The sequence below is a fragment of the Phocoena phocoena genome, chromosome 4 (genome assembly GCF_963924675.1).
Source record: "Phocoena phocoena chromosome 4, mPhoPho1.1, whole genome shotgun sequence".
Lineage (NCBI taxonomy): Eukaryota > Metazoa > Chordata > Mammalia > Artiodactyla > Phocoenidae > Phocoena > Phocoena phocoena.
Genome location: NC_089222.1, coordinates 62615624 through 62759430, shown reverse-complemented (window position 1 = coordinate 62759430; position 143807 = coordinate 62615624). Strand labels below are relative to the sequence as shown.

Here is a 143807-nt window from a genome sequence, read left to right as displayed (position 1 = left end):
CTGATATATACCCAGGAGTAGAATTTCTGGATCATACGGTAGTTCTATTCTTAATTTTTTGAGGAATCTCCATACTGTTTTCCATAGTGGCTGCACCAATTTACATTCCTACCAATGGTGTACTAGGATTCCCTTTTCTCTATATCCTTACCAACATCTGTTATTTGTAGACTTTTTGATGATAGCCCTTCTGACAGTGGGAGGTGATATTTCATTGTGGTTTTGATCTGCATTTCTCAGATGATTAGCGATAAGGGTTTAATATCCAAAATATATAAACAACACATACAACTCAATATCAAAAAACCCAGACAACCCAATTAAAAATGGACGGAAGATCTGAATAGACATTGTTCCAGAGAAGATATACAGATGCCCAGCAGGCATGAAAAGATGCTCAATAAATTTTAGTTAAATATCTGGCCTGTCAGTTTACCATGGATGGGGAGAGAGATGAAGGCACCTTTGCAGATGTAAGAAAGGTGATTTGGATCCTCATGGGAGTCCTGAGGCCACATCAGAGAAGTTACCTGCTGTTCCTCTGGTGTGGCTGAGGTGTGGGCCTCCGCCTTGGGTGCAGTTTGGTGGAGCTGGGGTTTGGCAGAGGCACAGCAGCCTCCAGAGAGCTGGAGCCAGGGCCCAGCCTTTTATTTCTGACTGTCCCCTCTAAGTATCCAGTGAAGACCATGCTCAGAATGGCCTAACTGGAGCTACCATTTATTTATTTATTTTTGCTTATTGCTTTTATTCATTATTTTTTTCACATCTTTATTGGAGTATAATTGCTTTACAATGTTGTGTTAGTTTCTGCTGTATAACAAAGTGAATCAGCTATATGTATACATATATCCGCATATCCCCTCCCTCTTGAGCCTCCCTCCCACCCTCCCTATCCCACCCCTCTAGGTGGTCACAGAGCACCGAGCTGATCTCCCTGTGCTGTGCAGCTGCTTCCCACTAGCTATCCATTTTACATTTGGTAGTGTATATATGTCAATGCTACTCTCTCACTTCATCCCAGCTTCCCCTTCCCCCCCACTCCCCGTGACCTCAAATCTGTTCTCTACGTCTGCATCTTTATTCCTGCCCTGCCACTGGGTTCATCAGTACTGCTTTTTAGATTCCGTATATACGTGTTAGCATACGGTATTTGTTTTACTCTTTCTGACTTACTTCTTCACTCTGTATGACAGACTCTGGGTCCATCCACCTCACTACAAAAAACTTAATTTTGTTCCTTTTTATGGCTAATATTCCACTGTATATATGTGGCACACCTTCTTTATCCATTCATCGGTTGATGGACATTTAGGTTGCTTCCATGTTCTGGCTATTGTAAATAGTGCTGCAATGAACATTGGGGTACATGTCTCTTTTTGAATTATGGTTTTCTCAGGGCATATGGGCAGCAGTAGGATTGCTGGGTCATATGGTAGTTCTATTTTTAGTTTTTTAAGGAACCTCCATACTGTTCTCCATAGTGGCTGTATCAATTTACATTCCCACCAACAGTGCAAGAGGGTTGCCTTTTCTCCACACCCTCTCCAGCATTTGTTGTTTGTAGATTTTCTGATGATACCCATTCCACCTGGTGTGAGGTGATGCCTCATTGTAGTTTTGATTTGCATTTCTTTAATAATTAGTGATGTTGAGCAGCTTTTCATGTGCTCTTGGCCATCTGTATGTCTTCTTTGGAGAAATGTCTATTTAGGTCTTTTGCCCATTTTTGGATTGGGTTTTTTTTTTTAATATTGAGCTGCATGAGCTGTTTATATATTTTGGATATTAATCCTTTTTCCGTTGATTCATTTGCAAATATTTTCTCCCATTCTGTGGGTTGTCTTTTCGTCTTGTTTGTAGTTTCCTTTGCTTTGCAAAAGCTTTTAAGTTTCATTAGGTCCCATTTGTTTATTTTTGTTTTTATTTCCATTACTCTAGGAGGTGGGTCAAAAAAGATCTTGCTGTGATTTATGTCAGAGTGTTCTTCCTATGTTTTCTTCTAAGAGTTTTATAGTGTCTGGCCTTACATTTAGGTCTTTAATCCATTTTGAGTTTATTTTTGTGTATGGTGTTAGGGAGTATTCTAACTTCATTCTTTTACATGTAGCTGTCCAGTTTTCCCAGCACCACTTATTGAAGAGGCTGTCTTTTCTCCATTGTATATTCTTGCCTCCTTTGTCAAAGATAAGGTGACCTTATGTGCATGGGTTTATCTCTGGGCTTTCTATCCTGTTCCATTGATCTAAATTTTTTTGTGCCATTACCATACTGTTTTGATTACTGTAGCTTTGTAGTATAGTCTGAAGTCAGGGAGCCTGATTCCTCCAGCTCTGTTTTTCTCCCTCAAGATTGCTTTGGCTATTCGGGGTCTTTTGTGTTTCCATACAAATTGTAAAATTCTTGTTCTAGTTCTGTGAAAAATGTCATTGGTAATTTGATAGGGATTGCATTGAACCTGTAGATTGCTTTGCTACCATTTATTGAGTTTGTGCCATGTGCTCTATACTGTGTTATGTACTTTACGTACAGTGTTCATATCCTCACAACTGCTTTGAGAGGTCAGCACTATTACTCCCAATTTTACAGATTAGAAAACTGAGGTATAGAGAGGTGAAAAAAATCTAAATCTTGCTCAGTGCCCATCCAGGTGGATATTGGTAGAATCTAGATTCAAACCCAGGCCAGTCTAGTTCCATTGTTCTTTCCTTGCTCTTTTCATTACTCTATAGCTGGGGAGTCTTGTGGACTAGATTATTAGGCCCCTAGGTTTCCACAAATGAAATCCTTTGGCCTAGACAACGTTTGGCTCCAAAGGTAAACAGTAGGGACAGGAGCTGTAGTTTTGCAAGTCAGATACCAGCACCTTTCACCTTAGCTTATATTCCAAAGGGGATCACACTACATGGCCCTCTGGTGGCCCCATTCGTCTGGGATCATGAGGGATCAGATTTGGGAATATAGCTGTAACCTGGCAAGGGCAGAATTAGCTGGTAGAGGAGGGAGGGTAAGTGAAGGCCGTTCTCTTGCAGCCCTGATGAATGGCAATCACATACAGAGGGCATTGGCCAGGGCTAAGGATCCAGGAGTATGGAGGCAGCCAAAACATCCAAACTGCAGGGTGAGTCACTAGCTGAAGTCAGGTTGGCTATGGTGCCTGGAACAGAAAGAGGGAGGGTCCTGGGACTCCTCAGCGGCACCTGGGACGAGAGACCAAGACAATCACTCAGCTGTGGCTGCCACTTTAATGGGCTTGAATTCTCTTGAAGTGTGACAACCCCATACCTATCACTTCACTTTTCTCCACTTCATTCTTCTCATCTAAAAAATGAGGGGGTTGTGCTAGAAAGCCTGTAATTCTTTATGTCTAGTGCCTCCCACCTAGATGTCGATTTTGCACTCTAGGTGTCAGTCTGCATGATGAAAAGATGCTCTCTATAGTATCACATTGGGCTTTCTAGTTTCTATAAGCCTATAAAGGGTTTTTTAAATTCATGTTTTAAAAATAATTTAATCTGGGACTTCCCTGGTGGTGCAGTGGTTAAGAACCCACCTGCTAATGCAGGGGACACAGGTTCGAGCCCTGGTCCGGGAAGATTTCACATGCCGTGGAGCAACTAAGCCTGTGCGCCACAAGTATTGAGCCTGCACTCTAGAGCCTGCGAGCCACAACTACTGAGCTCATGTGCCACAACTACTGAAGCTCGCATGCCCAGAGTCCGTGCTCCAAAACAAGAGAAGCCATTGCAATGAGAAGCCTGCACACCGCAACAAAGAGTAGCCCCCACTTGCCGCAACTAGAGAAAGCCTGCGTGCAGCAACGAAGACCCAACGCAGCCAAAAATAAATAAATAAATAATAATAAAAAAACAATTTAATCTGTGTTATTGGCTCCATTTCATAAATGAAGACATTTAAACTTGTAAGGTTAAGTCACTTGTACAAGTAATGGAATCAAATTAGGGCTGCCAGATCCCAAAGTCTCTATACTATGCTAGTTTTTTCCCTGCTATATAGAAGGACCAGTGCCAGCCGATGATTAAATAAGAGAGTTTATCAAAGGGAGAATCATAAACTGGAGAGGAGGAAAAGGATAGGCTTGAAATGAATTCCGTGACTTCATATCCTAGAATGGGTCTTCAGGAAGAGGAGAGAGAGGCAAAGACAATAATGAGATAATACACTTTAATGCTGTGTTAATATGGAACCAAAAAAATATGTAGAGAATGTGGAGAAGTACTGCTTATAATGGTTTAAAGAAAAAGAAAGTGAACAAAAATGTGTGCAAGAACCAAAGGGTAGCAGTGCAGATGAGTGGGCGGTGAGGAGCTGTTGGCAGAAACAGGCCATCAAATGCAAGATGGCCCAGGCTGGACCAGTTGCCTGTCAGCAGATTTTCCTAAAGAGGTCATAAATTACCTTGCAAAGCCCTTTCAAAGCTTTGCCACCTAACAAGAGGAAAGTCATTAGCACAAAGTGTGCTTATCGTATGATTCTGTTATAGATGGAATAGAAAGACAGCTACCACATTTGTTACTTTTCTGTGAGCTCTCTGATTTCAAAGATTCTGTATGATTATCCAGTGTGTGTTAAGGTCACATGTTCAGATTTTGATTGTGGAAAAAATAAAATCACTATAATTATATCATGCCTTCTTTTACTGAAAGGAGATTTAGTATCTTAATCCATATGTCAAAAAAGATAAAGTGCATATTTACTATTCAAATAAAACATGAAGCTATGTAATGGAAAAAATGTGAAGAAAATAAGTAGAGAAATACGTACCGTGACAATCGGTGGAAAGAACGAACAAAATGATGCAAATGGACCTCACATAATTTTAGAACCTCTTGAAATCTGGGTAAGTGAGCTACTCAGCAAAGTCAAGGATGAGTCTCCAGGTAAGGTGACTGTCTCAGGACAGGGCATAGGAGTGGAACATCCTAAAGTATCTGGCAATAGATATCAGCAACAAAAAGCTAAATCCATAGAGAATACAAAGGAAGGAGGGATTGTCCAGATCAGATTTGGGGAAATATATACTCCAGAAAGCAGTGGAGAAAGTACAGGTAGTGGACTTGGGTGTTATGACTTATGATGAGGGTGGGCAGGAGGGGTGAGGAGTAGAAAAAACTGAGGGAGGGAGTAAAAGGAAATTGAAAAGAAAGTTTGTCTTAGGGACCCTGGTCAGAGACTTGCGCTTCCTGTTTTAATTCTCCTATAGTGTTAGCCGATGAAGACTTGAAGTGGGGGCTTCCCTGGTGGTTCAGTGGCCGACTCCGTGCTCCCAATGCAGGGGGCCCGGGTTCAATCCCTGGTCAGGGAACTAGATCCCACATGCCGCAACTGAAGAGTCCACATGCCGCAACTAAAGATCCTGCATGCCTCAACTAAGATCCTGCATGCCGCAATGAAGATCCCGCATGCCACAACCCGGTGCAGCCAAATAAATAAATAAATATTAAAAAAAAAAAAAAAGACTTGAAGTGGATTGATGTCTCAACACGGGACTCCTGGAGAACTTGTCTGGTTTCATCCTCAGTCTGGAGGGTCGTGTGGCAGAGGCTGAGTCCCGTGTCTTGAGCCAGCTTCCTTGGTTCAAACTGCAGCTCTGTCACCTGACTAGCTGTGGAAACTTGGGAGACAGCTCAGTGGCCATCACTGCACTTCTCTGTGCTTCATTTTCTCATTTATTTCATTTATTTGAATATATACAATGGGGATAATAATACAAAACCACAGTTTTATAACCTAAAGGGCTTTGAAAACCAAATTATTTTTCATAAATTATTTGGTGGCAAAGCCTGACATGAACAGTTGTGAGTCTGTCTGTAGTTTCATTTTTGCTACTGAGTGTGAATATTCATAGATTTCACTGCAGAAATATTAATTGTGTTTGATTGGAGAGTGCTACTCCATAGCTGACTTGGGGTGTTAGTAACATATAGTAGTACATGCATGATTGTTACCTTTTCAAAATCTGAAAAATTCCACATTTGGCTCCAAGGTAGGTGTGGATCTGTAGTTCCTGCTTCATAGGGTTACCATAAGGATTAAGTGTGCTTATTCATATAAAGCACTTAGAAAAGTGCCTGTCACATATTAATAACTAAATAAATGTTGGTTATTATTATACCTATACTGTGTCCTTTCTAAAGGCCCACTTTGTATAAAGCTGTGAGTTGAGGAACTGCCAAAATAATAACAGATATCCAAAATAATAACAGACATGCTCACTTATTTAGGTGAATGTCAGGGCTCCTGATTTAAGCTTAGCTAGGTCTTTGACATGCCTGGAGGGCTGGTGATGGTGAAGGGAGTGTTTGACAAGGTTCTAGAAACCGAAGAGCCAAAGACCTTCCTGAAATTAAAAAAAAAAAAAAAAGCAGAGAAAAAGGAGAATTAAGGGGCACAAGTTTAATTGGAAGACCAGGAGCCTGAGTGAAAGGAGCCATTCAGAGTATAGCAGTGTATTTCTGCCTCAGTATGCCCAGATTCCCATGGACTTCTGCCTGAGTCCCAGCAGAAGGGGACTGCAAGGAAAGAGCAAGTTCCAGCTGGTCCTGGTGACTCAGCATCCAGTGGGAACATCTGCACTGTGGGTTCAGCCTTCCAGTGGCCTGGGCTCTGAGAGGGCAGAAGCTCCTGCAGCGAACATTGGGAAGGGACCTCAGGCCCACACCACCACAAGCAGCACTTCTAGTGGACATTGGCAGCCTTGCCACCCTTTGGTGACCTTGCCACCAGTGACCAGAGGAAGCCAAAGGCGTTTGAGGAAGAGGAGTGGAGAGGAGGAACCAAGGAAATATACCTTAGTGAACAATATTGTGACTCTCTTTTTACTCCTAGCCTGTTATAACCTGGGAAATTTAGGCTTCAGATAGACAGTAGTAGAATAAACTAAAGAAAGGAAAATAAATGGTTGCTAAAACTGAAAGATTGTGTTCAAGTTGTAATTAAGTTGCTCTCGAATCTGTGCTTTTCTGAACCTGGTGTCCAGCAAATCATGCCACAGCTCTGGTGTACAGGGGTCTCCACTTCCCCCAAGAAGCTATTGGAAATAATGAGCCAAGAGACAAAGACTTTCAAAATGATAAGGCAAGTGCCAGGAAGGGGAATTTTCCAGTTCATATGGAGGCATTTGTGTTACTCCCAAGTAAAGCAGATGCCATTTTCAAACATGCTCTCCTTGACCCAGTGTTCTTTTCTTAGCATGATTAGGGACGGATCAACTCTAATTGCAACACAGACAGTTAGCAGAATTCGGGATTATGTTAACACTCTAAGTGTTTAATGATGAATGAGTCATATGTCAGGCTGTGACAAAAGGCTTCACTCTTTAAACAAGAGATGCCTGGTTCTGGCACATTATTAATTTCTGAAGCTTAAATCCGGGATAACGATTTAGGAGGTTAATCCCTATTTCATTATAATTCCTTGTAATAGAGTTTGGCCTCTTCTCTCCCCTCTCCCCACTTTCACATGTTGCCTAATAGACTTAAAAAACAAACAAACAAACAAACAAGAAAATCCTTCTTACTTTGGTAATGAGAAGTTTCTGCAAGAAGACTCTCAACCTCAAGGTTTTTTTTTGTTTTGTTTTTTGCGGTATGTGGGCCTCTCACTGTTGTGGCCTCTCCCGTTGCGGGGCGCAGGCTCCGGATGCACAGACTCAGCGGCCATGGCTCATGGGCCCAGGCGCTCCGCAGCATGTGGGATCTTCCCGGACCGGGGCACAAACCCATGTCCCCTGCATCGGCAGGCGGACTCTCAACCACTGTGCCACCAGGGAAGCCCGACCTCAAGGGTTTTGAAACTATAATATACTGCAGAGAAGAGCCAGTGCTTTCTGCAAAGGGGTTTATTGGAGGAGATTCGATCAAGGAAGTATTCCAAGAACCTGAATCCTGAGGAACCAGGCAGGCAGGATTCGTGGGAGGGCTGAGGGGAGCTGATGGCATGCAGGAGCAAGGACCTGACTCAGGAGAGCTTAGGAGACCATTCAGGTCTGGTCTGAAACTGAACAGAAGGGCTGGGTTGAAAACGAGGTGGTTGCCAGGGCTGTAAGGTGGGATTTGGACAGGAATGAGAGCCTGGCTGGTTCCTGGAGGCAAGAGAAGCTCTTGCCTGGAGCTTGCAGGTGGGCATCTGCCTAGGTGTTCCAGAGGCTGATGACCGTGACGATGGAGGGGGCCAGGAAGAGCAGGTAGAGGCTGAAGAGCAGGGTGTCCATCATGTGGCTGAACCGCATCCACAGGCTGACCAAGTGCTGCTTCTGAGCCTCGTCCTCCTGCTGGGCCCTCGCTGACCCAGGGCACCCATTTAGCTCTGCCTCCCTGGGACCTGGCGCCTTCCCCACCAACTCCACGGGCTCCTTCACACCTACGGAGAGACAGAGACTCAGCTGTGGGCTGCCAAGGTCAGCTGGGGGGTTGTGGGGGCAGGAAGGAGGTGGGAGCAGAGAAGGGGAGGTGATGGGAGAGGACGCGTGGGCCGTGCTGATTTCCCTCACCAGGCAGGTGGGCAGGGCTGAGGCCCAGGCCCGTGTTCCCTTCTGGGGCGCAGCGGGGCAGCGTTTCCTTGGGCTGGAACAGTGTAGAAGCAGGGAACAGAGCCAGCGAGGCCTGGGTGGGGGCTGGGTGGTGGCCAGATGCAGCAGGTAGGTGATGAAGATGGTCTCCAGCAGGCGGACCACCATCAGTGACAGACACAGAGCAAAGTAGACACCTGAAGGCAAAGCAAACTATAAATAAATCTGGGCAGATTCCTCACTACAATTTTTTTCCCCCAAATCCAATCTTTCCTCAGAATCCATTCCCTCCTTAAGTGGAGAGGCAGCGGTTCTCCTGCTACCTGCCTCCCACCATGTCCCCTGCTGCCTTTGCTTCCCCGGAAAGTGGGAGGGACCATACTGATGAGAGGGGGCGCCACTGGCAGGGAGTAAGTCATTCAACGTCATGAGCAGGAAGACATTGTAGCCCAGCAGGAGTGTCATCTTGAATGGGGTGCTGTTCTCACTTTCTGCCGGCAGGAAGAAGCTGAGGGTGTCGATGGCTATCAGAAAGCTCCTGGGCACCAGGGGGCTTATGACAGAGGCTGGGCCTGCGCCTGATGGCCACCTGGTGGGGAGGGGAGAGGGAGGCAACTGAGGAGAAGCCTGGGAGGCTGCCAAGCCAGTTAAAAGCAAGAGTTGAGATTTGCTCCTTACTTTCTATTAAGGAAACATCACCTCAAGTCCCTTTCTCATTCCTGCCTCTCCAGCAAAGCCATCGGAATCACTACACTGCCTTTCCATGGTTTGATTCTACCATGCTGCTTACCATTGAAATGTATCTCATTCCTTCTTGGCCCAAGGTTCAACTTTCTCCACCTAAATTTTTATTACTGCCAATGTGCTCTTAGCAGAATTGAGGGACCAGATTCTTAGGTCCCTCAATTGTGTGCATTGTATTTCTGCTTGCTTTCCTCATCAAGGTCTAATCTCTAGTGACTTTGCTGGTGGACATTGAAAACCAGGGGGAGGGAAAACAAGACAGAGCAGACATTTGGGGGTCACCAGGATTTGGAATCATAATATCCCTAAGACAGTGTTTCATAACTTTTCCACCACCTCTTTTAAAAAATAAATATAAAAATTCCTGCCCTCCAAAAAGTTCTGATAGCCCTGGCAGGGGGCGGAGGGTCATGCTCACTATAAATCACTGCCATGGGAGCTTTGTTTCTTCCTCAGGAAGGATCCATTCAATCAATATTTACTGAGTGCCAGGTACTGTTTTAGGTACTGGAGATTTATCAGTGAAAAAAGTGATAACGATTTCTGTCCCTGGGGAGCTTATTTTCTCGTGGGAGAGCTTACATTCTGGTGGAGGACATAAGCTATGTATCTAAGGAGAAGATCTCATCCAGGGCCCCTGAGCTCACATAGAAAATGATTTGGTCATACTCATGGTGCCCACAGGCATCTTCATCATTCTTTGGTGGATAGCCTGAAGTACCCGTTCCCCCTTGCTCCAAACGACGTTCTGTGATGTTTTCAAAATCTCCTGCACGTCCTCCTCCATGCCCAACACCATGTTCTGCACTGCAAAGGAGATCCAGGCAACTCAGCTTCCCCCAGCACTCCCAACCCCTTTGCCCAGACTGTTGGATTCCTTACCACTTAGCTTTCACACCCCTTTCGGTGAGATTCCCTCACTGTTTCCAGCTTCCTATCCTCTTCTTCCCAAACCCTTTCTCTAGCTCTCAACATGTGAGCCTCACTCACCTGTGTAGATGAAAGAGCTGGAGGTAAGGGTGCAGTTCTGTTCATCAAAGGGGAAGTAGATGTCCAGGTTGCAGATGCTGCTCACCTGCGTTGGTTTACTGTATTCGATGTGATCATCACTGTTGACATAAGCCATGAGACCTGGAGAGGTCTGATCCATATCCATGCTGTGTGTGAGAAGGACAGGGAGGTGAGTGCTGTGGGTTCCCCATCAGACTTGGCCTTCTTCCTCTCTCAGGTCATCCATTCCTGTGCTCCAGCCCCACTCATCTGACCTCCTCCTTCCACCTATTGCCATGTTTTGGGGGTTTCAGATGCTGCTCCTTTCTAAGGTGAGTCTTTGTGTGGCCCCTATTGGTTACTCATGCTCTTCCCTGGAGATATGGTCTCCTTCTGGCTTTTTTCAGCCCAGATACTCACAACTCCTCGATGAAGATATCTGGAAGCCACAGGTTCTCAGTTGCCATGCTCAGCTTCCTGATGCCCCCACATTCCACTGGGTTCCACCCAAGGAATGGATTGTACCAGATCTAGAGGAAACCGTGGTGTGGGACAAACAGGGGGTGGGAACTGGTCTTAGTCTTTCTCTGTCTCTTGCACTTTACATTCCTTTGTAAACTCATCTCTTTACTCTCCCACCCTCTCTCTGGTGACAGCTGTCACAATGTCACTGACAAAGTTTTACTTGCTTCCACTTCCCCCTCAGTGGTCTCAAGGGAGACCTTGAGCTTGGCTTTGGATTCCCTGTGTTGGAGCCACTTAAATATTGGTTTCCATGACCTTGGTTTATGCCACTTGCTCCCTGAGCCCCATCTCTGCCCTCCTTAAAGTGGCAGAATAATCAGGAAGTTTTATGTTTTCATTATTGGCTGGTTCTGTATGAATTTGTCTAATTTGTGGGTATTCTCAGCTTTATCCATTTTAATCTGTGAAGTTGGACCTTGGAGTGGAAAAAGAGAGGTGTCATAACAAAGGGGAAACTGAGTCTATCTTACCACATTTAGCCACAGGAATGATGTCATCAGTTAAAGATGTATATCCTGGAAAAACAATTTTCATCCAGGATCATTAATTTTATGAAGTCAGGTCCAGTGCCACCACCCACCTCTTACTCATTTCCAAGGCTGTTTTGTGTGGCAATTATGATATTTTTCATAAGCCACTAAAAATGGTAGGTCACATAATCCAGGGTACGTGAGAAATGCAAGTGAAAGCACCAGTATGAGAGTCCATTGGGATCATGTTTCTTGTGGCGTATTCCCAAAAAGGGAGAGCTTTTACCTGCAGTGATGTCATTGTAGCATTCCCTGTCATTCCTCCCTACCCCATAGAATGAGCTTTTAATTTTACAAAATCCAGTCAGGGAACCCACTGCTCACCACTAAACCATTACAGAGTTGGGTCAGGACTTACTACTTCCAGGATGGCAGACAGGGTGAAGGAGGTGTGGACATGAGTGGGGATGCTGAAGTTGGTGACTGGACGGAAGGCCTTTCTGTCAAACACTGCTTGGAAGGCAGCGGGATCCACCCCATGCTGGTCGAATCCTGAGCGAGTGATGGTGAAATTGTCTCCTCTTCCTGTAGAGAGCAGAGACTGTGAAAGGAGTGCCAGCACTGGGGTCTGGGAAGTGTTTCTATACAGAGAGACAACAGGGGTCATGGGAGAAATGTCTGGACTCCTCCTTCCTGGACCAGGGAGCTTGGGCTGGGCTGGTAGGCAAATGGTGGAAGTTGATGAGGTGAGCCGAGTCAGCGCTCCATCCTCGATTCCATTGTCTCTCTGTCTACACAAAACTTGTCTAAATGTGTATGCAAATTCAGTCCTGACCACCACTTTTTAGTGTCCTGCTGTGTTCTTAACAATCTCACCACAAACCTTTGTCCTTGAGCCATTTGGGTGAATGTCAGTGACAGATTTTGCAATCACAGTTCTCCTCCTCACTATGTGAACAGGGCATAGATGGTCATGAATTAATGATGAGAGAAATAATCAGGTAGGTAGTGAGCAATCTGTGGGAACTTAAGAAAGGAACTCCTTAAAGAAGGAACTCAGTTTTCAGTTTAATGATATATATTGTGTCCTTGCTTTGTGCTGTAATTGTTTTCTTCTAAAACTCAGGACTCATCACCACTGAGATTATCTTAAAAAGAGTTCCTTGATACCCATCTTATACCCAAACCTTTTCTTGTCATACTTTGTGGGGCAGAAACAGAGAATGTATGTGGTAACATCTTCTGGTCGAGTCTGTTCTTATCTGTCTCTGATGTTGTCCTATCCCTCATTGCTTATTCTCAATAATGAACAAGAAATTACTCTAGACTGGGAAAATTGTGCTGAAAAAGTTTCCCTCTTTCACAACAGATCTTCTCTTCTACCTCCTTCCCCTTGGCATCTTTCTTTTCATTTGCTTAAGGGAACTGAGAAAGAATTTTCTTCTTCTCAATATCAGTCGATACCCAGAAACCGTGGGGTAGATTATATGTCTGGAAAGAGAATGACATGGGGAAAGGGGAGACGCCCATAGATGTATGGGGAGTGGAGAAATAGATTAAGAGAGGCATCAACTAACTGTTTAGGACCCTAGAAAGAGCTACAAAGCTGTCAGTGTCATGAGTTTCCATTTTTACCAAAATGAACACCCAGTCATTGACTGTCGAGAAATAAAAATTAGCCTGGTTTCTCTGTTTCCCAGAAGTTATATGGATGCTGTGCTCTTACTCTTGTCCCATCTTACCTTGAAGCAGCAGGTGGAGAATGAGGCAGAGGAGGAATCCTTCCCCATGGAGCCAACCTCTTTCCACCTTCCTCTCCTTGGCTCTTCTCTGGGGACTTAGTGATAATGTTGACCTTAAAAGACCATAGGCCACACCTCAAGCCTTAGCTTTGAATAATTCAGGTGTCAGGTAGTGTTAGCCATCTCTCTAATGAGCACCCCCAGTGACAACAGAATATCATGGAGGACTACCCCACCCCATGCCCTAACTAGACCTGAACCTGGTCTCCAAAAGTAATCTGACAAATCAGTTTGGAGAGGAGGAAGAAAAAATATTTGGTCACTGGAGCAGTGCTAATGGCTTCCTCATACTTTAGAGTCACTGTGGCATATAATGGACCATAGGAAAGGCACAAAATGACTCTATTGCCTTCAAGTGGCACACGTACTTATTTTAACCCTGCTGCCATCTTTCAAAATAATTGCAGGGGGGTGTCTCCTTTTATATAATCAACTTCAGACTCTGAGGCTTTAAATATGACTTCTGTACTGGCGAGTCTTAACTTTTGATTTTTTTGCGTGTGTCAAAAGCAATTTGGACCCAGGTATACTGGAGGAGGGGGTGGGGTGGAGGGGAGATCACAGAGTTTTTCAGTAGAAGTTGCTTTATGAGGTCATGACCAATCAGCCTGCAAATTCATGTTGTTTTTGGCCCTGCTAGTGTTTTTAGGAAATTAGTTAGTTGTCAACATTTTAAAAATAGGGAGATTTCGTGTAAAAACTGTTTCTGGCTTTGTTTGAAAGATAAGATCAAGCAGTACTGGGCTCACATTTCTGCTCGACAGCAATGCTTTCTGCCAAAGCTAAGAAGTGGTTAAGCCCTTTGGATGGAGAATATTTCTCTCTAGATCATCACAGTTTCTGTCACCCATATTGTCTTATTCCTGACCAGCTCCTCTCATTTATGTTACCTGCTTGGCCTTGGTTGGTGTTTAAGTTTGCCTTTGAGTGTTAAGATTAATTTTCTTGTTCGATTCTTTTTTTTTTTTTTTTTTTTTTATGCGTTACGCGGGCCTCTCACTGTTGTGGCCTCTCCCGTTGCGGAGGACAGGCTCCGGACGCGCAGGCTCAGCGGCCATGGCTCACGGGCCCAGCCGCTCCGCGGCATGTGGGATCTTCCCAGACCGGGGCACGAACCCGTGTCCCCTGCATCGGCAGGCGGACTCTCAACCACTGCGCCACCAGGGAAGCCCTTCTTGTTCGATTCTTAAAGGGCCTTAGGAAGTAATTTCAAAATACCATGCCATGCCTAGGTGATCACGGGTCTTGTCAGATTTAGAATGTGCAAATATTTGGTTCCTGGTGGAAACCAGACATATGGGAAAGTGGGCCAAAGTCATCAGTTGTTTAACCTGTTTTATTCTAGAATGATTTCTGTGAGGGAAGGCCCCAGGGAGTGTCATCAGTGGCTAGGAAAACCAAGGGAGAGGTTGCTTCAGTGAAGAAGCTTTTCAGACTAGTTGGTACAAGACAGGAAGAAAGGTCTAAGGCCAAATCCTGTTTCTGTTAAGAGTCGTGTCACCCTCTCTCTGCCTTAGTTTCCTCCTCTTTAAGATTGAGAGGATAAAGCCTGTCATGCAGGAGTTTTATGTGGTTTGAGGTAATATTTGTACGTTGCCTATCCCATCCTAAGCAGCTAATGAATTGGAGCAGCAATAACATTAAAAATGGCAGTAAGAGTAGTTGTTATTGTTATCCTCACTCTGTCAAGGTTGTTCAGGTTGCTTCAGCCTGAATGGAATCTTCTGGACTTAGAATGTCTGAGTAGACTGAATTAACCCCAGTTCTCATGAGCAGAAAAGTGTTTTCTCTCAGCTTCACTCAGCTGCATACCGATAAGGACCCTCCCTCCACTCTCCTTAGCACCACTCTTGATCTTTTGAGAATCCTTTCCCCTTCAGGAAGTTTATTTATTTTTTCTTTTTTAAAAGAGTCCTCTGGATCAGCATTTCTCAAAACATTTTCTGCAGAACACTAGTTCTACAGGATGTTCAATGCTTTTCTTTTTAAAATTTATTTATTTTAAACTTTAGCTGTGTTTTGTCTTCGTTGATGCGTGCGGGCTTTCTCTAGTTGTGGTGAGTGGGGGCTACTCTTTGTTGCGGTGCACAGGCTTCTCATTGCAGTGGCTTCTCTTGTTGCAGAGCACGGGCTCTAGGTGCATGCGCTTCAGTAGTTGTGGCTCGTGGGCTCTAGAGCGCAGGCTCAGGAGTTGTGATACATGGGCTTAGCTGCTCTGCAGCATGTGGGATCTTCCCAGACCAGGGCTCGAACCCGTGTCCCCTGCATTGGCAGGAGGATTCTTAACCACTGCGCCACCAGGGAAGCCCGTTCAATGCTTTTCTGAAAAGCTTTTTTTTCATTGTTCAAGTTCAAATAAGTCTGAGAAATGCTGAATTAAACAAGGAGAAACAGGTTTTATTACTGTAGGATTTCTCAGAGTATTTTTTTAAAAATGCTAATGTGATTTGAATATCATGTATATAATTTCCCAAATGTAGTTGACTTTTGGAAATTCCTTTTTCTCAGAATATCTTGCAGGACTAGTACTCCACCGATATTTTTGTGAAACACTGCTTTAGGTAAATAGCGTAAATCTAGAAGAAAGAAAACTTGAAAAATTTGTCTTAGACTTGCTACAGATAGAATATAGAATGCTGCAGCATATACATAAATAAATCAAGAAATTTTAAAAATATGGCTTCCCTGGAGGCTCTGTGGTTAAGAATCTGCCTGCCAATGTAGGGGACAGGGGTTCGAGCCCTGGTCCGGGAAGATCCCACATGCCGCGGAGCAACCAAGCCTGTGCGCCACACTACTGAGCCTGCACTCTAGAGCCCACGAACCACAACTACTGAAGCCCGTGCGTCTAGAGCTGGTGCTCCACAACGAGAAGCCACTGCAATGAGAAGCCTGCGCACTGCAACAAAGAGTAGCCCCCGTTCGCTGCAACTAGAGAAAACCCGTGCACAGCAACGAAGACCCAACGCAGCCAAAAATAATAAATAAATAAATAATAAATAAATTAAAAAAAAAGAAATTTAAAAAATAAACGAGATAAGGGCTTTTTCTTTAGATAAGCATTTTAAATCTGAATTTTGATTAGAACTGTAAGAACCCACAAACAAATAAAAGGTAAATAGATACCAATTTCAAGCTGTTTCTGAATCCCTGAGCAATATAAACTTAGACTGCCTCAAGGAGGAAGCTTTGTTTTCTTTCTTTTCCTTTAGATCAATGGCTTACCAGCTGCTGGCCATATGTTATCCACCTAGATCTAATTTTAAGATGAGAATTTAAAAACATTCTCTGGTATTGTTACCTCTCAAATATGCTCAGACAGTAACGTTTTAGTAGACGGGCAATGTTGATTTTTCTCATTGGTGGTCTTGCAATCGATAACATATATAATTTGTGTTTTAACAGTATATAATTTTTCCTCATGGAATTCAATAAGTGAATTATTTTGAGTGAAAAATACACACAGCCTGCATCAGTTTTAAATTTTCCTGGACTGATATTCATGCCAGAAAGGTTATCACCAGTGTAGACCAAAGTTGTTTATCTCTTCTTCTGATCAAAATCCCATGTTTATAAAGCAACACACCTGAGAAGCTTTGGGGGATGACTGGGAGCGACCACTCTTCCAATTTGTCTAGGCCTGTTTAGTGAGAAGCCTCCATCTCGGTTGGACTATTGGTTCTGTCTTCTCCGGCTTAGTGGGACCCTGTTGCCTCTTGTCTGTGACCTGACAGGTACCCAGTCGATACTTCACAATGTGGGAAAATCCCTCATGCACATTTTACCATTAGAGATGTTAGACATACTGCATTCTTTTGTTTGCTTAAGTAATCCTTAATTGTCATTTTGGGAGGAGTAAAATTCCAAGGCCTGTCTATTAATTGTGATGCTTGTTATTTGAGCTGAGTAGATTTAGATGATTGTTCTGGGTGGAGGGAACAGCTAGAGTAAAAACATGGAAATTACAATGTTATCAGGACCTCATATTTGAGTAGGAGAGTGACAGGAAATGAAGCTGTGGTATAACGTGGGTCCAGATCACAGGTCTTGTATACCAAGCTAAAGTTTGGTTTAATTTCATAGCCCGGTGTTTCCCAAACTTGAATAAGTCTCAGACCTCTTTTAAGGGAAACAATTATCCTAAACCCCTGATGTTGACCTAAATTATTTATATTATAATATTACTTAAATATGTATATTCATAAAACCATGTATAAAGTCCTTATATCCTTTATAGTTCTCATACCAGTATAAAATTAAAATAAATTTACAAATGATTACATACAAGACTACAGAATCAACACAACACTAATTTAATGTAGTGCATAATATTGTTTTATTAAAATTAGATAATTGATGTCATTTTCCCCCTCTTTATAATACAGAGCTAGTTTTTTGGAACGCCTGTCTGTTATTTTGTTGAGCCAACTTGATGGTGCATCTCAATATAATAGCTCGTAAACATTTTTTAAAAAGCAATTCTTCATTTCATTCTAACTACTACCGCTACTGCTAATGAACTTAGGAGGTTATTACTGCAAAGGTGGGGAGTGTGTAATTCTTTCCTTCATAAGGCGAATATGTGATATGACTTATCATAACATGCCTATACCACTGTGTATGCTGTGAACACTCAGCTTCTCCCACGCAGTTCTCTATTGAAAATTCTGTGAAACCTTTGTCTCTATAACATGCTATGATGTTATTTGGCTTTCATTCAGCATTGTTTACATCTTAAATCCTCTTCTCTTCTTTCTTAATTTGCCTGAGACCATTAAAGAGGTGCATTATTCTCTTGCACTATATTGTTACCATGATGTTAAATAAAAGATTCCATTTATTAGCTAATTTTTTTTAAGTCTTATTCCATGAAAATGACTTTCATTGCAAAATTGATCTGCAAAAGTGAAGTTCTGTTTTTATAACTGGCAGAAGAATTCAGGAGTGCCACAGCAGATGTGGGGTGATCACACTTGACATTAGCTCCTGACAAGCTGGGTACAGGAGGGTGTCGGGGGGCTGCTGGAGTAAAGCATTTCTTATATCAATGAATGGGACCACCGTCCATGCAGTTCTGCAACCAGAAACCAAGCTGTTACCCATGACACCTCTCTTTCTCATCCCACAGTATCTAATCCATCAATGTTTGTCCATTTGACCTCTTAAATTTCTCATGAGTCCGCCTACTTCTCTCCATCTTTTCCACCACAGTTCTAGTGCAAGCCACCATCCTGGATGATGATAGTCACTCCTAGCTTGACTCTTCTCTTCCATTCTAGCTGTCTCTAATTCTTTCTCCAGTCTGCCAGCATCAGGGAAGTTTTCAAAATGTAAATTTGATTTCTGAATGCTTAACCCATTCACCTTTTAAAACCTTGCAATGATTGGTTTTTGCTCTTACTCTAAAGACCTATAACATGATCTACCTTTGGAGACCTTCCCTTCCTTCTCCCACCACCCGGCCTTTGTTGTTCCCTCTGCTTGGAGAGCTCTCTCTTCTGTTCACTTCCACCATCTTCACCTCGCTAACTCCTACTATTCTTCAGATGTAACACTAACCTTTCTTTTCTGGTACATATCAGTTATAGTTTAAATTTGGATTAATTTTTATCCAGGACTCTAAACCCCATGAGGGCAGGAAACTTGTCTGTTTTAGCTCCATTGTATCTCTACCAAATATTGAATAAATGAATATATTGAGTACCTTACACAACATAAATATATTTAACAATTCTGCATTGCAACATAGATTCTCTAGCCCCTTGCCTGAAGGTTGGAGAATATCAGCCTCTGCCCCAAAACACTTCACAACATAAATACACTTCAAGGAGGGGATGCTTTGCAATTAATACCATGTAAATAAGTTAAGTCTTTGGCCCAGGCTATTCTTGGACAGGCCGAGGTAGTACCATAGTGTATTGAGATGTTGAACCAGGGTTGTATAGTGCTCATCATTTTTTAAAAACCTATTTTTGAAGTATTCAGGGAGATTTTTGAAGATTTTTATTTTATATGAAGGTATCAGATATGCAGCTTTTGGGTACTACAATGTTTGAAGCATGGTTGGAAGTACCAGTATGCCTTGGAAAAGTGGCTTGAGTTGTACTGTAAAAGGTTTTTCTTATCCCACCAGATGGCCAGAGGTGCTTAAGGAATTCTCAGTGGATATATATCTATATATCTATACCTATATTTATATCTATATAAATCCTCAAGATTTTTCTGTTAAATTGAACACTGAGAGCAGAAATGGTTTGTTTCTATGATACTAAAACTTTTTTATTATGAAATCCTTAAAGGCTACCCAAAAGTACAGCAAATGATTTTAGAAGCACCTGTGTACCCACTGCCAAGCTTTTTAAAATTTTAACATTTATAAGTCATTTTTACAAATTGATGTATAGTTGATTTACAATGTTGTGTTAGTTTCTGGTGTACAGCAAAGTGATTCAGCTATATATATATATTATATATATACATATGCATATAATATAGATAATATATATATGTGTTCCTTTTCAGATTCTTTTCCATTATAGGTTATTACAAGATATTGAATATAGTTGCCTGTGCTATATAGTAGGTCCTTGTTGTTTATCTATTTTATATATTGTAGTGTGTATCTGTTTTTTTAAAAAATTTATTTATTTTATTTATTTTTGGCTGCGTTGGGTCTTCGTTGCTGCGTGCGGGCTTTCTCTAGTTGCAGCGAGTGGGGGCTACTCTTTGTTATGGCGCACGGGCTTCTCATTGCGGTGGCTTCTCTTGTTGCGGAGCACGGGCTCTAGGAGCACGGGCTTCAGTAGTTGTGGCATGTGGGCTCAGTAGTTGTGGCTCGTGGGCTCTAGAGCGCAGGCTCAGTAGTCGTGGCACATAGGCTTATTTGCTCCCCGGCATGTGGGATCTTCTTGGACCAGGGGTCGAACCCGTGTCCCCTGCGTTGGCGGGCGGATTCTTAACCAGTGCACACCAGGGAAGCCCAAAGTCGTTTCTTAAAGAAAGAAATTATTACAGAAACAGTTGAAGCCCTTTGTGTATCCTTCTCTGATCTTATTCTCCTCCTTCCAACACCAGAAGTAATTACACCTCAGATTTGTTGTTGATTATGACCAAGCCTGGCTTTACTTTTTTTTTTCTTTTCTTTTTTTTTTTTTTGCTGTATGTGGGCCTCTCACTGTTGTGACCTCTCCCGTTGCGGAGCACAGGCTCCGGACGCACAAGCTCAGCGGCCATGGCTCACGGGCCCAGCCGCTCCACGGCATGTGGGATCTTCGCAGACCGAGGCACGAACCCGCGTTCCCTGCATCGGCAGGCGGACTCTCAACCGCTGCGCCACCAGGGAAGACCCTGGCTCTACATTTTTAAACACACATGTGGGGCTTCCCTGGTAGTGCAGTGGTTAAGAATCCGCCTGCCAATTCAGGGGACACGGGTTCGAGCCCTGGTCCGGGAAGATCCCACGTGCCGGGGAGCAACTAAGCCTGTGCGCCACGACTACTAAGCCTGCGCTCTAGAGCCCGCGTGCCTAGAGCCCACGTTCCGCAACAAGAGAAGCCACCGCAGTGAGAAGCCTGTGCACCACAACGAAGAGTAGCCCCTGCTCGCTGCAACTAGAGGAAACCTGAGCACAGCAAGGAAGACCTGATGTAGCCAAAAATAAATAAAATAAAAATATAAATTTATTTAAAAAAAAACCCCGCTGGTCTTCAAAGCTAAATTCTTGGGGGGGGGCTCCTCCTCCCGTCGCCAGACCCCCAGGCTGAGAAGCCTGACGTGGGGCTCAGAACTTTCACTCCAGTGGGAGAACTTCTGTGGTATAATTGTTTTTCAGTTTGTGGGTCACCCACCTCACGGGTATGGGATTTGATTTTATTGCGATTTCGCCCCTCCTACCACCTTGCTGTGGCTTCTTCTTTGCCTTTGGATGTAGAGTATCTTTTTTGGTAGGTTCCAGCTTTTTTTTGTCTATGGCTGTTCAGCAGTTGGTTGTGATTCTGGTGTTTACGTAAGAAAGGGTGAGCTCACGTCCTTCTACTTCACCATCTTGAGCTAATCTCCCTGGGTGTCTTTTCATCTTTGAGTGGCTGCTTGAGTTTTCTTCTTTGTGAACTGTCTGTTCACGTCATTTGCCAATTTTCCTATTAAGTTATTTACCATTACTTATTGAGTTGTAGAAATTATCTGTATATTCTGTACTAAAAACTTTGTCAGTTATAATTTGTGGTTTATCTTTGTACTCTATGGCATCTTATATAGAAGTTTAAATTTTAATATAGTACAAATTTATCAAACTTTCCTTTATTAATTTGTTTCTGTATCTTGTTTAAGAAGTTCTTTTCTACTCCTAAGTTCACATAGATATTTCACATTTTCTTCTAAATGTTTGAAAGTTTTCCCTTTCACAGTTAGGCCTTTAATCTACGTGAAATTGATATTTCTGTGTGGTATGAAGTAGTAATTCCTGAGTTTTAAAAAATATGTATAACCAGTGGTTCCAGCGCTATTCATAGAATCTTCTTTCTTCCTCTACTGATTTCTAATGTTTTCTCTGTTACAGATCAAGTTTACATGTATGAATGAGTCTGTTTCTAGGCTCTTTATTGCATTGGTATAGTAATCCATCCTTGTGTAAGAACACTGTATTAATTACTTCAGCTTTATGGTACATTGGTGTGCTTTTCTTTTTGGCTGTGCCATGGGGCTTGTGGAATCTCAGTTCTCAGTTCCCTGACCAGGTATTGAACCTGCGCTCTCGGCTGTGAAAGCGCAGAGACTTAACTACTGGACCGCCAGGGAATTCGCTCCATTTGTGTTTCATACTAGCTAGTTGTATAAAGGTAGAAGTCACTTTCCTTTTTTTTTTTTTTTTTAAATCTTTGGAATGGATAATCATAATACCTATATATAGGGTTGATATGGAGACTTTAAAAAATAAGAGTGTAAAGCACCAGATACAGAACAGGTAGGCACTCAACACAGTAGTTATTTATGTTATGATCATGTTGAAGATATAGATGAAACACCAAGAGAAATAAAGCGATCAGTCTCTTTGGAAACCTCAGTTTCTTTTATAAAAAGAAAGGGATGAATTGGCATGCCATTTCTAAGGCTCTTGCCACTCTAAAAACTGTGATCCTGGCCTTTATTTGCTAGAAACCAGGCATTATAACATTATGTGATGGGCAGTGGGATTAAAAGGAGAAAGGTGATAGCGCAGAGTCGTGAGCAAGCAGTAGTAAAACGTGAAGGGCCACACATAAGATTTGGGGCTGGCTGGTCCCGAGGACATAGAGGCTATGATGACCTTCACAGTGCTTTCCGGTGCATAAACGGCCAAGCACCGCCGTGACCACCCTGCCTACAAACACTGACTGTGCTGCCCGCCCACAGAGGGCTACTGTCAACCCTCCCGGCCACCCACTGGAACACAGGGCCTCAGAGAAGATTCCAGACAGGATAGCAGAACCTCTGGGAAGGATGGTGCAGAGCCTGGAGCGCGGTGGAAGGGAGGAGAGACTTGCACCTCCTCCAGGGCTTCTACGGTGCTTCTGGGAAATATAGTTCTTTGCCGCGAATCGAGCCTCGGGCTCCTGGAAGGGGGACTACAATTCCCTTCAGTCTTGGGAAGTCTTTGTGCAGCACGCCTGCGCAGTCTGGCGGCCAATGCCGCTATAAAGGCTTGTTTTGCTCCGGGGCTGATGCTCGGGAGCGTGGTCGAGTGGCCGACGCGGTCGTTTTGGAGCTGGGGCACTGGTAGGTAGCGGCGATCGCCGTACCCCTTCCTTCTCCCTCGGGTTGTCGCGGGGACTATCTCCCGTGTGTTTCGTCCGGAGGTGGGGGACTGTGATCGAGGATGCAAGCAGGTCGGGGGAAGCCGGAGACCTGAGAAACGGGGCCAGGTTTCCCTCTAGTCTCCTGCCGCCGCCTTCTCCTCGGGACTTGACCCCTGAGGGCCGGTGGTGAGGTGGTGAGGTCCTGGCGTCGGAAGGCAGGTAGGGTGGGATGAGTGGTCGGGGTTGCCGGCCACATTCCCGGATAACGCCGCCAGGGGGTGCTGCGTCCGCGGCCCGTGGGTGTGGGTAGCTATCGCCTCTGCGGGCCCGAACTGGCCGCGGGAACGCCCTAGGGCCCCGGCATCCCAGGCGAAGCTGGCCTGAGAGAAGCCCCCATCCTCAAGGTTGTAGGGAGGCGGCTTGGGGCACCCCCGCTCAATCCCCACAGAGGAGACTGAGCTGCCAGCAACCTCAGAAGCCAACCTCTCGTTTTGGCGAATGGGTAGAGGGAGGTTCGTGACAGAAGCACGCACAGCAAACACTTGGCAGAGTCCGGAATGGAATCTAGATCTCTTGACTGTCATTAGTGCCCTTTGCCCTTCCGCCACACAGAGCTGCATGGTGCTTTGTATTTAAAACATAGGGGTCGTTTGGTTTCTGCACGGACGTGGGGAGGTAGGAGGCAGATGGGCACAGGAAAGACTGGCAAAGTTTCAGGAGGTTTTGAAGGAGAAGATGAGTAGGTCATTCTGGGGTCTCCAGCGTGAGTAAGTGAAATGTGCAGAAGGCTGGGGCACAGCAAGTGGATATCAAGGGGGTGGTAAATACATATCCTTGCAGCTTCAGGTCTTTTTGTGTAGCTGCAGGGATTGGAACCAGATTCCTGAGGTGTTGGAAACCTAAGGAATGTTGTAATGAAGGCAATTTGGAAACACCAGTCTGGCTACTTACAGTCCTTGTAATCCTGTGCAGCCCCCTCCCCCCCATGCAGTTTCGACTGCATCGTCGTGCAGGAGAACGTCTACACTTTTATCACTGGAAAGAGAGTTTTGGTTAAAAAAAAAAAGAAAAAAAGGCAGCTGACCAAGTGCCCTCCTCTGAGCACCTCTCTGGGTTCTCCCACTTCGAATATTCTGCTAGTGCCATCGTTCAGCTCTGACTCAAAAATAAAAATACCTTCCCTTTTCCCTCTCTTAATAGTTGGAGCAAGTTAGCATTTTAAATAAGACTTTTAAACAACTTTAAGGGAGAACAGAAAGAAGAAAAGAGAGAAATACAAAAGGTATCCCTAAAAAGCCTAGCTAGTGATCTTTCCTTAACTGTTTTCTTCAGATTTGGGCCTTGTTTCCCAGACCCATTGGACTTCCTAGCTCTTGGCTGGCCTCCATGTGGTCTGCCCTGTCTTATATCCCTGATCCACAGAAGCTGGAATCCTCCTTCTGTTCAAGGCCAGGAGATACTAGCTTTGTCCCTGCACAAGGCTTGCCTACTTTCATAGCTGTGTCTCTTTCCCCAGGAAATTAAAGAAGCAGGAGTGTTAGAGGGAATGGGAAATTGCTCCCCACACCCTTCCAATATAGAATAACTTGGAATAAAGTGATTGAAAGAAACTGAGGTTACATGAATTCTTAGACAATTGAGATGATCTTTGTGTTCTTCCTGACATGGCATTTGGTATTGTGAGTTACAATACTTTGGCCTCTTCCCTTTCAAACTGCCTCCCCTTCACTTGCCTTTTTTCAAAATAGGACTAATCTTTTCTGCTTTCCAGATAATCAGCTAGTCTGGGGAACCTTTGGAGGGGAAGGTTGGACTTCAGTGATCCCTGTAAGAAGGATTATTCTGATCTGCAGCGGCATCCCGACATTGGGGACACTGGCAGATGCCAGGTCTGTTTATAGTTTAGGCTTGCTGAGGTCTCAGTGACATGATTGCTGTGTTCTTGGTTGTAAGCCGGTGCTCTTTATGGTGCAGTTTGTCATTGGACAAGGTGACTTTTTTCTTTGAAGATAAGTAACTTAGCAGTATCAACTCAGGGTACTTGAGCCAGACCCCTGAAAGGCAAGAAGTAAAGCTTTCTTTGTGCTGGAAATACGTCTCTGGAGGAGATTTAGTCCTTTTTATTTAGAGGATTTGTAAGTGTTCTCCTTTTTTTCTGATACCTTAAAAAATGAATTGTAGCTATCAGAATTATGTCCGTACTGTTGTACTTTTAAGTCTCAGTGATAGCTAGGAATTTATGGAATTCAAAAGGCAACACAGCTACACTTCTTTAATTTCTAGTGAGGCTGGTATGAAAATTGTTTTCCCAACTTGTACCTGGGAAGCTTTGAACCATGTTAGAGTGGGGGAAATGTTTTAGAGACGTATGCATGTGTTTTGTTTTTTCAGAAGTAACCAGAATTGATATCAGATATTGATGAGAGATAACCAGGCTAGCAAGGGTTTAGGACAGAGTTTCAGGTAGATAGGAGGTAAGACTTAGTAGGACAGGGTAGGGAATTTGTTTCTGTTATTGTTTTTTAATAACATCTTTGTTGAGATATTTTTGTATCATGAAATTCACCCCTTAAAGTATACAACGTGGTGTTTGGTTAGTATATTAACAGAATTGTGCAATCATCACTTCTATCTAATTTTAGAACACTTTCAGTAACACAAGGGGAATTTGTTTTTAAAGGTAAAGTGTAGTACTATTTTGTGTTTTAGCTATGTAACTTCACAGAGCTTTAAAAGCATCAGTTAACCCATTACTTAATTATAAAAATACAGAGATGGGATATATCATTGGTAGAATAAGTGTTTTATAAGTTTTCATTTAGTAAAATTTATCTGTTTTAAAATTATGGAATTTGTAATGCTTGGAACAAACTTAAATTGTTTCCAGAAGGTCTTTTTTTTTTTTTTTAAGACGTATATAAATGCTCTATACATTGTGATTGAACATAGTTGAAGGTGAAGAAGGCGGGTGTCTCTTTCACTGTGTTTATTTTTTTAATCTTTTTATTCCCCCCCCTTAGGGGTGGGAGGAGAGAATTCTTCTTGATTCTATCACACTGAATTTTTTTCTTGAAAAAATTGAAGGGTAATTGAAAGATTTTTGAAAATTTATTTTTATAGATATAATGACAGAAAACTTTAATGCTTTTGTCCTTTTTTCCCCTATTTTAGAGCACTTTCACTTATGATGAAGCACAATTTAGGAAATACCTGTCCTTGATGAATTTTTAATTTCAGAAATTCTCAAGTGGAACCAAGAGTCTGTGAGCCCTGGCACCTCCACTCAGAGAAGATGAAGGACATTGACATAAGAAAGGAGTATATCATCCCCAGCCCTGGTTATAGAAATGTGCGGGAGAGAACCAGCAATTCAGGGCAGCACCGAGACCGCGAGGACTCTAAGTACAAGAGAACTCAACCGGTCAGTACTGCCTTGCTTGAGTCCCTCTTCTTACCTGCTGCAGTGCTAGACCACACCTTCTCTCTTCACAAGATGCCTAATTTAAAATAAGTTTCTTTTTCTTTATTGACTTTAGGTCACTGTTAAGAATTTATGGTTATTTATGAAAGAGGAGAGGTTGGCTCTCAGCTTCTCACCTATTTTTCCCCTTGGGTTCTCCTCTAAAAAGGCTTTGCTTGAGAGAAGACAGTTTATGCCATGTGGGATAGGGGAAGGCCTGGGCAGGGAGCAGAGGGAATATGAACCATTAAACTTCATTCATGTATTTAAAATTGTTTTCTCCCTCTGCCTCTGTTGTCTGCCTTTAAAAGGGGACTCCTTTGGAGATTTTCATTCAGACTTCAGCGTGTACTTGGAACAATTCTAGATTGTTGGAGGATAATCAGTAAAATTTTCAAGTAAACCCATGAGTGTAAAGGAGCCTTTAGTTAATAACCTAATTTCCTCCAAGGGAAATAATGAATATACATTTTAAACTGGAAGAAATATCTTTATTCAGGGGAAAAAATTATACCTTTTCTTGAATTGCAGAAGTAACTGATAAGGAAGAACGGGGGTTGCTGGGTAGGAAGTTGAGGTTTGTGTTCATCTATTTGTTCCGTGAAAATTGGAGAAAGATATGGCTCTGCAGCTGACACTGGAGTTTCATTAGCCTGACATTACCTGTCCCTCTTTGCTACCTGAAAGCTGTTGCCTTATTAATCAACATTTTCTAACTGATGGTTGTTTTCTGTTTCTGCTGTATATTATACAGTGCTTTCCCATTCGAGCTTAACTTTGAGGAAACATAGATTCAAGGTAATCAGTATCAAATCCTTAAGGTGCCAGTTTTGTACCTTTTCTTTGTCCCTTTGTCCAAACCTTATGTTAATTAAACACATATCGGGTATCTTTTGAATGCTAGACACTGTTAGTATAGGACTTAAACTGGAAAAAGTCACAAAGGTAACACTGGAGCAGGGCTTTGAAGACTGATGAGGTGGGGATGCTTTCAAGCTGCTTAAGTCATCTGTGCCTTAGTGGTTTATGAATAAAATGGTATCAACGGTAGAACCTAACTCATGAGTTCCCTTGAGGATTAAGTGAGCTAATACATATAAAATGCTTAGAATGGTGCCTGCCACATAGCCTGTGCTCAAAAAGTGTTAGGTCTTAGAGCTAGTTGTCTAGAGCATAGGATGTATGTGAGAAAGCTCTGCACGCCATGCTAAGGAATCATTTACTGTTGGTGTTGGGGAACTATTGGAAGCTATTGAGAGGATTTTTTTCTTTTAACTTTTTTATTTTGAGATAATTGTAGATCCACATGCAGTTGTAAAAAATAATACGGAGAGATCCCATACATACTTTATCTAGCTTCCCCCAGTGGTAACTTCTCGCATGCTATAGTATAATATCACAACAGGATATTGATTGACATGGATACCATCCAGCCACCTTATTAAGACTTCACCAGGGCTTCCCTGGTGGCGCAGTGGTTGAGAGTCTGCCTGCCGATGCAGGGGACATGGGTTCGTGCCCCGGTGCGGGAGGATCCCACGTGCTGCAGGAGCGGCTGGGCCCGTGAGCCATGGCCGCTGAGCCTGCGCGTCTGGAGCCTGTGCTTCGCAACGGGAGAGGCCCCAGCAGTGAGAGGCCCGCGTACCGCAGCAAAAAAAAAAAAAAAAAAGACTTCACCAGTTTCACGTGCACTCATTTGTGTGTGTGTAGGCTATGCAATTTTTCCACATGTAAATCTGTATGACCAGCACCCCAGTAGAGATACAAATCAGCTCCACCAAAAGAATCTCTCATGCTCCCTTTTAAGAGCCACAGCCACCTCCCTTGCCCTCTCCCCCAATCTTTTTTTTAAAAATAAATTTATTTATTTATTTATTTTTGGCTGTGTTGGGTCTTTGTTGCTGCGTGCGGGCTTTCTCCAGTTGCAGCGAGCAGGGGCCACTCTTTGTTGCAGTGTGCAGGCTTCTCATTGCTGTGGCTTCTCATTGCAGAGCACAGGCTCTAGGCATGCGGGCTTCAGTAGTTGTGGCACGCGGGCTTCAGTAGTTGTGGCTCGCAGGCTCTAGAGCGCAGGCTCAGTAGTTGTGCACAGGCTTAGTTGCTCCACGGCATGTGGGATCTTCCCGGACCAGGGCTCGAACCCATGTTCCCTGCATTGGCAGGTGGATTCTTAACCACTGCGCCACAAGGGAAGTCCCAGTCTCTCCCCCAATCTTTGGCAACCACTTATCTGTTCTCCATCTCTGTAATTTTGCCATTTTAAGAATGCTGTACAAATGGAATCATATAGTATGTAACCTTTTGACATTGGATTTTTTCACTCAGCCTAATTCCCTTGAGATCCAACTAATTTGTTGTGTGTATCAATAGTTCTTTCCTTTTAATTGTAATTTTCCATGTTATAGATAGACCACAGTTTCTTTAACCATTCGTCTGTTGAAGGACATTTGGGTTATTTCTAGTTTGTAGCTATTACAAAAAAAGCTGCTCTGAACCATTTGTGTATAGGATTTTGTGTGAATAAAATTTCCATTTCTCTGGGTAAATTCCCAGGAATGTAATTGCTGGGTCATATGGTAAGTGCATGTTTAGTTTTATCAGAAACTTCAATACTCTTTTCCAGAGTGACTGTATAATTTTACATTCCCACCAGCAATGTATGAGTGATCCAGTTTCTCTGCATTCTTGCCAATATTTGGTGTTATTAATTTTATTTTAGCCATTCTGATAGGTATGTCTGATATCTCATTGTAGTTTTAAGTTGCATTACCTAATGGCTAATGCAGTTGAGCTGAGATTTTTAAGACTTGATTTTTATCTTAGGAAGATTAGTTTTGAGACAGTGTAGGAAAAACCTGTATGAGAGAAAGAGAGACAAAATGCAGGGAGCAATCTGGAGGCTTCTGTGCCAGCCCATGTGAAAGAGGCCAGGGGTCTGTGTCCAAGAATAATAGTGAGGATGGAGGAGAGGGGAGAGATTTCGGGGCATCTCTGGAAGGGGAGGGAAACATTGGGGTGCCTGGGATTCACGGTAAGGATTTAAAACTATTGGTGGACACATGGGAAAAGAAGGAAGGAGAGGAGGTAAGAATGAGTTTGCTTTTAAACATGTGGAATTTGAAGTGCATCCACATGAGATGATTAGTAGATAATTAGAGCATAGGCAAGGAGTAGAGCAGGCACAAGTTTTGGAGTCATTAGTGCATCCACGTAGATGAAGCCTTAGGAGTGAGCAAGCTTGCCCATGGGTAGTTTGTAGAGCAGGAAGAGATGGAACCTGGGAAGGTAGTGTGTGGCCCTGTGAAATTTCTGGCGACAGAGACCCTGTCCAGTTGGTTAGAGCAGAACTGACATTAGGGTGTGCAGTGGGAGCAGCAAACTTCCTCTGTGGGTGGAGAAGAACTGGAAAAGGAGTCACTGTTGTGCCTTTTGTCCCCTAAATTATTAAGTCAGGCACCAGACAGCAAGTTTCCTTTGTGTAGCTGAGCCTCATCTTGAAGAAACAGGAGGCTGATACCAACCACTTTTATAAAATCTGAGCAGTCCACATGAGTTTCATTTTCATTATCCTTTGATGTTTCCTAAACTTTTACATTTGAGTACTGTTTTCCTGTTTTTTTACCATATCCTGTACCCTCTGAACTTTTTTTTTTTACTTAAACTATTTCTTTTAGATTTTTTTTTTTTGTTGTGGGCCATTTTAAAGTCTTTATTGAATTTGTTACAATATTGCTTCTGTTCTATGTTTCGGGTTTTTGGCCGTGAGGCATGTGGGATCTTAGCTCCCCAACCAGGGATCGAACCTGCACGGCCTGCATTGGAAGGTGAAGTCCTAACCACTGGACCGCCAGGAAAGTCCTTAATTCTTTTAATGTACTGGCTTTTTTTGCTCAGCCTTGACCTAAGCAGTAGAATTACAGGTTTATGCAACCTATTTTTTACACGTTAAAAGGAATGTGTAAATATCAAGTGTTTTTAAAAGTTCACATACCACCTAGAATCTTCGTGCGTATTACCTGTCAAAATCCAGAATCTTAGATATAAATATATCTTGAACTTGTCTCATATAACAGTTTGCTAATAGAGGAAATCAGCAAGATGACAAATTTCTGGTTCAGCGATTACAAATGGGTAATTTAAGTATTTGGGAAGTAGAATGGCTGTATAAGCATACCGTTTTAAGAATGTAAGTAGAGGGTCTTCCCTGGTGGCACAGTAGTTAAGAATCCGCCTGCCAATGCAGGGGACATGGGTTCAAGCCCTGGTCTGGGAAGATCCCACATGCTGTGGAGCAACTAAGCCCGTGCGCCACAACTACTGAGCCTGTCCTCTAGAGCCCGTGAGCCACAACTACTGAGCCCGCATGCCACAACTACTGAAGCCCGGGAGCCTAGAGCCCGTGCTCCACAACAAGAGAAGCCACCGCAGTGAGAAGCCTGCGCACCACAATGAAAAGTAGCCCGCACTCACCGCAACTAGAGAAAGCCTGCACACAGCAATGAAGACCCAATGCAGCCAAAAATAAAATAAAAATTAATTAATTAATTAAAAAAAAGGAATGTAAGTAGATAATTGGGTAGAGATTACAGTTTCGTGTCTCTTGATCATAACCATTGTTTCCATATTAGTTGTTAGAGATGAAATCTGGGATGGGACCTCCCAGATGCCAGGCATGTCTATTATCCATCAGAAATAAAAAAATAGTACCTCCCAAAGTAACAAAAGATAAGGATACATCATCTGTGGCTCTTCATTGGAAAACAAGGTTTTATTCACCACCATTAGCCTTCAATAGGTCCAGTTAACATGGACACATGAAACTGTCAAACAGAAGTCAGAAGCAAAGCATCAGGGATTAAATCCTCATTTTAAACAGGCGGGTGATTTTTTTTTCTCTCAAGCTGTAAGCAAAGTTGCAGAGTACACAGTTTGCCTGTTTCTTAATATTGTGACCAAATCTTTTGGAATACTCTTTGGGAAAAATTGCTCTAATCATTCACGTTTCAGATATTTGTATCACATCTGCTTAGAGCTAATTAAGTTAAAAATAATGCATTTTCACACCTCCCCTTTGTTCAGGACTATTGAGTTAAAGCTTATGGCCACACACAACTTGATGATTTGCAGACATCCTTTAATCTTGAAGTGCTAATAGGGGTGCCTTCTGTTGCTGTTAGTTCCTTGAGCCTAAGTACTAATCTTGGCTGGCGTTAGGCTGGCATTATTTCAACTAACAAAGATTTATGTCCAGACCACTCCTTAACACTGTTCCTGTGTCTGAGGCATGACTCTCCAAGCACAGCTCCTTTTCTTATAACTGCATTCAGATATGCACATGTCGATCACGTAACTCCACCAAGTCTGGTTGGTTTGTGTTTTTTTTTTTTAATTGAGGTATAGCTGTTTTACGATGTTGTATTAGTTGCTACTGTACAGTGAAGAGGAGTTCCATGTGCTATACAGCAGGTTCTTATTAGTTACCTATTTTATATATATTAGTGTGTATATGTCAATCCCAATCTCCCAATTCATCCCCCTGCCCCCGGCTTGGTTTGTTTTAAGATGTGATGTTTATTCACTTTTTTAATTCAGCAAACATTTGAGCATTCTCCAAGATGCACGCACAGCCCTGAATGAAGTGTTCTGGTGCACGTGAAGATAAATTAGTGCTGGGCCTGCCTGCCCTCCGTAGCTTAAACTCATAGGCATGTACGTAGATTACTGTAATTTAGATGCTTTGGAGATTAACAAGGAGAGAGTGCTTCAGTCTTTGAGGTCAAGGAAGACTTCAGCAGGAGGTAGCATTTGGTTGGAGACTTAGAGGAATAGTTAGAATTCAGAGAAATAAGAACATGCCTGGTAGAAGAAAAAGCTGTGGGTAGGACCAACTAGGTGCTGTTGGCTTTGAACGTGAAGTGTGAAGTCATATATGTAGAAGGATAGGTCAGTGAGTTTCAGATGATGTGTTCTTGAATAAGAGGCCAAGGAGTTTGGATTTTAGTTGCTTTAAATTAAAACTTAAGCAAAAGCAAGACAAAGCTATTTGACGCTTTTATAAGTTTTTTTTATTGTGGTGGTTGTTTGTTTTCTCATTGTGCTCAGGCTAAAGCCAAAGGTGACTTGTTTTTCCCTAGCATGTGTGATCTAGGAAAGGAGGAAAGATGGAAAATAAGCAGGGCTTCCCTGGTGGTGCAGTGGTTAAGAATCCGTCTGCCAATGCAGGGGACATGGGTTTGAGCCCTGGTCAGGGAACACCCCACATGTTGTGGAGCAACTAAGCCCATGCACCACAACTGCTGAGCCTGCGCTCTAGGGCCCGCGAGCCACAACTACTGAGCCCACATGCCACAACTACCGAAGCCCACGCACCTAGAGCCCATGTGCCGCAACAACAGAAGCCACTGCAATGAGAAGCCTGCACATGCAACAAGGAGTAGCCCCCGCTCGCCGCAACTAGAGAAAGCCTGCGTGCAGCAACGAAGAACCAATGCAGCCAAAAATAAATAAATTAAAAAAAAAAAAAAGAAGTGTACCACTGGTGGAATTTGCTTTCTACCAAGTTAGAATATTCTGCTTCTAGGCAAAGTAGCAAAGCAAGTATTTGCAAAGTCCAGTGACCTTCACTTAGTGTCTCCTTTAGTTCCTTGTTCGGCTGACACTGTAGCCCTGGTTGGAGTGTTCATAATTAGTGAGTGGAAATATTTGGGTGAATTGAAGTTACATGCTAGAGACAAAGATGTGGGTGTAATCTCTTACCAAGAAATATGATTCTAAGATATATACTATGAAAGAATTATGGTCTCATTATAGAAAATGTGCAAATTGTAGAAGATTATAGAAAAAATAAATCACCCTTAACCCCTCTACCTAGAGACAACTATTGTTACCATAAAATAGTTTTGTCTAGTACATTATACTTTTAGAGAATTTAACTCTGAAAGCTTTTCTTTATGGACTAAGGGTATGTGAATTTTTCCATGCTCTTGTGTTTTCAGTGTCAAAAGTATTACCTGTGAGTCTCTTTGCTGCTAGGAAGGAAAGCAGGGTGAAGGAGATTAGTATTTGCAGTCTCTGCATTATTTTTTTCTTGAATGCTACTCAGTGACTCAGCACATTTTCTGGACAGTTAGGATGCGTAAGAACACCTGCCTTTTTTTTTTTTTTCTTTTCCCTGAAGGCATCTATAAAGCTTTATAAATCTTAGTACGGTATGATACGGTGTCTGGCCTGGTGCCAGATGTTGGTCTCCAATAGCAGCCCAGAGCTCTCTGATAGAGATGACAACAGTGCTGCCATTGGTGCAGAGCCCAGGTGGCTTTCCTGTGTGGTGACTGAGTCTACCACGTGGGTCTCCTAAGATTGGCCTGCTGCCTTGATCATGAGCTCTCTTATGCCATCTGCAGCAGGACTGCTGCTTCTTTCCTAGGAAATGCTGCTTAAGGGAAATAAATATAGCTTGTTGGCATGAGTTAAAGGAGCTTTCTGTCAAAAGGGAAGAAAAGTATTGGAACTAGCTTTTTGTTTTTTAAGCAGTTTTAAATACCCAAACCTTTATTTTGTTAAGATCTATAACTTGGAAGTTACAGATGGTTAATGAGAACTTTCTCAGTGAAACTTTGGTTTTGCTTTGAGGTAGCCTTTTGCTAATGCTTTTTTTTTTTTTAACATCTTTATTGGGGTACAATTGCTTTACAATGGTGTGTTAGTTTCTGCTCTATAACAAAGTGAATCAGTTATATATATACATATGTTCCCATAACTAATGCTTTTTTGAATGTCTCACCATTCTGTGCCTCCCTCTCTCTTAATCAAAAATAAAAAGGTCAGTGCCGGAAACAGGAAACAAAGCCTCCGGAAGTCTTTGCAGTGGTTGAACCTGTCTGTAGAATTAACCTTATTAAGTCTATTCCTTCCCTCCTTACCCCCCTTTTAGGGAGTTAACCTATTTAGATAATTAATTAGATGTTACATATGTTTTAATCATTTAAGATTATTTTCTGAATTAGCTGTTCAAAGAATCAACTTATCTGTTATTAGATACCAGATGAAAACTTCTGTTTACTAAAGCAGATGTGGTGTTGAGCAGTCACTTAGCTTCCTTAAATGTTGTATTCTCACAGTGGAAAAATAGCCAGACTGCCCAAATCTTCACCTTTGCCTTTGCTTCCCACCATTGTCAGCGGTTCCAGTCTGCTCTGCGGTACAGGAGTCACATGTTGGACCCACTAATGTCTTATTCTAGGCATTTAACATGGGCTCACATGGTACTTACTGCTCCCTGAAGGGAGTTTCATTTACAAATTATATTTTGGCTTTTTTAAGCTAAAGCCTGAAAATCTTGAAGGGATTTTGTCAAATGCAAATGACCAGCATCCTACCATCTACATCAGTGGTTCTCAGTTCAGGCTGCGTATTAAAATCACTTGAAGAGCGTTAAAAAAAGATACCAGTGTTCCAGACCAATTAAACCAGTCTCTGGGGTCAGGCTCAGGCATCCATGTTGTTTAAAAGCTGCCCTGGTGATCCTAATGTGTCAGCAGCACTGAGAACCTCTGCCTTAGATCTCATGGAATAAAGTCTCTTCTGTCCCCTCAACCAGTGGGGCTCCAAGTGTTTCCCATGTCTTTTTTTCCCTTCTGTGATTTATTTTCAGTTTAGTCCTTTGAAACCTTATCATTATAATAACAAAGTTAATCTCACACCCCAGTGTAATAGGACCTTTAGAAAAGTTCCTTGGAATTTAGCTTATGAAACAATTGAAAGCCCTCAAATTTCTCCGGATTCTGGGGCAATGCTAGATTATGAGCTGCGGAAAAATACCTGTTTCACCGTGATGGTGGTAAGTTATATCCATTGGTTTTACACTTGTGAATTGTAATAGCTTATCCTCAGCATGAGGGTAATACAGCCTAGTTACAGATTAGTGAGCTGGGGTACAAGTTAATTCATAGCTGCTGAGCAATAGGGCTGAAGTTAGCAGGTTCCCTGACTTTGAATGAATAGTGAGCCCTTTCTATTATATTCTGCTTCCTTCCTGGGAAGATTACGTTCTAGAATTTCGCTGTCCCTTGACTGAAATGACTGCTGTTTGGAAGTTCTTAAGGGAAATGCTAGAGCCGGTCAGAATCATGTTAATAACCCATTGGAATAAGGAAGTGCTGAGAATTGGGAGGGGAAATGTCCTTCGTAGTGTTAACTTGTTGGGGAGAGGGAGAATTGGGGATGCCTGGAGTCAGCTGTTCCTGGGAGGGTATCAGCTTTTTCATTTCTTTTTTAATTTAAAAGAAAATTTAACTTATTTAATTGTTAACATTTTGAGTCTCTTGAAAACTGTATTTGACAGTGTGACAGTTCCTCTTAAAAGTTTGTCTTTCTAAATGTTTGCCGTAAAGGCAGCTGTGGGGCTGGGACACCTGCAGAAAAGCTTTTACTTGGGCCAGAAGGGTTTATGAGAAGAGGCTACCCACTCTGTATTTGTGTTAAGACCTTGTGAATTAAGGAGAGGGTAGGAAGAATACGCTGTAGAGTCTGAGGCCTGTCCGTTCTGATTGTGCCCCAAGTGCGGCTTTCCTTGTGGGACGGGCCAGATGGGAATATTGCAGCCTTTAATACCCTTGGAAGCTGAGAGGTGCCTCTGGTTGATTCCTCAGCCTCCAGGCTTAGCAAGGCTACCCTGCTGTTGTCCTGCTGTTGGGAAAGGATTGTTTAGCCTGGGGAATGATTGCTGGCCCCTGGTATCTTGTCCCAGGGGCCTCCACGCAGGGGGAAGCCCGTGGTTGCCTTGTCAGCAGACATTCCGCTCTGGCAGCCTGTTAAAATGAGATGGGACAAACTAGATAAGCGGAAGCCATGTGGTGTGATAGTGAGAGCTAATTATCCCAGCCCTGGGGATGGTCTTAGTGTACAGAGGATGGAGGGCTCTTGTGCAAACCTCTCTGTTTGCTTATGGATCAAAGTTCCTTGTTTCCCTCACAGATGGGCAGGTAAATGACTCTGTGTTTCCCTGACCTTTGTTTGAACCGTGGCAGAATCTAAATTTCATTGTCCCCTTTTAGTTCCCCACTGTCCCTGCCCTGCTCCACCCCATCACCTTGGTAGGGAAAAAAAATGCTCATGTCTCCTAGCCACAGTCCTCAGGAAGATACAAATGGCAGAAGCATTTCCTTGTTTAATGTTTTCTCAACTCCTGGATCAAGCAGTATTTTTCCCTTTGGGATGAATCAACTGCTGCGGACACCTTCTGTGGCTGCAACATCTGGCCATGGAGAGACCTGCATGTGCCCCTGCAGACCTGCATGTGTCTGCAGTGCCCCTTAAGAGAAGTAAAGAGAAATGAGTGCCCTCATCTCGTCTCAGGAGAAGCCTTAAAAAGTTACTTCTAAAATTGATTTAAAGCATTGTAACGTAAAAAACAAATAGGACTCATAAAACACATTCCCCTAGATCATCATACATCGAGTACTAGCCGTGTTAGCTGTTTAGCTATCTGGGGCTACCTTAGCACTACTGACATTTGGGGGCCAGATAATTCTTTGTTGTGGGGGCCTGTTCCGTGCATGGTAGGATGTTCAGCAGCATCCCTGGCCTCTACCCACTGAATGCACAGTTGTGACAACCAAAAATGTCTGCAAACATTGCCAAATGTCCCCTGGGCAAGCAAAATCACCCTCAATTGAAAACTACTGGACTATGCGATCCAATACTGTAGCCACCAGCCACATGTAGCTATTGGACATTTGAAATGTGGCATGTCCGAATTGAGATGTTCTGTATATATAAAACACACACCAGGGCTTCCCTCATGGCACAGTGGTTAAGAATCCACCTGCCAATGCAGGGGACACGGATTCGAGCCCTGGTCTGGGAAGATACCACATGTTGTGGAGCAACTAAGCCCGTGCACCACAACTAATGAGCCTGCACTCTAGAGCCCGCGAGCCACAACTACTGAGCCTGCATGCCACAACTACTGAAGCCCACGTGCCTAGAGCCCATGCTCCGCATCAAGAGAAGCTACCGCAATGAGAAGCCCGCGCACCGTAATGAAGCGTAGCCCCCTCTAGCTGCAACTAGAGAAATCCCGTGCACAGCAACAAAGACCCAACACAGCCAAAAATAGATAAAGTAAATTAATTTTTAAAAAGCCTAATAAAAAAACACACACCAGACTTCAGACTTAGAACCAAAAAAAGAATATAAAATATCTCATTAATAATTTTTATTGATTACATGTTTAAAAGATAGTATTTTGTATATATTGGGTTAAATAATGTATATTATTATAATTAATTTCTCCTGTTTCTTTTTACTTTTTAAATGTGGCTACTAGAAACATTTAAATTACATTTGTGGCTTGTATTTTATTGCTGTCAAGCAGCACTGCACTGGAGTGTTGCTCTACTGTAGTTTAGCCATTAATCTTCTATTAGGCATTTAGTTCCCAGTAAACCATTGGGTTTAAATGATTTTTTTTTGTTTGGAAAATTTTCCTTCCTATAATAATACTATGGAGACAAAGCATATGTAAAGTGTTACATATGACCAGTTTGTTCCCCTGAGTACCTGCCAGTGACATTAAAAATTGGGTCAAGGTTCAGATGATATGTGGTTGTCTTACATTTCCCTCCTTCTCTGGTTGGATTTTATCTCTATTTCTATTAAGGTATATATAGTTGTATGTTAAAATTTAATTTCTTGATTGGTAACATTGAATTCAGAAGCTGAGAGAAGCTTCTGAACCAATTTAGTCGATTATTCTGGATTTTGACCTTTTATAAATACTAGAATGTAACCTGCATTAAGGCAGTGATTTCGAGGTGCAAGTCTGTTTTTTCACTCCTGTGTCCCCAGCACCCAGAGCTGTGCCTGGCATGTAGTCCCCTCAATAAATACTTGCTGAATGAATGGATAAAACATGTTTTTCAGTAAAAGCTGACTGTTCAAAATATATTATTATATTAGTTACCTGGTCACTCCTTTAGCTGTATTCCCCTTCCCCTTAATGCTAATTTCATTATGCAAAAAGTTTTCCTTTTTATATTTTAAGCCATCCATCTTGCCTTTGATAAGTTTCAGGCTTTTGGGGGAAATGGAGACTATTTCCTTTCCCTAGGTGGCTAAATATGCTGTTTAATTCTCTTCTGTTTATTTCATCATTTTAATGTAACTTTTGGGGTTAATTCCAGATGGATTAATGTATGGTGTGAAACCTGGATCTCAGATCTCAGTTCATCTCCAATCTGTTTGTATTTGTCCCAATGATATTCGCTGAATTGTATTTCCCTACCGTGTTATATTATTTATGCATTCATATAGTAAGCCCATAGAGCTTAGATATATTAAGTCATTTTTCTTGGTTCATTTCTTTTTTTTTTTTTTTTTTTTTGCGGTGCGTGGGCCTCTCACTGTTGTGGCCTCTCCTGTTGTGGAGCACAGGCTCTGGATGCGCAGGCTCAGCGGCCATGGCGCACGGGCCCAGTCGCTCTGCAGCATGTGGGATCTTCCCGGACCGGGGCACGAACCCGTGTCCCCTGGGTCAGCAGGCGGACTCTCAACCACTGCACCACCAGGGAAGCCCCATTTCTATTTTTAATCCGCTCAATCTTAGAATGTTGATAACTCACATTACAGAATGTTAATATGGTAGGTTAAATTCGTTTTTACTTTAGATAGACATTTTTCCCCCTGGCTTGCTTGGCCAGGTATGCTTTTCTGGGAAGCTTAGAAAGAAAGAGAAGTTAGGTGTCCAACCAAACAGTTACAAGTATAAGACATCTATGCAGTTACTGGCAGGGTAGTATAAAGATGCTTTTATTTTATTTTAAAATATCAGTCCATAATGTATTCATCATTTAGCATCTACTCATCTTTGGTTGAAAAACAACCAGGAAGTGGAGTTTTGCAATTAAGTAAAATCGTTTATTTACATTCTAGTGTCCTAATCATGTACTTGTGCCTTTGACTGTGGAAATTACCATTTGCTTATAATGAGGTTAGTTAGGAGAGTCATAGTTTATTTTAATCTGATACTCACCCTGGGGAAGAGAAGAGAGCTGGCTGTCTATAAAGACATATCTGAGGTCATCTTGTACAGTGATGAGTTATTTGCTTGTTTTTTCTTGGAATGGCACATAGCATAGTGATTAAGAGCCTCAACTCTGGAGACTGGATTCGATCTCTGCTTTTAAAGATCTCTTCAAATCTTTGCTGCTACTTCACAGTTTCCTCAGATGTAAAACAGGGGAAATAAGAGTATCTACCTCATAGGGTAGTTATGAGAATTACAAGAGTTAGTATCTGTAAAACATTTAAAACAATGCCTGGCACATAGTAAATGCTATGTTGGTTTGTTATTAGTTCATTTGCCCAAATTTTCCCATCACCTTCAAGTAAGCAGTTTGCCTTTACAGATACATGCTAGTCATGAGATCGGGCTATAAACAAAGAAGATTGCCCTAACTTCCTCTGTTTCTTGCTAATGTCCCAGAGTAGGTGAGATAGAGGCAGGCTCAGGTCAACAAAATAGAACTGAAAGTACTAAAACTAAGAGCAGTTCTCTTTTGCAATAATACTGGAGTACATATCTTATAATAAGGTTAATTAAACAAACTGGATGGATGTCTAGTTGCTTGGAGCTACACTCTTTAATCCTGTAATCCCACTGATGGAATTTATCCTAAATAATCCAGAAAGAGAAAAATAAACGTAATTGTTTATTATACAATTAATAATAAGCAAAAGAGCAGAGAAATTAAACAGAAGTGGATCGGTTAAGAAGATTTCTTAGTGGTATGTCATGCAGTTTTACATGATAATAATGCAGATTGTGGGGCAACATGGAGATATTCTGGTTGCCATTTGAATAATAGGCTCTGTACTGTGCCAGGGGCAGGGGGTGCAAACAAGAGTTAGTCAACCTGCCCTCCAGGAGTTCTTAGTAGAAGCATCCTATTGCAGTGGCACAGTGCAGGGAAGACATAGGAGGGGGGAAATAAATTCCCTAATCTTGAAAGAGTCAGGGAAAGCTAAAGGAAAGAGGAATAGTTAAGATAGGCTGTATGATTTATCAGATGGATAAATTGGTGTATAGTTAATATATATTAAATGTTTGTTATATACCCAATACTTTGCTAAGCACTTTTCATTATCCCATTAATTCCTCTCAACACTTTGTGGTAGGTGCATGTACCATTGTAAAAATGAGGAAATTGAAGCTTAAAGTGGCTAGGTAACATGCGGAAAGTTGGTGGCAGAATCAGCCTGTGAGCCCATGTCTGTCTTCTGAAATCCATGTGCAAAACCATTATACTTCACAATGGCCTCCAACTATGGGAAAATTCTGCCTAAGGAGTATGAATACTTTAAGACTGTAGAGAACATAGTCTTATTGGAGTAAGGGGATTTTCTCTTGATTTTCTTGATTGTGTTATTTTATCATTCAAGAGCTAAACACTTGTTGCTTACTGTTTTGAGAGTCGTGTCACTGAAGGAGCCTAGGTGCAAATATGGAGCAGGACTGTTTCACAACAGAGCATCCTGCATGAATCTTCTTATCTCCATCAGATATTTCACTGTACTTATATGGGCAGTGAGTAAGATATGACAGCAAGATTGACAGTTTGGGAAGCAGTTTAGGAAAGAATAGCAAAAATATGAGACTTGGAAAGTGGGTTGCTTAGAATGGCAACTTTTGATTGTCTTAGATCAACAATATAGACTTCTCCATACCTTTACTGTGGCCATTCCTACTCCATGTTTTATTATTCTATGAAAATTTGAGAATTAGTTCAACCACTTTTTCAACCACTTTTATGGGAGTTTTTCTTTGTCAGAATAAAATTATACTGGGTGCCTTGTTCTAAAATCAAAAATATTGCAAGAGTCCTCAGTCTCTGATATGTTACAGGCATTTGATAATGCTTGTATAGTACTCATGATATGCCTTTGGAAATGAAACCTTGCCTGCCTGCTCTCATCTGAGTCTTTTTAGAGAGCCTTTGAATTTGGCATTCTCCAATAAGGGAAGTAACTTACTACCAGGAGGTGGTGGAACATGACATCATGTATATAGTCAAAGGAACAAAACTCATGCAATAAGAGGATTTTGTTTGTTGTCAACCATTCACTTTTCTATTCGTAGGTTTTGATGAAAATTGTAACTAGGCATTTTAGAGATGAATAAAATGAAATTAGTGTACTACAAAGATAGAAATTAGAATATTTTTTATTCCCAGCATCTGGGACAGTCTTGTACATAGGTGCTCAGTAAGTTATTTGTTGAAAGAATAAATGAAGATGTGAAGATTTTAGTTTTCTCTTAATGCTACTGTGTCATTCTTATGTGAGAATACTAATGGATGGCATACCAAGTTTTCCTTCTCTGATGCCGTAACATCAAAAGATGTTTATAAAACTCTCCTCAATCTTGAACTTGGTTCTCCTGGAAAGGCAAAAGAACTGGAATGGCTAAACCAATTTTGTAAAGGACGAATAAAGTTGGAGATATCACACTATGCTATTTTAAGACTTACTAAATAGCTACAGTAATCAAGTTAATGGTATCAGTGAAGGGATAGACAAATAGGTCAATGGAATAGAGTCCTGAAATCGGCCCATACAAGTATGGCCAACTCATTTTTACATAGGTGCAAAAGCAACTTAATGGAGAGATGAATCTTCAACAAATGGTGTTGGAACATTGGACAGCTATAGTCAAAAAAATGAGCCTTTGCCTAAATTTTATACCTTATATAAAAATTAATCAAAAAATTAATCAGGATGGATCACAGATCAAAATTTAAAACTATAAAACTTTTAGAAAAAAACGTAGAAAATATTCAAGACCTGGGGTTAGAGCTAAGAGTTCTTAGACATGACACTAAATGCCCAATCCTTAAAAAAATCAACAAACTAAACTTGATCAAAATATAAAACTTTTGCTCCGTGAAATGACCCTATTAAGAGAGAAAATACTTTCAAATCATCTGACAAGGGACTTGAATCCATAATAGATAAAGAACTCTCTAAATGCAACACTAAGAATAACAATCCATTTAGAAAATGGGCAAAAGACTTAAACAGACACTTCACCCAAAAGGATATATGAGTGGCAAATAAGAATAGGAAAAGATGTTAAACGTCATTAACCATTAGGGTAGTGAAATTAAAATCATGATGAAACACTAAACCACACCTGTTCAGGTGGCTAATATAAAAAATAATGACAATACCAGGCAGTGACGAGTATGTGGAGAAACTGGATCTCTCATAGATTGCTGGTGGGAATCTGAAATGAGACTGTGACAAAGTAATTTCAGTGACAACTAATGTTTGAATCATAAGTAATGTCAAGTCACTTTATATAGTTCTCACGCTATCAAAACTTGAAATAAGAAGTGGGGTCCCCATTCCCTTACAGATTTGTAGTTTATATATTTTCTGAGCTTAAATTACAGTTCTAGCAGTGTGTTTCAGAACCTCAGTGAAGTACAAAGGAAATTTCCATATTTCAAGATCCATTCATTTTATTTTATTTAATTTTTAAATTTTTAAAAATTGAGGTCTGGGGCTTCCCTGGTGGCACAGTGGTTGAGAGTCCGCCTGCCGATGCAGGGGATGCGGGTTCGTGGCCCAGGCTAGGAGGATCCCACATGCCGTGGAGCGGCTGGGCCCGTGAGCCATGGCTGCTGAGCCTGCACGTCCGGAGCCTGTGCTCCTCAACGGGAGAGGCCACAACAGTGAGAGGCCCGCGTAAAGCAAAAAAAAAAAAAAAAAAATTGAGGTGTAGTTGATTTACAATGTTATATTAGTTTTTTTTTTTAATCTATTTATTTATATTTTTATTTGGTTGTACCAGCTCTTAGTTGTGGCAGGTGGGCTCCTTAGTTGTGGCTCACAAGCTCCTTAGTTGCAGCTCTCCAGCTCCTTAGCTGGGGCACACGGTCTCCTTAGTTGTGGCATGCAAACTCTTAGTTGCAGCATGCATGTGGGATTTAGTTCCCTGACCAGGGATCAAACCCGGGCCTCCTACATTGGAAGTGCGGAGTCTTATCCACTGCACCACCAGGGAAGTCCCTACAATGTTATAATAGTTTCAGGCATACAACATAGGGATTCAAAATTTTTATAGATTATACTCCATTTGTAGTTATTATAAAATATTGACTATATTCCCTGTGCTGTGCAATCTATCCTTGTAGCTTATTTATTTTTTACATAATAGTTTGTACCACTTAATCCCCTTCCTGTATCTTGCCTTTCCCCCTTCCCCTCTCCCCACTGATAACCACTAGTTTGTTCTGAGTCTCTTTCTTTTTTTTTTTTTTTTTTTGCCGTACATGGGCCTCTCACCGTCGCAGCCTCTCCCGTTGTGGAGCACAGGCTCCGGACGCACAGGCTCAGCGGCCATGGCCCACGGGCCCAGCCGCTCCATGGCATGTGGGATCTTCCCAGACTGGGGCATGAACCCGTGTCCTCCGCATCGGCAGGCGGACTCTCAACCACTGTGCCACCAGGGAAGCCGGAGTCTCTTTCTTTCTGTTACATTCACTAGTTTGTTTTAATTTTTAGATTCTACATGTAAATGATAACATACTATTTGTCTTTCTCTGGCAAACTTCACTAAGCATAATACCCTCCAGGTCCATCCATGTTGTTATAAGTGGCAAAATTTCATTCCTTTTTATGGCTGAGTAGTATTCCATTGTATGTATATGTATGTGTGTGTATACATATATATGTATATACACACCATGTCTTTATCCATTCATCTGTTGATGAACACTTAAGTTGCTTTCAGATTTTGGCAATTGTAAATAATGGTGCTATGAACATTGGGGTACATGTATCTTTTTGAATTAGTGTTTTTGTTTTCTTCAAATATATACCCAGGAGTGGGATTGCTGGATCATATGGTAATTCTATTTTTAGTTTTTTGAGGAACCTTCTTAACCGTTTTCCACAGTGGCTGCACCAATTTACATTATCATCAACAGTGTACAGGGTTCCCTTTTCTCCACATCCTTGCCAACTAATGTTATTTGTGGTCTTTTTGATGATAGCCATTCTTACAGGTGTGAGGTGATAACTCATTGTGGTTTTCATTTACACTTCTCTGATGATTAGCAATGTTGAGCATCTTTTCACATGCCTATTGTCCATCTGTATGTCTTCTTTGGAAAAATGTCTATTCAGGTCTTCTGCCTACTTTTTAATTCGGTTGTTTGTTTTTTTGATACTGAGTTGTATGAGCGGTTTATATATTTTGGATATTAACCTCCTATTGGTCATATCATTTGCAAATATTTTCTCCCATTCAGTAGATTGTCTCCTTTGCTGTGAGAACGCTTTTAGGTTTAATTAGGTCCCATTTGTTTATTTGTGCTTTTGTTTCCTTTGCCTTAGGAGACAGATCCAAGAAAATATTGCTACGATTTATGTCAGAGTGTTCTGCCTATGTTTTCTTTTAGGAGTTTTATGGTTTCTGGTCTTACATTTAGATCTTTAATCCATTTTTTAGTTTATTTTTGTAAATGTTCTCATTTTATTCTTTTATGTGTAGCTGCCTAGTTTTCCCAACACCATTTATTGAAGCGACTGTCTTTTCTCCATTGTATACTCTTGCCTCCTTTGTGGTAGATTAATTGAAAAATCCATTCATTTTAGAAATAGGTAGTAATGAGGGATTTCCTTGGTGGCACAGTGGTTAAGAATCTGCCTGCCAATGCAGGGGACACGGGTTCCATCCCTAGTCCGGGAAGATCCCACATGCCGCAGAGCAACTAAGCCCGTGTGCCATGACTACTGAGGCTGCTCTCTAGAGCCCGCGAGCCACAACTGCTGAACCCGCATACCACAATTACTGAAGCCCGTGCGCCTAGAGCCCGTGCTCCACAACAAGAGAAGCCACCGCAATGAGAAGCCCATGCACCGCAACGAAGAATATCCCCGAGCACCGCAACAAAGAGTAGCCCCCTCTCGCCGCAACTAGAGAAAGCCCATGCACAGCAACCAAGACCCAACGCAGCCATAAATAAATAAATAAATGTATTGAAAAAAAAAGAGATAGTGGCGATTGTTGCGTAACATTGTGAATATAAGTAATGCCCCTGAATGGTACACTTAAAAATGGTAAATACAGGGCTTCCCTGGTGGCGCAGTGGTTGAGAGTCCGCCTGCCGATGCAGGGGACACGGGTTCGTGCCCCGGTCCGGGAGGATCCCACATGCCGCGGAGCGGCTGGGCCCGTGAGCCATGGCCGCTGAGCCTGTGCCTCCAGAGCCTGTGCTCCACAACAGGAGGGGCCACAACAGTGAGAGGCCCGCATACCACAAAAAAAAAAAAAAAAGGTAAATACACTTAAAAATGTCAATTTTTATATTGCATGTATTTTGCCACACACACAAAAATAGTCCATTTAATTTTGCCATTCAGTGACTTCCACCTAACTTTGAATTGGAAGTGACAAATCTGCAATGTAATGATATGATAAAGGCAAATGTCAAGAGGAAAATCTAATAGAATCCTATGATGCCTACCAAGAGATAAGTACGCTCAACTAAAATCATATACTCATGGATTGAGTCAGTATTTGGCTGTACCTATCTGTGTGAAAAGAGGTTTTCAAAGATGAAATTATAATATCTTGTTACAAATCAGCATTAACGATGAATTTACAATCAATTTTGATGAAAAGGGAAAGCTATTTTTTAAAATTTTATTGAAGTGTAGTTGATTTACAATGTGTGTTAATTTCTGCTGTACCGCAAAGTGACTCAGTTTTACATATATGTTCTTTTTTGTATTCTTTTCATTATGGTTTATCACAGGATATTGAATGTAGTTCCCTGTGCTATACAATAGGACCTTGTTGTTTATCCATCCTGTATATAATAGTTTGCATCTGCTAACCCCAAACTCCCAATCCTTTCCTCCCCTCTCCCCGCTTGGCAACCGCAAGTCTGTTCTCTATGTCTGTGAGACTGTTTCTGTTTCGTAAATAAGTTAATTTGTCATATTTTAATTCTACATATAAGTGATATCATATGGTATTTGTCTTTTTCTTTCTGACTTACTTCACTTAGTATGATAATCTCCAGGTCCATCCATGTTGCTGCAAATGGCATTATTTCATTCTTTTTAATGACTGAATAATATTCCATTGTGTATATATACCACATCTTCTTTATCCATTCATCTGTCGATTGACATTTAGGTTGCTTTCATGTCTTGGCTATTGTAAATAGTGCTACTATGAACACTGGGATGCATGTATCTTTTTGAATTATAGTTTTGTGTGGGTGTATGCCCAGGAGTGGGATTGCTGGATCATATGGCAACTCTATTTTTAGTGTTTTAAGGAACCTCCATACTGTTTTCCATTGTGGCTGCACCAATTTACATTCCCACCAATAGTATAAGAGGGTTCCCTTTTCTCCACACTCTCTCCAGCATTTATTATTTGTAAACTTTTTAATGATGGCCATTTTTACAGGTGTGAGATGATAACTCATTGTACAATAGTTTTGATTTGCATTTCTCTAATAATTAGTGATGATGAGCATCTTTTCATGTGCCTATTGGCCACCTGTATGTCTTCTTTGGAGAATTGTCTATTTAGATCTTCTGCTCATTTTTCAGTTGGATTGTTTGTTTTTTTGTTATTGAATTGTATGAGCTGTTTGTATATTTTGGAAATTAAGCCCTTGTCAGTCGCATCATTTGCAAATATTTTCTCCCAGTCTGTAGGTTGTCTTTTCATTTTGTTTATGGTTTTCTTTGTTGTGCAAAAGCTTATAAGTTTGATTAGATCCCATTTGTTTATTTTTGCTATCATTTCTATTGCCTTGGGTGACTGGCTTAAGAAAACATTTGTATGATTTATGTCAGAAAATGTTTTGCCTATGTTCCCTTCTAGGGGTTTTATGGTGTCTTGTCTTACATTTAAGTCTTTAAGCCATTTTGAGTTTATTTTTGTGTATGGTGTGAGGGTGTGTTCTACTTTCATTGATTTACATGTGGCTGTCCAACTTTCCCAACACTACTTGCTGAAGAGACTGTCTTTTCCCCATTGTATATTCTTGCCTCCTTTGTCGAAGATTAATTGACCATAGGTGTATGGGTTTATTTCTGGGCTCTCTGTTCTGTTCCACTGATGTGCATGTCTGGCTTTGTGCCAATACCACACTGTTTTTTGTTTTTTTTTTTTTTGCGGTACACAGGCCTCTCACTGTTGTGGCCTCTCCTGTTGCAGAGCACAGGCTCCGGACACGCAGGCTCAGCGGCCATGGCTCACGGGCCCAGCCGCTCCACGGCATGTGGGATCTTCCTGGACCAGGGCACGAACCTGTGTCTCCTGTATCGGCAGGCGGACTCCCAACCACTGTGCCACCAGGGAAGCCCCACACTGTTTTGATTACTGTAGCTTTGTAGTATTGTCTGAAGTCTGGAAGGGTTATGCCTCCTCCATTGTTCTTTTTCCTCAGGATTGCTTTGGCAATTCTAGGTCTTTTATAGTTACATACAAATTTTAGGATTATTTGTTCTAGTTGTGTGAAAAATGTCATGGATAATTTGATAGGGATCACATTAAATCTGTAGATTGCTTTGGGTAGTATGGCCATTTTAACAATATTAATTCTTCCAATCCAAGAGCATGGGATATCTTTCCATTTCTTTGAATCATCTTCAATTTCCTTTATTAATGTTTTATAGTTCTCAGTATATGTCTTTTACCTCCTTGGTGAGGTTTATTCCTAAGTATTTTATTTTTTTGATGTGATTTTAAAAGGGACTCTTTGTTTGCATTCCCTTTCTGATATTTCACCGTTAGTATAAAGAAATGTAACCAAGGGAAAACTATTTTAAACCCCAGTTAAGTGAAATGTTATTCCCTCATAAAAGAATTTCATTCTTCTCATTAGTAGACCTGTACCACCAAAAAAATTGTACTCAATTAGTATTACTATATTTTGAATTTTGGCAATAAACATTTGGTAGAAATTTGTTTTCTTTTGTAACATAAGTACCTACATAATATCCTCTATTTTGTCTCTTGTCCCACAAAGCCTAAAATATTTACTAGCTGGACCTTTACAGAAAATTTTGCCAACCCCTACCTTAGAGCACTGATGTTTCACTCTTTGTTCTTTTCTAATATATGCTTTGAAAGCCTTCACAATTTCTCTCTGTGCTCCACTTTAGCTGCATCCCACAGATTTTGATGTGTTACAATTTCTTATTATTTAGCTCAGGATATATATACTAATTTCGACTTGATGTCTTCTTTAACTCGTATTATTTAGAAGTGTGTTGCAATTTTTAGATATTTGGAGATTTTCATGTTATCTTTGTTACTGACTTCTAATTGAATTCCCTCGTGGTCAGAGTACATACACTGTGATATCAGTCTTTTGAAATGTGTTACGGTTTGCCTTGTGACCCAGCATATAGTTCATTTAGGGCAGCTATCCAGTGTGTACTTGAAGTGGTATTATTTTAATTTTTGTCTTCTTTTGAAGCTTAGAACATCCAAATAAGGCTGGTCCTTGTCACCTTCTGTACCTACTCTGTACGTATTCTCAGTTTCTACTCCCTTATAGAGAGTATGTTTGTATTTTTAGTGTGTCTTTCTGCTTTCTCAATCCAGTGGTTTTCTTTTCTTCCCCTTGTGGTTATGGGCAGCTTAAAGGTTAAATAAATATTAAGCAAACAAAACAAAACAAAAAAACCTTTGTTGTGTACTTGAATCTCAGTAGACTTAAGTTCATTTTTAGGTGCCATAAATAAGTGTTCACCTTATAACTAAGGACTTTATATGAGTTCATTCTTTTCTTGGTGTTGACTCCTTTGTCACGTTTTGTTGTTATTCTCTTGAAGGTAGACTTTGTTTTGAAGTTTGCCTTGCCTTTGACAAAAGGGAAAAAATGCTTCCCAGTTGCTGTGTGCCTTCCTGGTACTAAGCAGTGACTTATCTGAAGATTCATAAGTATGCGGTGAACTAAAGCTATTGTATTTGAGGAGAGAGCCACATAGGCATGCAGGTGACCCCCAGGCACAAATCCTTAATATTTGAGTTGCCTCTGTTTTGTGTGTAAAAGAGGTGGTGTGTCAAAATAGAGACTCCACTTTGTGTGAGGTGTGGTGCTACACCACTTAACTTTTTCTTGATCTGGGGATCTATTCTTTCTTGCTAGTTCACAATAATTGCTGGAAATATTTGTGAGAATGTGAGAAAAGCATAAGGTCCTTATCATCCTTACTTGAGGAAAAGAATGCTTATGTTTCTGCAACAGTAACTGCAAAAGTAACTTTGGTTGCTAAGCAACAAGATCCTACTGTAGAGCACAGGGAACTATATTCAATATCCTGGGATAAACCATAATGGAAAAGAATATGAAAAAGAATATATATATGTATAACTGAATCACTTTGCTGTACAGCAGAAATTAACACATTGTAAATCAACTATACTTCAATAAACTTTTTAAAAAAATTAAGTGACTTTGGGTTACATTTAGAGTAAACGGGTGTAGACGTGTCCAGATTTTTGGTCCACCCTCTTCTGCCACAGTCAGACTTTGAATTTTACTCATTTTTGTTAATATGATTAATTGGTACTTGTAAACTTTATAGTAAAATATGTATAACTTTGTATTTCCACCCATGAGACTCTCTGCTTCATGCGGCAGAAGTCTGGGTAGGAGCTCTTTAGGGGGGCAGCCAGGGTGAGAGCCCCGCTTCTGCTCTCCCTGTTGCTGATAAGAGAGAGAGAGGAGGCATGTGTGCATCCCGGCTTTTTCTGCATGACAGGGCTGATAAGGTGGGAGTCGGAGGGGGGAATCGTGAAGTTTTTGCCATAGAAAATGGGCAATAGAATTTGCAGTTAGTAGTGTAGTAATTGACTCTCAGTCTATATTGAGAAATGAAAGATAAAACATTTTAGTGATAAAAATATAAATTTTAAGATATACAACCCAATGAGTGAATAATGATGTAAACTGTGGACTTTAGTTAGTGATAATATATCAGTATTGGTCTGTCAGTTGTGACAAATGTAGCACACTCATGCAAGATGTTAATTATGGAGGAAACAGGGGGAGGAGAAGGGGGGAGGTGAGGAGGTATATGGGAACTCTCTGTACTTTCTGCTCAATTTTTTCTGAAAGTACTCAAAAAAACGAAGTCTGTTAGTTTAGAAATTTTAAGTATCTGGTTTAATGTTCCTTAGCAAGTTCATATCATACAAGTTAGTGTTTAACCTACTGACCCTTGGGATTTCTTGGGTAAGATGAATCTGGTTTGCAGTTTGAGCTGTTAATGTCAGGCAGATTTGGTGCTCTCTGTTTTTCTAATGTTCCTTAATTGTGCTTTTGCCCTCCCTCCCTATCTGTTGAAACAGCTGGATTGCCAAGATGCCTTGGAAGCAGCAGCCCGAGCTGAGGGCCTTTCCCTGGATGCCTCCATGCATTCTCAGCTCAGAATCCTGGATGAGGAACATCCCAAGGGAAAGTACCATCATAGCTTAAGTGCTCTGAAGCCCATCCGGACCACTTCCAAGTAAGAGGTTCTGCTGGTTAGTGGCTTGTCTGTGAAGCACCAAAAAAATTCGGGCTAAGATTAGACTATTTGGGGAAAACCTGGGTTTAGCCAGGAGTTCTGTATACTACACATTGTATTGTAAGTGTTGGCTAGCCTCTCCACGTGTGTTGACAATTTTGTGCTTTGGGTTTTCTGTCCTCAGACACCAGCACCCAGTGGACAATGCTGGGCTCTTCTCCTGTATGACTTTTTCTTGGCTTTCTCCTCTGGCTCGCATAGCCCACAAGAAGGGGGAGCTCTTAATGGAGGACGTGTGGTCTTTGTCCAAGCACGAGTCTTCCGAGGTGAACTGTAGAAGGTAGGCGTCTCTGATCCACCCTCATCTCCCACGTACTGGTTGTGTAGGGCCTGAGCTAGGAGTGTGGGTCCGGCAGTGTCAGGTCCAGAGCTCTGTGTCCTTTTAGGATCTGAGCTATCCTATGGAGGGAGGGTAGCCTGGGGGTGACTTTCCCTTTGCTCTTCTGCTTTATCTCCTATATCATCTTTAATCCTGTTTTAACCACGGGCTTTCTCTCTCTCTCTCAGCCCCGCTTCTCTTCCTGAGTCTGCAGGGAGATTATGTTGCTGCCTTGTGACAGAATACATTTTTGTGGTAGCCGATTGTCATGATTAAAATCTAGTTACGACTCTACATTTTACCACAGGATCCTTCAGAAAGGGTTGGGGACCCTTGAGGAAGGAAGTTCTTATCCACAGGCAGATTCTATTCAGGGATAATTTTTCTGGGTGGAAGGAAAGACTTTCGTTCTCATCATTTTCTGAATCCTGAGAGGCTCCCTATACAGGGTAAATATGTAGTTACCCAGGAAAGGTCTTTCTTCCCCAGAAGGTGAAGACTGTACATAACTTGAAAGGAGAGACTGGTGTGAATGGTGGCAGGAGGGAGGCTGGGGGGGTGGGGGGTGGGGGGTGTGCGTATTCCCTGGGGAGATGTGTGACGGAGGACATGTGCCCTTGTTAAGACTAGAGAGACTGTGGCAAGAAGAGCTGCATGAAGTTGGGCCAGACGATGCTTCCCTCCGGAGGGTTGTGTGGACCTTCTGCCGTACCAGGCTCATCCTCTCCATCGTGTGCCTGATGATCACGCAGCTGGCTGGCTTCAGTGGACCAGTAAGTCCTAACCATCCTTCCTAACAGTCTCCAGGGCCCCAGCCATGGCCAGCTGTAACCTTCTTGTTCTGTTGCAGGGGTTGCCCTCACCTTTGGGCTAGTTAGCAGCCTTAGAGATGTCTCCAGGTCTGTTGCAAGGGCGCAGTTGATGTTGGGGTGAATGGTGGTTTGTGAGAACTGGAAGGAGGAGGGGGCCGCGTTGCCAGAGGAGAAGTGGACCTGACTTGCTTCCCTGGGGTGGGGGTGAAGCTGAATGACTCCAGCTCTGCCCAGGGCCGCGCTGCTTTGCGGTGTATCGACACGAAACGACAGTCCCGGTTCGGGAAAGGTGTCTCACAGTTCCGTGAGCAGGCGAGAGCAGTGTTGTGTGGCGTAGGCTGTTGCGCTGGTGCTGGTGACACACTGAAGGTCTGGGGGCAGAGTTGTCACGTGTTTGACGGTTCTGTGGCACATGAGCCCTCAAGAAGCTGGAGGACTGTTGAGGTTCTTAGAGGCTAACCTGAAGGCCATTTCAAGTTCTGGTTTATAGTGTAAACTGTGTGGCAGGTGTTGGGGTTGCAGCCCTGGTTTTCCTAGTGTTGCTGAAGCAGAGTAGGGGAGAAGAGTGACGGTCACGCTGTTTTCTGGACACCTGTTCCTTACACCTGCTGTGCTGCCTTACACTTGAGACTTTGATTAAATCTATTCTCTACATATTTGCCTTGAGTCATCGGAGCCGTAGTACTCCTTATTCTGTGCGTTTTCTGTGTGTGGGTAAGCTGGAGGTTCATGGTTTTGGTAAGTATGGGCCTAAGGTGCATGGTGATTAGGTAAAACTAATTTGCAGTTTTTCTGTTATGTTTTTTTGTTTGTTTGTTCGTTTGTTTTTGTTTTTAATGTCTGATGCCTTTTAAAAGTTTTGATCTCTTTTCTGGAGCAGAGAACACTACTTTTCTGGTATTGGGTTTCTTATTAATTGACCAACTAACATACTTTTGTATAAGTTTTAAGTAAGAGGGACCATGTAACTGCATATCATGTCACTGACCAAAATGGCAAACGTTTTCATAGGACCAGCTTCCCCCAAGAAGAGCTTCTGTCATTGTTTCACTACAGGGCTGGTGGCTGCTCTGATCTTTGGAAGAATTCTTGCAGCTGGGTAGCACGGTATACAGGCTTCCTTGATTCCATTCGGCCAACGCAAGAATTTAATTGGCTCCTCCCACCTCCCCCCCCCCCCCGAAATTCCATAGATTGTTGGGACTTTAATTTTTTACTTGGGAAAGAAAGTTTCTTATGCTTGTTCAGCTTGGGGGGCCTTACAGTCACTCACTTGAGCATCTGCCTATTCCTTTATCTCTCTTTTAAGGCACAGCGCACTGGAATACTAATCTCTAGTAAACTCTTCTAGATGCCAGGGAAAGCTGAGAGCCTTCCTTTAATAGGAAAACAGCAGCAGCTTTTCCTTTTCTCCACCCTCTTGAGGAAGAGCACCTTAAGGCCTGTGTTACTTTGGGAGATTTTCCCCTAGAACAATCAAGAAAGCAATGGTCCCATCCACAGTGTCTCTAATTAATAAAAAAAAGATTTCAAATTGTAAGCAATGAAAACTTCTTTTTTGGAGCTCTAATTCTGACACATTTCTTTCTAATTGGAAATTTGAAGGATCGGGTTTGAGATTAGTATCAGCAATGAGCATACCTTCCATCTGTGGATTTAAATCCTCTGGAAGAACATCCATTTTAGATTTTTGCACATTTTCTAATATGGCAAGGATTTCAAACTGGCTTAGTCTGTTCTTACAGAAATCTACGTACGATCTGACTCCGCAGATACCATATATTTTTTTTACTCTCCCCTCAGGTCTCACTGAACCTTGGTAGCCATATGCAGAGCAAATAAAACACAATCAAGTGACTGTGTTTTGTTTTGTTTTTTAACTGCTGGCCAGCTGGGACTGGACATCAATGATCAAGATGATCTAAGGTTTCAGTGATGCCAGTGGACCAGTGCTCTGCGCACGGTGTCCAAGGGTCACCATAGTGTTAATGGAGAGCCAGAATCCCTAAGGGTATGGTCCTGACCTACAATGAGTGACCAAATTGCTAAACTTGCAGAGGTGATTTGTGGCCTTCTTGGATTAAAACAGTTTTAAAAGACCAGGCCTGACCTATGATTTGTGTGTAAAGAATTAGCATCCGCCCTGTAGATCTGCAAGAGACGGCTCCCTCCTGCAGTGCTATCTCTTGGTGAATGCTAACTCTGCTCATGGGCCTTTTGGGGAAAGGACAGTGAAAAGCCTCTAGAGAGGTAAGTTTCCACCCTTCCAACCTCTCTCCAGCTGCAGCTTGCTTGATGCTGTCAGGATCTGGATTTGGGGGGAGTGTCTCTGTAGTGGAACCAGTGACAGAAGCTGTTCTTTAGAATTTTCAGGATGGCTGTATTCTGCGGTCAGAATGAGAGAGGCAAGCTGGGCAGAATCTCTCGCCAAGAGTTCAGGTAAGGTAATGTTTATTCACTGGGAATGCTTTCCACAGCCAGACAACTATGCTGACAGTCTCGAGTTTTCTCCCAGTTTGTTTAAATTTAAATGATTAATTTGTAACCTTTTAAAACGAAATTTTGGTTAGATTTTTCATGAAAACCTTTTTTTTCTTTGTTCCATACAAAATGGTTTGAAATGTAATTGTTTTTTAAAAACCCCCTGTGTGTTGGAAATTCTTTAATCTGCTGTTTCCTCTTTTCCCTCCCCTTTGAAAGTTTTGCATAGTGTAAGCATTCATTTTGTCTTTCACCTTCCCTCTGCTCCTCCTCTCTGGGAGGTACTAATGCTATTACCTGGTGCTGAAAAATGGCACAATAAAGGTATGGGAAGGAAGGAACCCCAAACTACAACCTGCTGTCCTTTCACGCCTTCCTTTGGAGACTGCTCCGTCAGTGCCGAGGTGTGTGAGAAAATGCTTTACTGCACCGCCATCTTACTGAGTTGCTTCACGTGAGGAAATTGGGGTTTTGACCCTGCCACTCAGTGACTCAGTTCCACATTTTGGATTGCATACTGGAAAAGAAGCCAATCTTCTTGCTAGTAAACCAACAACCCAGCTGTATGCAGTGGTGACCCAAGCAATGGATATAAAACCTAAAAATCTGAGGGAGGGGAGAGATGGGATATAATAGTTCTTGGAATCTGAAATCTCCTATTTATCTGATCAGGTTATTTACTGAGACTTGACATAAATCTGATTGGTGGGAATCTCTTAGGATCTAGTCGACATCTGATATTAATTTCCTCTCAGGAAAAACAAGAAATACCGATTTACCCAGAGAGAGTCTGGGTTCTGGAATTCAGCGTTAGCTGCTTCAGGACAATTGCTTCTGGCCTCCATTTTTGTCTGTCATTCAAGCGCTGGTTTCCAGCTACAGTACCCTTTGCTATAAGGCTCGGTGTAGATGGGTGAATGGGTTTCTCCTTAATTTTATTTTCTTCCTTCGGGGAGGGGGATTGATTTGGCTTTCTTTTGCTGTGGTTTGTTTTGTTTCATTTTTGGCAAGATCAACTTTAGCTGCAAGGACTCGAAAAGACTCTGAAGGATGCCACCCGTTTTTCCTTGAGGCCTAGATTTTTGTATTCCCTCCAGAGCAGAGGTCATTCCTCACAGCCTAGTGAACCAATAGCACCAGTGATTTTAAGCAGAGTCAACTCTCTGGGGAGTTTTCAGTTTTGTTTTTTGTTTTTTTAATTCTCTTTCCTTAGCAGCAAGGTCTTTATTCCTGGAGAATCTCCTCTATTGCAGGCTAACTGCAACTTCAGGAGCCCTAACCGATTAAGTGCTGTCAGCTTGATGCGCTACTCCGGACTCTGGAAACAGATATTGGTTCTATGCTGTAATTTCCACTGTGTGTAGTTAAAACAACAGTCGAGGCCAGACCTGTTGGCTGGCTAGCCCTGTATAACTCGACTCTGTATGTTCCCATGTATGTTACCGCAATGCTCCTCCTGTTGTACAGTGTCTGTGAGATGCTCTTTGAAGATGGTACTTTTTATTTTTTTCATTTTCAATAAAAGTACATTACCTCCCACTTCCTGGTATTTAATCCTGTTGCTGAATGTGCCTCGTGTGAGTGTGTGCTCCGGCGTTGCAGGACCTCAGAGCTGGAGGTGGCACTCGGTGGTTCTTGGGGGCTGCTGCCTTCCCTCCCTGCAGGTGGTGTTAGACATGTGCTACCTGAGGTAACATGTTTTTGTTTTTGGGAGGGCGCGGGGAGTGTGGGAGGGCCCTTGGGAGGGTCTCTGGATTTTGAATAGTCAGCTTTGTTTGCTCTCTTCTGTACTATTAAACTGCCGATGTTTATTTTCAGGAATGTTTTGCAAATGCACTTCTCACTCTTCCCCAGTCCAACTGTAGGTACACTGTTCCTTTTTATCAAATAAGCACGTTTGAAACGATCCAAAAAAAAAAAAAAAAAAGGGTCTTAATTTCATGTAAAGAAATGTATCACTGTGTGGAGATACTGGAAATAAGGTCAAATATATACTTTTTAATGACCGTGTGTTGAGAATGAATTTCAGCTCATGGACAGGTTTATGTTACATTAGAAAGAGTATGGGTTTTGGTGGTGTCCTGAAGGAAGAAAGTTTCCCATTAGACCTGCCTCCTGCAAACTGCTGTGCGTAAATAGCTGCAGGTGGGCCGTCAGCAATGGTCGGTCCTCCGAGAAGGTCTTTCTCTGCTTAGGCACTTATCACTGTACAGTGGAGCTGCCTCCTCTTTCTAACTTAACATAAAACTGTGGCGTGGCGTGTGAGTGCCGTGGAGAAGCTGACGGTGGTGTGTGTTTCTCCCTGTAGGCCTTCGTGGTGAAACACCTCCTGGAGTACACCCAGGACACAGAGTCTAACCTCCAGTACAGCTTGCTGTTAGTCCTGGGCCTCCTCCTGACAGAAATCGTGCGTTCTTGGTCGCTTGCACTGACATGGGCATTGAATTACCGAACTGGGGTCCGCTTGCGGGGGGCCATCCTGACCATGGCGTTTAAGAAGATCCTTAAGCTGAAGAACATTAAGGAGAAGTCCGTGGGTGAGGTGAGCGAGGGGTGTTTGCTTCAGGGCAGAGAGAAAGCTCCCAACCTGAGCTTTTTCCATCCCTTGGGTCCCCGTTCTGTCCTTCCTCTTCCTCCTGAGGCAGTGCCTGCGTCCTCGCAGTGTCCACTCACTGCTCTTTGTGTCTCGTAGCTCATCAACCTGTGCTCCAACGACGGACAGAGGATGTTCGAGGCAGCTGCCGTTGGCAGCTTGTTGGCTGGAGGACCTGTTATTGCCATCTTGGGCATGATTTATAATGTAATTATTCTGGGACCAACAGGCTTCCTGGGATCAGCTGTTTTTATCCTCTTTTATCCTGCAATGGTGAGTAAGCTTCCTTACCGTATTTTGGCAGCTTCTCTTCAGATGAGTTACTTCCACTGGGCTATATATAGTAGGCACCACCGAGGTATCACATCCTTGATTGGAAATTTCCTTTAAGCAGGTACCTGGTTTGGAAATGTCTGGAAAGAGCTAGACAGTGTTCAATCCATACAGGCAGCATTTTGACTTCAGAGGACGTCACATGTCACCTGAATAAAGGCAGTAGCTCCTAAGTGAGATTTAAAAAGAGGGAGTGTGAGTGAAGGAGGTCATCAGGTGACCCCTGCTTCCCCCAGGTAACACAGGAGAGGTTGAGTCACGCCACCTCAAGGTGATGCTAACTGATATGGCTCTCCCGCTTCCCTTTGGTAGCATGGATATCTGTGATTACTCTGAGGACAAATATTTACTTGTCTTAACTCTCTTCCAAAGGATAAGAGTCAAATACTATTTGATTATCATTTAATAGACCACTTTTATTAAAAAGCAGTACAACTACGGGATGCTCACTTTATTTACAATAACCTTAAGTGGATTTATCTCCCAGAGAGACTAGACGGTTCTAACTCTGAATAAGCTCTGATTTGGCATGACATCGCTTTTCCTTTCAGATGTTTGTATCACGGATCACTGCATATTTCAGGAGAAAATGTGTGACCATCACAGATGACCGTGTCCAGAAGATGAATGAAGTCCTTACCTACATTAAATTTATTAAAATGTATGCCTGGGTCAAAGCATTCTCTCAGAGTGTACAAAGTGAGTTTAAAGACTTCATATGTGTAAATGGTAGAAGGATGTTGGCTTCTGTGCTTCCTGAGCACATTAGCTACTGGGAATCCTAATGTCATAGGATCATAATACCTTATGTTCTTAATACTAGCCTATGAGCTTTATGTTGATAGGGATCTTAGAGACTGGCACCCATAACCTCATCTCACAAATGAGGACATTGAGACCTGAGAAAATTGTGATTTTTCCCAAGATAACTCAGCTGGTTATGAGTAATTCATTCAGTTTCAAAGCCCCCTATCTATACTCTCATCCAGCCCGTAATTTTCTGGTCTGGCCGTGAGGGCATCACAGAAAACAGTATCTAGTGGCGGCTGAGAGCTCCACTTCTGCCCCCACCACTCTGTGTGTGCATGCGCACTGCGGGTAGGTGGGTGTGAGACCCTGGGGGTAGTGCTGGGAGAAGGGCTAGGCTGGAGGTCAGGACAGCTGGACTCTGGGCCTCGCTCTGCCACTCACTCACAGGGGTTTTTTAAATTTGGTTTCTTTTCAAATAATTGATTTGTGTTGAGTCACGAGGTTCTCAGTGCCTGCCCCGATCCTGATCCGTAAATTCATTGCAGACATAAACATGTCGTATGTAAATGCCACACAGTTTGGAGGAATAATTAGCACATTAGCTGGGCATTCCAAAAGATCTCAACAAAAGTTGAAATCTTGGGCCCTAAAAAAGGTGAATTTAAGAAAAATATATTTAAAGGCACTTTAGGGGACTTCCCTGGTGGCACAGTGGTTAAGAATCCTCCTGCCAATGCACGGGACACGGGTTCAAGCTCTGGTCCGGGAAGATCCCACATGCCATGGAGCAACTAAGCCCGTGCACCACAACTACTGAGCCTGCACTCTAGAACCCACAAGTCACAACTACTGAGCCTGTGTGCCACAACTACTGAAGCCCACACGGCTAGAACCCGTGCTCTGCAACAAGAGAAGCCACCGCAATGAGAAGCCCGCGCACCACAACAAAGAGCAGCCCCCGCTCGCTGCAACTAGAGAAAGCCCTAGCGCAGCAACGAAGACCCAACACAGCCATAAATAAATAAATAAATAAATAAATAAATATTTAAAGGCACTTTAGAGTTCAAATGAGAAGACATAGTTACATTTAAATTTAATTTAAATATAAAAGATATGGCTGTTCATTGACCATAATCTCACAGTGAGCTAACCTGAATATGATCCAGTTAAAAAGTTGGTGCAGGGGACTTCCCTGCGGTCTAGTGGTTAAGACTTCGCGCTTCCACCGCAGGGGGCGTGGGTTCCGTTCCTGGTCAGGGAAGTAAGATCCCACATGCTGCGTGGCGTGGCCAAAAAATAAAAAAGTAAAAAGAAGTTTAAAAGTTGGTGCAATTTTGGGTTGAATAGAAATACAGTGTTCAGATCAAGGAAGCTGTTTTATTTTCACTGCTTGGTTTGTTGACTAAACCTTCAGGAACATTGTGTCCACTTCATAAACTTTAATTATGAGTGGTCAGAAGCATCCAGCGGTGGATTAGGCTCCTTCTTTAAGTAGTGAGTTTGTTGCCAATAGAATGGAACAATTGGGTGCTAACAGGACATCTGCCAAGCCTGTTGGCAGGGTCACCAATGATAGTCCCTTCCGGCTCTCAGATTCTAATTTTCTCAGTTTTATAATCTTCTTTCTGTGACTCCACTCATCCTTCAGCCCCTGACTTTGGTATCTTTACCTGTGTGTTTTAGCTTGAAAAGAGCATCCTTGCTCATTATAGACTTGGGCAAGTTATGTGATACATGTTAAAGCAATGAGTTGAATTTTTTAAAACTATGACTTGAGAGCTGGCTCTCAATATATTTCCCAGTGTTTGGGATAGTGGTAATACCTTTAAAGGTCAGTTCATAGTCTCCCAGAAAAATTGCTTTTATGTTTGAAAATTTTTTGAAAATACCTCACCGCTTTATTGTCATACTTCTTACTCCCTGGTCTTTTGTACTCCATGGTTGCTCTGATAATAAGGTTGTCAGTTTTATAAATATTTAAGAAAAATCATTCTGCTTACAAAAATTGTATTTCACTCATCTTCTTACTGCTTTTTGTGTGAAAGCCTCTATTCTAGCACCAACATACATACAGTAGGCACCCTAGTAAATCTTAGTTCCTTTTTAATTCTCCATTATCGTTGTATAGTCTTTCTTATAAGTACTTAACCTAGAAATAAACAACCAGGGAAGCAAACAAAACTGCCACTAGCAGATATGATTCATGTGTTCATTCCTTCTAAACAAAAGAAATTTGCAAAAAGAATTAGACGAAGGCAGAAGATGATCATTGTACTGAGAAGTAGTGACTGTTTTCTGTTAGATTCATTCCTGTGACTTGATGCATTTCAAACCTCAAGCTTGTGTGCCAGCTTTTGTGATTGTAATTGATGGCCATATTGACCTAGTTTTTTGCATCGTAAATGTTACAGGGTCGTTTTAAAACCCATGGTGGCTGAAGACCTACCAAGTCTTGTTTGGTGACAGAGGAGCAATATCCCATGGTTTCTTTCGACTTGCTTTTTAGAAACTGGCTTGCTTTTTATTCTTAGAAATCCGAGAGGAGGAACGTCGGATGTTGGAAAAAGCCGGGTACTTTCAGAGCATCACCGTCGGTGTGGCTCCCATTGTGATGGTGATCGCCAGTGTTGTGACCTTCTCTGTTCACATGACCCTTGGCTTTGATCTGACAGCAGCACAGGTCAGTGAGCCCTCAGGGCTTGGGGACGTTTTAGAAATACCACATATAGAGATGCTCTGGTCCTCCGGTTACTAGATTTGGATTTCTTTCATTCATGCGGTTAATCTGAGAAGTGGAAGAGTGGGGATTTAGCCCCAGTGCACAAATAAGTGTACGGGTTGTTTTACAACTTTGGGTTTAATTCTGAAAATACAGGTCATTGTTTGATTCAGATTCACTGAGAATTTTAATTAGAGGTCTCAAAAACTCTACCTTAAAAAATATATATCTGAAATATATCTGACTCTTACCAACATCTGACAGTCCAGTTACAGCCCTCCTTAAACCTGAAAGGAAATTGATGACGTCGTGTTACTTTAGTCTCATAGCCTCATCAGGCTCAGTTTCTTCTCTTTTCCTATTTTCAGGCTTTCACAGTGGTGACTGTCTTCAATTCCATGACTTTTGCTTTGAAAGTTACACCGTTCTCAGTAAAGTCCCTCTCAGAAGCGTCCGTTGCTGTCGACAGATTTAAGGTAAGTGGCTCCCTTCCCTCCTCCGTATCAGGAGCTGTGGCAAAACTAACTGCTACCTTTGTTCCAATGGGCCACACGGGCTGGCTGCACTTGGCTCTTTTCACCTTTAGCCTTTCGGCAAGTTGGTAAGAAAGGGGACAGTGGAGGAGGCTCAGGGGACCTTGTCAAAGAAATATGAATTTTTACCTTTTGTAGACAGCCTAGTTCTGGGCTTCCAAAATTTCAGTGTTCCCCTTCAGAGCTAGTCCCTTCTGCCTGGACCTAACATGGATATATGTTATAATTTACTGGGTCTTTAAGTGATTCAAACCTAGGCAATTAGAATTATCAGGAGGCTGTCAGCTTTTTCTCACCTTGATCTGCATCTACCTCTACCAAAATACTGTCGGGAATAAGCTCTTTTTGATTCTTTTCCCTGCCCTGTGGTTGCCACTCATGATACAGGTAATGCAGTGACATGGGAATAGTCATAAGACTAGATCATACTGAGAACTGCAGTTAAGTACGTATCAGGGTTTTTTTTTTCCTTGCAGGTGGTTAGTTGATTGTGCCTTGACTGTGTTTTTTGTGCCTTCAGAATAATACAAATACATGATACAAGAGGTAGATATATTTGGGAGGGTGGAGGGAGATAGATATTTGAAAGTGGCTAATACTTAAAAAAAAAAAAAAATGTCCAGCACCTGTGTGGCTGGACTCTCTTGACAAAGCCACTGCAGAGAGTAGCTCCTGCTAATTCTTCTTGCCTGCTGAGAGCAATACAAAAGCAGGTCAGTACCTTGAAGGCTTGAAGCTCAGGTGTTTGAGGGATTAATATCATCACCTTAGGTGTTCAGCAGAAAACAAATTGGGTTTTCCTCTTAAGAAGCATGGAGAATAGCTTCCCAAGATTTATTTATATTTTACTTGTTTATAGTTAACCAGGTGAATTTTGTTTGGTCGGGAAAGCTAGTCCTCAAGAATGTGCCCCCCGACCCTAGCCCCAAGCCCTCCCTCACCCCAGCCTGGCTACTAGAAGGCCAAGATCCAGAGCCACGTGAAAAGAAATGGTCTAATTGTAATCAGAGCCTTATTTTGCAGAATGCACAATATCTAGTTTTGAAGAATGCAGATTTTTTTTTGTAAATTTAAAAAATCTTATTGGCTCTATTCAGTGATTCATGAATTGGGCAACATCCAATCTAGCAACTAGAAGGAGCTCCAAGGAGCTGTACAAGATGAAAGACTTTTATAGGTAGAAGGGAGCAGGAACAAGGAAGTTATTCTAGGCAGAAAATCGCATTGGTTATTATAAGGTTACCTTCCTTTAGGAGATGGCAGGGGTCTATCAGGCAGGTTACCTAACTAGTGCTGATCAGGTGATTCCTGATTGACTTGTTTAATATTCCATTTCTGGGAGAGCTGAAACTATAGTTAACTCTCAGTTTGGTGACATGGGGCTTAGCATAAGTGACTCCATTTGGGGCCTGTTGTCTTGTTTTTAACAGCCCACAGGAAGCAGACCAGAGCTCATCCTAAATGGATCGATTTCCTCCTAAAAGAAAAACGCAACATTTTATATAGGATTTAACCAAGACCTAGAGTCTCATAATATAATATTCAAAATGCCCAGGATACAATCCAACATTACTCTGCGTACAAAGAAAGTCTAGATACTGAGATGACCCAAATGTTGGAATTATCAGAAAAAGACCTTAGAAATGAAAAGGTAGAAAGTCTCAGCAGAGAAATAGAAGATAAAGAAAATAACCAAATAAAAAAATTTTAAGCTAAGAAAATATATTAATCAAAAATTGAAAATATATTGGATGGACTTAGTAGCAGAATACAGGTGACAAAGGAAGTCTGTGAACTTGAAGATAGATCAGTTGAAATTATCTGTGATAAGCAGAATGTTCACCCCTAAGGCAGATGTTTTGAGCAGAAATTTGTCCCCCTATTTGTTTCTCTGTCCTTTTTAGTGAATGGCTTTGGTGGCATTTTGGACGAAGGAATAGGAATTTATAGTACAGATTTGTTCACACACCACCCCAACCCCCTTATTTCTCGAGAGCTCTCTTCTTTTCACTTACTAGTGAGAACCTGTTTTAGCAGGTGGCTTTTCACGCTACAGATCCTTCCTCTATCCAGGAAGCTTCAGAGTTAATAATAGAAGCAAAATCACCCCCAGCTCTGTTGTATGCCTCATGAGAATGAGTCTCATTCTAGCTAATTCCTCTTGGCAAATCTCCTCCTTCCCCCCCGCCTCCACTTCTGGGAGGATGATAACTTTAGAAAGGCAGTGAGAAGCCACGTTATAACTTTTCTGATAAGACAGTCACCAGTATAGTGTTGCCAGGTTTAGCAAATAAAAACACAGGCCACCCAGTTAATAACTGCATGAGACGTACTTATACTAAAAGACTATTCATTATTTATCTGGAATCAAAATTTAACTAGGCATCCTGTATTTTATCTGGCAACCCTACGAGTAGTCTCCTCTTCTGCTCAAAAGATACATTCTGGTTTGATTGCTTCAGTGAGTAAGAGTAGTGTTTCGATGTAAAGTTGAGGTTTATGGTTTATGTATCTCTAAGATTCTGTTGTCCTGGCAGGTGCAAACCCAAGTAGATATAAATTTAGGTGTGTGGGGCGCTTGTGTGCCTCAGCATGTGCAGGCAGAGTGACCTGAAGCTGAAATCCTTCTGGGAGGAGTGCGGGGCTGCAGGGAGCCTGTGGCAAGGGAAAGTGTGGACGAGCTGTGCAAGCCAGAGGCACTAGCATAGTTTTTATAGTGCATGAGGCCTACAAGACCCATTTAGTAACTCTTTAGGAGAGAGAAATGATAGGAGTTCTGTCAGCATATGGTTTCACTCTGTGAAGGTGGGCAGAATATTTGGCATGTTATTCTCAGCCCAGTCTCTTAGGAAGGCTCTGAGCAAATGAAACCAATGGCTCTTTTCAGAAAACTGAACTTTAAAAAAAAAACTACTTTTTTTAAAGGTTGACCAAGAGTGAAGATTATCTAGGAGATTTAGAAACATGACATTTCTGGGAAGATCAGGGATTGGGAATGGATAGGAGACGTGGCAATTTAGGGATGCAAAGAGCAAGCTTAAGCGTTTAGGATTTAGGAGAAAGGGCTTTGCTCCTAGGCAAGGGGATTATATGGTACATTTAATAGCACCTGCAAACTTTAAAATAGTTAGGGGCTCTCGGTAACTAAGCAGAGAGTCCTGCCATTAAAAGCCATCTTTTCTCTAAAGACTTTCCAACGTTTAAAAAAAATTTTAATCGTACTGGGAATCCAACTGGGATGGCACCCTATAGGGAAGATCACTGGGTTAAGGGAGGTGTCCGAAGTGGGTTCAAAGTCATGGGCACGTGTTGGTCCTGGGCAGAGGTTTTAAGGTCACTGTTTCAGATCTAATTTCAGAGACATTTAGCTTTTCAAGCATTCCATTTCTCTTCCCCTGATATACCTCAGTGGGACTTGGGGAATGAGTGGGAGGGAAGAGTCTTTCTTTCTTCCCAACGATGTTTCTGAGGGAGATACCCTTCCCTTCCACGCAAGCCCTTTGTTTGAATTCTCAACAAGTTCCGAGGCAGGACTTGGAAGACATGAGAACTTGTTGGCGAGAAGATGTACTCCGCCGTCAATAAAACCTTAGGTACTCCTTTCTAACCGGAGCGAGCTAGGCCTGGTCACAATCTCAGTGCTACCTCTCCCCCCGACATGTGCACGAGGGAAGTGCCTAGGCTTGGGGCTTCTGCAGGAGTGGTCTGGAAGGCAGACAGAGTGATGAGGGTCTGGGCAGGGGAGCAGTGTGGCCGCCCTTTGGTTTCCCTGCTTGCATTTTACTACCTGCTACTCAGCGACTCATGAGTGAGAACAGGGGCTGCAGACCAGTCAGTTAAATAGCCCTTGGCCCACATTAGACTGGTGGAAAAGGAAAGAGTAGTTTAGCATGTAACTGGTAGCGTCGAGTGTTGGGCCAGTTAAGTAGGCCCCTGTCCATCCCGAGGGTGTCCCCACACTCCCGTGACCTCTCCGTGGGCCTGAGGCTGGGCTACACTAATGAGCTACCTTTTGCCCTTCAGCTTCCTTCCACTGTATAGCCTGATGTGTTTTGCTTCGTGAGTGTACGCCCTAGGCTTGTCTCCCTGGTCTTGATCCAGTGTCTCATCTTTGCACCTCTCTCACAACTCCTATCAGAGTTTGTTTCTAATGGAAGAGGTTCACATGATACAGAAAAAACCAGCCAGCCCTCACATCACGATAGAGATGAAAAATGCCACCTTGGCATGGGACTCCTCCCACTCCAGTCTCCAGAACTCACCCAAGCTGACCCCCAAAACGAAAAAAGACAAGAGGGCTGCCAGGGGCAAGAAAGAGAAGGTGAGGCAGCTGCAGCCCACTGAGCATCAGGCGGTGCTGGCAGAGCAGAAGGGCCACCTCCTCCTGGACAGTGACGAGCGGCCCAGTCCTGAGGAGGAAGAGGGCAAGCACACCCACCTGGGGAACCTCCGCCTGCAGAGGACGCTGTACAACATCGACTTGGAAATTGAAGAGGTAACCATCTACCAGGTGTCTATCCTGGCAGGGGTAGGCAGCTGCCAGTCCTTTTAGCAAAGGGCCTTCTCTCTGGGAGTGGTTTTGAACTAAAGAGCAAATCTGGCCGGTTCCACCTCTAGAAGGGATATTTAGGCATTTAACGATAGAAATGAATAACATCTCCTGTCATGAGATACTCATTTTATAAGCAAGGAAATGAAGCATTCGAGCGGGTTTTCCACAATTTTGCCCTGAATAGATTTGATTTAGTTGGATGTGAGCTGTAATAATGATTTCTAGTTATTGTAGCCCTGTGTGATCTTCTTAGCCCTGGGCTGTGCATAGCACGGAACCTGACATAGAACAGGTACTCTCAGTGATGCTGTGCTCAGCAATTCTATTGTAACTTTATTTTTTAATGTAAGGAAAGGATCGTTATGGTATATGATGTCACGGCCCAGGTAACACAGGACTAGAGTCTCCCACAGGTCCTCCTATAGAGAGTGGCTGCCTTAGACACTTCAGGGTCAAGGTTTTTAAAATACAGAACATGACTGGGAGCCAGCGCCATGTTGAGAGCTGCAGCAGCCAGAGGGTCCCAGGTGTATGTATATCTACTCATTCCATTTTTGAGTGCCAGCTCCCTGCCAGGCACTGTTACAGAGTTGTGGATAGAGCAGTGAAAAACCAAATAGGCCCAAATCCCTGCCCTCCTGGAGTTTACCTTCTTCTGAGCAAAGATAGATGGTAAACAAGTAAAAGGGCTAAGAAGAAAGGGGATAGAGTGCTTGCTGGGGCGGGGTGGGGGGAGCAGGTGTGGTCAATTTAAATAGGCCTCTTAAGGGAAGGCCTCACTTAAACTAATATCCCACCTGCCATGCGGCCCAGCCAAAAAAAGAAAAAAAAAAGTAATAACAGGCATAATGCATTTGTCACAAATCGAAGGCTTCTGGCAACCCTGCATCAAGCAAGCCTGGAGGCATTTTTCCGTCAGCATTTGCTTACTTCATGTCGCTGTCACGTTTTGGTAATTCTCAAAATATTTCAAACCCTCCACCAGCAAAAAGATTATGCCTCATTGAAGACTCAGATGATGGTTAGCATTTTTTAGTAATAAAGTGTTTTTAAATTGGTATTTACATTGTTTTTCTTAGACATAATGTAATTGCACGTTTAGTAGACTAAAGTATAGCGTAAACATAACTTATATATACACCGGGAAACCAAAACATTCGTGTGACTCGCTTCATTGCGATATTTGCTTTACTGCGGTGGTCTGGAAGCAGACCCACAGTATGTCCAAGGTATGCCTGTATTTGAGCAAAGGCTTGAAGGAGCGAGCCATATGGATACGTGGAGGAAGAAGAGCATTCAGGCAGAGGGAACAGAAGCACAAAGGCCCCGAGTGTGCAGTGTGCCTGTCACAAGAGCAGAGTGAGCATGGGAGAGAGGGGAGGGTGCTGAGGGCAGAGAGGCTTGGGGTGCCAGAGCCTTCTGGAATGATTTCCGCTTTACTCTGAATGGATAGAGAAGCCGTTAGAGGGTTTGGAGGAGAAGAGTGACGTGATCTGACTTATGTATGAAGAGAATCATCCTAGCTTCTGGATTCAGAAGAGAATGTAGGGAAACAAGGAGGGAAGTGAGAAGAACCAAGGAAAAACATAAGAGTTTTCTGGACCAAGGGTGGTGGTAATGGAGGTGGTAAGGAATGTTCATCTACTTAATTGGAAGTGGGCTTAGGGGGTACTAATGCGGTGTGAGGCCTGTTACACAGATCCAGAGCTGGACTAAAGGGAAAACAAAAAGCTCCCAGCTCTTGGAAGCTATAGATAAGAGCTGGGGGAGATGGTCCTCTATGAGACCACCTGCAACAACTAGCATGGTTCATCCCTGGCGGGCACACAAGTCAGTTTTTATAGCTCCAATTAACTTTTTTTTAAATTAATTTTTAAATTTTTGCCTGTGTTGGGTCTTTGTTGCTGCACAAGGGCTTTCTCTAGTTGTGGCGAGCGGGGGCTACTCTTCGTTGTGGTGCACGGGCTTCTCATTATGGTGGCTTCTCTTGTTGTAGAGCATGGGCTCTAGGCTCACGGGCTTCAGTAGTTGTGGCACACGGGCTCAGTAGTTGTGGCTCGCGGGTTCTAGAGCACAGGCTCAGTAGTTGTGGTGCACAGGCTTAGTTGCTCCGCGGCATGTGGGATCTTCCCGGACCAGGGCTCAAACCCCTGTCCCCTGCATTGGCAGGCAGATTCTTAACCAGTGCGCCACCAGGGAAGTCCAGACTTCAATTAACTTTTAACAGCAGGCTCCTTATTTAATAACGATTATCTTGATTGAGGCAACTATATCACATCGCTGATCAGCTCTATTAGAGGATTATTCCTTGTAATCAGCTGAAATTTACTCTTCTCCTTTCTATCTGTTGATCCTTCTTCTGCCCTTTACCGTCCACGTTCACATGACAGACCTTTAGCTATTTGAAGAGATACCACAATTCCCCCAGCCCCCCTCTTTAGGGAAGAGGTAGGAAGTTAATATTCACCTGATGTCTTCTGTGCCCCAGGCACTTACTTCATTGTTGACATCTTTAGTGACCACTTAGTCATCGGAACAGCGTTTTCTCTGTTAACCTGACCGACCTGAGCAGAGTCTGAGCCTGTGACTTGGTCTCCTCATCATGACCGGGCTGTAATCTTTCAACCTCCTGAACCATGTCAAAAACTTTGTCCAATATACTTTTATTAAGTACCAGACACTGTGTTTGGTCCTGCAAGGATGGCTCCTTCCAAGTTGCTCAAAGCTCAGTTAGAGAGACAGTATTCATTTAAGTAATAAGACCAAGTCCACACAATTGGAAAGTGCTGGTGGAGCTGGGATTCAAATCAAGACCTGTCTGCCTCCAGAATCCACGCTCTTTCCACACCACCACTCTCCATGCCTCTCCTCGCTGCCAGTCTTGAGGCAACAGAGTGTTGCTGAACAAGTGGCCCTGTTAAAATCATCTGTCTGTTCTTGAAAACGTTTAACACTGCCCATGGAAAACTCATCATTTTGCCTGAGGATATTCAGTTAATCACAGTCTTGGTTTTCCACTTTCATGTGGGATTGATGGTAAAAATATGCCCTCAGATTCTTGGAGGTGTTTTGTAGAAAAATGGAAACAACAGTGCACAGTGCACATAATTTTTATGAAAATGATTTATAGACCCTGGAGAAAAAAACTCATATAAAATAAAATGAAAATAAAGTAATTTTCAAGAGTCCTGTCCTCTCTTCCAAAAACAACAAGAAAAATAAACAAGTTATCAAAAAACATGGGTTACCAACAAAGTAGGAAAGGGGGTAGGCCTTTCTAAAAGTGATGTGGGATACCTTAATGTCTGTCACATATTTAATTTTTCCAAAAGGCTTACACATCTGTTACCTCAGTGCATCCCCACAGAAACCCTATGACGTGGGTGGCTGATGAGGGAGAAAAGAGGTAAGTGACTTGCTGGGTCCTCAGGATGACATTCCCATAGTGATGGACTGTCAACATTTTTTTTTTGAAAGAAATCCGAAGTCCTAGAGATGAATGGTCAGTAGTGCTTTAACGACCTTCCTCTTTCGTGTGCTTTGTCCAGGGTAAACTGGTTGGAATCTGTGGCAGTGTGGGAAGTGGAAAAACCTCTCTCATTTCATCCATTTTAGGCCAGGTAAGATTTTGTGATTGTCCTTGGCATTTTCTGCTTCTTTCTCTGGATTCTGCTTAGCCAGAGTCTCAGGAAAAATGAACTTATTTCCTGAAGAGAGTCAGGAAAGGTGGAAACAAAATGACCCTAGGTCTGTATCATACCCTGCCCCCTGCCTTTCCTACCCCTTAACAACAGCACTGTATCTGGAAGGGGGCTGAATGACTGATTGGTACCCAGCTGGAGTCATTTGTTTCTCTTGCCTTCTTTTCTTCAGCATGTATTTACTGAGTGCCATAGGTATGCTGGACAGTGTGTTGGGAAATGTCAGAGGTAAGGGATGGACAGACTGCAGACTGCCAACAAATGGACCAGCCTCACCAGCCTCCCTCTCAGAGAGAGAGCCTTCAGGATTTGATCTAGAAGTAAAGACCCACTCTGTTTTCAGCCTAACCATTGAAAGAATTATGCCCTCAAGGAGTCCATGCTCTGGGACTTCCCTGGAGGTCCAGTGGTTAAGACTCCATGTTCCCACTGCAGGGGGCGTGGGTTTGATCCCTGGTTGCAGAATCAAGATCCCACATGCCACGTGGCGCTGCCCAAAAAAAGAGGAGTGTCCATAGTCTGGTTGGGGTGCTAGGCCTTCTAGACACACAAGCACAGCACAGGGCAGTGAGTGAATAGTGCTCAGAGGGCCCAGAAGAAGGCTGTCAGCATTTGGATTAAACTAGCTTGACTTGTTGGGTGAGATGAGGATAAACTTAAGGTTATTCCTCCTGATGGATGAAGTCCTCTGAGTCATTTTTCCATATTGAGGAAATTAAACAAATGGGAGAAGGGGCTGGGGAAGATTGTTTTGTAGCGTCCAGTCTGTGGAATATTTGGTCCTGTTCAGCGTCACTGTCACAGTTGATGGAGTTGTGGCTCTCCTCTAGAGCAGTGGCGCCCGGGGTGGTCTGAGGAAGCCTGTATTCAAATCATCTGGAGGTGCAGCTTCCCACCCACACCCGCTTCTGCCTTATGAGGCTGTATAGTGGTTGGGCTCAGCCAGTGGTCTTCGTAAAAAGCCAAAGACCTCCTATGTGATTTCCGATCATCAGCCAGATTTCAGGGCCAGTGATGAGAGACACAGGTGGAGTGAAGGGGAAAGAAGGGTTAGTGGGCAGCGGTTAAATTGAAAAATGGGTGGGTCTTTGCTTCTGGATCAAATCCTGACAGCCTTCTCTCTGACAGAGAGTCTGGGAATACCGGTCAGCCCTGCTTCTTTAGAGTGTAACTCTTTGTTGGCGGTCTGCAGTGTGGGGTGTTTGTACTGTAGCAGCCAAGAGAGCTGGATTTCCACAGTTAGACCCTCAGGGGGTTTCTGAAGACTTGAGTGCATTATCAGTGTACTTACCTGTTTGGGGGCAGTTGTGGTACTGTGTTACGGCCTGTGTGTGTACACTGTGCATTACCATGTTTGAGAGGACAAACTTGTATGTGCAGATAGGTTAATGAAACTGTTTCAAGCTATAGCATTCCTAACCCAAGACAAACGTCTACTGTTAGTTCCAAAAGGAACACTGAAAGAGCATAAAATGGGTAAATCGATTCATGTCGACCACTGCAATGGAAAACACAATTCAAAGCACATGGCTCATCATGGAGTCTCTTCATGTTGGAGGGGAGGGTCTGTCATCATTGTGTAGATACTCAGCAATACTAGTTGATGTCTAACTGGAATTTTTTTCCCCTCTGGTCTTCATTTTACAGAAGCAGCTGATGTAGCCAACAGCCTGTATTAATTCTGTGGATGAGTTGACCTGCACTCATCTTGAGGCAGGGACTAGCTCTAAACCTTTACAGCATACTCCCCAGGGGAATTCTGCAGGGGCCTTCTGCTTGTGCTTCCTTCAATTAGAACAGTTTGCAGTTAGGAAAAAAGGAGGATAATAAAGTAGCTTATGGGTTGCTGAATGAAGTATTTGTTCATTCAAGTCATGGGTTATGCTGGGCTCCCATCACACGTAAGCAAGGAGAACTTTGATTTTCTTGACTGCTGTAGCTACTGCCGTAGCTTTGCTCTCTGTGGAACAAAGGTGAGGTCCAGATTTGGGTTCAAAAAGTATCCAAGGAAATTGCCAAGATTTTCAACTCCGCTGTGGAATGTCGGGGGTTCTGCTGGCTTAGGGTGATGGTTTTGCGTTGTGATGCCATTAGATGGTGTCTCTTTCCCTAGATGTCACTTCTAGAGGGCAGCATTGCAGTCAATGGAACCTTCGCTTATGTGGCGCAGCAGGCCTGGATCCTCAATGCCACTCTGAGAGACAACATCCTCTTTGGGAAGGAATTTGATGAAGAAAGGCAAGGAATGTTTGGTTTCTGTCATGCTTTCATCTTGGCTGTGTGAGACACAGGCAGCCCGAGTCAGCAGGCTCTACCCCAACCGTGTCGCTGATGCTGGGTCTCTTTGTGTCCTTCAGATACAACTCTGTGCTGAACAGCTGCTGCCTGAGGCCTGACCTGGCTATCCTTCCCAACAGTGACCTGACGGAGGTACAAGTCTTCTGTCCCTGGTGGGCCAGGGTGTTTAGCAGAGAGGATTCTGGAAGATAGGTGGCAGGGCTATGCCAGAGCCACCTCCTAGGAGTACATCTTAAATGCATGGGAGAAGAACCTACACGGGAGTTTTACTTTCTCTGGGACTTTATGTTAGGAAAGCATTTGGTCCTTAGGGCAGGAATATCAACACTACCTGGTTTTTTGTTTGTTTTTGCTGTACGTGGGCCTCTCACTGTTGTGGCCTCTCCCGTTGCGGAGCACAGGCTCCGGACGCGCAGGCTCAGCGGCCATGGCTCATGGGCCCAGCTGCTCTGCGACATGTGGGATCTTCCCAGACCGGGGCACGAACCCGTGTCCCCTGCATCGGCAGGCGGACTCTCAACCACTGCGCCACCAGGGAAGCCCCAACACTACCTGTTTTAAGCATATAAATATTTCATGTCATGTGGATTTTAAACAAAATCCCATTGTTGGTTCAGAATTCCATGTTTTCTACCCTATTCATTTTTTTTTTTTTTTGCGTTATGCGGGCCTTTCACTGTCGTGGCCTCTCCCATTGTGGAGCACAGGCTCCGGACGCACAGGCTCAGTGGCCATGGCTCACTGGCCCAGCCGCTCCGCAGCATGTGGGATCTTTCCAGACCGGGGCACGAACCCGTGTCCCCTGCATCGGCAGGCAGACTCTCAGCCACTGTGCCACCAGGGAAGCCCCTACCCTATTCATTTTTAAAACCAAAGTCAAGCATGTGCTTGTTGAGCTTCTTCCCCTGAACTTCATTCTGCCAACTTCCTTACTCACACATGGTTTCTAGAGAGGCCTCTCCCTCTAGAAAGGAAGAGTCCTTAGCACAAACCCGCCTTTCTTTGCTTCTCTGCCCTGGAACAGTTCCCAGAGGCTTGTCTTTGGAACTGGCTAGTGCCTTCAGTGTTGACACTCACCTCCCATGACCTGTCCTGGAGGTCTCTGGGGCTGACTCTTTTATTCAGCTGACTTCAGTTTAAGCCCTCAAACCAGATTTGAATGGTTTGATTAGTTGACTGGTTCTCAGATCCTGGTCCCCTGATTAGCAGCAAATCAGTAGCATCACTGCAGATTCTCAGCCACACCCGAGACCTACTGAATCCAAGACTCTAAGGGTGGGGCTCCACAATATGTTTTAACAAGCCCTGCAGGTAATTCTCATACATGTTCTTATTTGAAAACCTCTGAATTAATTGAATTTTTTTTAAGGATAAGATTTTTTTAAAAATACAGAGCCAGTTGCCTTTTGACAATTGATTTTTTTTCATTCGTTTATTTAGTAATATTTATTAAGTGCTTGTTATATGCCGGCTGCATGTGCAGAAGCTGCTGGGGGCACTGGGAATATAAAAGAAAAGGACAATAGTCTGTGTCCTCAAAAAGCTTACAATCGAGAGAGACATCCCGACAAATAGGCACAAAATAGGCTGATGAAAGAGTCCCCTTTCTTTTGGGTGTTAGTGGAGACGGGGAGGGGAGACTTCACAGAGGAGAGGACGCCAGAACTGAGCAGACACGGTACAGGAGAAGGCATGACAGTGGTAGTGTGTGTTCATAATAGACACACAATTGAAAATGCTCAAATCCCAGGGTATGGAAGGGGGATTGACACTGGAGGCTGAGAGTTGCCGGGAAACCAGGTGGTAAAGGGCCTGCCTTGTCTGCCATATTTGGGGACTTAGATTATGTTCTTTAGGACTAAGCAAGGGTGGGACATGGTCAGCTTTGTGTTTTGGAAAGGTCTTTCTGCCCATGGAGAATGGATTGTAGCGGGACATCAAGAGGGCGTGGCGAGGCTCAGATACAGGATTGGTTAGGAACCAGATGGTGGTGGGAAGGGAGGAGGCATCCGGGCTGATGCCCCCCCAGTTCTGTGTGGGCCCTGGAGGACATGGCAGCACTTTATCCAGGTGGGGAAGTGAAGAGAAGAAGCTGGTTTGGGTGGGGGAGATGTGAGGTGACTGGGGTGATCACTGAGCATTGTTCTGGACTTGAGCTGGAGGCTTCCCGTGCTTTCTGGGCTCCTGTAGATTGGCGAGCGCGGAGCCAACCTAAGTGGTGGGCAGCGCCAGAGGATCAGCCTCGCCCGGGCCTTGTATAGTGACCGAGACATCTACATCCTGGATGACCCCCTCAGTGCCTTAGATGCCCACGTGGGCAACCACATCTTCAACAGTGCTATCCAGAAGCACCTCAAGTCGAAGACGGTTCTGTTCATTACCCACCAGTTACAGGTATGGTGCTTCCTTCCCCAGGCTCCCCACCTTGGCTTGAGAAATCAGAAACAGGGAGGTGGGCTTGATCCAGGTACCTTTGTGGGGCTCCTAGAGGTCCCTGGAATCATGAGTGTTCACTTCCTCAGCAAATAGCCCCCTGTTCCATTGTACTAATAAAGGTTGTTATATCAGATGGCCATCTGAATCAGAGATCCTTGGAGCATGTTAGCTTCTGCATGTAAATCAGTAAGTAAAAGGGCTGAGAGGAGTAGACTGAAAATGGAGTTTGGGTATGAGACAGTTTGGAAAGGGTTGTGTTAACATCTATGCACGAGTGGGAATTGTTTAGGGAAAACAAGTTCTCCCTCTGTCGTTCCATGACCAGCAGCCACTTCAGAGAGCAGCTCAAGGATGTTACCATCTGCTTTGCATATGTTGTCAAGTCTGGGGGGCTAAGCCCCCATTCTGCCGCAGAAAGACTGTAATTATATGTACTTCTGAGCGCAGGGAAGGGATGTGAGGTTTAATGTGGGCCTTTGTGTGGCTTCATCAGCAGATTTATGTCAAAAATTAGAGGAACTGGTTTTTGAACTACATCACGAGGCAGGACAAACTAAAGCAGGGGTTCTCAGTCTCAGCACAGTGGGGTTTGGGGGCCAGAAAGCTCCCTCTTGTGGGGGGCTTGTCCTGTGCATCCCTGGCCTCTATCCACCAGATGGCCGTAGTACCCCCTCCCCCCCAACTGTAACAACCAAAAATGTCTCCAGATACTGCAAAGTATCCTCTGGGGGGCTTGTTCACCTCCAGATGAGAACCGCTGAACTAAGGTCTAGGCGTTTGGAAGTATTCACACAAGTATCAGCCACACCATGTTGTCCCTGTCTTTGTCTCCAGTACCTGGCTGACTGTGATGAAGTGATCTTCATGAAAGAGGGCTGTATTACAGAAAGAGGCACCCATGAGGAACTGATGAATCTAAATGGTGATTATGCTACCATTTTTAATAACCTGCTGCTGGGAGAGACACCCCCAGTTGAGGTAAGATTCGTGGTGTGTGTGTGTGTGTGTGTGTGTGTGTGTGTGTGTGTGTGTGTGTGTCTTTCCAGCAAGAGAGATAGGACCGTAGTGAGTGATGGAGAAATCTCAGCTGAACTCATTGTCCGTGTCTTGTTGGCAGGGGCCCTGTTCTCTGGTGACCAGACTGCTGTGCTTTAGTCCGCATACTGGTTCTATTCTGCGAGGGCAGGGTTGTGGGGTTAGAGAACCGAGATCTTCTGTCACTGAGAGTTTATCAGCAAGGCAATGACAAGGAGAAGGACGTGGGCTCAGTGTGTGCTGCTGTTCAGTCATAACTTAGCTTCCTAAACTCCATCAAATCCTGACTGAAACATTAGGAAGCTCCTTTCTTAATAATCAAATGAATAAGGTGGCAGAGAAGAGACATTAAGTACTGCATACATTTGAAAATTATCTATGGTGTCTTGGCTGCCGACTTGGCACTCATTAACTAGTACCAGCTGTGTCCCAATTCCTGGATTAGGCACTTTATAGCTGTCATCCTGTTCAGCCATTTTAACAGAGCTCTGCGGCCAGATACGATTATCCTCCACTTGTACAGCTGAGGAAACGGGGGCTCAGAAGGGTTCAACAGCCTGCTGGAAAGGTCAGTTCGACTCCAAAGTGCTGCACTGCCGGGCCTCCTGCAGCAACACGGAAAGCTGGCCGCCCGTTCTGGGCTCTGAGTTAGGCAAAGACAAGGGCGTACGTGGAGCTGGCTCTCGTCTTGACCTTTATATCCTCTGGTCGCCTTGGGTCCTAGGAGTTCACTCAGGCTGGGCTAAAAGCCGCTTCTTAGCTACTAGGTCATTTTGATGTTGAGTAGGATGAAAGCAAAAAGTTATTGGGACCTTTTCTGGGACTCTTATTTCAGTGTTTGGGTATCATCCTGTTTGATTTCAGGTTCAGTACAACTCATTGTTCATGATGTGTTTTAGGCCTTTTGATATAACTCTGACATTGCGAGTGTCATCAGTAATTGCTCTAGAGACACCTGATCCAGATTTGGATTTTATGATTTCTCCCTGTGACTCTCACGGTGCTTTGGGCTCTTCAGATCATTTCCTCCTCACTGTACACATGGAGGGGAAAATGAAAGGGAGAGAAGCTAAAACATGAAATGTCCAAGGAGCAAAGGAATATCGGGAGGGAGCATGTTGAGTGAAGGAGCGTGCTTTCAGTATATCACTTCACCTTCCTGAGCCTCAGTTTCCTCATCTTAAAAATGGGGGTGGCACCTGCCTCTTTGAGTTGGTGCATTTGAAATAATATGTAATGTTCTTATCCCAGTCAGTGGTCAACAAATGGTAATTTTCTCTTTAGAGAGTGCATTTATTTATGCACTGTGGTAAATATAAAATTTAGAGTCCTATCTTATGTTCCAGATGTGGCTCTAAATTTTATATTATTTTCTGATGTTTTTTTCACTGTCAATTTAAAAAATCTAGTTGGAGAGCAAACTGGGGTCATGAGGCTGACAGTGACATAGAATTAAATGTAATAAACTATGTATAGAGAATTTCCTGTATAAAGATATAGGAGGAACTTGGAAAGGAGAACATTAAGTAGTTTCTATTATCTCAGGTTCAATTTGATGAATGTTTCGTAAGTCCCAGGATGCCCCATTATGGGCAGTTCTGGGTGCTGGGCCCAGTGTAGGTTATAACCATGAGTAAGATGTCACCTCTGTCCTTGTGGGACTTGCCGTCTTCTAGGGAAGACCAATACTCTTATGCTCGTACATATGTAACAACATATGTACATATGTAACAACACCAGGTCACATATGTAGCAACATGCTGTGAAAGTACTAACAGGTGCCTGGGAGAACAGGGGAGGGTGAACTCTATTCTAGAGGAGTGTTACGTTGCCTCAGGGAGAATTAAGATTTGAATCCATCTGAATGGGGACAATTGTGATTGCGTTGGGAGAGGAGAGGAGCATCCCAAGTGAAGAACCAGGTGGATAAAAGTCTAGAAGTGGGAAATGGCAATGTGATGTGAGGCATGGATAGGCTAGGTCCAGAATGTGGAGGTGCTGCAAAAGCAGGCTGAGAAGCGGAAGTTCATCCCATGGTAGATCTATGATTTGATTTAGTGATGTGGGGATCAGAGATGGAAAGAATGGAAGTGACCCCAGCTCAAATACTCTGGACAAGTTGGAATGGATGAGAACAGCATAAAGGCTACTGTGTTTGGAGTTTAGGTCTTTAGTTACTTTGGGGAGACCAGTGTCAGTGGAATGGTAGGAACCCAGCTCAAAGATTTAAGGAGTTGGGGAAGTTACAAAAGTTAACTTTTAAGAAGCTGGATGTGTCTCTTTTAAATAAGAGCAGCAGCTCGATGGATGATTCGCTAACGTGTCCTTTGGACATTTGTCTGAATGGCCATATCATGATGACGGAGACACTTTTTTTTTTTTTTAAGATTAATTCTAAAAAGGAAACCAGTGGTTCACAGAAGAAAACACAAGACAAGTGTCCTAAAACAGGGTCAGTAAAGAAGGAGAAAGCAGTGAAGCCAGAGGAAGGTAATGAACTTTTTTGAGATTTGTCATTAAAGTTTTTTTTGGTTTTTATTTTCCACTGAAGCATTTTATTTGCACATATTTATTACATCCCTAGAAAAAGGATCCCATGGTTTTCCCTCCAGTGTGTTTTCACACACTTGCTTTTTCATGGTCCATGATGCTAGATGAGGTTGTCAGTACAATGAAACCAAACTGACAGGATGGGACCTGCCATTTTTCTACATCTTGTGTTGCCCATCAAATCTAGGGTTGGGGCTTCCCTGGTGGCGCAGTGGTTGAGAGTCCGCCTGCCGATGCAGGGGACACGGGTTCGTGCCCCGGTCCGGGAAGATCCCACATGCCGCAGAGCGGCTAGGCCCGTGAGCCATGGCCGCTGAGCCTGCGCATCCGGAGCCTGTGCTCTGCAGCAGGAGAGGCCGCAACAGTGAGAGGCCCACGTACAGCAAAAACAAAACACAAAACAAAACAAATCTAGGGCTGATCTCTCCACACTTGTTTAAGTTCACAGCAATTTTCCCAGCCCTGTGATCATCAGTTAAATTTGCCAATATAACCATGTTTCACCATCACAGTTAGAAACCAGATGATGACTTTGGAGCGTGGCCTGATAAGAACCTGATGTTTGCCTCTCTTTTTCACATTGATGATGCTCTTGAGAGTATCAGCCAGCCAGGACGTTCATGAGCACCATTTTGGCAACACAGAAAGATGGTGGAAAGTGTGTCATTAAAGTTTACCAGGGGGCTTCCCTGGTGGCGCAGTGGTTGAGAGTATGCCTGCCGATGCAGGGGACGCAGGTTCGTGCACCGGTGCGGGAATATCCCACATGCCGCGGAGCAGCTAGGCCCGTGAGCCATGGCTGCTGAGCCTGCGCGTCCGGAGCCTGTGCTCCACAACGGGAGAGGACACAACAGTGAGAGGACCGCGTACCGCCAAAAAAAAAAAAAAAAAAAAAATAGTTTATCAGAAATTACGCCGTGTGGTAATTCATGCTGTTTAATAGCATTGTGTGTTGTAGAGCGCCTGGCCTTATATTTCTAGAATACCAGATTTTTGTATGATTGTTGGGAGACCATGAGGCGCTTTGCGTTTTCTTAAGCCGAGCAAGGCAACAAGAATGTCCTTTAATCCTATGCCCTCTTTTCCTATGCAGGGTGGGGTGAGGTGTAGGTAGTCATAGCTGAGTCATCTTGACTAAGCAAAAATTGAATCGTGGGTTCATCTCTGTTCTTTAAAAGTCATGCCAACCAATGCAGAGGCATGCCAGCTTTAAGAATGCCTACATTCTCAGAACCTCCCCTGTTACAATGATACACTCCTATGCTTGTCCCAAGCAGACTGCAGCAGGGCTGTGGTGAAGAGTTACCGCCAAGGTTTTTCCTACTTGATTTTCCTATCCAGAGTCCTTGGTCCTGTTTTTTAAACCCTTTATCTTATCAACTGAAACAAATCTTGGGAGTTAGAAAAGCTATATGCAATACCTTAGGCATTTTCACTTTTGTGAACTTGAAGCTGCATGTCAGTTTGCAAAGCATAAGAAGAATAATAAATAAAAATGCAGTCCTGTTTTAAAGTTCTTTCTGTTGTGTCACCTCCTCACCTGACGTGTTGAATCCAGGACCTTTCCTGGGTTTGCCACTGCTTTTTTCATTTCCTTGTTCGTAAAGCATTTGGCGTTAGGAGGTGACCATCCTGATTTACCACTCCCCCTGCCTCTTGTCTTTCTTTCAATTAGCCACATATGAGCTTTTGAATTCCGGTGTGAATTGAGATGCCTTACTCTCACACACACAAAGCAAACACAGCACAGAAGCCTGAGACATCTGTCAGTTCCTGCCATAGACAGTATAAAAAAAAAAGAATGTCTTTAGGGGACATTTGTCCTTATTTACATAGCCACTAACCTGGAGACTCACATCGCAAAGTGCTCAAGGCATGTGTTGCTTGTTCCAAGGTAATTACACATCATATATGATAAAGGGGAGAGGCTGCTTCCTGTGGGGATGTTTCTCTGTATTCTCCTGTCAGCATCAATCACCTGACCAGCCCACGGAGCCCCTAGGAAATATCCTGGAATCTTTTCTCTCCTCCCACAGTCAGTCACGCCGTCCTACTGAATTTACCTCCTGAAACTCCGTCCCCATTGCCATGGCCCTGGTTCTGGCCTTTATCATCTACCCAGACTGTTACAGCTGCCTCCTTTTAAATCAGTCCTCCACATGAACAGCAGAGAGATCTAGTTAAAAACCAGCCAACTCACTTTCCTGCCTGAGGCCTTTCAGTGGCCTCCCAATGTCAAAGCCGCATTTTCTAATCTTTTTCTTGATTTGGCACACACAGAAAAATGCCACTATTTCTTTGAGCCCCTGGGATGCATGGTAGAGGCTGCCTGAGGTGTCTGGTCTGGCCATCCCAGGCCCATCTAGTGCACAGCAGGGCCGAGGAGTCAAATCTCTACACCCCTGTAGCCCATTCTCTTGAGAAGTTCTTGTCTGAAGGATAAAGTTCAAATGCCTTTATCCCCTGACCAGAGCCTCCTTAATCAGCCTTATCTCCTGCCACTCCTTAGGCACACAGATTGTTCCAGCCACGCTGAATTGGATATCTGTGTATACCGATTTGCTGTTTCCCCACACCTGTGCCCATCATTTCCCCATCTGGCCGACTCTGGCTTACCTTTCAAGACATGGTATGGGGAATTCCCTGACGCGTCCACTGCTGAGGCCCTGGGTTCAATTCTTGGTCAGGGAACTAAGATCGCACAAGCCACGTGGCACGGCCAAAAAAATAAATAAATAACGCAATATGGACTGCATAGAAAGTCTTCCGGGAAAACGCCCTGCTAAGCCCCTCACAGCTCCCGCAAGTAGGTTATGTGCATTTCCTGGATGTTCCCATGCTGCCCTGCAAATAGCTCTAGCGTTGGAGTTCGCACATTTTATTATAATTATGTATTTATTTACCTGTTTGTCCTACTAGACTGTGGAAGGATGATCTGAACCAGATCTCCAGGGCAGGGACCTGGTCTTAATCTTCGTTACTGCTCCAGGACCTCATCCTGGGCCTGGTTCATAGTTGGTGCTTAGTAAATGTTACATGGATAAATGAATGCTCCTGATGAAGGGGAAATAATTCTCACCTAGAGCTCTGTGAAACTGTAGGCTCCCTTTGATTCTGCTGTTCTACAGGTGACTTAGTTTTGGAAAGCAGCCTTTCCTTTCTGAGTTCGCGTTTCTCTTTTCCTTACCTAGGGCAGCTTGTGCAAATGGAAGAGAAGGGGCAGGGTTCTGTGCCCTGGTCAGTATATGGTGTCTACATCCAGGCTGCTGGGGGCCCCTTGGCATTCCTGGTCATTCTGTCCCTTTTCATGCTGAACGTGGGCAGTACCGCCTTCAGCAACTGGTGGTTGAGTTACTGGATCAAGCAAGGAAGTGGGGTAAGGTTCCTCATTAATGGGAAAATTATGTGTCTCATAAAGTGGCCATCTCTCCATAGTCCCTGTCTCTCCTTAGGGAAACTGTTCTAGTTTTCAGTTAAAAGAAGCAATGAACAAGGATTACCCAGGATAAGAGATGAGTCCCTAATGTAACCTCAGCAGATAATTGCTCCCTGACCAACTCACGGAGCAATAGAGCTTATCAGTAGCAAACTGTAGGCTGCCTGCTGTCGTCCTTAGAAAAGAGAGAGGGGGCTTCCCTGGTGGTGCAGTGGTTGAGAGTCCGCCTGCCAATGCAGGGGACACAGGTTCGTGCCCCGGTCCGGGAAGATCCCACATGCCGTGGAGCGGCTGGGCCCGTGAGCCATGGCCGCTGAGCCTGCGCGTCCAGAGCCCGTGCTCTGCAATGGGAGAGGCCACGACAGTGAGTGGCCCGCGTACCGCAAAAAAAAAAAAAAAAGAAAGAAGAGAGAGGGGGAGCAGGGCAAAGTCTGCCTTGTGTCTGCCTCAACCAGCTCCCAGAGTTTTTATCCTGTACCCTCTCTTGAGCCAAGAATGGCCCTGATGCGGGGTTCTTGGCAGTCCCTGGGAGTCTTGCCTCACAGACCCTTGCCTCCAAACAGAACACCACAGTGACTCAGGAAAACAGGACGTCTGTGAGCAGCAGCATGAAGGACAATCCTCTCATGCAGTACTATGCCAGCATCTACGCCCTCTCCATGGCAGTCATGCTGATCCTGAAAGCCATTCGCGGAGTGGTCTTTGTCAAGGTATGCGCCGGTGGGGGCCTCTGCTCCTCCTCTCCCCAGAGGCTGTGTGGTTAGGATTCCGCCTGGCATCCCTCAGGTTTACTCTGAGTCAGGGAGCTCCTTTAAAGCAGGATGGCCCTCTCCGAAGTGACCTGCATCCCATCAGCCTCAGCGTTTTCCTATTAGCCACCTCCCTCCTCCACGACCATTCGCCCTTCTCCCGGCTTTGGGCGTCGATGTCCTGTGGAGTTGCGACCCCGTGGAGTGGGAGCTGAGCCTGCCTGAGTCCCGGATCTCTGATCACGCTGTGCTCTGCCCCTCAGGGCACATTGCGAGCCTCCTCCCGGCTCCACGACGAGCTTTTCCGAAGGATCCTTCGAAGCCCTATGAAGTTTTTTGACACTACCCCCACTGGGAGGATTCTCAACAGGTTTTCCAAAGACATGGATGAAGGTATTTCTCACTGCTTCTCTCTGTTGTGCTCTGGAGCACAGTGGCTGTCGATGTTTGCGTCAGGAACATTTTAGTTTTGGCATTTTCTCCACATTGCAAACTCTTTAGGCTAAGGACCTATCTGCTTTTTCACCTTTTGTCTGAGTTCTTATTTGATCTTATTTAAACTGAAAACCAGTTCAGAGCACCGAGTTAGCACAGAGTCTTTGGACAGGGGCATCTCAGAGTCCAAAACACATATTTACTTGCGGGTAGTGCCTAGGTTCCTGGACACCTGTAACCTCTGACAGGTTTGCTGGATGCTGGATGCTTCATGGACTGTGCCAGCACCAGAACTTAAATACAGTTGACCCTTGAACGACAGGTTGGCTGAATCCGCAGATATGGAAATATGGATGAGGAGCCACATAGATGGAGGGCTGACTGTAAGTTATATGTGGACCTTTGACTGTACAGAGGGTCTGCGTCCCTAACCCCTACGTTGTTCAAGGGTCAACTATACTCCCGTAGCCCACAATGATAGGGATGCTGCCTGACATTTATTGAGGGCTTACTGTGTACTGAATATTCTACATGCGTTATCCTAATCCTCACAGCAGCCCTATGAGGTGTGGATATCGTTTCATCCACTGAATACACGGAAAAGCTGATGCCTAGAAAGGTTAAATAACTTGCTGAAGATCACACAGCTATTAAATAACAAGCTGGGAATTGAGCCCAGATCTTTTTGACCCCAGAGCTAATGTTTTTAACTACTGTACTGTGTTGCCTCCATAGAAGGAGTTTGTTTCAGATGTTGATAGGCCAGTGTAAAGCCATGGCCAGAGGTAACAAGGGATCAAAACCATCACTGATACACAGAACAGTGCTACACATGTGCATGACATGATCCCATTTCTGTTAAACTCACATACACACAGACAAATGGAAAAAAGATTGAAAAAAAAAAATCAGTGGTATCAACATGTCTCAGATTTGCATGAAAATAGGCAGGGGGAGGAGATGTTCAAAAAACGGTGAAGAAAATGTTGATAACTGTTGGAGGTTCTATACTCTTTCAACTTTTGTGTATGTTTAAAATTTTCCATGATGAAAAATTTCTTAAATGTTAGCTGCAGTTCATTGATATTGGTAAGAATAAAGACTATGTTTATTTAAGTTTTTTGCATATTTATTTTCCAAATATTTTACAACAAGCATATATTACTTTGCAAAGTGGAAGAAATGTTTAAAGGGGTTGGGCAGCATAGTGAACCAAAAAGAAGGCACAGGGGAGAAAGGTCACTTAAATGCTCTTGGGATAAGAAAAATTAGAGCAACCAGGTTTCCAGGTTTTTCTTTGATTGGACTGTTTAAAAGGCAAAAATCATAACTTTCAGATAGGGATTTTAGGGAGCCTCTTTTTGTTTTTTAAAAATTGGGGGAAATTTAAAATTCCATTTTCCCGGTTTGTGGATCCCAGCATCTGACACGTGTTCCTTTACGGTTTCCCCAGTCGATGTGCGCCTGCCGTTCCAGGCTGAGATGTTCATCCAGAACGTCATCCTTGTGTTCTTCTGTGTTGGAATGATCGCGGGAGTTTTCCCGTGGTTCCTTGTGGCAGTGGGGCCCCTCATCATCCTCTTTTCAATTCTGCACATTGTCTCCAGGTAAACAGGAAGTCTTTATGTCTTCCAGGGCAAAGGATGAAGCCAGAGTTGCTAGTCTACCCCTCTGACACAGAACACATTCTCTCTCCAGGGTTCTGATCCGAGAGCTGAAGCGTCTGGACAATATCACGCAGTCACCTTTCCTCTCCCACATCACATCCAGCATACAGGGCCTTGCCACCATCCATGCCTACAACAAAGGGCAGGAATTTCTGCACAGGTTAGTTCAATGGGGGCCCGAGGGCTCAATGGGGAGCCAGCATCTCAGCATTTAATGAGAGTTTAAGAAGCCTTTCAAGGTCAGAATTCCGGATTATAAAGCTCATTACTAAGAGTATTAGTAATTTAATGATCTCTGGTTAAGATTCACTTGCTTGGTGGAACTCCCTTCTGAGCAAATGGGAAGACAAAAACACAGATTTGGAGTCTGTTAGCTTTCAGTTCTGAATGGCTATATTTGATGGAGTTTTGTTTTTTTTTTAATTAATTTATTTTATTTATTTATTTTTGGCTGCATTGTTTCTCTGCTGCGTGTGGGCTTTCTCTAGCTGTGGAGAGCGGGGGTTACTCTTTGTTGCGGTGCATGTGCTTCTCATAGCAGTGGCTTCTCTTGTTTTTTTGTTTTGTTTTGTTCTGCTGTTTTTGGAATGGTTACTTTTATTTTTTTAATTTTTATTTTATAAATTTATTTATTTTATTTATTTTATTTTTGGCTGTGCTGGGTCTTTGTTGCTGTGTGCAGGCTTTCTCTAGTTGCAGTGAATGGGGGCTGCTCTTTGTTGCAGTGCACAGACTTCTCATTGTGGTGGCTTCTCTTGTTGCAGAGCATGGGCTCTAGGCACGCGGGCTTCAGTAGTTGTGGCTCGCAGGCTTCAGTAGTTGTGGCTCACAGGCTCTAGAGCGCAGGCTCAGCAATTGTGGCGCACGGGCTTAGTTGCTCTGCGGCATGTGGGATCTTCCCAGACCAGGGCTCGAACCCATGTCCCCTGCATTAGCAGGTGGATTCTTAACCACTGCGTCACCAGGGAGGTCCACGGTGGCTTCTCTTGTTGTGGTGGATTCTCTTGTTGTGGTGGATTCTCTTGTTGCAGAGCATAGGCTCTAGGATCATGGGCTTCAGTAGTTGTGGCATGCAGGCTCAGTAGTTGTGGCTTGCGGGCTCTAGGGCGCAGGATCAGTAGTTGTGGCACATGGGCTTAGTTGCTCTACAGCATGTGGGATCTTTCCAGACCAGGGATCGAATCCGTGCCCCCTGCATTGACAGGTGGATTGTTAACCACCTCACCAGGGAAGTCTCAGAGTTTTGCTTTTTATTATTATTTTTTTTCTTTTTACTTTTTTATCTTTTGAACAGTAAAAGACATTCATTGACATTAGACTGACATTTTATTTAGCTGTTGAATATTGTTTGTATGAGAAATTTATGTACATATATAGTCATTGTGGAGATTTGTGTTAACAAGAGATTGAATTAGACTAAAGGTCATTCAGTAGAGGACTGGTTAAATAAGCTCTGTTGTCCCCATGTGGTGGAATATGATATGGCCCCTAAAAAGAACGAGACTGCTCTCTAGGTACTGATAGAATGATCTCCAAGGTATATTAGTGAAAGAGCAAGGTACAGATGGGCGGGTATTGTGTGCTCCTTTTAATTATGTGTCTGTATCTGTAACATTTAGAATATCTCTGAAAGGACACATAAGAAACTAATAGTTGCCACTGGAAAGGGGAACTGAGTAGCTGGAGGAGGGAAGGAGAAAGACCAACTTTTCAGGATAAAACCTTTTGTACCTTGTGAATATTCTGTCCTGTAGAGTATATTATTCATTCCAAAAATTAATGTTAAAAAGGAACTCTAAAATAGGAAGGTTTAGTTAAACAATTCAGAAAAATGCATCCTAACTTTAAGTGAAAAAAGTGAAATATGCTGACCGTGTACATGTGTATGTACATACCCACAGAAATGTGAGTGCACTGAAAAAAATGCCGGGAGTAAATGCAGCAGAATATTAACTCTGGTTTTAGCTGAGTGGTGAGAGTACTGAAATTTTACATTTTCCTCTTTTATTGCATTTTCTTAATTTTCTCTAAAGTGCACATATCTTATTGTAAGGAAGGTAGTGATTTTTTTTAAAGCAAAGCACATTTGCCCACCCAGATCTCCCACTCTGGAGTTCTAATTGTGTGTAGGTGCCAGACTTTCAGGTGGGGCGTGATCTACTCTCTGAGCCCCCTGGTGACAGTGGTGTGTTGCTCCTGCAGTGACAAAGGTTGTCTAGGTCTTTTTGCTCTGGTTGAAATCACTGCTCCTGGTTCTTTGCTCCATGACCTTGGGAGACAAGTGTGTCAGCAGGCAATTTCCACTTTCGGTCCAAGGTTTTCCTTTTTTCTGGTCTTGTGCCATTTCTGCAGTTTACCTTTGTAACCTCTCTTTCTTTGAGGAAATGACCCCTGACCTAAAACATTTTTCTAAAGCTTAAGCAGCCTCTCTATTTGGTCTCCTTCCCTCCTGCTTTCCCTATGCTGTTGAAGTAGATATCTTTCCCCAGCATCTTTAACACGTTTCTTTGAAAGGGTAAAACTAGAAAACCCTCGTGTCCTCCTGTCTGTGGAGCCTGGAATACTCCACACTCCTTAAGTTTCCATCTCACACTCCTGGTTACAAACAGTAGTACTTCAGTATTAGCCCTCCACCCATAACTCACCAGAGCTTTGGCATCCTCCATGACCAGGGTTGTGTGGTACTTTATTTGCCTATTAGGTGTTCTGTCTTCGTCACAGGTACCAGGAGCTACTGGATAACAACCAGAGACCCTTCTTCTTGTTCACGTGTGCGATGCGGTGGCTGGCAGTGCGGCTGGACCTGATCAGCATTGCCCTGATCACCACCACCGGGCTGATGATTGTTCTCATGCACGGGCAGATTCCCCCGGCCTACGCGGGGCTTGCCATCTCCTATGCTGTCCAGGTTAGTCTCTGGGATGGGGGCGTCCTCTTGCTCGTATGTTGGCCTAGGACAGAGCTGGTAGGGGGCTCTACCCTAAGCCATTGTTTTACTTCCGACTCCTAGAGCTTTTCCCTGTCTGCTTTGGCAGTAACACTCTGGACTGGTGTACAGTCAGCCCTCCACATCCACATGTTCCACACCCATAGATTCAACTAACTGCAGATCAAAAGTATTTGTGGGGAGAAATTTCCGGAAAGTTCCAGAAAGCAAAACTGAATTTACTGTAGGTGGGCAACTATTTATTTTTGCCCAACTATTTTCTACATTGTATTTATAACTATTTACATAGTATTTACATTGTATTAGGTATAATAAGTAATCTAGAGATGACTTAAAGGATACAGGAGGATGTGTATAGGTTATATGCAAATACTATGCCATTTTATATAAGGGACTTGAGCGTCCGTGGATTTTTTTTTATTGGCGGGAGTCCTGGAACCAATCCCTCATGGATACTGAAGGTTGACTGTATAGGAATAAAGGGATTTAACTCTGTTGCATTTGTCTATGAAATAGGTGCTATTTTTTTCTTAAATAAATATGATTTTGAAAATGGTTTCTTAATTGTAGGTTTCTGTCTTCACTACCCTTTCATCTCTGGCCTCTTCCTAGTCTTCTAAGAAATATATATCAATACATTTCTTCTGTGTGTTTTATTTTCAGGCCCCTGATTTTCCCAATACTGTTACATATGTAAACCCTTCTGGCTCCTAGGAATGGTTGAAGGTCTTCAAATAGATCAAAGAACAATTGGGAACTTGAGCACTGACTAGATATTTGAAGATGTTAAAGAATTGTTACTAACTTTTTAAGATGTGACAATGGTTGTTTTTAAGGAGTCTTTATATTTTAGAGAGATATAAGCTGAAATATTTATGGGTGAAATGATAGCCTATATGGGATTTGATTCCAGATAATACGGAAGGATGGGGTGGTATATATGAAACAATATTGGCTGTAAGTTGATAATTTTTTTAGTTGGATGTTTGATACATGGGAGTTCATTATACTCTCCTCTCTATTCTTGTATATGTTTGACATTTTTCTATATTGGAAAGATAAAAATAAGTAGCCAAAAGAAACCTAAGAAGAGATACGTATCTTCACAGATACCCAAAGATATTTGTCCATGTTATGCAGACTTCCTTGATTATTAGAGGTGGGGGGAGAATCTGTGTTATATATACTGTGTTTCAGAGTCCTCAGTCTGAGGCACACAAGGGCTGTGCGTTCAGTTTTGGCCCAGCCTCATTTCTCTTATTTGACCTTGCTGGAAGCATTCTCACTGCTGTGCACAGGTTGATATAATCTCCATTTTTGCTGTGACTACTACATCAGGTGTAGATACAAGTATGAAGCACAGCAGTTATTCAGCTACAGTTGAATTACTGGAAATGTAAAGATGGGCGGAAAGCCCTCAGATACAGGGAAGTTAGTGCCAGCAGTACCAGAACGCCACCTGCATTCACTGAGAATTGCAGTTGATTGGGTGCTATTAGGCATTGTCTTAAATATTTAGAGAATGATTCAGTCCCTAAAACCAGCTGCTGCATGTGCCCAGTTAGTTCTTATAACTTGAGTTGTGATCCCTTAGATGAAGGAGGTTTTCTGGCGTTGGCCTGGTGTGTATTAATAGTAAATTCTCTCTCGGATTCTTGTTTTCCATTGTCAGTTAACAGGACTGTTCCAGTTTACTGTCAGACTGGCATCTGAGACAGAAGCTCGCTTCACCTCAGTTGAGAGGATCAACCACTACATCAAGGTCAGGCTACTACAGGCCTTTTGCTACAATCTGACTTTTCATGGAGCAGTTTTACCCTTTTACAGCCTCGAGTAAATGTCCCAGGAGGTTACTTGTTTTCTCTGCCTTATCTTGTCCCACAGGAGAGGCAGCGGTCTCTCCAGCATGTGTGGAGTGGAGAAGAGAATATCTTAAGATTTTCTAAATATATTTGTGAATTGTGCCTGATTGAGAACCTATGTTCACCAGCTAATTTCCAAAGCATTCCTTTTATTTATTTATTTTGGCTGCACAGGGTCTTAGTTGCGGTGTGCAGGCTTCTTAGTTGTGGCATGCGGACTTCTTAGTTGCGGTGTGCATGTGGAATCTAGTTCCCTGACCAGGGATCAAACCCCGGGCCCCCTGCATTGGGAGCATGGAGTCTTACCCACTGGACCACCAGGGCAGTCCCCAAAGTATTACTAATCTCATTAATTCAGTTAAGGTGACTAATGTAACATTTTCCTTACACTATTTAAAACCATGTATTATTTCAAGTCTTAGTCTACTTTACTTGTTCTTAACCAGGGAAGGCCATCAGAATCCCATATGGAGCTTGAGGCAAAGACGAACACGGGCCTCATCTCTGAAGATTCTGATGCAATAGGTCTGGGATAGGACCCAGACTTCTGACGTTTTAAAAGCTCCGTAGCTAATTCTAAACTGCATTCACAGTTCAGAAACCAGTTGATGAGTCGGTACTGAGATGATCTAGCTCTTCCCACCTTTCCCCAGTAACCCTTGCAGCCCTGCCATGGGGCAGTGTCTTGCTGGTGTCATAGTTGGAACTCGAAAACGGTTGTCTGTAGAGAGAAGCAGAGTCCTGAGTAGTTAGGATTCTCAATTTAATCTATTTCTCAGGAGTTACCTATTTTGTGAACTGCCCGGAGACTTTATTAGCATTTATATCATTATTTACAGATAATGAATACATTCCAAATTCCAACTAGAACGTTGACTTACAAACATAGTTTTGAAAAACTAGCCTTTCACTGAGAACGAGTATATTATGTAAACTGCATCTTCTAGTAGAGACATGCCCTGCTGATTTATTTTGTCAATGAACCTCATCAGTCATAGGGTATTTCTTAAACTTATAAATGATTGTTATCAGAAAGAATGGCGGATGGCTATCTGATAAATCTGCTAAAGGCTATTCTTCATGTTTATACATGAGTCTCTTGGCCCAGTGCTCTGGTCTGTGGACAATTTGTGGGTGTGTAGTGTTTGATTTAATATCACTATTGGTGTGAGTCTCTTGCTGGAAAGGTCAGGGTGATGGTCAGCCGTGGTACAGAGTATACTCTGCACAAACCAGTCATATTCCTGAGGACTGGATCCCCACTGCCAGTCCCCAACCTGGATGCCTGTCCCAACACGGAGTTTTAGACTTCAGTCTCCACCCCCGCCTGTCAGAACACTGCAGTCTTTGGCCATTACTTCCCTATGAGGCTATAAGCTCCATGACTAGTCACCAGAGAGTTTTAAAGCATCGTGAAGTGTGACTGTTGATGACAAAAATTATCCAATGGTTGTATTAAACACAGCATTTTAAAGCTAGAATGGATTTCCAAAATCATCTAATCTATTCCCCACAATTTGCAGATGAGAAACTAAGACGTAGAGTAAAGAAGTGATATGTCTGAGCCACGCAGCTATTAGTGGTGGAGTTTGGAGTAGAGTCTGTCTCTCCTGGACTGACTGAGAAGGCAGGATGCCAGGGTCTCATTAATGTTCAATAAATGTACTTTCCCTCCTTTGGGTTCAGCCCAGTGGTTTTCAAATGATGGAACCCTGTTTCAAGGGGAATATTTTCAAAAAATTCCAATAAAAACTGCTGTGCTTGAAGAGGGATGGAAGGCTTCATGCCTCACATTGGTCTCCAAGGAAGTGTTTTTTGGTTCTTTTTGCTGCATTGGGTCTTTGTTGCTGTGCGGCTTTCTCTAGTTGAGTCGAGCGGGGGCTCCTCTTCGTTGCCGTGCGCGGGCTTCTCATTGTGGTGGCTTCTCTTATTGCGGGGCACGGACTCTAAGCAGTCGGGCTTCAGTAGTTGTGGTGCACGGGCTCAGTAGTTGTGGCGCACCGGCTTAGTTGCTCCACGGCATGTAGGATCTTCCCGGACCAGGGCTCGAACCCATGTCCCCTGCATTGGCAGGCGGATTCTTAACCACTGCACCACCAGGGGAGTCCCTCCAAGGAGGTTTTGGGGAAGAATTCCTTATGACAGAAGGCAGTTTGAAAGCCACTGCCCTTCCCGAGCTGCTGCTTAGTAGCTGTTGTAAAGTGCTAAGTGTAGAGACCACTGTACTTTGTCTCTGTCTAGTTTACTGGTGATGAGCATTCACTGCCAGGGGTCTCTTTCACAGCAAGGGAACAGAGCGGCAGCTTTCTCTGTGTGGTTGCTTTGGGTGTCCTCGTTTTACTTCTCTGTGACAGGGCCTTGCAGCTCCCCCAGAATCTATAGTCAGTCTAAACCAGCCACTTCTGTCTCCCCAGACTCTTTCCTTGGAAGCACCTGCCAGAATTAAGAACAAGTCTCCCTCCTCTGACTGGCCGCAGGAAGGAGAGGTCACCTTTGAGAATGCAGAGATGAGGTACCAAGAAAATCTCCCCCTGGTCTTGAAGAAAGTGTCCTTCACCATCAAACCTAAGGAGAAGATTGGCATCGTGGGACGGACGGGATCGGGTAAGGATGTCCTCTCTGGAGAAACATTTGAACCTACCAGAATCACGTCTGGGGCCCATGATTTCCTGTTTATTGAATACCAGTCTCATCCCTTCATATCAGATTCCTGTTAGATGAGCAGTTAGTGTCTCGGTCTCTGAAACCACTTTTCTAGGCTTATTTTCAACCCTGCTTTCATAACATTTAATGCTTTTTCTAATCATAAAAGTATACATTCTCAGTGCAGAACATTCGGAACATATAGCAAAGTACAAAAGGGGAAAGGCGCCCATAGCTCCATTACTCAGAGATAATTACTGCTGACATTTTGGTGGATATCTTGTTAGGCTTCTTCTATCAACAAATGTGTTTACAAAAATGAGGTCCTTTTATACACACTGTTTCATGGCCTGCTTTTAAAATTATCAAATATTTTCCATGTCAATTAATATTCTATGACATGATTTCTATGCAGCATTATATAAAATTCTATTTTATAGATGTACCATCATTTATATTAACCCTGTTCCAATTGAAGGGCATTGAGGTTGTTGTCAGTTTTTCACTATTATGAATAGCACTGCAGTGAACATCCTTATTTCTGTGAAGTCAAAATATACAAAAAATTTAAGGTCTTTGTGATGTGTTACCTGTATAGCCTTATATTTATCAGAAGCCAACATCATTCTAAGTAAGGAACCTATGTTCCTTTGAAGACAGAAATTATTTTCTTGATCTGATATCAGTTGCAAATAGAGACTAGGCCTTCATTTTAGGCATTTAATTTCACTCTTATTCTTAGAACTGTGTTACTATATGCCCCTTAGATTTCTAGAGTCAAGACTTGAATAATGTGTTTCTTTCCGTCTTTCCTTCCTGAATAACATTTCAAGATTGAGTCTTGTCTTCTTTCACTAACCTGTTTACCCTTGTGTAAGAGGTCTCTCTGAGTCACTTCTCATTAGCTTTCTGAGTTCCATGCTTCCTTGGCATCAAAACTCTTTTAGCTTTTTTTTTTCTTGCCATTAAAAAAAAAGTCTTTTCGAGCCAATTTACTTTAAAGAAACTGCTAAGGAGAAAAGGAAAAGCTGCTTCCTCTTTGAAGGAATTATTTCATGTCAAAACAAGATACTGCCTCTAGGCTTGTGCATTGGAAAGAGAATGCCCAGCCAAGGAGGGTGAATGTCCCCACGGCTCTTACTTTGCTTTCTCCCTCGAATTCCCTCTGCTACATTGGCCCCCAGGGGTGCACTGCTCCCCTGAAAGTTCTGACTGACCTTCCTTCCTGTGATTTCCCTTTAACACAGGTAAGACAGACCGAAATTTTCACCAGGACTTTATTAAACCATGAGTAGTGACAGAAGAGACATAAACAAAAATAAAATAATTATAAATAGCCCGACTTACAAAGTCTAAACTGTAATCCTAATAAGCTTCTTCTGAGACTATGTCATAGGCCCTGGCTCTCTACCATGGTTGTAACCACTGTGAGGACCTCATTGCCTTTTTTACCAGCACGTTCCATCAGTACAAAGGTAGTCCAGTCTCAGATCTTTTGTTAAAGTGGAACAACTTAACCTGTTTATTTGAGCGCCATTCCTTCCTCAGCTTAAATCTTGAACCACTGCTACGGCACTGGGGAGGGCCTCCACCTCCTCCCTTCTACCTGGGAGGGGCCACTAACCAGATCCTCCAGTCCTGAAAAAGCCAGTTCCAGGAAGAGAGGCCTCATCAAGAACTGTCCTGCTACATGGACTCAGGTTTCCCAGCTCGTTTCTGGTAGATGGACCTGAGAACTCCTGCCTTAGGGAGATGGATGTTCTGGGTTCCCACAGGTTGTTTGATGGGGGTCAAATCTCAACAGCAGGACTGTGGCTGCAAACACTGGGGTGAGGCAGGTATTTGTGCCCTCACTGACCTCTGAATAGACAGTCACAAGGCTGCCATGAGAGGTCTTTCAGAACATGGAGCCAGAGGAGGGGAGGAGGGTCAAGAATTGGGAAAACTGCTCTAACAGATAAAAACCTGTGGTTCTACATCTAACTGTCTACATTCTGACTTGCAGAATGGTAGATAGATAGGACTATGTCAAACCTTTTTTTTTTGGTGGGGTAGAACACTGAGCTTTTAAAATATTTATATCTTTTTGACAAAGTAGTTTCCGTTCTGAGAATCCATTTCAAGGAAATCGTCTGAGATAGGAGCAGTTTGAGTACTGACCAGGTTGCCATAGCATTAGTATAGTAAGTTTTAAATAAACTACATGTGCAACGTTAGAGGACTGATTAAATAAGTAAGAGTACAGCCACATGATGGAATTTGTTGCAGCCACTAAAACTTTGTCTTGAAAAGGTAATAATATGATTGAGTGCTTGCTAGGTAATGTTAAGAGGAAAAAGCAGTTACAATATTATTTCTCTGGTATGATCTCAACTCTGAGGAAAAAACTAAAAGTAAATGTGTCCAAAAAAAAAAAAAAGCAGCAGTGAGATTATGGGAGATTGATGTTAAATCTGCTTGAATTACTTGTATCATTTTTTAAATGAAGAGTCAATTAAGGGACTTCTCTGGTGGCGCAGTGGTTAAGAATTCACCTGCCAATGCAGGGGGACACGGGTTCGATCCCTGGTCCAGGAAGATCCCACATGCTGTGGAGCAACTAGGCCCGCATGCCACAACTACTGAGCCCATGCGCCACTACTGAAGCCCACGTGCCGCAACTACTGAAGCCCATGTGCCCTAAAACCTGCATGCCACAACTACTGAGCCTGCACGCCACAACTACTGAAGCCCACCCACTCTAGGGCCCAAGTGCCGCAACTACTGAGCCCGCATGCTGCAACTACTGAAGCCCTTGCACCTAGAGCCCGTGCTCCACAACAAGAGAAGCCACCACAATGAGAAGCCTGCGCACCGCAACAAAGAGTAGCCCCTGTTCGCCGCAACTAGAGAAAGCCTGCACGCAGGAACAAAGACCCAATGTAGCCAAAAAAAAGTCAATTAAGCAAAGCTGTTCTGCTTATCACCGTGATACTGAACTCGCTATTTTATCCCCCAAACCTGCTTTCCTACCGCATTTTCCTATTGTGGTAGAGAATCTATAGCCACTCATTTTTCAAGCCCAAACCACCTTCCCTTGTGTGTTTAGCCGGGAACTTCTTCCATTTCCCAGCTGCCACAGTGATGCAAGGCCTTGTCTTGTTTCTCTCTCAGCTAAGATAAGGGGACAGAAGAGAGAGAAAACAGCTTGTCCTCTGACTTGCCACTAGCTCCTTGCTGTCTGTTCTCACTTTGCCTGAGAAGCATTAACCCTGTGTACCTGTTCCTAAGGTGAAAAGGAGGAGTTTCTCCATTTTACTCTCATGAGAGTATAACGGTCCCTCCCACTCCTTCTTAGGCTGGAGCTGTGTGATGTAAATGTATATGCTTGGTAGCTCAGGAAAGTTAATTATTTTGGGGGGGTTTTTTTTGGCTGCACCATGCAGCATGTGGGATCTTAGTTCCCTAACCAGGGATCAAACCCGTGCCCCCTGCAGTGGAAACGTGGATTCTTAACCACTGGACCTCCAGGGAAGTCCCAGGAAAGTTCATTGGTTTTGGTTTTGGTTTTGGTTTCTGGCTATCATTTTATACATTACCTGAGTTAATCAGTTGAAATAATGATTGAACAGAAATAGAAAAATAGATGAGGTTGCCCTGAGAATAAACCAGTTTTGTCTTCACAGAATTTGCTAATTGAATGACTTTTCTGCCCGTCTTCTGACTCATCAGGGAAGTCCTCTCTGGGCATGGCCCTCTTCCGTCTGGTGGAGTTATCTGGAGGCTGTATCAAGATCGACGGAGTGAGAATCAGTGATATCGGCCTTGCTGACCTCCGGAGCAAACTCTCCATCATTCCCCAAGAGCCGGTGCTCTTCAGCGGCACTGTCAGGTGAGGAGCTCAGCACCCACATGTTTCGTGCCACATTTCAGGCCAGATGGGCCTGTTACAGCCCCCATCGGGGACTGAGATCTAGTGGCCTCTGATCTAGTGCTTTCCCATGGCACCATGTGCTCCCCATTGCAGAAGGGGCAGCTCCAGTGTGCGAGCCACCTCATTAGCTAAGTGGGGCCCAGAGGCCATGCAGTGTGGCGGTAGGAAGTCAGAGACATCTGGACTGTGTGTCTTAGACAAGTAAACCACGCCTAAGCTTGTTTTCTCCTCCATGAAATGGGGATACTACTAAGCCCCATTGTTGTGAAGGTTGAATAAATTTGTGCAAATTTTATACAAGCACAGAGGCTGGCAAAGGGCGAGCACCCTATACATGGTAGCAGCCATCATCGTCCTCCCCGTGCTGTACTCTCTTCTAGGTGCCCTCCAAGTCACAGTTCTCACGATGGTCTTCAGGCATTATTACTACTCACGGTTTTTCATCTTCCAGTATCTTTCCCCCGCCTTTTGTTCTTACTCTAGAATGATGCCTGTCTCTGAAATCTGCCAGATTACCAAAGATAAAATAACTAAGAAGGATATATGTTTAACCCCGTTATCTTTTCCTAGGCTTTATTCTACCTTTAGCCTGAAGCTTCTGCCTCCTAAAAGCAATGTGTTTCCATAATTTGAGTCCATTTCTATTTAAGTTGACTCCTTCTAAATAAAAACAGCTTTAACTATACAGTTGACCTAGATAGGACTCCTTTTATTAAATCACTCTAAAAGTGATATTGCCATTCCCTCTTTAATTTTTAGCAGTTTACAAAAAAAAAAAAAAAGGTACCAACTTAATTTCAAATAACCACAGGCAATGTTCAGACTTGTCTTTAAAACTAGGCCTCCACACACACCCGCCCCGCTTTCTTCAGAACTGGCATTTGAACCCACTGATTTAAGGAGGTTCGTTGGATAAACTGACTTCTCACCTGCATTCATGTGGGGTCAGCGTTCTTGGGTGTGTTTACTTTGGCATTTCTCTAAAACACTAGTGAATTTGGACAGCATAGACTGGATCTGTTGATGAGGATGTCATTCCCTTTGGGTACTGAGATAACAGGGTTAAACAAGCAACATTAAAGAGAATTATAATTTATTGAAGACTCGGGTCTAAAATTAAGAAATTGAAAGGTGTTGCCAAATCTGCTCTTCCTTCCCATAAATCTCTCTATTTTTAGATGCCACAGGAATGCCTTTGAGAATACAACTAACCTTATAATTTTGGCTCAGGAAAAAGAACCATATTTTTCTTAATTTTTTAAATCATGATTTAGAAGAGAACTAGGATATATGACAAACCCACAGCCAACATCATGCTCAGCGGTGAAAAACTGAAACCATATCCTCTAAGATCAGGAACAAGACAAGGTTACCCACTCTCACCACTGTTATTCAGCGTAGTTTTGGAAGTTTTAGACACAGCAATCAGAAAAGAAAAAAATAAAAGGAATCCAAACTGGAAAAGAAGAAGAAAAACTGTCACTGTTTGCAGATGACATGATACTATACATAGAGAATCCTAAAGATGCTACCAGAAAACTAGTAGAGCTAATCAATGAATTTGGTAAGGTAGCAGGATACAAAATTAATGCACAGAACTCTCTTCCATTCCTATACATGAATGATGGAAAATCTGAAAGAGAAATTAAGGAAACACTCCCATTTACCATTGCAACAAAAAGAATAAAATATCTAGGAATAAACCTACCTAAGGAGACAAAAGACCTATATGCAGAAAACTACAAGACACTGATGAAAGAAATTAAAGATGATACAAACAGATGGAGAGATATCCCATGTTCTTGGATTGGAAGAATCAACATTGTGAAAATGACTCTACTACCCAAAGCAATCTACAGATTCAACACAATCCCTATCAAACTACCAATGGCATTTTTCACAGAACTAGAACAAAAAATTTCACACTTTGTATGGAAGCACAAAAGACCCCAAATAGTCAAAGCAATCTTTTTTTTTTTTGTCAAAGCAATCTTGAGAAAGAAAAACGGAGCTGGAGGAATCAGGCTCCCTGACTTCAGACTATACTACAAAGCTACAGTAATCAAGACAATATGGTACTGGCACAAAAACAGAAATATAGATCAATGGAACAGGATAGAAAGCCCAGAGATAAACCCATGCACCTATGGTCGCCTTATCTTTGGTAAAGGAGGCAAGAATATACAATGGAGGAAAGACAGCCTCTTCAATAAGTGGTGCTGGGAAAACTGGACAGCTACATGTAAAAGAATGAAATTAGAACACTTCCTAACACCGTACACAAAAATAAGCTCAAAATGGATTAAAGACCTAAATGTAAGGCCAGACACTATAAAACTCTTAGAGGAAAACATAGGAAGAACACTCTTTGACATAAATCACAGCAAGATCCTTTTTGACCCACCTCCTAGAGAAATGGAAATAAAAACAAAAATAAACAAATGGGACCTCATGAAACTTCAAAGCTTTTGCACAGCAAAGGAAACCATAAACGAGACCAAAAGACAACCCTCAGAATGGGAGAAAATATTTGCAAACGAAGCAACTGACAAAGGATTAATCTCCAAAATATACAAGCAGCTCATGCACCTTAATATCAAAAAAACAGACAACCCAACCCAAAAATGGGCAGAAGACCTAAATAGACATTTCTCCAAAGAAGATATACAGATTGCCAACAAGCTCATGAAAGGATGCTCATCACTAATCATTAGAGAAAGGCAAATCAAAACTACAATGAGGTATCACCTCACACTGGCCAGAATGGCCATCATCAAAAAATCTAGAAAAAATAAATGCTGGAGAGGGTGTTGAGAAAAGGGAACCTTCTTGCACTGTTGGTGGGAATGTAAATTGATACGGCCACTAGGGAGAGCAGTATGGGTGTTCCTTTAAAAACTAAAAATAGAATTACCATATGACCCAGCAATCCCACTACTGGGCATATACCCTGAGAAAACCATAATTCAAAAAGAGACATGTACCACAGTGTTCATTGCAGCTCTATTTACAATAGCCAAGACATGGAAGCAACCTAAGTGTCCATCGACAGATGAATGGATAAAGAAGATGTGGCACATATATACAGTGGAATATTACTCAGCCATAAAAAGAAACAAAATTGAGTTATTTATAGTGAAGTAGATGGACCTAGTCTGTCATACAGAGTGAAGTAAGTCAGAAAGAGAAAAACAAACACCGTATGCTAACATATATATGGAATCTAAAAAAAAAAAAAAAAAAAAGGTTCTGACAGGGAAGGGTAAGCTGGGACAAAGTGAGAGAGTAGCATCGACATAGGTACAGCACCAAATGTAAAATAGATAGCTAGTGGGAAGCAGCTACATAGCACAGGGAGATACAGGGAGATCAGCTCGGTGCTTTGTGACTACCTAGAAGGGTGGGATAAGGAGGGTGGGAGGGAGATGCAAGAAGGAGGGGATATGGAGATATATGTATACGTATAGCTGTTTCACTTTGTTATACAGCAGAAACTAACACAACATTGTAAAGCAATTATACTCCAATAAAGATGTAAAAAATAATAATAAATTAAAAAAAAATAAGAGAACTAGGAAATAAGGCATGTTAAACGTTAGACTTCCCTTGAATATGCTGCCACCAAGAAGTATCAGTGTTCATTTCAAATTTTTACAGCACTTCATTTGGGTCTGTGACTCGGGCTTCTGGAGTTAATGGTTAAGCATTGACCTGCTGGCTGCTGTTTGTAGGACACTGTAGAAGCACAGCCTTCGTGGGAGATGGGGCCATTTGTTATCAGCTCCAGAGATATGTTGCCACTTGATGGACAAGCTCAGTGGCTGGTGTGCTGTTGACTGGGTTTTTAGTAATTGAGCTCGGAGCGCTGTTTGGTTAGTCGGCTGTGCAAACCTAGGAAATCATATAAGTTTCACTTTCTGCCTGCTGTAATTTTGACTTTTTAAGTCGGTAGTAGACACTGAGGAAAAATTAAATCCCAGACCTTCTATCTTCCCTTTATCCCCTCAGGTTTCTCATAGGTTTAAAAGAATATCCACCTTTTGGTGTTCTTCTGCTTTTGTTAGAAAATTAGAAGGCCTATAATGAGTTTCCCAAGGCAAAGGCAGGGTAGATCAGCTGCTTCCTCAGCTACCTCCTGGAGACTCTGAATTTGGAAACTGTATCTTCACTGCCTTTAACCAGCATTGGGGGTGCATACATCTCCTGGAGATACCAACATGCAGTTAAAACATATCAGGAGCTCTTAGAGGGAAATCAACGTAAAACCAAAATCAGACAAACAGAACTCAGAGAATTTTGCAAGTTAAACATTTGTGAATTGTTCTGCATACAAACATAAATAAATCATAGACCAGATCATTTAGGGGCACACTCCTCCCTAGATTAGCCAGAATCTCAGTCCATTCCAATAGATCATCCAGCCCTCCCTCATCCAACTGTCTGGGTTTGAATTGTAGGGCCTGTGTTTCTGTAGCCAGTGCCTTTCCTCTGCCTTTTGCCCTAATGGTTGGCTCCAGGAAGAGAGGTCCCTTCTCATCCAGCCCTAAACACTTTTGTTGACCTTCCCTCTTTCGTGGTCCTGGCAGTCCTTTCCTTTCCCCAGAGGACCTGTGCTTCCTGGTCTCAGGAAGCCTATCTCTTTGCCTCTGCCCTAACCAGCTCCTGCCCAAATGCTTTCCATCCTTGTGGACTATCTGCAGCCTGCCTTGGCTGATGGTTAATCTGCCCCTTAGTGAGACTAGTTGTCCTCAGCTGTCACTCTAGTGTGTCTGAGTCTCAGTCTCCTTGTGGGGGGTGAGCACTTCTCATCACCTGGAGCATCTCTGCCTGGCATCCCTTCGTTAGCCGGAGGCAGTGTTCTCAGTTCTTCCTATTCAGCTGCTCTCTCTCCTTTTCCAACTGCCCATTAATATTTTTTTTCTGCTTTTGAGGAATATTTCAAGCTCTCAACTCAAAATCACAACAAAAACAACTGAGCCCACAGCTGACCCACTCTGCTTTGGTTCATTCTGGGCCCAGACACCTTCAAGCACAAGCACCTAGCGCTCCAGAGGGAATGGAAGTTGCTCCAGATTTGAAGCAGGATCTTAGAATCTCAAGGTCTTTCATTTGTCTTTGAATTATTCTGTTGTTTAAGGGACCCCCTTTTACTTTTTTGATGTCTTAGACCCTGTGGAACTGGGGAATTCCCCCAAAGCTTCTAATCTCAATGTCGGAAAGTAATGCTAAGTCTAGGATCGCTATATGAAGAACACTAGATGTTATCTAACTTTTGTTGAAGTCCTTCTGGCTGGGGGTATATGGGAAATCTCCGTACCTTCTTCTCAATTTTGCTGTGAACCTAAAACTGCTCTAAAAGAATTGTCTTTTAAAAAAAAAGAAAGAAAAAGGTCCTTTGGTGCCAGACACTGCTGCTCTAAAGAGCAACAACAATAATAGTAGTAGCTAAGCATATTGAGGACTTATTACGTGGTGAATTGTCCTAAGCATTTAAGTTGTATTAATTCTTCAAACACTCAAAACTCAAATGAGGTAGGTGCTATTATTATGCCTATTTTATAGATGAAGAAGCTAAAACCCAGAGTGGTTAAATAATTTGCCCAAAGATAAGAACCTGGGCTGTCTGCTGAGAGCCTGGGCTCTCCCTCACTCCGCTCACTGTATTGTCTCTGAAGTTATCATCACAGCCCCCTTATTCACTACCTTGAGAGGTAATCCCTTTCTCCAAAAACTAGGGTTGCGCCTGCTTCCGCAGGGGTCTTGACCATTAGTTACCTTTCTTTTTCCGACATCTTCAAACTCTCATCTGCTTTCAGATTTGCACAGCCTCTGTCCCCCTTCTTGAAAAAAATTTTCACACAACCGCTGCTGTTCTCTTTAGTCTTTTTCATGTACTCTTAACTAAAAGTCAAGCCTTGTTTCTGAATAACTATTTTGAGTTTTCCTTTAACTTCCTGAGAGACGAAGGTCTGAGGGTCCTGTAGTCTCCTGTCCTGAGGCTGCGGCTGCAGGGAGGCACGCACCACCGACAGAGGACGATGTGGTTCAGCATGGTGTCTTCTGTGTGCCTGGAGGGGATTGCTGTATCCTCAAACACCCCGGGAGATACTCTTGACCTTAATCAGTAGTAGTCAATAGGTAAACTTAGAATATTGCTAAAAATAACATACAAAGAACCAAAGATGAAAATGCACTTTGAGCAACATAGGACTCCAGGAGTTCCGACTGTTAAAAAGTAAGTGCCTTCGTGCTCAGATGCTTTTCTTTCCATCTACCCAGCTGAGTACTTGATGCATTGGATGTATAACTTTGCTTTCATTCGTATCTGTGGGTGAGACCAGGACCATCTGGCCCCTCTAATGAGGGTATATATTTCTTTTTCATTCCTGATTGAGTTCCCTGTTGAGATCAGTCTGGTCTGCCTTAATGTGTATGTTTACCACCTGCTGGTGTATGTAAATATTCCTTACATATCTGGAACCCATTGCTTAGTCTTGGGAGAGTCTCCTTCAGCTGGTGTGATGGGCCTGGGCGGGGTTGAATGTCAAGCCCCTCTATGTGTCTGCCGAGTCTGATGGGGTAGCTGCTCAGTGAGCAGTACACTCTTGTGTACTTACTATTTGTCTGGTAAGAGGTGTCTGACGAATTACTAGATGTATTTGTATTCTCGGCATGCTGCCACAAAATGCCACAAACTGGGTGGCCCAAAACCACAGAAATTTATTCTCTCACAGTTTTGGAGGCTAGAAGTATGAAATCAAGTTGTCAGCAGGGCTATGCTACCTCTGAAACCGGTAGGATCCTTCCTTGCCTCTACTACATTCTAGTGGTTTGCCAACAGTCTTTGGTGTCCTTGGCTTGTAGATTCATCATCCCGGTCTCTGCCTCTGTTGTCACATGGGCCCTCTCATTCTGTGTCTCTGTCTTTATGTGGCTCTCTTATAAGGACATCAGTCCTACTAGATTAAGGGTCCACCATACCTCATTACTCCAGTATGACCTCATCTTAACTAATACCATCTACACTGATCCTACTTCCAGATAAGGTCACATTCTTAGGTACTGAGGGTTAGATTTCAACATATCTTTTTGGTAGATACTTTTCAACCCATAACACTAGGCATCACTGTACAGTATTAAAGAACACTTCCTAGACTAAGTCTAGGGAAACTGTACACATTCCTTTCCTGGAAACCAACATTACGGACCCTTCAATCTTGAACATACGTTTGTTGAGGTCTTTAACTCTGTTCAGAGGACTCAACTCAGCAGACATGGGAGGAATCTGAACAAGTGGTAGAATCTAAAACCTAGAATTACACATTCCTTCCAGGAAGAGGTAGAGAAAGGGAAGATTTAAGAGGTAGGAGATGGGCTAAACCGGAAATCCAGAAAGTGAGGTATCAAACCATAGGTGGCAATTTATCAAGTTATTGGTGCTGGGAATTCCAGCCTTAGGTAATATGGATTTTCCTCTGGCAAATAGACCACAGCAGTGGCAACTGGGCGGTGTTCAGAGACCCCAAAAGGCAGATATTTATAATCAGGGAGCTCACAGATAAAGCCAGAGCAAGGTGGGGCCCCGAAACTTGGGAGCCTGAGCAGGCTGTCAAGATAGGAACCTGGGCACATGGAGACACAACAGGAACTGACCTAGCAGAACTGTCCGACAGGGGGAGATTCTAGCTCGATAGGGTCCCGCGACGCTAAGTGGGAATCACAGTCAGAGCAGGATACAGACGCAGAGCAGCCCGGCACTAAGCCACATGTGCACCGACTTCGGGTCCTACTGCCCGAGGTCAGAGTTGATTCCCTGTAATGGGCAGAGGCCATTCTCCAGTGTGCAGTCCCGTGGGGCAGCTGTATAGAGACCAAGGTGGAGGGCAAGGAGCAAGAGACCAGGCAAAGCAGGACATGACCCCTGTATGGAACCAGTTGTGATTTCCCGCTGGGCGGGTGCCCCTTCTGTCTAGGTTTGATGAGGACTTCCGAAGACTCTTGTAAAGAGCTCCGAGGAACTTGTTTTTTTAAAAAAAAAAAAAAAAACAGCTCTGAGCATTATGGTTCAAAAGTGAAACGCCTGTTGTGACCCCTAAGGTCAGGAAATCTGCTATAACCTATGAGAAAGTCCATATTAGACACAAAAGGAGAGAGAATATTTTATTGTGAAAACTTGCATTGCCATCTAGATAAATGTCACTCAGAGGCTGTGCTAATCTTGTTGTTGTTTTGGGGGGGGTGGATTGTGCTAATCTTGCCCCATGGGAATTCCCACCAGTCTGTGTTGAACCAGACAAAAATGTGATTAACCTTTTATCCCTCAGACTTGGGATGGAGAACACAGGTTTCACCCTGATCTGTCGGTGTATCAATGTACAAGGCAGCTGGAGAGAGAGCAGATCTCATCAACCCTGAGGCAAGCTCAGGCAGACTCCAGAGTGTTAGAGGGACAAGCAAGGTCAGGTGCTTTCAGCATCTCTTTTTGATTAGAAGCAGGTGAGCTTCTCCTTAGACTTAGGCCCATGCTCTGCCATTTCAGTTTTAGACCATCATTCTTTAAGTGAGAGGGCTCTTCCTAGATGGCATGCCTGCAGAGAATGTCTTCCCCATCTAGACCATTCACGGCTAGGACTTGATCAGAACTATTTCGGATCCTGGCATGCAGGATCCTGGGATTATTGTGTCCACTTGAAAAATGCATCAAATATAAGAGTCAAAACCACCAAGCAGTGCAACCAGGCATCTAAAGTGACCATGTCCCCTGTCAGTTTAACAGCTACCAGCTATCGAGTGTCTGCCGTGTTCCAGGCACTGTATCTACACAGCTCTAATGTTCACAGCAGCCTACCAGGTCGTGTCACTATCCCCCCATTTTATAGATGAGGAGACTGAGGACTAACTTGTCCAAGGTCACGCAGATGGTAAGAGGCAGAGCAGGGATCGAACCCAGTCTGCCCGGATCCTATGTGTGCACACACCCGCCCTCCACCATGCTGCTTTCTGCCTCTGTTATTACTGAAAATACTTAAGTTGTGACATACTAATGTCTGTTATCAGGAACTCAAATAAGCATGGGAGGAATAAGTTCTTCTTTCTTACAAAAAATATTAGATAGTATACATGGGCTACAACAGTGAATAAGATCCAGACAAGGATTCTAATCCAATGGAGGAGAGAGACAAATGAACAAAGTGACGAGTGCCATTATAGGGGTGGGCAGGGGGACCCCCAGTCCAAGCTTGAAGGGTAAGGAGACACTTCCTGAAGACCCCATCTAAGTTGAGAACTGAAGGACAAGAAGGAATCACAGCCAAGGAATAAGAACAAGGATAATAATAACACGGTAATTGTAGCTCTCAGGTACACACTGCCGGTCCTGCTGCAGGTCCTGCTGTACGTGCTTTATACGTGTGAAATGTAGTCCCCGAGACAACCTTTTTGAGAGGGTGCTCTTTTATCCCTGTCTTACAGTTGAGGGAACTGAAGTGTAGAGTAGTTAGGCTAACGTGGCCAAGGTCACACAGCTGTCATTGATAGAAGCTGTGAAGGAGTCAGGCAGTCTGGCTCCAGAGCCCTTGTCTTACCAGTGTCTCTCAAGTAAAAAGTGGGGAGAGGTCGCATGTTCTAAGTCGGGGGAAGCACACGTGCAAAGGGGCACGAGAGAGCAGGGCTGGTTAGAGAGTTGCCCAGGAGTCCGGAGATGGCGTGTGCCTGCCTGCGTTCTCCTCTTGGGCAGAATTCTGCCATAATGACCTGCTTGCATTTGCACACCTGGGATTTGTCTCCGCAGACACAGAGACGAGTGTGGATCAGAGCTAAGGTTCTCCCAAAGGTTTTTCTATTTCCCATATGCCAACCATAATTTATGAGCAAAGCAAATTATACTTAATACCTTTCAGATTACTAGACCCACAAATGCGACGTTTAGATCGAGACAAGACACCCCAAATTAATGCAACAGCCCACTTTCCACCCAATATGTTTCATCACCACCTGTTCACCCTCACCCTTCATGACAAAGAACTTTTTCTCCTATCTTTAACACTTCCAGAAATACCTAGACCTGTTCTTTTGGTATCAATCTTGATGTCCTTGAGGTGGATACTGTTAGTACAGTAAGCAAGAGTCCCCAAACTAGTTTTCAGTGCCAGTAAAATCCTTCCTCCTGAACCCATTATGCTCAGCCTTCTCCTCTGCCTTCCTGCTGGATTAGCTCCTTTCCTGGTCAGCTAGCTGTTGAGACCCCTGCTCAGTGACAGGGCTCTCACCCTGGTGCAGCAAGAAGAAAGAGGGCGTTTTTCTAAGTTTATACATATAAGAGAGAGATTTTAACATGTATATGCATAGAAAAAATCTAGAAGGATCTATGCCAAAGTGCTAACAGTGTTTGTTTCTGAGGGTCTGATAAGAAGTCATTAAACATACATTAGTTTTTGTTTTGTCTTTGTATGTCTATATCTCCTAATTTTTCTATAACTAACTTGTATCATTTACATAATAAAAATAATAAAGTTTTGTAAAGAAGAAAGGGAGGCTCATTCCTGCGACAGGCAGGCAGCAGTGCTCCCATCTCAGCCTCCCCCTGTGGCTGGATGGGGTTTGAGCCCCAGTGTCTAAACCGTTACCACAGTCAGCCTGTGCAGCATGGCCACGTACATGTTGGATCCCTGAGAATTCCTGTTATGTTTCTCACTAGGTCCAATTTGGATCCCTTCAACCAGTACACTGAAGACCAGATCTGGGATGCCCTAGAAAGGACACACATGAAAGAATGTGTAAGTAAAGAACTGACAGAGAGTTTTGCTGGCATTTCAGGGCTGGAAACACAGTGATGCTGTGGTCACTCTCCAGCCTGCTGTAGCTGCCGCTGTCCAGCCCAGCCTTTCCCTCCACCTCCAGGATGTCTGTGGAGGAGCACTTCAGAGCAGGGCTTCCCAGGCATTTCAGAAAGGCCATAAAGGTTGTTATCTCCCGACCCTCACCTCCCCCCTTAGCCCCCTCCCATGGTCATATTGCCCTTTTTACTGTCCATTAATTGAGAAGATATTAACGACAACCACTCAGAATTCAGTCATGCTTTAAAATCAAGTTCTGTTCTTATTCATTATAACAGTACAACATCTTTTTGAAGCATCTATATATGTGTAAGAGATATATCACTTGTGGAGAAAGTGTGTGTATGGATTCACAGACCTCTTAGGGTAACTCAGCAGGCCCCGTCCAGGGGCCACAATCTACAGATACCCCTGGCCTGAAGTAGGGTCTCTCGTGTTCCTGCGCACAAGCCCAGGGCCTCTTCCGCTAATTCAACTAGATCCGCGCTGCCTTCACCTTTATATTGGGCTGCCTCAAACAAGTTCACTTGAAGAATAGGTTCTATAGTTTATGGAAAGAAAGGTTTGACAGCCATGGACCTACAGCTTTGGACTTCAGAAAGAGAGTAATTTCGTCTACCCCATTTCTCATCGCGTGACCATATTTTCAGAACCAAAAATGACAGGCTTTGGGGACGAACATATTGGAATTTCTGGGACGTTTTGATGATATGAGACTAATAGAATAGTTTAGCTGAAATATGGAATGGCCTAGAAAATGTGGTCCTACTACGTGATCATCACACCTGTACCTTCTTTCTAGGTGAGCTAGGTTCTGGGCTAATAATTCTTTCATCTGTTTCAGAATAATTTATTTTTGCCACTGGATTTTTGACAAAATTTAGGTTCTTTTTTTTTTTCCTATCTTTCAAAATTTACTTTTTTTTTTTTTTTTTTACCCTTCTAATCTCGACTTCCTTTCTCCCTAGATTGCTCAGCTACCTCTGAAACTTGAATCTGAAGTGATGGAGAATGGGGATAACTTCTCAGTGGGGGAACGGCAACTCTTGTGCATAGCTAGAGCCTTGCTCCGTCACTGTAAGGTAAGGCAGTTTGGTGGGTGGCAGGGAAGGGGGATCAGCAGAGAAGCACAGGAAGATGGAAGAACAGCTTTTGCCTGTGGCGTGAGGTCCAAAGGCATTCCTGGCTCCGAGCCCAATGGCACTTCTTAAGAGTATGCCCAGAGATGTTTCTAAATTAACCTTGACACGATTTGGGTTTATGGATATTTGTTTGCTTGTTTGTTTTTATTTTTAACTTCCCTGAGCCTTCAGTTTCCAAGGGCAACTTGTTTCTAGCCACTGAGCAGTTGAGTTGTACTGGAAACCGTGGATTTGAAAAATTTTAAAACTACAAGACACATCCAGGTCATCAAATCCAGTCCCCTCATTTTAAAACTGGAAAAGGGAGGTCCAGAAAGATTACTGTACATGTTTAGAGTTACAGAGCAAGTGGGGCGAGTCTTTTGTTAGATCAGTATTTCACATATATCCTTTCATTCATGGAAATCAAGGCAAACATAGGGGTTTGAAGTTATATCAGTTCTAACTAAGCAAAACAGTATTTTTACATATGGGTGTACCTATTTAGAAAAAACAATATACGGTGTAAAATTCAAATCATAAAATACATTTTAGTGAAGCCTAGATTAACCAGAATGCTTAAGGAATTGGTCGGACCCCCCTTTTTCTTCTCTCCCCCGGCAGATTTTGATTCTAGATGAAGCCACAGCTGCCATGGACACGGAGACAGACTTGCTGATCCAAGAGACCATCCGAGAAGCATTTGCCGACTGCACCATGCTGACGATTGCCCATCGCCTACATACAGTCCTGGGCTCTGATAGGATTATGGTGCTGGCCCAGGGGCAGGTACTGAGCCCCCAGGGGACCTTGGCTTGGCACGTGGCCTTGTCTGGGAGGAAAACTGGCCCCTGGCAGGATTGGGCAGATGGCCCTCTTAGAGTAGTTCTGAGCATTCAGATAAGCAGCCATAATGACTGTAGTCTGGTTCCTTTTGGGTGGGATGCAGCCCTCCCAGTCAAGAGATTGAGCTGGGAGCACTCTTATGGGGTTCTCGTTATGCTTTACTACCTGTTCTTTTGTTGCTTGTAAACAGTAACATTTTGGCTTAGGTCAGAGAACACGTGTACTTAGTAATTCACACACATGCACAAGAATTTCCCAAAGCTACTGAGACCAGCCACTATATGTCTGCTTTCTTTGTTTGTTTTTTAATTAATTAATTAATTTATTTATTTTTGGCTGCGTTGCGCCTTTGTTGCTACGTGTGGGCTTTCTCTAATTGTGTTGAGTGGGGGCTACTCTTCGCTGTTGTGTGCAGGCTTCTCATTGCGGTGGCTTCTCTTGTTGTGGAGCACAGGCTCTAGGCGCGCAGGCTTCAGTAGTTATGGCACATGGGCTTCAGTAGTTGTGGCACGCAGGCTCAGTAGTTGTGGCTCGTGGGCTCTAGAGCATAGGCTCAGCAGTTGTGGCGCATGGGCTTCGTTGCTCCGTGGCATGTGGGATCTTCCCGGACCAGGGCTCGAACCTGTGTCCCCTGCATTGGCAGGCGGATTCTTAACCCCTGCACCACCAGGGAAGTCCCTGTATGTCTGCTTTTTACAGTCATGTAGTGGTGCCAAACTTCTTGCTGGTCCCAGCTTTCCAACAATCTGGCCCCCCAGCCTTCTTCGTTTCCTGCTATTCCTTGCAGTGCTGTTGGCTATAAACAATCTTGAATTCCCTAAGCTTTTTCACCTCTGTGTCTTACTCATACAGTTCCATCTACCTAAAATGCCCTTTCCTCTTGTTCCCTCTCCCATGTGGATCTGCTTATAATCTGCCTATCCCTCAGTAGGGCCAGTGTCTACCTTTCCCCTTATGATGCAGGATGTCTGCTCTAGCACCCAACGTCATACCCTCACACAGCCAGTCCTAAGGAGGAACACTTTGTCCTTATGCCTGTCTCTTGGTCAGGACAACCTTTCCTAGAAGCACCCTAGGAGATGTCCCCTTCCTCTCCTTGGCCAAAGTTGTGTTCCATGCCTTTGCCCTGCAGCAGGGGAGGCTGGGAGAGTATGTGTCCTCTCTCATGGGAGGCAGGTTCTGCCAGTATATCATTCATTTTCTACTGAAATATGATTTCCAGTGGCCGCCTAGGAGTCCATCACAGGAATGGATAATTGTCTGAGTTGATTATACTGACTTTATACTCACTTCCCTTTTTCCCCCTGCCAACTAGGCATCCTGAACTGTTCCTTTTCTATCCATAGATTCAGATCAGCTTGCGCAACAAGATGACATTTGCCTGGTATGCCTTTGACTTGAGCTGCAATTTTTTCCTCTGCAGCTTATAGGACCTTGTTGATTGATTCCTTCATACCCAAGACTGAAGGAATTGAGATTTATGTGAAGGAGGTCTGGAGGTTTTTCTCTCTAACCTTTCTCTTAACTAAACCCTGGTTAGTCGGAAAAAAAAAAAAAAGAACCCATTTGGGCATGACAGGGCTAGTTGAATTGCCACCTTGATTCCATCCTCAGGGGGCTTTGGGCTTTGCCCCCGTTCCTGAGCAGTGGATCCTCTAAATCACCCCATGTGTCCCCGAGTCACATTCTGATACCATCTCCTTCCTTTACAGGTGGTGGAGTTCGACACCCCATCGGTCCTTCTGTCCAATGACAGCTCCCGGTTCTATGCCATGTTTGCTGCTGCAGAGAACAAGATCGCCGTCAAGGGCTAACTCCTCCCGCCGCTGCCCAAGTCTCTTTTCTTTGGAGCATTGCCATTCCCTGCCTGGGGCGGGTCCCTCATCGTGTCCTCCTGCCGAAACCTTGCCTTTCCCGATTTTATCTTTAGCACAGCAATTCAGGATTGGCTTGTGTGTTTCACTTTTAGGGAGAGTCGTATTTTGATTATTGTATTTATTCCATATTCATGTAAACAAAATTTAGTTTTTGTTCTTAATTGCACTCTAAAAGGTTCAGGGAACCGTTATTATATATGTATCAGAGGCCTATAATGAAGCTTTATACGTGTAGCTATATCTCTATATAATTCTGTACATAGCCTATATTTCCGGTGAAAATGTAAGCCGTTTATTTTATATTAAAATAAGCACTGCGCTAAGAACAGCGCAGATTCCTTTCTACCATTTTTGTACAGTTTGCTGCACTAGGATCTGGTTTCACTATTAGACTATAGGAAGGGTAGCATATGTTCTTCCCCAGCTGGTGGTTTCATGGTGCCGGGTTTTCTGGGTGTCCGAAAGGAAGGCGTGTGGCAATAGCGGGCCCTCCAGTGGCCCCCCTGCCGCCTCCCCAGCAGCCACTCCAGGGCGGGGTGGAGCGGGGGCCACTGGAGGCCACGCAGAGCACCGTGAATTCTCAGGGCTCCTGCTTTCTGTCCTGTTGTCACTTCACTGTTTCTGTCGGGAGAGCAGTGGGGCAAAGTCCCAGACCCCTCTTCGCTCCCTCCGTCGGAAATGAGAATCGCCGAGACGTTCCTCGGTGAGGGGGGAGTGTCCTTCTTGCGTTCCTCCTTTTCTCTGCTGTTTCTCAACAAGCATCGAGTCTGTTCCAAGTGTCCCACTGCCTCAGGTTCCTAACGCTGGCCACCGCACAGCGCTCTCCGACTCCTCAACCCGTCGGTCCGAACCCTGGAGCCCACTGCTGCTTTTCCCGGTGGTACTTCTTCATTTGCCTTCATTTGCCCCACGAGCCCACAGTTCAGTGACAGGGTTCAGGATTTTGTGGGTCTGTTCCCCTTTCTCCCTGTGGTCGCTGCAGAGTCTCTTCCTCTCTCCAAAGTCTGCGACTTTAAGCAGCTCTTGCTCATCAGTGTCTCACACTGGTGTAGAAGTTTTTTGTACTGTAAAGAGACCTACCTCAGGTTCTGAGTGCCGTGTGGTTCGGTGTGTTCCCGCAAACCCCGTTTGTGCTCTGGGGCCAGTAGCTCAGGTGGGCGTGGTCGCTGCTGTCATCCGTCCAATGGTCAGCGTTGCATGTCGTGACCAACTAGACATTCTGTCGCCTTAGCATGTTTGCTGAACACCTTGTGGAGGCAAAAATCTGAAAAAGTGAATAAAATTATTTTGGATTTTCTAAAACTCTTGGTGTATAAAATAATTCTCCGGGAGGGGAACAAGCTGTCTTTGAATGGCTTCGGAGTCCCGGAGCCTCGGATCTGAATATCCAGCTGTGGAGTGACAGATGGGAGGGACCAGTAGCAGAGCTGGTTGGTTGCAAGGGGCGTGGAGCCCCGCTTGCCTGGAATCACTGCGGCGGGCCTTAGTCCCTCCAGCCTGTGTTCCTGGGCATGGTCGTCAAACCAAGCTCCTGTGCTACTAATAAGAGGGTGGGGAGTGGGAAGGGATGTGGTAAGATGGATGGTTGTGGTGAAACACATTTTAAATGAAGTTTGTTGAGGGTTCTCAGCAATTCAAACAATATAATGGCCCTTTCAGCCAATTCATTCAGGTTAACTCATTGAGAATTAAGTGCCCATTCGAAAGGGTACTCATTCTAGAGTTTCTCAATATCTCATGTTGAATGCGGCCAAGAAAGCGGCATTAAACTATTTGGTATTGGTTCTGCTGAGTCATCAGAAATCGTATCTTAAACCCAGCCCGTTTTGTAAACCGGTGTCTTGAAAATTCAGGGGTTTGGCTGTTAAGTTAAAAATTCAGGGCTTCCCTGGTGGCGCAGTGGTTAAAAATCCGCCTGCCAGTGCAGGGGACACGGGTTCAAGCCCTGGTCCCGGAAGATCCCACATGCCGCGGAGCAAGTAAGCCCATGCGCCACAGCTACTGAGCCTGCGCTCTAGAGCCCGCGTGCCACAACTACTGAAGCCCGCGTGCCACAAGTACTGAAGCCCACGTGCCACAACTACTGAAGCCCACGTGCCACAACTACTGAAGCCCGCGTGCCACAACTACTGAAGCCCGCGTGCCTAGAGCCCATGCTCCGCAACAAGAGAAGCCACCTCAATGAGAAGCCTACACACCGCTACTAAGAGTAGCCCCCGCTCGCCGCAACTAGACTGCGTGCAGTAATGAAGACCCAACGCAGCCAAAAATAAATAAATTAATTAAAAAAAAATTCAGTCCCTCAGTTGTCACATTTCAAGTGCTCTTGTAGCCACACGTGGCCTGTGGCTTCTGTACTGGACAGCGCAGACATAGAACATTCCCATCATTGTGGAAAGTTCTGTTGGATGGCGCCAATGTAAGCAACCATGTTTTTGGATGCACTGGATTTACCCTCCAAGAAGGGTAACAAAAATATCGTATAATACTGCTTATATGTGGAATCTAGAAAGATGGTAGAGATGAACTTATTTGCAAAGCAGAAATAGAGTCACAGATGTAGAGAACAGACTTATGGTCATCAAGGGGGGAAGAAGTGGGTGGGATGAATTGGGAGATTGGGACTGACATATATACACTTCTATGTATAAAATAGATAACTAATGAGAACCTACTGTATAGCACAGGGAACTCTACTCAATGTTCTGTAGTGACCTAAATAGGAAGAAAATCTTAAAAAGAGTGGATATAAGCACACGTATGACTGATTCACTTTGCTGTACAGCAAGAAATTAACACAACAGTCTAAAGCAATTATACTCCAATAAAAATTAAAACAAAAAAAAGAGTAACAAGGTCAGCAGAAGGAGCCCTACGTGGTTGCCCTAGTCAAGCTCACTGCAGCACGTGACACTAACTTCCCCTCCTTCAGTTTTGTTCTTTCATCTCTTGGGTCTCCTCCCACCCCTGTAACCTGCTTTGTCCCCTTAAAAGGAGGCATTTCCCTGCCTTTTGCCCTCTCCCTTTGCTCTCCTTGCCTGGATTCTTCCACTCCCACCAACACAAACCTTCAACTGTGGGCTTGGCCTTTCTCTTTAGTACCAGTCTCCGCTACCTGCTGGGCGCATCTCCCAGGCCCCTCAAACAGCTTCTTGCAAATCAGTGCTCCCTGTCTTAATTAATAGCCTCTCTGACTTCCTTAAGTCTTTCAGGCTAGAAGCCTTTGAGTTATTTCAGTTCTCCTGCCCGTTCCCAGTAAATTTAGCCACTTCCAGGTCCTACGTATCACCACTACCACCCCCTTCTCTCCTTCTGCCCTCATTTAGACTCACCTCCTTTCTTTTTTTAAATGTTGTAGTTATAGCCTCATAGCTAGTCTCCTTGCCTCAGTGTCTTTCTCCAAACCACTGTATATACCACTGCCAAAATGCAAACCAAAATGCAAGTGGATCAAATACTTTATCCTCCAAAAATCTTCAGGGGACATTTGCCTGTAGAGCGGCCTATATTCCTGAGTTTGGCAGTCAGGGTGTCCATTATTTGCTTCCAACCATCCTTTTCTACTCAATACTTCCAAAAACAAGTCAATATTTTCACACCTTTAAGTCTTTGCTATTTTCTTAGCCTGGAATCCCTTGATCCTCTCTTGTCAAACAAAGCCATGTTTTTTTTGAACAAAGCCATGTTTTTTTTTCTTAAACTCAGTTCAGATACTATGTCCTCCACAAAGCCTTTCTCTTAAAACTAAGTTCCTCTGGGTTCCTCCAACACTTTGCTCACAAATCTATTTTAAGGTTTATTTCCGTTTGCATATTACGGTTGATTATTTCCTTATATTTTAGCCCATGAATATAAACTTGAAGGCGGTAAATCATCTTATTAAATATACCTTTAATTATAAGGTATATTTTGTATACCTTATAACTCCTGGCTTAAGTATTACGTTTTACATATAGAAGGTGCTTAATAAGTATGACACTACTTAGCTGACTCTTGAATCATGCCTTATACGTGGATGCTCAATGAATATGTGTTAATAGAAGCCAGTGTTGCAGACTTTTCTTTGTGGTCATGACAAAAAAGAATTTGATTCCTCGGCAATTCCCTGGCAATCCAGTGGTTAGGACTCCGCGCTTTCACTGCCGTGGGCCCGGGTTCAATCCCTGGTCGGCATTTGAGGTGTGGCTTAGTGATGTGACAGCTCCTTTCCTACCCCTTTCCTGCTTGATCACCTAGAAATAGGGCCTAGCATTGAGAGGAAATGAGTCACGGGGGTGTGGGGGGCACACAGAAACCTTACCTTGCACCGATGGTTGCCTGCATGGTCATGAGACATATTTTCTAAATAAATTTTTTTCCTTATTATAAAAATAATGCATGCTTTTTGTACAAAATTTGGAAAATGCGGATAGGTACAGTGAAGAAACCCAAAATTGCCTGAACCCTACCATGGCAGTGTGTTTTACAAGCATGGCTGCAACAGCATCTCCCATCTCATGGGCTTTGCTGCAATGTGACCTTGCTACTCTCCCATCAAGAGGTGGAGTCTTGTTTCTCCACCCCCTTGAATCTGCGTGGGCTCTGTAGCTACTTTAACCAACAGAATATGGTGGTGCTGTGCCAGTTCTGCACAAAGCCCTTTTGTGGCCTAGCAGCTCACACTTCCTGCCTCTTGGAAGCCAACCACCATGTCAGCAGTGCAGCTATCTGGAGACCAGCATACTGTGAGATTTACAAAGCACATGGAGGGTTCCTGGAGGATGAGAGTGTGTATGGAGATGGAGTGAGGCCAGGGAGTACTGAGACATCAGACATGTGAGTGAAGAAGCCATTTTGGAAGTGAAACCTCCAGCCCCAGACATCCCAGCTGATGCCACGTAAATCAGAGATGAACTGGCCAGCCAGAACTGTCCCTAAATTCCTGAGCAAAATAAAATGTTTTTAAGCCATTACATTTTGGGGTAGTTTCACAACACTACTGAGGCATCCATCACCCAAAAGTAGCCAGTGTTATCTTGTTGTATTCTTTTTTTTTTTTTTTCGGTACGCGAGCCTCTCACCGCTATGGCCTCTCCCGCTGCGGAGCACAGGGTCCGGACGCGCAGGCTCAGCGGCCATGGCTCACGGCCCCAGCCGCTCCGCGGCATGTGGGATCCCCCCGAACCGGGGCACGAACCCGCGTCCCCCGCATCGGCAGGCGGACCCCCAACCACTACGCCACCAGGGAAGCCCTCTTTTCTTTTTTTTTTTTTTGTTTTTTTTTTCGGTAGGCGGGCCTCACTGCTGTGGCTTCTCCCGTTGCGGAGCACAGGCTCCGGACGCGCAGGCTCAGCGGCCATGGCTCACGGGCGCAGCCGCTCCTCAGCATGTGGGATCTTCCTGGACCGGGGCACGAACCCGTGTCCCCTGCATCGGCAGGCGGACTCTCAACCACTGCGCCACCAGGGAAGCCCCCTGTTTTCTTTTTTTTTAACAGGTTTTTTGTTTGTTTGTTTGTTTTTGGCTGTGCCATGCAGCATGCGGGTTCCTAGTTCCCCAACCAGGGATCGAACCCTCGCCCCCTGCAGTGGAAGCACGGAGTCTCAACCATTGTTCCGCCAGGTAAGTCCCTGGTTGTATTCTTTCTTTTTTTTTTTTTTTTTTTAACGTTTTTATTGGAGTATAATTGATTTACAGTGGTGTGTTAGTTTCTGCTTTATAACAAAGTGAATCGGCTATACATATACATATATCCCCATATCTCTTCCCTCTTGCGTCTCCCTCCCTCCCACCTTCCCTTTCCCACCCCTCTACGTGGTCACAAAGCACCGAGCTGATCTCCCTGTGCTATGTGGCTGCTTCCCACTAGCTATCTATTTTACGTTTGGTGTATATATGTCCATGGCACTCTCTCACTTTGTCCCAGCTTACCCTTGCCCCTCCCCGTGTCCTCAAGTCCATTCTCTAGTAGGTCTGCGTCTTTATTCCTGTCTTGCCCCTAGGTTCTTCATGCCTGGTTGTATTCTTTATAGCTTTTTCTAAACATGTATTTTTTAACATTTAAAAAAATTATCAAAAATACTATGTATGCATTTTTGTTAGAAATCCAAGTAGCACTTAAACATAAAAAATGTAGAGAGTAGAAATGCATCTTAATCACTCCCTACAGAAAAAGGCAACCACTGTTAATAATTTGATCTGTATTTTTCCAGGCATTTTTTAAAAACACATAACAGCATTATTCATTTAAAATATAATTCAGGGACTTTCCTGGTGGTCCAGTAGTTAGGGCTTGGCACTTTCACTGCCATGGCCCCAGGTTCAGTCCCTGGCCGGGGAACTAAGATCCCACAAGCCTCACGGCACAGCCAAAATAAAAGTCATTAAAAATAAAATTAGGATAACTTACATATACAACTTGTATGATCTCAACTAATATGAACATTTTCTCATGTCAAATATTCTTCAGAAACATGATTTTAATAGTTTTATAGCATGGTCTTGTAGAGATTCACTTATTTGTTTCATTCAAAAAGTATTTATTGAGCATCTAGTATAAGGCAGACACTGTTCTAAGAACTGACAGTATAGTAGTGAATAAAACAGAGAACATCCTTGCCCTCATGGACTTTACATCCTATTGGGAGAACAGGCAGTCAGTAAGATATATGGAATATTAGATAACGATAAGGTCCAGGAAAAAGATAAATAATGCAGGGAAGGGCACCAGAGGGTAAAATTATAGAGAGGCTGTCCAGTCTCACTGAGAAGATGACTTTGATGTGCTTTTTATATGAACAATCCAATTTTTTAAAATTTGCTTGCACTGTGTTTTAGTTGTGGTAGGCAGGCTCCTTAGTTGAGGCTCATGGGCTGCTTAGTTGCAGCATGCAGACTCCTTAGTTGTGGCATGCAACTAGTTGCAGCATGCATGTGGGATCTAGTTCCCTGACCAGGGATCGAACCCGGGCCTCCTGCATTGGGAACATGGAATCTTATCCACTGCGCCACCAGGAAAGTCTCTAAACAATCCAATTTTGATGGATGTTTAGGTTGTTTCAGTTTTCCATGTTGTCTTTAAATTTGATTTTTTAAATATTTATTTATTTATTTTTGGCTGCGTTGGGTCTTCCTTGCTGTATGTGAGATTCCTCTAGTTGTGTCGAGTGGGGCTACTCTTCGTTGCGGTGTGCGGGCTTCTCATCGCGGTGGCTTCTCTTGTTGCGGAGCATGGGCTCTAGGCGCGCGGGCTTCAGGAGTTGTGGCACATGGGCTCAGTAGTTGTGGCTTGTGGGCTCTAGGCACGTGGACTTCAGTAGTTGTGGTTCACGGGCTTAGTTGCTCCGTGACATGTGAGATCTTCCTGGACCAGGGCTTGAACCCATGTCCCCTGCAATGTCAGGCAGATTCTTAACCACTGCGCCACCAGGGAAGTCCCTAAATTTGATTTTTAAAGGCAATTTCCACATCACCATTCTGTCCTCTCACGGCTTATAATTCCCTGAGTCCAAGTAGATAGTCAGAATCTGCTAACTGCTTTCAGCAGCTTATCACAATGACCCCACCCTGTCACAGAGCAGTGTGGTGCTGGGAGGGGGGGAGTGAGAGTCACTTGTGAACCCAGGCTTTCTCCTTCTGGTCATTCTGCCAACCTCTAGGCTTGAAGTCCTCAGCCAGATCCTCTGTGTGGGCTAGTAAACCAGGGAAGAAAGCGCATGCAGTGTTGAACAGGAAGTTTTTGTGGGCCAGACCTAAAGATATTATATATTACTTCCACTCAAATTTCACTGGCTAGAGCTCACTTCTGTAGCTGCAAGGGAAGCTGGGCAATGTCTAGCTGTGTGCCCAGTAGGCAAAAACTGCTTTGAGGACAAAACAGCTTTGGTGAACATCTAGCCACCTCCGCTGCAGGGAATTAGTGACCCATTGGAGCCTGTTTACAGGTATAGAAACAAAATACTAGTCTCATAAAATCCTTATGTCTATTTCATAATAAGTATTGATTTGTTGTATTTTAATTAAGGTTTTAAACCTAATAAGCTTTATAACCTATCAGTGTTGTCACCTTCAACAAGGAAAGAGAGTACTCATATTATCTGAGCACCTGTGTGCCAAGCACTGTGGAGGCGCCTGCAATATGACCTTATTTAATTTTCTCAATTATTGCACTAGGTAGGTGTTATTAAACACATTTTGCTGATGAAGAAACAGGTCCATGAAGATTAAGTTCTCTCGGGTCACACATCCAGTATGTGGTAAATTACATAGAATTCAAACCCAGACAGTTTGATTCTAGACTTCTAGTGGTTCTCTTGCATCTGATGACCTCAGCCTCAGTTGCTTCAAGAATAAATGAATGTGCTGGACCAGATGGTCTCTAAGATTTCTTCCAGCTCCAGTTCTGATTAACGTGGATCAACAAATATGTCCTGAAAAACCTGGGTCCTGGTAACCTCATTTGAAGCATAGCTCCAGAACTGTGTCCATCCCTCCTAGCTCCCACGAGGGAGATGGTGTCTATTTGGAGGCAGGGGGTCACCTCTTTTCCTGGGATCTTCTCCCTATCCTGCTGCTGTCTCTGGTGTGGGCTCCGGCAAACTCCCACCCACCCCCTCTGGTGGGCTCAGCATAGGAAGACCAAGCCAGCTGCTGCCTGAGTGAGAACTGTCAGAGCTTGGAATTGGTCTCCCACAGCTATGGCACAGCCGCCTTCCTGAAGAGGAGCCCCATCACCCACCCAGGACTGGCCCAGTGCCAGCCAGGGAGGAGTGAGGGCACACGGTTGCTGGGGCCAAGACACTCACCTTGCCCAGAACAGTTCTAGGGGCTGAGGGACACTGTCCTGACCAACCTTTTGTGTCCTTGACAAAGAATCTAGTGGGCTGTGGTCTTGGGGCCATTCTGTCCACTGATGACAGAAAATGTGTCAACAGGCCCACTTGGGGTCCTCCCCTACCTCATCCCCATGGGCCTATGAGAGAGGCCTTCCCTCCAAGCTCTCACTTCTCCTTCCCATGTTATTGACCCAACTATCTCTTCCCTCCCAGCTTCCCGATACCTGGACTCTAGCTTCCTCTGGATTTTTTCCTTTCCCCCCAAAATATTTATGGAGCATCCATTATGTGCTGGGCACTCTGCTGGCCACTGGAGACAAAAACAGACACATGGAGCTCACGGCTGAAAAAGAAGAGAGACTGAAACAATGTGCTCTCTGTAGCTGTCTCTTTTTCTCTCCCTCCTTCCTCCTCCATGATTCTCTGCTCTTGTTCTATGCAGCCAGCATGCTGAGAGCAGCCAGGCTCTCTCATAACTGGGGAGGTGCCTGAACCGGTTCTGGCCTGGGTTGTACAGACACCCTTTGCTCCTGTCGGCAGTGTTCTTTACCTCGGGGTCATGCGTTCTCACCTTGAGTGTGGAAAGGTCTGAAGGTCTAATATAAGGATGTGAGCCCGGGGCTGGTGCTAAAAGGCCAAAAAGGCCTTTGGCCTTGGACCTCCCTGAGATCAGCCACAGAAGCCCTCTGCACCAGACTGTCCAGACTAACCCACCAAGCTGCCTCACAGAGGGCAAAGCCTTGAAGCAATCAGTGGAAGGGTTTTTGCCTAGAGCATGCTTGGTGGATATTTCCTTTGGGAGCCTGGCAGCTGGTCAAGATTGTAGGTGCTCGGTCCTGGCCACCCATCATGTGATTCAACCTCTGGCATTCATAGTTAGATAAGCAAAACAGTGTTTGACTAAGAGAAGTGATACTACCCATTCCTAGGTATGATCGGATTCTCCCTGTAAATCACACCACACTAAGCGAGCCATTTTGTACTTACAGAGAGACCGTCACTCCTCTGGTTTCAATTCTTTGCCCTTGGTGAGTACTAGAGTCACTCTCAGAAATGGACCCATGAGGAAAGCTGCTGCTCATCTTCCAGAAAATCTCTGTTGACAACTTTGTCTACTAGATAATAGTCCACACAGTAAATCCCTTTCAGAATTTGCTACTGGGAAAATTCTCTGCTTCTCAATGGGGATTCTGGAACACATGGTGTCGCCACTCTTATTCTTAAGCTCAGGCACCGTAAATACATTTGTCTCCGTCTATTTCCAGTGTCCTCCATAAGATTTTGGGTCTTTCCTTTTGACTGTTTAAAATATAGTTAATATTTTTAACAAAAAACTTCCATAAATCTTGTTTGCATAAGGGGAATAGGCTGAGTCTAATGAAAACATCGTTCTGGTTTGATGAATAATTCAGCTACTCCGGAGCTCCGTGAAGGCAGGAGGTGTTGGGTGTGGGTGTGCCCGTGTGCATGGGGAGGGTGTTGGCTACCCTCCGCCGCACTCTTCAGACACCAAGCCTCCTCCTGAGCCCTGGGGTCCTACTCCTGGGGCACAGCAGTGGCGCGTGGGAGTGTCTTTTGTGGCCCCACTCCCCCTCTCAAATTGAGGTTGAAAGCAAGCCACTCCCTGTGGGAACTGGAGCGCTTAGCAGAATTCTCAATGCCATACCGAGATCTCATTACAGCGAGACATCACGTCATCATTTCCCTGCCTGCAAAGCCTGGAGGCTTTCGGAGTCGGAGGCTGTAGGGTGTTCATGGGGAGTGGTCAAACTGGGATACTTTGGAGAATGAAAGAGGCACAATTAATGTCATAATGTGCAAAGCATGACATGTCCTTTAGGGCCGGCCGTTGTCCCGGTTGCCTGGGTATTATGGTCTCTGAGTCTGACCCTCCTTCAGTTAGGGACCTGTGGGTCTCCCGATCTTCCCCAGAAATAGCTCCAGTTCTTTGGGGACTTCATCTAGCTGTCCGGAGGCCACCTGTATTTTTTCCCACTCACTCCCAGGAGGCGTAAGGCGCATTGTGCAAATTCAACACAAACGTAGGAAGTACAAGTCCCTCTCTTTGTTCATGTGTACGGAGATAACTTTAGGGACCTCTCCTCCCTCACCTCTTCTTATTTCTTTTACCTCTAGTGGTCTCCGTACCTCCTTATTTTTGTCTCCTCCCCTTCAGGGTGGAGGGAGAGGTAGGGGTGGGGCTACAGATAGCCCAAACCTTGCTGGAGTGGGTGTGGAGTGGACGTGAGCATGGATTAGGCCCAGGTTTGGGTAGATCTAGAGGTGGGAGGAAGCAGCCTTTTATCTGGAATCCATCACATTGCAGGGAGCAGTCTATTTTGGAGAATACCTCCTGCCTGGGGCACAGGCCCCTTGGTTGAGGCTGTGATATGCTGTCCATAGCCACTGTTTCTCCAGGGGCCACAGAAGGGGGTCCCCCTGGATGGGGGAGAGGAGAGAAAGGAGGAGTGGAAAAGGCATCTCAGTTCTGAAGAAGGGGCTCCTGGGTGCAGCATCAGACAGGGCGCAAAGCCAGACCTGGGACCAGCCTGGGCCCTGTGAAGGAGGCCTCTACAGCTGCATCAGGATCTCTGGAAGCATGACTGGCTCAGGGTTTCTCACATTTGTTTTTCTCTTGGCCTTTAGTAAACTCCCTTTTGAGTATGTTGGCTTGTCCCAGCTGAGAGGCAGCTGTGGAAAGAGAAAACTGAACTTGGAGACAGAAGACCTGGGTTAGAATTGTAGCCCTACCACTTTCTTGAGCAAATCAGTTCACCCTTGCTTTCTTCATCTGTAAGACAGAAGCAATAATGGTACGCAAAAACTGGGTTCGCCTCCTGGTGGGTGTCGAGCCAAAAGATGCACCCAAGCCAAAGAGCAGGAGAGGAGAAGGATTTATTACTCGCAGCAGGTAAAGAGAACACTGGGATCTTTCCCAAAGCAGTTTCTCCCCAAACAGCAAAACTGGGGGTGTTTTAAGCTAAGTGTAGATGTATATTCATAAAGGGGCCTGGGCGGTCTACAGAGTCCAAGCTTTAGTTGATTGAAGTCACAAGGGTCAGAAAAGGTCAACATCATCATCCCTTAGGTTCCAGTTGATCTGGTGGTTGAACCCTTCAGGCTAATGTTTACCGTGGTAACAGAACTGGGAGTCTTGACAACCCATATTACCTTTGCTATTTTTACTTCTCTTGCCTGATAACAGTTGTTTGTTTCTGCATTCTTTTGTTCCCTTAGGATCGTTAGTTTTTAACCATCAAGGGCCAGCATTGTGGCCAGGCATAGATCACAAAATGACTTAGGCCAAAAATGGCTTCTTTTATGTCCAGAAAGCCAGGCTTGCTTGGTTTTCTTTCTCCGGGGATCCCCTACCTTACCTGCTTATAGTAACATCCATCACAGTGTCATAGAAAGCAGTGGTTTAGGAATTCGATGGGCAAATACCTCACACGGGGCAGGTGCTCAGCCAAGACATCTTTAGTTGATTTGAGTTGTTCCTAGAGGAATAAGAGATAGAGGTCTGAGCTTTGTCTGCCCTTGGCTTAGAATTCTAAAAAGGAAACAGGGAGCCCCATGGCCTGGATGGTGATGGTGGCTGGAATCATAAGGGGACCATCTCTGAAGGTATGACTTGAGGGTGGGCTACCACAGGATCAGACACTGCATGGGGACTTCCCTCTAAGTGGGAACCATGTGGCCTACCTCCACCATCTTGTTGGGGAGCCCACACCTCACAGTGTAACACTGAGGGCCTTGGCCAAGCAGTGAGGAGGGGGTTAGTGCCCTGGGGCCTTCATTCCAGGTCCTGGACCTGCCATCCCTAGAATCTGATTGCAGTCTGGCTCTGTGTGCTGTGTGTGTCTCTCTTCCAGGAGCCACATCCCACCTTCAGGAGCCAGAAGGAGGGGAGGAAATTTGTCAAAGTTCAACACACTTAGGAATGTTGACCAGGCAAGTCTCCCATTAGGGGAATAAATTTCTGTGTCTTAAAGAAAAGGCTTCAAATGCTATATCTGATTTTGAGGAGGCTCTGAGAAACATTCCTACCTAGCCAAGACACCCAGAATGTAGCTGGACCCGAATGAAATGTGGTCAGTGGGTCACAAGACAGATGACCGACCCATCTTTCTATCCTACGACAATCTCCCAAACCAGAGTCACCATCACAGCCACTGCCCAATTCCCTGCATTTGTGCAAAAGCCTCTACTAAAACCCTCATGCCTGCCAGCACCACCCACCCCAGCTGTCCCCAGAACACCATCCTCACGTGCCCAAACCACCAAAACCATCTGAGTTAACTCAAAGGCTGCAACGGTGTACTAGGTTACATGTGAGATATTCCAAGGTCCCCACACTGCAGTGGGGGAGAGAAGGGGGTAAAGCAAAAGTCTAAATGTGGGTGGAAGGACCACCATGAAAGAGCTCTCATGCAGTAGACACTGGTGTGCTCACACAGAGGAAAGTGAGCCGTGGGACTGGCCTGGGGGGCCACCAGGTCCTTCTGTTAGTAAGTCCACGTTACCTAATGGCACCTTGGGACTCTGAGCAATCGGGTGACACTGTTGGAGAAACCCAAAGAAAGGCCCTTAGGACCTTGTCCTATTGTGGAAGAGATGGAGTGGACACCCACGTAGTTAACAGAGCCAAGGCAAGGACCACTGTGGGAGAGGGTTGGGGTGTTTGGAGGTAGTGGATAGAGACCAGTGAGGTTGGCTAGAGAAGCATTTCGAGAAGTGTAGGCTCTTAAGCAACAATCTGAGGAAGAAGGAACATGACATGTTGGAGAGGGGAAGGCAACTTATAAAAAGCGGAAGCCAGCGGTTTTGTGGAAATTGCAGCAGTAACAGTATTTGTACCAGCGTGTACATTATCCACAAGCACTTTCATCTCACATTGTCTCAGCTCATCCTCCCAACAGCCCTGTGAGGGGAGCATCCTTGTCATCACATCCAGGTGAGACAGGCCTTGAAGACAGATGGAACTTCTAGAGGAGGAGACATGGGGGAAGGGCCTCCAGGCAGAGGGAACTACATGAGCAAAGGCATAGAGATGGAGAAGGACTGACTGTGTGGATGGAGAGATTAGTGCAGGGTTTCCACATGCAGAGTGAAGTCTGAGAACTGTTCCTCAGTTGATGGACCATTCATCATTTTTGGCCGTTATGAGTGATGCTGCTATGAACACTTGTGTACACATTGTGGTGTGAACATATGTTTTCATTTCTCTTGGGTATACACCTAGGAGTGGAACCGCTGGATCATGTGCTAATTCTATGATTAACCATTTGAAGAACTGCTAGATGGTTTCCAAAGCAGCTGCACCATTTTACGTTTTCTACGGGATTTCTTGCCCTCCAGCTTCTAATTGGATTTGACCAATGGGAGGCACATTACATTACAGACATCAGAGGGTAGAGCAGAGTGAGGATGAGGTATTTATTTTCTGCAGGATTGCCATAAACCAGCTGCATCTCACTACTGAAGGCCAGAGCTCTTGTCGATGGTCCACCAAGAGCCACTGGTGGGTCTCCACCAAACTAAGGGATCCAGGCTCCTCTACTGATGTCTCTGTCCCTTGGCTTTTTTAAAAATTGTGGTAAAATATACAGCTTACCATTATAATCTTTTTTTTTTTTTTTTTTGGCCACACCATGCAGCTTGCAGGATCTTAGTTCCCCAACCAGGGATCCAACCTCGGCCCCCTGCAGTGCAAGCAAGGAGTCCTAACCACTGGACCGCCAGGGAATTTCCCACATTTTAATCATTTTTAAGTGTATAGTTGAGTGGCATTAAGTGCGTTCACATTGTTGTGTAGCCATCACCCTCATCCATCTCCAGAGCTTTTCCATCTATCTGAACTGAAACTCCACACTGGTTAATCGATGCCCCTCTCCTCTCTCGGCCTTGAGTGGGCAGGGCTCCCCCGCGTGGCTACCCTGGAGCAGTGCACCGTGCCTTGTGGTTCCACTAACTCCTGCCCACACACCTTTGTAAATCTCTCTTAAACTATCTTCAATTTACTCAACTTGAGTGAACCATTTATCTCCCGCCACACCTGGTACAACAACTCTCTGAGGCAGTGCCTAAAATTATCATCACCATTGTACAAATGTGAAAACCAAGGCAGGGGGAGGCTGAATAACTTTCCCAAGGTCCTCACCTAGTAAGGGGAGAACTAGGATTTCGACTCAGCAATCTGGCTCCAGGACAGCTGAGATAAAAGCAAAGGCTACAGAATGTGACAACTGACAAACACGAGGATCCCGGGTAGGTGAAGAGTTCAAGCTGACCAGAGGCTGGAGAAGGGATGGGGGTGACTGGGAGGCTGGAGAGGCCTCCAGAGAGACTGTTTAGCAGCTGGGCAGAGGGGAGCAGGAAAGATGAGCCCAGTCTGCGTCATGCTGAGCCAGAACAGCGTATCCCGAGGGGAGACACCGCCGCTGCCAGGGGCGGTCGGCTGAGACTCGCGGGAAGAGGCCGAGAGGACCTTGACTGGGGTTGAGCTCCATGGGCCAGAGGTGAGGCTGCTCTGGGAATGAAGCTGTCCCAACCTGTCCCAGGCCGGGGCCCTGTGGCCCCGCTGAGTAGCCAGGCCTGGATGTGACTAGCATGACCAAGTGGATTTACTCCATTGTGAGAAGACTCCTGGGATTGCCTCCCAACATGACACTGCCTGATTGTGCTGGGATAACAGCGGAGGTCAGACGGCGCTGGAGAGGAGGGTGGCCGGACAGAGCTAAAGAGAAGGCTGGAGCGCACTGGCAGCCCAGGGCTGGAGGCAAAGGGGTGAGGGACATGCAGGCCCAAGATGTTCTCCCTGCTCAGCGGGCTGGCTTTGCTGGCTGTCTCCTTCCTGCTCCTGAAACTTGGCACCATCTACTGGGAAAGGAGCCACCTTCCTCCTGGTCCTTTCCCCTTCCCCATCCTTGGAAACCTATGGCAACTAAGCTTTCAGCTGCACCCAGAGACACTTCTCCAGGTAGGGAATCCGTCCTGAGTTGGAGGCCCTCCGGAGAGGTGGGCACACGGACCCTCCCTCTCAGCCCAGGGACACTAGAAGCAAGGAACTGGGCTCAGACACGCGTGGGGAGGTGAATCCTGCACCTGCCACTCACTTGCTCTATGACCTCGAGACTCAGTTTCCTCATCTGTCAAATGCAGGGTTGTTGGGGGATTGCAAACATTGTATGTAAAAACTTTGCACAGGGACATCCCTGGTGGTCCAGTGGCTAAGGCTCCACGCTCCCAATGCAGGGGGCGTGGGTTCGATCCCTGGTCAGGGAACTAGATCCCACATGCCGCAACTAAGAGTTCACATGCCGCAACTGAGACCTGGAGCAACCAAATAAATAAATAAATAAATATTTAAAAGAAAAAAAAAAAAAAACTTTGCACAGAGGTCACCCAAGAGGATTCTGCGGCAGAGCTCCACTGCCAATGTAATGAGGTGGAGAAAACTCTTTAACAGGACTCTGCTCCAGGAGAGCACTGTTTGTGGCTGGAAGGAATTTTCTGAAAAGCCACTTGGGCTGGGAACTGGGGAGAATGGGACCCCCGAGGGCACACTCAGGTAGCACTGCTACACCAAGCCCCCTTCTAGGGTGGGTGGATCCCACCAGTGGGAGGGTTTTGTTGCCCTGAGTGGGGGGTTTGAAATCCGGGCCAGAGCTGACTTATTGCTGAGAATTGGAGGAGACAATTCCCCTCCCCATGACAATGCTCAGTTCTCATCAAAATTCTGGTTGAAGATTCTAGATGACCATGATCTCCAGGCTCCTCATGTAGTAGGAAAAGCACTGCACTGAGAGTCAGGAGACCTGGGTATGAAGCCCTGGTCTTTTGCTTTCTTTTTTGGCCTCCATTTTCTTTCTTTGTTTTTCTTTTTCTTTTTTTGGCCACACCGTGAAGCCTATGGGATCTTCATTCCCCGACCAGGGATTGAACCCACGCCCCTGGCAGTGAGAGCGTCAAGTCCTAACCACTGGACCGCCAGGGAATTCCCTGGCCTCCATTTTCTTAAACTAGAGATTATGATACCTACCTCGCACACTTATACCGAAAGTGCACTCAAGTAATATATGTAAAGGCCACACTGGACACTGAGCCCTGAAGAAAGTATAGTTATAATTGACTATCATCTGTAAAATGGGTAGAGCATACCCACCTCCCAGGATCCTTGGGGTCCAAACCAGATGCCGTATGTGTAAGCGCTGGGCCCTGACTATTCTAGGTGCTCAGGGAGCCTGTGATATGACCCCAGCTGGCACTAGTGCTGGGCTGTGGGAACCCAGGGTTTGGCTTGTCTGACAAACGGGGTGGCAGGTGCTCTGAGAAGGTGCACCTGAGGTAAGTGTTGGGTGCGAGAAGGTGGAGATTCATGCCAAGGGGAAGGTGCCCGGGAATGGGGCCATCTGAGCTTTCTCTGCAGCCCTGGGACCCTGTCTCTCCGCAGCTGGCCCAGGCTCACGGCAACGTGTTCACCGTGTGGGTGGGCCCGACGCCCGTGGTGGTGCTGAGCGGCTTCTGGGTGGTGAAGGAAGCCCTGGTCTCCAACTTGAAGCAGTTCTCAGGCCGGCCCTTCACCCCGCTCTTCCGGGACGTGTTTGGAGAAAGAGGCAAGGCTGCCCTCTCTGCTGGGAACGGGGTGGCTGGATGGTGACTGCACTCAGGAGTCCCCTGGGGTGGCCCAGAACTGTTAACAGGGAGGAATCTGCCAGGAGGACTCGGGTCTCCTCAAACACCGCTGTGCGAGGGGAGGGGGCAGCATGGGAAGGAACCAGCTCTGGAAGGTCAAAAAGACCTGAGTCAAGTCTCAGCTGTGCCCCTGCCAGCTGTGTGACCGGGCGAGGCAGCCTCACTCTCCGTCCCTCAGTGTGCCCATCTGTTAGATGGGGATAGTGACTGCTCTCGCCTCCTTGGGATGTGGGGGAGATTAAGTGAGCCCTACAGCCAAGAGTGCCCAGGACAGCGCCTGGCTCAGCAAATGCCCTTCCCCCCACCTCCTCCCCTCCAGGCTCCGGCCTCCCTTCCCTTCTTTATCTCCTCCTCCATTTCTTGTGGGGACTCTTAAAGGCAAAATCAGATTGGCAGCTTGGGAGGAGGACATAGCTGAGCCCACCTTGATGGCACCAGGCCCACGGACCACATGACCGCCAAATGCCCCTCGGTCAGAGCACCAGCCCCGAGCTGATTGGGAAGGCTGCCCAGGGGTCTGCTCTCCCTGCCTGAGTGAGAGCCAGGTGGCCCTGGCTTGGGAGGCTGGGACGGGCTGCTGACTGTCCCTCAACCCGGGCCCAGGGGTCATCTGCAGCAATGGGCACACGTGGAGGCAGCAGAGACGCTTCTGCCTGGCAACGCTTCGGGAGCTAGGCCTAGGCAAGCTGGCACTGGAGCTGCAGTTGTAGGGAGAGGCGGCAGAGCTGGCAGAGGCCTTCCACCGGGAGCAGGGTAAGGAGTGGCTGGGGCAGGACCACCCTGATCCCTCCACAACAAACATGCACACTCCTGCAAGGAGGCTGAGCCCTCAGGTGTGTGTGTGTGTGTGTGTGTGTGTGTGTGTGTGTGTATGTATAAAGGCGTGGACCCTTTGCGGGTCCAGTAGGGGATTTGTGCTACATCAATAAATCAGGAGTTTCTGTAAGGTGGGCAAGTGGGCAGACAGAGGCCCAGGAACGTCCAGTCCATTGAGAAGCCTGAAGCCCTTCTCTACAGGTGGGGAAATGTCCTCCCTCAACATCTCAGGCCTTTTACACCACAGACCCTTTGCACATGCTGTTCCCCCTCTGGAATGTCCTAATCCACTCCTCTTCCCTCCCTGTGAGAAACCACTGCTCCTTTCAGACCTGGCTGACATCACCTGCCTAAGAAGCCCTCCCCAAATCCCAGGCACAGCTGGTCCCTGCATCCTTTGTTCCCAGCTGGAACATACCTGCCCCACGTTCTAGTGTGCTTAAATGGGTCTGTGTCCCACACCTCTCCCTGCAAACCCAGCGCCTGTCACCAAGCCTGGCTCATAGAAGTTGCTCCGTAAGCATTTGCTGAGTGAATGACTGAAGACTGGGAATGAATGAGTGATGCAATGAGTGACCTTATACAGACTGGATGAACACTCAGGGCAGTGCTCTTTTCGCCTCCTTGCCCTGAGCCCTGCCCCTCTGCTCTCAGGTAGACCCTTCGACCCTCGGGTACACATTGTCACGTCCACAGCCAGAGTCATTGGGGCCCTTGTGTTTGGCCACCACTTCCTCTTGGAGGATCCCTTCTTCCAGGAACTGATTCAAGCCATCGACTTTGGCCTGGCCTTTGTCAGCACCATTTGGCGCAGGGTAAGCTGGCCCTTGGGGAGGCAGGTGTGCCGACCATTGGACAGCTGGGGGCCCAGGGCAGGCAGGGGCCTCAGCCAGGGCATAGCAGGGAGGGTGTCAGGCAGGCAGGAGGAAGGCCATGGGGCCTGATTCTGGGTTCCTCAGGCAGCCTCTGCTCAGCAAAATGACGATTCACAGCATCAAAGTTCCTTTATTGTGGTTGAGCATGGAAGTGTGGGCAGGGAGTAAGAGACAGGTTAAACCCCCTTAAATACAGCTGTCTGGGCCTGCAACATCCTAGCTGAGCCCTGGGTCCAGTCTCTGCTACTACTGCCTTCATTACTGTCTAGATTACTTTGGGAGTGTGGAGAGTTTCCAGATGACGAGCGGTCCTGGGATGCCCATGTCAGAGGTTCCAGACCACTTTGGTGCCCCCAGCACCATTCTGAGCTGCCCTGGCTCAGGGTCAGCACCTGAGCAGCCCCTGGGCAGGCCTCTTCCCCCACAGCTGTATGATCTGTTCCCCTGGGCCTTCCGCCGCCGCCTCCCAGGCCCCCACCAGGAGATGTTTAGGTACCAGAAGGCTGTGCGAGGCTGTATCTGCCGGGAGATCAGCAGACAAACTCAGGACACCTGAGGCCCCCAAGGAGTTCATCAGCTGCTACCCGGCCCAGATCACTAAGGTGGGCCTGAAACGGCTGCAGACGGAGGAAGGGAGGGACGGAGGGGGCTGTCTTTCCGGCTGCATCTCATTTCAAGGCCACGGCCTCAGTTCCTCATTCCAGCCTCAGTTTTTCAGAGCACGCTGAAGCAGCAGCCGTTTGGGTTTTCCCCTCCTTATCTTTTCCCAGGCCGCCGCTGGCTCCTGCAGACATGGGTAGGGTGGGAAGCAGGGGACCTGGCTGATGTCAGGGCAGTTTCCCCCTCAAAAGTCAGTGCAGTCCTGGGACTCAGGCCCTTCTGACCCCAGAGGAGCTCTGGTCCCACAAGTTTAGGGACAGGCCAGGCCTCAGTCAGGGAGATGCCAGGGCTCTGTGAGAGGAGAGCTTCAGACTCGGAGCTGCTCTCCCCACCACTCATCCCCCACCCACCAGGCCATGGACGACCCTGTCTCCACATTCAATGAAGAAAACCTGATCCAGGTAGTGGTCGACCTGTTTCTGGGAAGCACCGACACCACGGCCACTACCCTGTGCTGGGCACTCATCTATGTGGTCCAGCATGGAGCCATCCAGGGCAAGGGGGCCGTGGTTACACCCTGCTGACTGCCCCATGCCCATTACCCCTGCTGTGGGCTTCTGGGCTGAAGGAACCTGTCCCCATCACTGTCTTTGGTCTGCGGCCCCAGGGGTGGGTCCTGCTCTCACTGCTGTGGTGTAGGAGGTGTTCATGGCTTTGAATCAGATGGAGGGGCTGGGGGGTGGGGACTTCTAGTCCCACCCTGCTACTGAGTGATCCTGGGTAAGTAATTCAACCACTTAGGAAGAGTGTGAAATGAGGCAACATTATTTCACCCATTCAGTAATGATCCAGCACCTACTAAGTGCCAGGCCCTGTGTCAATGTCCACCAAGGTCACAAAGGAAGAAAAGGCAGCTAGAGTTCTCTCAGGGACAAACTGGCCATGACCTAAGTTCAGATCCTGGTTCCACTAGTTTTGTGGCCTTCAGAAAAGTACCTGTCCTGTCACAGCCTCAGTTTTCTTGTCTGTAAAGTGGAGACAACAGTTCCTACCCCATAGGACTCTTTGTATATAGAACACTTGGCACATAGTGGGTGCTGAAATCTGGGTCCTAGCCCTTCCCTCAAGTTCCCCTCGGAGGAGCAGATCCTGCAAAATCTTGTTCACAAGCTCTGCCTCAGAGAGGGACTGCCACTGTTGGGACCAGGGGTGGCTGAGTGGGGTAGGGCAACCTAGGGGCGATGAACCTTGGCGACTGTCTCTGGGTGGGGACGAGGACGGTGGGGTGTGGTGGGGAGGTCGGGCTGCAGCCCTTCCCGGGACCCACGCAGAGCCGCCTGCAGAGAGGGTGCAGCGGGAGCTGGATGCGGTGCTGGGCACCTCCCGGGCCATCCGCTACTAGGACCGCGAGCTACTGCCCTACACCCGCACTGTCCATGAGGTGCAGCACCTCAGCAGCGTCGTGACCGCAGATGCCGTGCGCCAGTGCGTGACCTCCACCCATGTGCACGGCCACTCCGTGCCCAAGGTAGGTGGCCCCAGTGTGACCTCATGCCCGATCCAGTGCCTGCAGAAAGCACCCTTCGCTGGGCTCCCTGCCCAGCACAGCCACCTGCTACAGCTTCTGCCTGTCTGCCAACTCAGTCAATCATCCATCCATCCATCCATTCATCTCTATCTATGGCATTCCGGATGGAGAGTTATGATTGTGAAAGAATACACTCAATTGGGGATATTTTTAAATGTTCTGTGTTGTTCAGAAGTAACCCCTGCAGACATTTTAATGCACCTCTTTCCAATCTTTTTTGTCCACATATGTTTTACGTAGCTGTGATTATGCTGAATATATAACTCCGAATCCTTCATTTCACTTAACATATCATTCTGATTCTTCTACATTACTGGTTCCCAAACTTCTAGGTACACCAGAATCACATGCAGGGCTTGCTAAAATGTACATTGCTGGGAGCCATTCCCAGAATATTGGAGGTGAGGCCTGAGAATCTGCCTTTCTAACAGGTTCCCAAGTGGTGTGGATGCTTTGGGTCCCGGGGCCACGTTTTGAAAACCACTCTTCCACATCACTCTAGATGGCTGCATAATGTTCCACCAAATGGATATTTTGTAATTCTTAACCCTTACTGGTGAACTTTTAGCCTCTTTGCAATTTATGTGCCTTAGGCTTGGTCTGCATTTTGTGTTATATCCTTAGAACTGATTTCTAGTAGAAATGCCCGTCTCATTTCTTTCATTTTATAACTAGGTTAAGAGAACAAGTACTGAATAAGGAGAGATAGAGGAATAAAGTTAAATCAAACTGTTTAGGTCAAGAACAGCCACTGTATATGTACATAAAACTTGAGTCTGAGCTTCCCTGGATCCAGTCAAAAAAGGAAATCCCAATTAGGTATGACTTGCATTATGTCATAAAAGGAAGCATGCCTGAATCAGGAAAACTTTGGCTAATCACCCTTCGAGAAGTTATTATGAAGATCATCAATCAGAATACCTTTTTGAGGGCCAGTGGACGATGTATTGGGTGGTGCCTTCAGTAGGAGTTTAAAGATACAGAAATATTCTTTCATATGGTAGCTTCTTCTTATCTTCAACCCTTTTTTTTTTTTTTTTTGCAGTACACAGGCCTCTCCCTGTTGTGGCCTCTCCCATTGCGGAGCACAGGCTCCGGACGCGCAGGCTCAGCGGCCATGGCTCACGGGCCCAGCCGCTCCGCAGCATGCGGGATCTTCCCCGACCAGGGCACGAACCCGCGTCCCCTGCATCGGCAGGCGGACTCCCAACCACTGCGCCACCAGGGAAGCCCTCTTCAACCCATTTTAAACGATGAAAGTTTAACATGAACACATTTCTGCATGGAGTTAAAAAATAGAGTTCAGGTTTGTAGCTCTCTGGTGATTCAGCTTGAAACAGGTTTCTGTGCAGGTTTCTGACATGAACTGGATCATAACATAATAATTCCTGCTCTTTGCCAAGCCTTACTGTGTGCTAAGGGCTTTGAGTCCTCTACAGCATTCAGTCCTCACAATGACTGACTGTCATGCAGATCCTAGATAAGAGACATTTATTGAATTAGTTGTCTATCTCTCTTGCTATGTAATAACTTACCCCCAAACTTAGCACCTTACAAAAACAGCACTTCTGTGGGCTAGGGATCTGGGTTTCTGTGGGTCGGGGATCTAGGTACAGCTTAGCTGGATGCCTCTGATTCAAGGTCTCTCATGATGTTATGATGAAGTTGTTGGCTGGGGCTGCAGTCTTATCTGAAGGCTCCACGGGGAGGTTCCACTGTCAGAGCACTTGCATTGCTTTCTTCAGGATTCAGTTTCTCCTGGGCTGTTGGCTGGAGACCACCCTCAGTTCCTTAACATTGGGCCTCTACATAGGGCAGCTCAATACATAGCAGCTGACCTTCACTAGAGAGAGCAAGTGAGAAGACAGAAGCTACAGTCTTTTTGTATCCTAATCTCAGATGTGGTATCCCCTCACTTTTGCCGTATTCTGTTTGCTAGAAGTGAGTCACTAGAGCCAGCCCACCCTCAAGGGGAGATGGTTTGACAGGGAGTGAATGCCAGGCATCATGAATCATTTTGGGAGTGGGGTGTCATTTTAAAGGAAATGTAGCACAGGTGTGTAGGTGGCAAGGTTGCCTTTTTTTAGCATTCTTTATTTTATTTTTTTATTTTATTTTATTTATTTATTTTTTTGCGGTACACGGGTCTCTCACTGTTGTGGCCTCTCCCGTTGCGGAGCACAGGCTCTGGACGCGCAGGCTCAGAGGCCATGGCTCACGGGCCCAGCTGCTCCACGGCATGTGGGATCCTCCCGGACCCGGGCACGAACCCGTGTCCCCTGCTTCAGCAGGCGGACTCTCATCCACCGCGCCACCAGGGAAGCCCAAGGTTGCCGTTTTAATGAAGATGAAACAGAGTCACTCATCTTGGTGCCCTGTGCACAGAGGTGCGCTATGTTAAGACTTTCCTCAGAAAGGGACTTTGGCTCAGCACTGATGCTCCAGCCTGTCCCTGGTGGAAGCCTCAGTGGTACAAGGTGGGTACACCATGAAAACAATGGGGATAGAAGGTATGGGGGCCCAATTTTTTCCATCACGAGAATCTTTATTCAACTCTTACAACCATGGTTCAGGGCAGACTTGGTAGCAAGAGCCCTGCCAGGATGTGGTTATTAAATTCTTATTAATTTGATCAGACTTGAGATTCCTGTCTCCATGAATTTTTTTCTTCATAATAACCGTGTCCTTTAGATGCTGTTGCTACTGTGAATCTTTTTTTTTCTTTACAGATGGCTCAAGAGAGCTCAAGTAACTGCCCCAAACACACAGTAAGGTACTTAACTGAGTTTCGAATTCATGTCCCTCTGATTCCAAATTTTTTGCTCTACCACACTCCCTGCCGTTCATATTGCTCCAGAAATGCCTCTTTAGGAAGGTAAGTGAATCAGCATGTTGGAAGGAGGTGTTTTGCATTGTCTGTTGGTCTGCCAGATTGGCTAATACTGAACAGTCCTTGGCAGTATTCGGCCATCAAGTTCAGAGGTTAGACAAATGTCTCCTTAATTGTGAGGATAGGACCATGTCATCAACTCATTTTGCTGTTATCCTGGTAGAAGCCCCCAGGCCCTGGTTGTCCAAGAGTTGTTCCAAATCAGGTCAAGTTAAAAAGGAGGGAACTAAGGTTCAGCTCTGCTTCATGTCGTTTGGGATTAGAAATTTCCTTATTAATAGCCCATTCCTGCCAATTTGATTCTAGGAGGTGTTCTGTGATAAGAGCTCCAGGGAGCCATTAACAGCCTGGAATCAATACTGAGCTATTCCAACTTGGGCGAGAGATGTCTCCTGAAAGTAGAATCAAAGCTTGACAGTAGATCAATAAATGTTACAGATATTCCTAAACGGTTCTTAACCATTCCATCAGTCGAGTGACAGCGACAACAGCAATGGTCCCTAATACAGAGGGGGCACTTCAAGCCTGTCTCTCTTCAGACATTCTATTTGAATGTAAACTCCAAGCTGCCATTTACTGGGAAGAAGTTGGGATAGAATCCCCAGGAGGTATCCAGCAGGCAGATGGCTCTATAATTTGCAGGAGAAGGAGGGTTGCCCATGTTGTGTGCTGGGTAGGCTATGGTCTGAGCCTGTCCCACAAATTAATACAAGTTAACCACTTTGCAAGGAGTCCAGAACATTACCCAGAACAGGATATAAATAATTCTGGAGGGAAAAGAGCATCTTGCCAGGAGCCTCTGCATCTGAAGGTGATTATTAAGAACTGTTGTAATGCAGAGGTTACTTCATCCCTTGTAGTGAAAATGGAGGGAAATTCCCAGGACTATAACTAGGAAACAAACAGCTCACTCAGGCAGCAACAAGAACACGTGCTTCCCAATCCCTCTGATTAAAGCCACGGAGTAAAGAGGTCTGGGTGCCTGTCAGTCTGGATGGCTAAGGTCAGGCCCCTCCCTTAAGGCTTCAGTAGAGCAACTAAAAAAAAAAAAAGAAGAAGAAAAAAGAAAAGTGCCTTCTGAAAGTATTTACGTTGTCTGAACTTCTGCATTCTTCGCTGGCTTCTCTTTGGTGTGCAGGCTTCAAACTGCTGAGTTTTTAATTTCAAGATGCCTTTGTCAAAACTGAGAATCCTGTGGCCAGTTCTCTAGTCCCCACAGGGGTGACCAGTTTAATTCTCTGGTGTTGGTTAATGAGCCACAGGCTATGAGGCCTTCCTCAGAACACCTGGAGCTGCACCTCCCAGGTCCCGGGTCCATAGCCAACCCCATCCTGGTTCCACTTTGGCTTCCTGGTCAGCCCAGGGCCCACGGGATAAGGAGCTGCAGTCACCAACAGGAGCCTTTGGCTCCTTTCTTCTCCCATCTGTTCAGTCTGATTCTCTTTCCAGTTATTCACTTCTTTGAGGTAGAGTGAGGGCTCGGGTTAGGTTAGGGTTAGAGGTCACTCTCTCCTCTCCCTAATCCTAAGGATTGAAGTTTTCTGTCTCTTCTTCTATCTGCCTTGTTACTCAGTCTTTCTTTCACTTTGTTTGTCTGCCATTCCATTTCTCCTCTCTCTCTCTCTTTCTCTCTTTCTCACACACACACACACACACACACACACACACACACCCCACCAGTATTCATTGCCCTGTGCAGAACTTGGTCCCCTCCATTCATGCCCAATAGCCACTGGCCCTCTACCTAGGAGGCAGAAGCTGAGTCTCTAGCCTGGGCCAGGAGTCTTTAGGATGGAGGTGGGTGCCCCTTAGCCAGGAGAGCATAATGCCCAACAACTTCACTGATGTGAAGACCTGTCTGCTGAATCTCTTTGAGGCCCCCTGGTCCCAGGCAACTCTCCTCTAAACACCAAGTGTTCTCTGAGCTCATATCTGCCCAGCATCAGGGCTGGGTGCTGGGCCAGCTGAGCTCCCTGAGCCATACCAGCTCCTCTCTGCAGGGCACCATCATCTTGTCCAACCTGGCCTCTGTGCTCTATAACCCTGAGTGTTGGGAGACCCCCAACAATTCAACCCTGGCCACTTCCTGGACAAGGATGGAAACTTCCTGGTCAGTGAGGCCTTCCTGCCATTCTCTGCAGGTACTGGACACAGCACTGGGTTATGAGTGGTGGGTGTGACGGGACAGGCACAGGGACAGCTGCCATCCTCTGACCTTTCCTTCTGCTTCCAGGGCATTGGTGTGCCTAGGGGACCAGTTGGCTCGGATGGAGTTCTTCCTGATGTTTGCCACCCTCCTCAGGACCTTTTGGTTCCAACTGCCAGAGGGGAGCCCAGGGCTCAGGCGGGAGTATATCTTTGGGGGCACTCGGCAGCCCTGGCCCCAGGAGATCTGTGCCGTGCCCCGTCTGAACTGCCCCAACCCAGGTCCTGGAGAGGAGGGCGTGTAGCCAATGGCAGGGGGCGGGGGCTCTGGAGACTTGTCCCCCACAAAGACCTTCCTTAGTCTCTTTCGGCTCCTGAAAAGTTGAAGAAAGAGGTTCATCAACTCAGCTGCCTGTGGTTCCCCCTAACACAGGCTCTGATGAGTGACATTGGAGAGTAGACGTATTAAGGACTCTAAAAATGTGGTTCAGTTTTGGTAGCTCAGTTCTTAGGATTTTACAAGGTTGGTTAAGAGGTTTGGCCTTGAATCACTTCACAAGATTAATCTGGGGAGTCAAGCCTCACAAGGTGGCAGCTAAAGAGGTTCAGAGGGAGAGGCATTTGAGAAAAACTATAAATTCAGTAGTGCGTCCAAGTATTATCCATGCTGGCCCCTGAGAGTCCAAAAACTGGGAAGCTTATTTTCTGTCCTCTCCTTCCCTCTAGTGACTGGATGCGAGAAGTGCAGGTCCCTGCCAACACAGGACAGGGAAAGATCTTCCCGACTCTCTGTATCAGGTAAAGCCAGCAAATTAGGATGCCCCAAGGTTTGAAACACCGTGTCTCCAGACGAGTCTTGCTTATTAAAAAAGAATAACTTGTATTAAGGAAATTCAAATTAAAATCAAAATGAGATACCACTACACACCTATTTGAATTGCTGAAAACAAAGCCCTGAGCCCAAGTACTGGAATTCTCACACAGTGCTGATGGGAATGTAAAATGGTACAACCACACTGGAAAACAGTTTGGGAATTCCTGGTACAATTAACATTACACCATACAACCCAGCTGTCTCACTCCTGGTATTTAACTAAAAAAGATGAAACTATATGTTCACAACAAACCATACTATCTGAATTCCATTTCTGTGATATTCGAAAAGATAAAACTATAGGACATAAAACATAACTGGTGGCAAGGTCTAGGAGTAGGGTTATGGGTTGACTATAAAGGGACACAAGGGAACTTTCTGGGATGATGGAAATGTTCTGTATCTTGATTGCGGTGATGGTTACACAACTGTATGTGTTTGTCAAAAATCATTGAACTGTTACTTAAAAAGGTGAATGTTATTGTGTATAAATCATATCTCAGTAAATCTGACTTCTAAGAAAGAAATGTCTTACCTTTCTCCTTTGAGTTATTTAGAAGATGTACCTATGAATTGTAAACAAATAGAACAAAGCACAGATGTAGAAAACAAACTTATGGTTACCAGGGGATAAGGGCAGGGGAAGGGATAAATTGGGAGATTGGGACTGACATATACACACTACTATATATAAACTAGATAACTAATAAGGACCCACTGTATAGCACAGGGAACTCTACTCAGTACTCTGTAATGGCCTGTATGGGAAAAGAATCCAAAAAAAAAAGATGTATGTGTATGTATAACTGATTCGCTTTGCTGTACACCTGAAACTAACACAACATTGTAAATCAACTAGACTCCAATAAAAATTAAAACAAACAAACAAACAAAGGGTGTCACTCATCATCCCCTTATACAAAGGGTTAAGTCGCAACCCACTTACCAGTGGTAGTGTAGTCACCCATGACAATGCACTCTGAGGGGAATTCAGGATGGAAAAAACAGGATGAAGTGTTCTGTATTTTGGATATAAAGGCCCCTAGGTAGTTAAGACACTTACCTCAGGAGGAATTTCAGTGACCCCCAGATTCTTGCATTTTCCTATGCATAGGTAGATAAGCACTAAAATCGTTAACTTTGTGATTAGCAGTAACCTTTTTAATGCTTAACTACATGTATTTTCCACCAAAAACTTCATATACATACTGGCCCCTCCCCCCCCTCTTTGGAGCAGTTCCTCAGGGCTCTCTGGGAGGCTGTCTCCCGAGCTACAGTCCTCAGTACAGTCCCTGAATAAAACTGAAACTCACTGCTCTCGCTCTTAAGTTGTGTGTTTTTTCAGTGGACAGAATGAACCAACATTTCTAATTAGTAGGACATCAGTCATCACTGTGATGAAATAAAATTCATATTTTATGGCAAGACAAGAACAAATTTAAACAAAAGTTTTCTTTGCCGGTTTGGGCCTCCTCCCTCCCCTTTAGTGTGTGTCGTGCATCTGCGTTAACCAGACCTCCTTAGGGGATAACCTTCCTTCTTAATCTCGTGAGGGGCCATGATGACACGTGACCCACTATTCGCTTTATACGTGCAGATCTGGATTGTGTAAATTGTCAATAATGCGTCATTTGATGTATATTTGTCTCAAAAACGTACACAACTGTGCTTTGACCTCTAATGGGTGGAACAGTCCTCAGAGCTTTCTGAAAGACTGTCTCCCAGGTTAGAATCCTCAGGTTGGTTCCAGTAAAATTTTCCATTTCTTTCTTAGATCGACTATTAATTTTTTCATCCACAACTGCTACACTGAGCTGGGAAAATTCCAGCCAGAAATGAGGAAACTTGTATTAATTAGCCTCTGGCCTTTTTGCAAGCAAATGTACAGTTCTTCTAGGCCTTTTTTTTCTTCTTTTTTTAAATTGAAATATCGTTGACATACAATGTTTCAGGTGTACAGCAAAATGATTCAGTTATATATGTGTGTGTGTGTATATATATATATATATTCTTTTTTAGATTCTTTTGTGAAAAAAGGTTATCACATTATAGGTTATCACAAGATATTGAATATAGTTCCCTGTGCTATACAGTAGGTCCTTGTCGTTTATCTACTTTATATATAGTTGTGTATATATGTTAATCCCAAACTCCTAATTTAGCCCTTCCTCCCCCTTTCCCCTTTGGTAACCATGAGTTTGTTTTCTATATCTGTGAGTCTATTTCCGTTTTGTAAATAAGTTCATTTGTATCATTTTTTTTAGATTCCATATATTAGTGATATCATATATTTGTCTCTCTCTATCTGACTTCGCTTAGTATGATAATCTCTAGGTCCATCCATGTTGCTGCAAATGGCAATATTTCATTCGTTTTTATGGCTGAGTAATATTCTCTTATAGGCTTTTAGAAATCTTGAAGCTTTCTCACAGACACCTCATTTTCTGTATGGAACCACACCCAGGGCCTGGGGAGTCCAGAGTGGGGCCCTCTGGGCAAGCAGGGTCCCAGAAAGCAGCAGAAAGCCTAGGGTTCTCTTGCCTGGGTGATCCCCTCCCAGGGCTGGCAGCCTCTGGTGACCCAGGCAGGCTCTAGTGTGGAGAAAGTAAAGTGGGCCCTGATGCAACTACTTCTTGCCTCACTCTCCAAATCCTCTGTCAATTCTCTCCCTGTTAGAGCCCCTGTGGTATAATAAGAAATGCATCTGGTCTCTGTCCCTTGTTCCTGGCACAAAGCTCCTCAAACCCTTGGAATTTCCCAAGCAACAGGAGTGCCTGTAGCCTGTTGGTCAGAAGCATGGGTGATACCCTGAATTTGTGACTGACATCAGAATTGGGGAATGGGAGCAGTCCTGTGGGACTTAGCCCATAACCTGTGGAATCTCCAGGTAGATCATGTCAGAATTGCTTCGTGGTGTGAAAACCATGCATTGGAGCCACTATCTCAAGCTTGCAGCACCCTCTAACACCCACCCCCACCCCCATCCAGCCTCCTGTCTTTGAGCCTGTCTGTCCCCCTGCATGTTACTCCTTTCAAAGGCCAACTTTTCCAGGAAGGTTTCTTTTTTTTTTTTGGCGGTACGTGGGCCTCTCACTGTTGTGGCCTCTCCCATCGCGGAGCACAGGCTCTCTCACGGGCCTAGCCGCTCCGCGGCATGTGGGATCCTCCCGGACCGGGGCACGAACCCGTGTCCCCTGCATCAGCAGGCGGACCCCCAACCACTGCGCCACCAGGGAAGCCCGGAAGGTTTCTTTCACATGGGCTTCGACCCGGGTTGAAATCTCAGTTTTGCTATCAATAAAACTCTTGTGTGCCTCTATTTCCTCATCTGTCAAATGGAATGATAATAGGAGTCCTCCCTTAGGACTGTTGTGAATGCCAGTGTTCAGCATAGAGCCTGGTACATGATACGTGCTCAGCTGATGTTGATGGAGATCTCTTTCCCCCATGCACACACACACATAAGCACTACATCTTCATTTATGGCCCTAAAATGAAAATGATGATGAGAGGCGCCCTTCCCCTGTGGATGGGCTTCCACTTCAGTTTCTAATATCTCACGATGATAGCTGCTATATGTTTATTTTGGTTTTGTTTTTGTTTTTTTAAATGGGCTTCTATCTTACAGGATGCAGTACAAGCTTTGAATCAGAGGACAATGTTGTGATATATCTCATAAGCCCAAGAGTCCAGAGGTTGTAGTGGGGAGAAAAGAAAAGTCTCCTGTTATTACACCTAGTAAACTGCTCTGATAGCTTTTTTTTTGAATTTTATTTCATTTACTTTTTTATACAACAGGTTTTATTAGTCATCAGTTTTATACACTTCAGTGTATACATGTCAATCCCAATCGCCCAACTCATCACACCACCACCACCACCCCCCACCACTTTCCCCCCTTGGTGTCCATACGTTTGTTCTCTACATCTGTGTCTCTATTTCTGCCCTGCAAACCAGTTCATCTTTACCATTTTTCTAGGTTCCACATATATGTGTTAATATACGATATTTGTTTTTCTCTTTCCGACTTACTTCACTCTGTATGACAGTCTCTAAATCCATCCATGTCTCTACAAATGACCCAACTTCGTTCAATTTTATAGCTGAGTAACATTCCATTGTATATATGTACCACGTCTTCTTACCCATTTGCCTGTCAATGGGCATTTAGGTTGCTTCCATGACCTGGCTATTGTAAATAGTGCTGCAATGAACATTGGGGTGCATGTGTCTTTTTGAATTATGGTTTTCTCAGGGTATATACCCAGTAGTGGGATTGCTGGGTCATATGGTAATTCTATTTTTAGTTCTTTAAGGAACCTCCATACTGTTCTCCATAGTGGCTGTATCAATTTATATTCCCACCAACAGTGCAAGAGGGTTCCCTTTTCTCAACACCCTCTCCAGCATTTGTTTGTAGATTTTCAGATGATGCCCATTCTAACTGGTCTGAGGTGATACTTCATTGTAGTTTTGATTTGCATTTCTCTAATAATTAGTGATGTTGAGCAGCTTTTCATGTGCTTCTTGGCCATCTGTGTGTCTTCTTTAGAGAAATGTCTATTTAGGTCTTCTGCCCATTTTTAGATTGGGTTGTTTGTTTTTTTAATATTGACCTGAAAGAGCTGTTTATATATTTTGGAGATTAATCCTTTGTCCATTGATTCGTTTGCAAATATTTTCTCCCATTCTGAGGGTTGTCTTTTCATCTTGTTTGTAGTTTCCTTTGCTGTGCAAAAGCTTTTAAGTGTCATTAGGTCCCATTTGTTTATTTTTGGTTTTATTTCCATTACTCTAGGAGGTGGGTCAAAAAAGATCTTGCTGTGATTTATGTCAAAGAGTGTTCTTCCTATGCTTTCCTCTGAGATTTTTATAGTGTCCAGTCTTACATTTAGGTCTCTAAGCCATTTTGAGTTTGTTTTTGTGTATGGTGTTAGGGAGTGTTCTAATTTCATTCTTTTACATGTAGCTTTCCAGTTTTCCCAGCACCACTTATTGAAGAGGCTGTCTTTTCTCCATTGTATATCCTTGCCACCTTTGTCATAGATTAGTTGACCATAGGTGCGTGGGTTTATCTCTGGGCTTTCTATCCTGTTCCATTGATCTATATTTCTGTTTTTGTGCCAGTACCATATTGTCTTGATTACTGTAGCTTTGTAGTATAGTCTGAAGTCAAGGAGCCTGATTCCTCCAGCTCTGTTTTTTTCCCTCAAGACTGCTTTGGTTATTCGGGGTCTTTTGTGTCTCCATACAAATTTTAAGATTTTTTGTTCTAGTTCTGTAATAAATGCCATTGGTAATTTGATAGGGATTGCATTGAATCTGTAGATTGCTTTGGGTAGTAGAGTCATTTTCACAATGTTGATTCTTCCAATCCAAGAACATGGTATATCTCTCCATCTGTTTGTATCATCTTTAATTTCTTTCATCAGTGTCTTATAGTTTTCTGTATACAGGTCTTTTGTCTCCCTAGGTAGGTTTATTCCTAGGTATTTTATTCTTTTTGTTGCAGTGGTAGATGGATTTCTCTTTCAGATTTTTCATCATCAGTGTATAGGAATGGAAGAGATTTCTGTGCATTAATTTTGTATCCTGCAACTTTACCAAATTCGTTGATTAGCTCTAGTAGTTTTCTGGTGGCAACTTTAGGATTCTCATCTGCAAACAGTGACAGCTTTACTTCTTCTTTTCCAATTTGTATTCCTTTTATTTCTTTTTCTTCTCTGATTCCGTGGCTAGGACTTCCAAAACTATGTTGAATAACAGTGGTGAGAGTGGACATCCTTGTCTTGTTCCTGATCTTAGAAGAAATGCTTTCAACTTTTCACCATTGAGAATGATGTTTGCTGTGGGTTTGTCGTATATGGCCTTTATTATGCTGAGGTAGCTTCCCTCTGTGCCCACTTTCTGGAGAGTTTTTATCATAAATGGGTGTTGAATTTTGTCAAAAGCTTTCTCTGCATCTATTGAGATGATCATATGGTTTTTCTTCTTCAATTTGTTATTATGGTGTATCACATTGATTGATTTGCATACATTGAAGAATCCTTGCATCCCTGGGATAAATCCCACTTGATCATGGTGTATGATCCTTTTAATGTGTTGTTGGATTCTGTTTGCTAGTATTTTGTTGAGGATTTTTTTTTTTTTTTTTTTTTTTTTT

At 44.3% G+C, this 143807-nt stretch overlaps 1 protein-coding gene and 3 pseudogenes across 3 annotated transcripts; 2 read left to right on the top strand and 2 right to left on the bottom strand.

Moving 5' to 3' along the window:
* Nucleotides 1-8149: 8149 nt before the first annotated feature.
* On the bottom strand, nucleotides 8150-13239 carry LOC136121983 (5-hydroxytryptamine receptor 3C-like; annotated as a pseudogene).
* A 9472-nt stretch (nucleotides 13240-22711) lies between these two features.
* ABCC5 (ATP binding cassette subfamily C member 5) lies at nucleotides 22712-110286 on the top strand. 3 transcript variants are annotated; one of them, XM_065876345.1, is made up of 29 exons: nucleotides 26124-26252; nucleotides 50689-50846; nucleotides 51031-51186; nucleotides 51851-51998; nucleotides 56827-57060; nucleotides 57211-57384; nucleotides 57996-58143; nucleotides 60726-60874; nucleotides 61282-61389; nucleotides 65585-65941; nucleotides 69547-69618; nucleotides 71813-71937; nucleotides 72057-72129; nucleotides 74188-74391; nucleotides 75268-75411; nucleotides 77856-77958; nucleotides 81210-81394; nucleotides 82018-82164; nucleotides 82467-82596; nucleotides 84092-84245; nucleotides 84337-84465; nucleotides 87027-87213; nucleotides 88925-89014; nucleotides 91529-91718; nucleotides 95469-95628; nucleotides 106367-106445; nucleotides 107474-107587; nucleotides 108251-108415; nucleotides 110185-110286. In XM_065876345.1, the coding sequence occupies exons 1-29, from the start codon at nucleotides 26124-26126 to the stop codon at nucleotides 110284-110286; spliced, it is 4314 nt and encodes a 1437-aa protein (XP_065732417.1). The 3 variants fall into 3 exon arrangements, with proteins under 3 accessions (XP_065732419.1, XP_065732417.1, XP_065732418.1); XM_065876346.1 differs by lacking the exon at nucleotides 84337-84465; XM_065876347.1 differs by lacking the exons at nucleotides 56827-57060; nucleotides 57211-57384; nucleotides 57996-58143; ... (20 more) ...; nucleotides 108251-108415; nucleotides 110185-110286 and adding exons at nucleotides 22712-22811; nucleotides 54402-54476; nucleotides 54800-56057 and having other exon boundaries at nucleotides 26069-26252.
* LOC136122365 (small ribosomal subunit protein uS8-like) lies at nucleotides 78049-78649 on the bottom strand (annotated as a pseudogene).
* Nucleotides 110287-127563: 17277 nt separating the features above from the next.
* On the top strand, nucleotides 127564-137075 carry LOC136121982 (cytochrome P450 2J2-like; annotated as a pseudogene).
* Nucleotides 137076-143807: the final 6732 nt, after the last annotated feature.

What these genes read in the sequence shown, in the direction of transcription:
- ABCC5 (XM_065876345.1), top strand. Translation starts at nt 26,124, where the DNA reads ATGAAGGACATTGACATAAGAAAGGAGTATATCATCCCCAGCCCTGGT. An exon ending in TGGCTGGCTTCAGTGGACCA is followed by an intron (nt 51,999 to 56,826) that starts GTAAGTCCTAAC and finishes TTCTCCCTGTAG; the next exon opens with GCCTTCGTGGTGAAACACCT. An exon ending in GAGAGACACCCCCAGTTGAG is followed by an intron (nt 75,412 to 77,855) that starts GTAAGATTCGTG and finishes TTTTTTTTTAAG; the next exon opens with ATTAATTCTAAAAAGGAAAC.